Source organism: Alligator mississippiensis, chromosome 6, assembly GCF_030867095.1.
Source record: "Alligator mississippiensis isolate rAllMis1 chromosome 6, rAllMis1, whole genome shotgun sequence".
Lineage (NCBI taxonomy): Eukaryota > Metazoa > Chordata > Crocodylia > Alligatoridae > Alligator > Alligator mississippiensis.
This window is the reverse complement of record NC_081829.1, coordinates 16,773,103-16,878,291: the sequence shown is the minus strand read 5'-3', so window position 1 is coordinate 16,878,291 and position 105,189 is coordinate 16,773,103. Positions and strand designations below refer to the sequence as shown.

The following is a 105,189-nucleotide window of genomic DNA, read 5'->3' as shown; positions in this document are numbered from 1 at the left end:
ACTACTCATTAGGAAAGATAATTGCACTTTTTTGTGAACAATAGCAAGCAGGTTGGCAACAGCAGAGGAGGACCTGGAGTTAGGAAATGAAGCAGAGAATTAGCTTTCTCTCTCAGTACAGATGAACAGTGCAAGTCCATGTTCAAGGCCTGCTCTCCCCTCCCAGCCCATCAGAGCACCCCCAGGCCTTCTCAGCAAACAGAGTCTGTAAACCTAGCGTGATGGGTGGTAATTTTCTAGGAGCATGAAGGGCAGAACCTCATGCTGCAGGTTCTTTGCTGCTGCTGCTGCCCTCCTCCGCAGCCTCCCCATCATGCACACACAGCTGGAGGGAGTTGGCAGGTGGTCGTAGCAATCTCAAGCCATGTGTTTCGAGGGGTTCTAGCTAGGGGCAAATATTTGTCTGCTTGTGCCAGCCCTTGGGTGCACATCAGGTGAGAGCGAGGTTGATGGTGGCCTTGATTGTGAGCCAGTCTGTCAGAGACAGGTACTTGTAATGGAAAATCAAGTATCTCATGCGCTACTACCTCACATTCCACACCAGGGCTGTTTAAATAGACCCACCACATGCAGATACCTCTAATGCAGGGGTAGGCAAAATACAGTCTGCGGGCTGGATTCAGTCCACCAGATGATTTCATCCAGCCTGCGGGAAGGCACCCACCAATTAATTGTATCCGGCCTGGCCCCCAGCTGCCTCTGCTGTACTCTGCATGGGGCTGAGCCCTGCCCACTCCCACTGGGGCAGTGCACTGTGTTCCCACCCTCCCCATGGGAGGGCTCCAGCCCCGGCCTGGCCCTGGCCTGCATGCACAGCTGCTGGGTGAAGCGGCTGTTGCCACTGCTGCAACCACCAGGGAACTACATAGCTTCCCCAGCCTCCAGTGGTTCCTCTTCCTGTCCTTGCTGCTGTGCTCCAGGCAGCAGGAAGGGAAGTGGCGGCTGATGGCAGGGAGGAAGCTGCAACTGGGCAGGAGCACAGGTCCTGCACTAAGGCCTCGGTTGGTGGGAGCCTGGAGCCCAGGCTGGCTCAGCTCCATCACATGGAACGTCCTTTGGTTTATGTGCAGCTCCCAGGACTCTGCCAGAGCCATGCATCACCGGAGGGAGCCCCACATGATGGATCCAGTAGCCTGATCCCACTCCTTGCTGCCATGTGCACACCACATACATACATACCCCCCACCACACCCCACACACACTATACAAGCGGAAGACTTTATTTTGAGCTATTGTGCAATCACCTCTATATACACTTTGCAAACATATTGCATACAAAAATACAATAAATTTGTATTGGACAAAATATTGTATCAGGACAAAAATATTTTTTGAAAAAAACTAAAATATGTTATATAGTAGATGTTTGAGTTTTAGGATATGATTTGGGTTTTTTTCTGATTCGAAGATGGCAAACCCCCCCTCTCAAAAGAAGTACTTGCTGGGAGGGCCAAGGCAGGGATTTCCAATATCAACAGGTCAGGGGTTAAGGGTGGGACTCTCAGTTCCTAGATGGCAACCAGGGGGCGTGGTGCCTGTCAAATGCATGGGCTACCCTTGTGGCCCTCAACAGCTCACCCAGACACATTAAGTGGCCCTCTAGCCAAACTAATTGTCCATCCCTGCTCTAATGCATGCCTTCAGATTCCCAGAAAACATACGCTCTTAAATCTCTTTCTGGTAATATTAAGAGACCAGGTTTCAGACTGACACAGGCTGATCATGGCTATACTATACTATACAGTCACTGGATATAACTTCATACAGCCAAATCCTACTCCACCTAGTAGGCATTTAAGCAGACTTAGCCACCTAAATAAGATCCTCTTTACACGGCTTGAGCCTCTGCAACATTTTTAGCATAAAAGGAGGGTTCCTGGGTGCATTTGTGCAAAATATGACTTCAGGCTAAGATGATGGTACATCACAAAGATTAAACAAGGTAATCTTTTTTCAGGAACTTGAGCAAGGTGAAATAGGTTTGCAGTGAGGTGGCAAAGTCTACTTAGGTTCTATTTAATCTATTACACATCTTTCTCAGTTAGGGCACTTGTACACATGACAAAAATTGCCTATTTTTGCAGTTTAATTGCATCACGCTGTACATGTACAGGGTTTTCTGCGATTTAAATGAGTTTGTTACATTGCAAATTAAACCATATCTGCATGTAGTTTAGTTTGCAACATAGCTATTTGTAATGTTGAAGCCTTTTGACAGCTCACCACCTTCCCAGCCCCGCCGCAGGAGAGGTGGGTTAAAGGCAGAAGTGGCAAGGGGCCTAATCCCCCCCTTTTTTTTTGTTTTTGTTTGCGAAGCCTGCTCACATCTCCCATGGCCAGGGGGCAAGCTGCTGGCAGGCCAAGAAGCCCCTGAGCTGCAGGGAGCCCTGGTCCTTCCCCCCATGGTGGCAGGGCCCCCTGGGGCCACCCAGGCAGGTGGCTAGTTGGAGGCTGCTGCTCCAGCTCAGGGAACAGTTGGATTGGGCTGGGTGCTGCCTCTGAGCTGGAGCAGCACCTGCCCACTAGCCACCCACCCTGGCAGCCCCTGGGGGACGCCACTGCTGTGGAGGGAAGGAATGGGGCCCCCTGCAGCTCAGGACCCACTGGCAGCACACCCCCAAGCTGTGAGAGAGGCAGGGAAGCTCCATGAAAAAAAAAAAGGATCGGACCCCTCGCTGCTTTTTTTTTTCCAGCGAAGGCTGCCTGTGAGCTGCTGGTAGGCTGAATGGCCTGAGCTGGGGCAGGTCTTGGTGCTTCCCTCCATGGCAGTGGCATGTACCAGGGCCACCCAGGCACGATGCTAGTGGGCCCTGGCCTGCCCTAACTCAGAGGCAGCACCTCACTGGATCCAACTCTTCCCCAAGCCCAACCAGGGGCAGCACCCACCTGCCAGCACCCCGCCTGGCCAGCCCCAGGGTGTGCTTCTGCTGCAGAGGGAAGGACTGTGGCCCCTTGCAGCTCAAGGGCCACTTGCCCCCCCAGCAGGTTGCTCCCAGCCACAGGAGATGCAGGCAGGCTCCATGAAAAAAAAAAAAAAAAAAAAAGAATTTCGTAGCAGCGATGGAAGTCCCTAAATTGAAACGGTGGGTTTTTAATCATCACAACTGAAAACCCACCGTTTTGATTTTAGAGGACCTCCATCCCCTCCCCCCCATCACGTATACAAGTGCCATTAAGCTTTTCTTACTTACACTGTGTGTCTCAGTCTCCTGGGAGATATCCCACTAAAATAGGACTAGGACTGAGTATACTGTACAGCAGAACCCAGACTCTGCAGGGTGACATTCCCAACCCTCCTTCCAAGAGAGTTTGCAAACTAGTCATAGGTATACTAGTTTGTAGCAAACAGCTGCCTAATACTGCAGAGGAGCTCCAGATGTTTGCTGTGGCTTTTATTTCAGAGGATGCTGCTTCTCCAGTCAGTGGTGTACTCCAGCTGAAGTAAATGTCACAAGACAGCTGAGTGGTATATTCTTAAATATGTAACCTGATGCAAACTAAGCAGGTTGTGAATGATCATGGATATGAAAAATCTGTTTTCTATTGTAATGCCATTTCCTGTTTCTATGCCCAGGGCACCAGAGAGCTATGTGACTCTCAAGGGAGTGGGGCAGCGTTCACCCAGCGCGCACACCCTGTAGAGCACCAGTGAAAGGGGAACTTTGCTGCAAATCTTGCCTGTTACGGATTGCATCATACGTTCTTGCAATGACAGCACTCACTTCTACTACAACAGAGGTTCAAGGGCTAAACAATGGTCTGAAAAATCCATACAGTAAACTCTGTATATATCTATCAGGATCACAGAGCTCTGAGCCAACTCAGCCTAGAAGTGAACTGATTGTACCAGAAGGGATTAAGTACATCTGACTGGATGTTTAAATCCCTAAGCCAAGTGTTCTCAAAATGATTATCCATGATCACAAGTGGCTGTCCATGAGATAGGGCGCTCCTCCCTGACATCTCTATGTGTTGAACAGCACTGAAGTCAAGTAAAGGTAGATTCAGTCCTTTTTGGACAGTTCCTTCCCAAACAGCAGCTGCTGCATCATAGAATTATAGAGAAGTATGGCTGGAAAGGACCTCCATCATTTAATCCTACCCCCTAGGTCAGGGGTGGGCAAAATGCAGCCTGTGGGCCAGATACGGCCCACCAGGCCATTCTATCTGGCCTGTGGAGCCCCTAAAAATTTAGAAAATTAATTTTCATCTCCCCCCTGACTGCCTATCACGTGGCCCTCGATGGTTTGCCAAAACTCAGTAAGCGGCCCTCCGCCCAAAATAACTGCCTGCCCCTGCCCTAGGTGAAGCAGGCATCTACTTGTGCCCTAGGTGAAGCAGGCATCTACATACATGTGAATGGGAGGGAACCTGAGGTGGGACATAACAGATGGGGCAGGAGGTGATCCTTGTAATGTTGGACAGAATGGGAATTGGGATGAGTTGATCATGAATGGGAAGGGAGGTGTCCACAGACAGTTAGGATGCTGCAGTTCATTTGTGTGTCTCAAGGTGCTTTACATGGTAAGAAGTCAGGTTGGACACAGAGCAGAGGTCAGTCATGAATAGGGTAACCATACACCCCAGTTTGACCAGGACAGTCCTGGATTTTGTGGGCCATCCCAGTGTCCCAACTGATTAGAGAAAATGGAAACAAAGGTCCCAGACTGAGGCCATGCCATCCATACTGCTCGGCCCAGCTCCTCCTGAACTGTGGCTGGAGGCAGGGCGGCTGGGGTGGACTGAGCACCACTCCTACTGCCAGGGGCAGGGAGTGGCCAGGCTAAGGCAGGGTGGGGCAGGGGGAGAGTCGTGCTGTGGACATGGGCTGCTCATGTGCATGTGTACGGCGCCCTGGGCAAATTTGAGTTTTGGCGCTCTTTGGTGCCCTTCTGAGCTATGGCAGGAGATAGGGTGGGCTGGACTGGTCTGAGTACCACCCCTCCTGCCTGACGTAGGAATCAGTGTGGGGTGAGGGGGAAGCAGTGCCCCAGGTTTCCTTAAAAATACCCAAGTCACTAAGAATCAAAAATTTAAAATGAGTGCCTTATGTCATGCTCTGCCATCCACACTAAGGAATTTAAACAAATGATGTGCTTTCAGGAGCGCTAGCCATGCACTGACCTAGGTAAGAATTGCTGGGTTCCCAGCATTTGGAAATAGACTGCTTCTAATATAGCCTAAGTTTTGGCACTGATATTGGAAAATCTTAGCCCAAGAGACTTATCCAAGTTCACACAGTAAAGAACTGAATACGACTTGCTTGCTTGATAAACCATGCTTAACTTGCTACTACCTCGTACCACTCACTTTAGCTGTGTCCTCGTTAGGAAGTACACCCTGATCTTGGGTTGTCTATCTGGAGGTGAAATCCTAGAGAAGAAAAGACAGTCTGGGGTTTGAATATGTCAGCAGGTCAAGTTAAGCCTCACCTTTAACTTGACCTGCTACCTCATGAAGTGACCTCTGCAACCACTACAGTGGGGACATGAATGCCTTTACCTGGGTTTTTAGCTAGGAACTGGATAGGCCGACATCAGACAGGATACCATTCCTTACTAGCTGGAGACTAGTCAGGGTCATCAAGAGCTCCTGTAGAAACTGAGGAGTCCCAAGAGTAAGCAGAGGAATGCAAGAGCTTTGGCTGGGATAGCAGATGCAGAACCAAAGCTCCTAACTTTAATGCATTCATCATATTTCATAAAATCAACCTCCTGAATTGCACATACATGGTCAGTCTGGCAGGTCTCATCACATTCCGTGAGGTCATACTTGACAGAGTTAAATTGATAGTATTGTTGGAGGAAGTGTTTGTCCTTAGAGATCTTCTCCAACACTGTATTCATGGAGTGTACAGAGGCATCAGGGACCTGGAAGGCTTCCGTCAGCCGATACTCTGTCTCCCATCTTGGGGCCACCACGTTAGCATGGGTGAGGTTTAAATAATAAGTCACCATATCCTGCAGCAGGAAAGAGGAAACCAAGAATAGCTTTAGGACAAAAAGAAAAACTATGCTTCATGGTTTGTTTTAATCCATCCAATCTAAGGACTTGGCTATAGAAGCTTTCTCATTCAAAGGCCCTGGTGTGAGGCATTTACTACCTCTTTACACCTGTGATGCATACAGAACAGAAAGCAGAGGTATGTGGCTGGGCAGGTATTGAGTAGAGACATAGGAAGCCACCAGATGTGCCTGTGTATGCACGTACTCTTGTGGCTTGGCTGAGGAACCTCTTGTCCTACATCCCCTTTCCCCAGCACTTCCACTTCCTGCCTTTGCTCTGCTGAAATCAAGCCTGCCTGTGAACTGTGATGCTTGAATATTTTGCCTCTGACTCCCCTGAATCCCTGGACTTAGGCTGTCCCTGGCTCTTTATTAATACACTGTAAAGACATTAATTAAATCATCCCCCATGTTGCTACACTACAGAATGTGGGAGGTATTTCCTACCTTCACTTGCAGTGTGTCTCGCTCATAGTCAAATACCCGGATCCCTGGGTTGTTGGCTCCATTGTGCACACCAGGTAACGTTGTTTTCCAGGGAGTCACTCCAGGGGCTAAAAACAGGCTGTTGATTGGGGAACCTTTACCAGAAAGGCAAAAGAGTCCATGAGTGGGTAAAGCCCAGTCCACTCTACAACCACCATGCAGGGTCACCAGCACGTGGCCTTTCTGTCTGACCACCCACTACAAACACAGTTGCTTTTTTCCCAACACAATCATCTGTCAGCCATGTTAAGGACTGCATAGATACATTCACAAAGCATAGCCAGCCATCATCTTGGCTGATACTAGGGGCCAAAGTGGGGACCTCTTGAGCCAAATGTACAGCACTTATCTCTGCAGCTTGAGATAAAGCAGCAGGGGGCTGTAACAGGGAAATTCCTTGCGGATCACACACAAAAAGGGAAAGAGAGAGGTGTATAAGCACACCAGCCTAAAGGTTACACATGCTGGAAAAAATCTGTGCAGCTATCCCACTATGCTGCAGGAGAGAAGATCACCTCTGCAGGACACCCAGAGAGAACTGTTCTAGCAGTGCCAAGGGCTGGGAGGAAGAAGGTCTGGCCAAGTAGTTACATAGGCATGGTTCAGCAGTGCACCTCTGGCTGACAGTGGTTTGCAGTAAGTATCCCACTGCACAGGTACTGAAATCATTTCTATGCCAGAAAAGACTAGCGGTCCATGCCATTTCAGGGGTTGTGATGCAGAACAAACCTTTCCTAGAACGTCAGCCATTTCCAGGAAATAGCATTCAGGGAGTGATCTATGAAAATCTTTATCTGCAATGTGCACTCTGCTGGTGTGGGCAAGGCTGTCAGGGAAGACATCACGTGAGGCTGAGGACTGGTACCTGTATTGCTGTAAAACATTCGAAAGCTGTCAGTGTGATGGTGTCCAAAGAACTGGGCAGCTATCACACTGTGGTGCTTCTGCACAATCTCCACATAGCGCTCATTAAACTGCTTTTGGAACCAGGGCTTGCTTCGCTTCTTCTCAAAGATGCCAGGTGGAACATGCCCCACAATATAGACCTGCCAAAATGAGGAACCAAGCTGAGTACAGACTAACTCTAGGTTTCTAAGCAGAGGACAGGCTATCCAGACTTTCAGATAAAAGGGGGCTCAGCAGTGGAAGGGATACTGTGGGGGGGAATCCCTTAAGAAAGCATTTTTACCATTTCTCCTGCTTTTGAGGCATTATTCAGCATATCTTCCAGCCATTGGAACTGTCCCCCCGGGTCTTCCATACCAGCAGTCCGATTGTTCTGGGTGTAGTACAGATTAGTGTTGAGGACAATAATTCGCCCTGATGAATTTGGGTTTACAAGCTTTTCACTGTAAAAAGCACCTGCAAAACATACCCAGCAAGAGAAGGACATGAAGGAATGGCCAGGAAGATTTGTGCTCTCAACACCCCATTTCTTTTTTTTATTCAGCAACATTTGTATAGAAGTGGTGAGAGCCCTAATCTGGACAAGGTGCCAGCACCTGTCAACATTTTGAACACTATGTGTTATAGTTCTCTAATTGTAACAGGATCAGATGACACCGTGATTTGAGTAAAGTCGTAAGACCATAGGAACATAGGAAAGCAGGGCTGAAAGGGACACACACCCTTATGGGGTCAGCTAATCCAGCCCCTTGCTCAAAGAAGGATCATCCCTGACCAAACCATTTCAGCCAAGTGTCTGTCCAACCTGCTCTTGAAAATTTTCCAAGATGAAGCTTCAACAATTTATCTAGGTATCCTGTTCCAATGTTTGACCACCCTCATAGTCAGAAAGTTCCTCCTAATCTCCAACCTAAACTTCCTCTGCTGCAGCTTGAGGCCATTGCTCCTAGTCTTGTCCCCTGCAGCCAGAGATAAGCCCATATCTATGCTCTCCATAACTGTCCGTCGGGTATTTGAAGACTGGTATCAAATCCCCCCTCAGTCTTCTCTTCTCCAAGCTAAATAATCCTAGTTCTTTCAGCCTGTCCTCGTAAATCTTGCTTCCCAGGCTCTTAATCATCTTCATGGCTCTCCTCTGGGCTTTTTCCAATCTGTTTGCATATTTCTTGAAGTGTGGGGTCCCAAACTGGGCACAATACTCCACGTGAGGCTTCACCAGTGCTGAAAACAGCAGAAGAATCGCTTCTCTTGATTTGCAGGTGGCCCTCCTATTAATACACCCCAATATACTGTTGCCTTTACAAATTTTTTTTTACAAGAGCACACTGCTGGCTTATATGGTCCACCAGTCCCCCCAGGTCCTTTTCTGCAGTGCTGCAGCCTAGCCAGTCATTCCATAGTCTGTATTTGTAAAGGCAATTATTTAATCTATGAGTTTTCAATGAAGATAGCTAATGGCTCTGAAATTTCCTTAGCCAGTTCCTTCAGTACCCTAGGATACATCCAGTCCAGCCCTGCTGACTTACTTCTCTAATTCCTAATCTGTTCTGTCACTACTCTAGGCTGTTTGACTCCTCCCCGATCTTTGCTGTCAGCTGCACTTGTCATCTGGTAGTGCCCTCAGATCTTTCTGCACCAGTGCTCTCAGAACTTCTGCTAGGTCATGCAAAGGTTAGGATATGCTTTATAAAGTAGCCCAGAGTGAACCCAGCTCAGTGTGGTCCTGCACATGTCTGAGAGTTTTCTGTTCATTTGATAAATAGGGAACAAAATTCCTGCAGGATAGCCAGCAACTTTTTCCATGGCTGCTTAAGTCAAGCAAGGTTAAGGGAGATCTAGTGCAGGGGTCGGCAACCCCCGGCACACATGCTGAGCATGGCATGAGAGGCCATTTTGCTCAGCACGCCCCAGCCAGCCCTGGCTCTGGGTCACTGCTGCCAGCGACGGAGCCTGGGTTGCTCCCAGCAGGGCTTGCAGTGTCCCAGCTGGCTGCTGGGAGCAGCCCGGGCTCTCAGCTGGCAGCAGCTACCCAAAGCCAGGACCAGCTGCAGCCAGGAGGCTGCAAACAGCTGTGCCAGGCTCCAGAACCCAGGCATCAGCTCTGTACCAGTGCATGCATGCATGCCTTGGAGTGGGCGGTGGGGGTGGGGCCTGAGGCAGCACAACCCTGGTCTCTTCCCCGCTCCTGGCACAAAGCTGGTGACTGGGCTCCGGAGCCCGGTTCAGCTGTTTGTAGCCAACCTAGGCTCTGGGCAGCTGCAGCAAGCAGCAGGCAGGCTGCAAACAGCTGCACCAGGTTCTACAGCTCCGGCATCAGCTCCATGCTGGCAGCGACTGCCCGCGCACCTCAGAGCGGACACTGGGGCAGTGCAGCCCGCCCCAAGGTGCGCACACAGTCACCAGCAGCATGGAGCTGGAGCTGATGCCGGAGCTGTGGAGCCCGGTGCAGCTGTTTGCAGCCTGCCCACTGGTTGTTGCAGCTGCTCAGAGCCTAGGTTGGCTACAAACAGCTGCCCAGTCACCAGCTCTGTGTTGGGAGTGGGGGAGAGACCAGGGCTGCACTGCCTCAGGCCCCTCTCCCACCACCTGCTCTGAGGCACGTGTGCGCACTCCGGTACAGAGCTGATGCTGGGGCTCCAGAGCCCGGCACAGCTGTTTGCAGCCTCCTGGCTGCAGCTGGTCCTGGCTATGGGGAGCTGCCGCCAGCCTGGAGCTCGGGCTGCTCTCAACAGGCAGCTGGGATGCTGCAAGCCCTGCTGGGAGCAGCCTGGGTTCCAGCAGCTACCCAGAGCCAGGGTAGCTGCTGACAGCCACAGAGCCCAGGCTGTGGGGCAGGGGCACAAGCAGGGCATCCTGCCATGTACCCCCTGCCCTCATTTTGTTTTTCTGGCATGCCGACACTCCAGCACCTTCCAAGTTGGCATTGTGGTGTTTTTTGGCACTCTGGCCAAAAAAAGGTGCCTACCCCGATCTAGTGTGATGATGACAGTCTGTAGACATCAGACTAGGCACTAGAGAGCCAGAAAGAACTTGGTGCATCTGGGTCCAGCAGTATCATTAAAACATCTCCTTTATATTCATTACAATGCAAATCTCCAGTTCCTCTATATTGAGGCACAGCACTGGGACACTCTTTTATGCGGTAGTGAGAAAAGGAAACATGAGGAAGTGGCTTTTCTTTTCCCCAGAGAAAGTGAATTCAGCACATGCGAGTGGTGTGAGGTTGGGGCCTTCCCCCAAGTACAGATATGGCCCCAAAACTGCCATCTCCATGGATGGCAACACTGCTAACAGCACAGCAAGAAAAGCATGCCCCAAGAATAGCCCAGGAACTTTCCTTCATCTCAGCAATGCAGACAGCATGAGGCAGCAGTACCAGAGGTTCAGAACTTGCCTGCTATGAACGTTGAAAGGGAAGCACTGCTGAGCCAGGAGTGCCACAGTTCAGCTGTTTTGTTGTAGATCCTGTGCCTCTCCCCTGGAAACTGGTTCTTGGGGTGGAAGTCATGATTGCCCATTGCAGAATAGACTTTAGTGTCTACAGGGAAACAGAAGAGGAAATGTGAAGACATTTCTGCCTGTTTCAGAATACCAATGCTTAAGAATGCCAAGTGAGCTTACAGCTTTGGAGGTAATAAAATGGTGCAGGGTCTGACAGTGGGATGCAGCACCATTCAGAAGGCCCCATATTTGTGATTCCATGAACAGGGGATGCAGTACATTTAGACTCTGTACCAAGAGCATGATGCCATGGAGCTGGTAAAATGCTTTCTCCCCACTGCTGACAGGTTCAAGCAGCAGCAGATTTCTCAGATTTTTCTCCACCTTGAATTTTTTAAAAGTTGCTTCTTTTCAAAGTTCCTCTCTTGCAGTGCGTTTTTCTTTTCAGCAGTGAAGGTAACTAGGAACAAGGAGGGCAAGCCAGATACCCTCCTTACTTCCCCTATGTACAACCTATAGGAATGAGATAAATAACTGTAGTGCCTGCTGCCTTTATGCTCTGATCCCTTAGATGGCCCTCCTTTTCTAGATCTCCTGTCTCTGCACACTCAAACTGCTTTTTCCTCCCAGTGAGGCACTGGGGTCAGATATTTGTTACACTTCCCCCTTCTTTATTTGCCAGATCATACCTGGAAATACACGTTTTATCAGAGCAGTCAGATTTCCAATTATTTCCAGCACCACTTCTTCTCCAAGTCTCTCATTGGGGACATGAGGCGTATCATCACTAGAAAACAGCACAAATATCAGATACAGCTAGCAGTGGACTACAACAGCCTGTGTAGTACAACATGGACAGACCTTTGTGGTGCAGTTAGTGGTGCGCATGGCAACTCAGACTTTATAATCTTTAAAATCTCATGGTTGTAAAGCCAAGCCAGTGGGGATTCTTTTGGGAGAGAAGTATGAACAGTTGGCATTTGCAATAGAAAATAGTTGTCTTCAAGAACAGAAAGAAAGATGTGACTACAACTATTTGTTTGCAATTGCTGAACACTGAGCAACAGCACTAACACTAAGCTATTGACATTTCCCTGGGAGTGAAATTGAAAGTACTCCCGTACATGGCATCCCAGCAATGACATTCATAAGTTTATCTTGTGATCATGTCCTTTCTGTCACTGCTGGGCACGACTTCCTTACCCAGTCCAAAGGATGAAATCTGGAGCAGGCAGAATGTTCTTCATGGCATAAATGGAGGAGTTTATGAGACTCCAAGGAGAATCGCACAGGTAATTTCCCCACATCCCAGCACTGGATACTGGCTGGGATCCAGCAGATGGACACACCTTGAGAGGATCTGTTGTCATGGTGTACTCAGGATCCCAGTGGAGGTCTGTGACATGCCAAAAGTGACCTAACAAAGACAAAAGAAACATGATAGTGCAGAGAAAACAGTCACCTGGAAGAGCTGGCCAGTGGGGGAGTCATGAGTCATAAAGTATTATGATGGTAGACTCACACTGCTATAGTTTTATTGAAAGAGTTCATCAGGCAGTGCCAGCTATTCCAAAATAAAAGCATCTTCTCTGGCAATTTACCAGCATAGCTCTAAAGCCATTGGTCTGACACAGTGTAGCCCAGCACAGTGAAATCAACACAACAATACAAACATCACAATGCAGTGCAGCGTAAATCATTTCCTTACTGGAAACACTACAGAGCAGCACAACCCACAGCACAGTGCACTGCAAGGTTGAGTGTTTATGAGATGCTAATAATCCAATATCACAGCAGTTAGGTGGGCAATCCATAACCTAGCTAATCTCCCACAGTAAATCAATCATATTTCACAGCTTGAATAAACTCAGCAGCACTTTATCATTAGTGGGTTTGGGGCCTTCTACTTCCATCTGGGAGACACTAGATGGTAGGTGAGCAAAAAAGCCACAACAGGTAGCTCCCTGCAAGCCTACAGAGCAACTAAAATCTCTGATGGGTTTTGAAACTACAAAGACATCACATTTGTCTTGCAATAAATTATTTTATCCCAGGACAAAGTGCAGTCATTCAGACGTCCATGTTTATCTTCTGGGAATAAATCCTAAACAAGGTTCACAAAATTAGAAGTACTAACAGTTAGGGCTGTGCAAAATTTTGCTGGCAGTTTTGTTTTGACTCGTTTCGAGCTCGAAACAGCAAATTCGAAATGAAACAGAGAGCTTCAAAACAGCCTTGAAATGAAATGAGGCAAGTTAAAACGTTTTGAAAATTTCGAAACGTTTCGAGTTTCAAAGCTTAAACTGGGCTTGCCTGCAGGGAAACAGAAACTAAAGTAAGGAGAGGGAGGAGGAGGAGGGGTGGGAAGGACTGCTCTCATTATTAACTGTGTAGCTGGCCAGTGACTGTCATCCTTTCTTGAGGTCCCCTCCAATCCCAGTGCTCTGGGGGAGGGATGGAAAAACTGCAAAGAAGGCAGCATTGTTTGAACTGCCCTGCTTTCTGCCTTGGTGTCAGTTGAGTGAGGGTGCACCTTAACACACACACACACACACACACACACACACACACACACACACACACACACACACACACACACACACACACACACAGTGTCACCCACCCATGTCACAAAAGTTGCCTGTCAGCAGCTAGAGGTGCAGGGCCCCAGAACTCAGACTCCCCCTGCACCGATCTCCTTGACAGCTGGCAGGCTTCATGGCCACAGCAGGGGCTAGCAGGCCTGCAGCTTTCACCCTGCTGCGCCTTAACACACGGTGTCACCCATGTCACGCGTTTTGCTTGTCCACAGCTTGTGGTACAGTTTCCCCAAACCCCTGCACCTGACTCCTTGAAAGCCAGCAGGCTTTGTGGCCTTAGCAGGGGCTACCATCCCTGCAGTTTTGACCCCACTGTGGCTTAACACATGCATGTGACATGAGTTTTTTGCTTTCAAGACTTTGAGGTGCAGTTTCCCTGAAAACCCTGCACCTATCTCCTTGAAACTTGGCAGGCTTCATGCCCTCAGAAAGGACTACCATTCCTACAAGTTGTATCCAAATCAGGTCAGAAATGACAACGTTATAGGCTGTTTCAGGCTTCCCCATTATAGCCTATGGGTGAAATGTCGAAACAGCTAAACTGTTTTGACTAAACGAAACGGAACAGCGGTTTCATATCGAAATGAAATTTAAAACGAAACTCAGTTCCATTGAAATGCGAGTCAAAACAGAATGGTGCCGTTTCGCACAGCCTGTTCCAAGGTAAACACAGGCACAACTTGTCCAGGAACAAATGCAAATCTACTTCTAGAGTCAAAACTAGGAACTCCCTGAACTCATTTAGCCTGGGCCTGGGCTTCTGTCATCAAAGAGAGATGGGGTTAGGGTAGTGGTTCTCAACCTTTTAGGCTCAAGGCACCCTTCAGAAAATGCCAGCTCTTAGTTTTCACTTTTCACTTCCAGAATATAGCATTTTTTTCTATTACAAAGAACTCAAAAAGACCAGTAAAGGTCATTTTTTAAAACTATGGATTCTTATTTGAAATCACTGGGTTTATCTTGTGAATCATGTTTGCACACCTAACAGTGTTAACATTGCATGAGATCTCATGGCATCCCTCAAAGGATCTCAAGGCACTCTCAGTCACTGGATTAGGGGCTGACAAGGGATGTATGTCCTGTGCATGTCTCCAGATTGTATGGAAAGCAACGTGGCAGAGACCTTGTTGGCTTGTACGCTGGTGGAAGCCTCAGAGAATATTTTGGTTTTGCTTAGCCAGAGCCTCCTGTACATGCTCCCGCTGCTCAGACTTGGCCTTGTCATGAGCTTTGAAGTGAAAACCATGGAACTTTGGTTTTTCTTCTGTCACTAGGGTAATGGCGATTCTAGCAGTCCTGTTTACATGAGAGAGGAGTTTGGTGGTGTTGTTTCTGGCTGCCCAGCGATAGCCACTGCTGGGAGATCTGTGAAAGCATTGCTGGATGCATCTATACGTGCACTTTAATGCGCAGTAGCCTATTTTACTTCATATTAAAGCATCTCGTAAAAAACTGCACTATTACACTAATACACTGTAAAATAGGCTACTACGCATTAAGTGCAACCAAAAAGCATGCATTTGGGCTACTGTGCATTTGCACATTAGGCTGCCCTTTAATTTAGTACCTCACACTGGAGAGCATTTATACACATACTTTTCGGTCCCGCGACACACCAGAGATCCGCTACTTTAGAGCAGACTCAGTTAATTGAGTCTGTTCCATATGTGACCTGAGGTGAACTGTGCTGTGCCGTGTGCAATTGTTTAAGTGGCAAAATGTGCATCAGCGCGCAGAAAACGGTGGCAGCGCACTTTTGAATTAAAGCACCTCTGATGTGTTTTAGTTCAAAAGTGCACTGCCACCATTTTCTCAGCGCTGATGCACATTTTGCTGCTTATACAACTACAAGCGTCACAGGGCCAGGCACTTTTCAAAGTGCCCGGTGCTGTGATGCTTGCATGTGTAAAAATGCCTGGAGGTACTAAATTTAATGTGCATTAGGAAAAGTGCATTAAAGCATGTGTAGACAACCACTCAGGGTCAGCCTGCGTCTCCCTGAACCACAATGTGGGGATTTTGAGACGCATTTTCTGCTCCCTGCTTGGTTAGACCAGTAGAATCAAGCCCCCGTGACACACTGGGTACATCTACACATGCAATTAATGCGCCTCAATTTTCTGTGCAGAAAATTCAGATGCATTAAACTGTGCTCTGACATGCATCTGAACACGCGTCTGTCAAGAGCAAATTTGCTCCTGATGGGAGTTCAATCTAGGGCTGCTCCTACCCTGTTCTGCCCCCCTGCACCAGCCAAGGGGAGCTCCAGGTTCCCCCAGGTGCCAGCCCTGGGCTGGCAGGGGTCATGGGAGTTGATCCTGATATCTGCAGGGCAGAGAGCTGTCCTGGTTGCTGGGCAGCTGCTTTCCAGCCCCATAGAGAGTGGGGCCCAGCAGCCTGGACAGCTATCCCAGCACATGGAGATCGGGACCCATCCCAATCTCCACATGGCTGGTAGGGAGCATTCTGGCAGCTGGGACAGCTCTTCCTGTCCCCTACGGCCCCCTGATACCTAGGCTGACCAGAAGCAGTTTGCTACATGTACTAGAAAATGGCACATTAGACTAATCTACTTTGCTACAGGTACATTAGACTTTGCTACAGCCATTAGACTTTGCTACAGGTAATATCTACAAGTACTAGAAAATGGCACATTAGACTAATCTACTGCACAGTAACTGCACACGTGTAGATGATGACACTATTAGATTAGTACAGTGTGCAGTAGAATGTCTCATGTAGATGCGCTCACTGTCTTGCTGGGAGGGGCAGGAACAACATCCTGGGATGCTGGAGGACTGTGCTGTGACTTCTCGTAGAAGGAAACATACAAATATTTGCTTTCCCAGGAGAAAAATCTCCTGGGAGCAATTTAACCCTGGCGGTTCCCAGTTTCTTTTTCTCCTGGAGTGGCTATATTTGCTCTAGGAAAAAAGTCTTGAGCATCTGTACACTCATGGTTTCTAGTGGAAGAGCGGCAACTCTCCTGGAGAAACTTGATGTCTGTACATAGCCACAGCTACAGCCTGAAGATGGCATGGAAGCTCAGGGTATAAACTCTGGTGAGCTATTGGGCTGCAACTTTCTCCAACCTGCCAAACCACATGTATTATGCTGCTGGGAGATAGGTGTGCTGCCAGAAGCATGCAAAATCTTGTCCTGATCAGCACTACTTCTAGCCATTCTAGAAACACCGTACGCTGTTGCAAGCACCATAAAATCCTTAGGACAAAGTTCCTGGCCTGTTTTAGGCTTGCTGGAAGAAGGACAAATGACCAAACATAGAACTTCCTAAACACTAAAGCATGGTCCTGGCTAAGTAATCCGGCCTTACACCAAGGATTTGTGCTATCCTAGAGTCACAAAAGTCTTGGGTCTGGGCCTGTGCATGTTACCAGCTGGGGATCAGTATTGCTGAGAATGCAGATGGACTGAGGAACCTGAACTTAGCTCTTGCCATTCCATTCCCACCTTTTTACAGTGTACAGAGTCCAAATCTGTCATCACTGGGGGCGGGGGGGCAGATTGTGGCGTCTAAAAGCAATAATAGCTTAGAGTCCAATTCATAAGTGAGTTCCAAGCCCCACTTTTGCCCTGAGGACTCTAGCTGTTGTTTTAGAGATGCATTTCCTGTCTTTTAAAATATTTTCTTTTCCCTGTTGCCCAAAAACCCTCTTACTGACCACACTCAGCAGAGCTACTCAACCTACAGCAACCTGTTCACCCTCTTGTCTATTATAAGGATTTCCTGTGTTGCTCAGAGTACAAATAATATGCACGTAGAAGGGAATCTTTTTACATTCAAGATGTTTCTGTACTAATTGGAGCAGCAGAGTCACTGTGTCTAATTTTGTGCTTCCTTACTGGGCTCAGTAGCAAAACTAAGGCAGGGCAACCAGGAAAACAACCCAGGCACGGAGATGCCACTGTTGCAGATACACCAGCAATATGGGGGCAGCTGGAGGTTGCCACTGCCTCTGCATTACTGCTGCCTTGGAGGCCCAGTTGCCTTGTTCCACCTCGTCCTGTGTGTTTTATTTCCAAGGCCATTGGAATAAACCCTGTGAATGCCAAGACAGTCTACTTCAGCCTGATGAAGGGCGTTTGTGCCCGAGAGTTTGCTAAGAAGAATTTTTCCAACTATCTGAGTTAATCTAATAAAAGATACCGGATTTACCCAAAGAACCTTGTCTGCCGAAGTCCTTAGACCAACATAGCTGCAACCTACACCCCTGAAGACAGGCCACCGCATTCTGCCTCAAAAGTCAGAGGATTATAGCATTCTGTTTCATGCTTAAAAAGACACTAGCAAGCCACACATTGGCTTAGAACTCAAACGATGAGAAACCTCCTCTTAGCAAGAACACATCTCTCAGCGCTTGAAAAAAATCACATGGCTATAGGAAAAAAAATTGAAGACAACAGCACTATGAATTCGAATTACCTGTGGTGGCAACAGTGAACTTGCAGTGCAGCAGGAGTAGCAAAACTTTCAAAGGCTCCATCTTGAATAGAGAGTGCTGGCAACAACTGTTTGCCAATTAATTACTTCCCGTATCACCTGCTTCAGGAAACCAGTTCCTGTGCCTTCTCATCCCAGCCCAGCCCTCTGACTCACTCGGAGAGTTTGCTGTTGGAGCATTTCCCCTTTGCCTCAAGTTATTCTCTACCAGCAGGTGGCCACTTAGCTTTGAGTCTGGTGCTGTTTGGGAGGTTGGATCACAGCCAGGAGGGAGACTCTTGTTCTTAAAGAAACTGGTAAGCAGCCTGAGCTGGCACGCTGCGAGTAAGGGACATGAACTAGCAAGTGCACTTTTTTCAGAAGGAGGATGCCTTGTGGGCCCAAAATTTTGCCTAAATAGAGCACTGGACAGCAGAAAGCAGAACCAGACCTTTTCAGATCCTACAAAGGCAGAGCCTGGCTAGGGAACAACAGGCTTTTAATATATCACACACATGTAATGAGGGAAGGGGAAGAAGCTGGAAATGATCTAGTTTCCCCTTCTCCCTTGCCCTCTCTCTCCTTGCCTGCCCTTCTCCCCCCCAACCCTCTGCCAGCTGGCTGGATCTAAGCTTCCAGATGTCACAACCTCCAATTATGAAACCTAAAGTGGTTTGTGTTGGAAAAGCCTTCATTTTGTAAGATGTCTCCATAAGAAGGGAACATGGACCCTGAGCATCAGCAGTTACATATAGCAAACCTAGCCCTTCTCATTTTATGGTCTTGGGAACCCTAGGCTTTAAGTGATCCAGTCCCCGAGCTGGCAGAAGCTGGGATAACCTGCAAGCAAACTGTTAGGAGAGAAAAGGGGCAGTGCTTTGGGCAGAGAGGTCCTGCGTTTTAATAAGAAATGCGGAGTGAGATCTTACTTCAATTTGGGGGCATTCATTTCTCATATTCAGTCTGTACAATCTGCACCTATTTGTTTATGTGATTTTTCTTGCTTGTGTAATAAATAGGGATCCTGGTTTTCTCTGTTTAAATATTGCAACTTCTCTGATAGAAATGCAAATTCTCTGATAACCCCCCCCAAATCCATAATTAAAATGAAAGGCCACCATATATATAGGTATCAGTTGAACACAATGTTTTATTGATATATTTACCATTTTAAAGCAATTTGGAAGCCTACCAATGCCTCAATCACTATACTAAAATAACTTCTAAATACCTATCAATTTGGGTATTTGATTTTGGGGGTTTTTTGTTATGGAAAATCAGAGCTTCCCCTACCCTCTTTGCTCACCAAGACTCAAGTCCAGGCCCCTCACTCCCCACCCACAGCCCCCTGCCCGCTCCAGCTCTGCCAGAGGGGCTATGGGGCCAGGGACATGGGTCCGAAGCCTCCTGCCCATCTGCAGCAGCACCTGAGCCCTGGCTGCCACCCATGGGAGGTGGCGGCTGCTGCAGCCCGAGCAGAGCGCAGAGCCCAGCTCCCTCTCCCCTGCGGGTGGGACAGCTAGAGCACAGCCTACGGTGGGCTGGGTGTGGGCTGCTGGCTGCAGGGGCCTCCGTGGCCCAGTGGGTGGTTCGTAGCATGGCAGGGCAGAGCAGGGTAGGAAAGCTCCTTGCTGCCATGCCCCCTGCCAACCTGGCAGAAGCAAGGGTCACAACTCTGTGCCACTGCCCCTGCCCTGCCAGGCAGGCAGGGGGTGCCTTGCCAGGGTGGCGCAGGTCTCGCAGCAGCAAGGAGCTCTGCCAGCCTCCAGAGAGCTCTTTGCAAAGGTGCAAAATCCACGTGTTTTTTGTTAAAATGAGAAATCTGCATTTTTCTCAGTTAAAAGGAAAAATCCACGTTTTTTTCCATTTTTCTGTGGGAAATGGAAAATCTGGATCCCAGGTAATAAACATTTTTTGATATTGTGTTTACTTTAATGATTGCCTCTGGTTAAGGTGATTTTCAGAGCAATTGATAACTCTGAGTTTGCCTCTTTCACAGAACCTATACCATATAAACTGTAGGGGTACATCATAACCCGGCAAAATTTTCCCTGCTGGATCCACAAAACTCAGACTGAACCAGGTTAGATGAATATTTACTGGGGTAAGAAGTTATTTTAGGGGCAAATCTTAGAGGCTGGGCTGGGGAGTCAGTTGCCAGGCAGATTATAATGTGTCAAAAATCCAATGTCTATGTTTAGTCCATGATCTCTAGTATCCAGGAGGTTGATGAAATGGATACTAGAGATCATGGACTAAATATAGACATTGGATTTTTGACACATTATAATCTGCCACATTATAATCCCCAGCCCAGCCTCTGACTTCTTTACTTTTCATTCCATCCAGGAAGAGCACACACCAACTTCTAAGACTTCCTTAGCCTGACAAAGGGTTTTTGAACCCGAAAGCTTGCTTAATAACTATTCTCCAACTATTTGGGTTGGTCTAATAAAAGATATCAAATTCACCCAAGGAACCTTGTCTGCCTATGTCCTTAGACCAACACGGCTACAACCTACACCCCTGGATACCTTTAAGAGTGTTATAATATAAATTGTTACATTGGCCTGGGGAATACTGGAGAGAACAGCAGATCAGTAGGCTAAGAAGGCTCTCTGAATAAATATATTTAATACTATAATAATAATACTGTAATAATAATAATAATACTGTAGCCTACAACTGTCAGAAGCAAATCAGAAAAGCTCTGGCACAGTAATAAAAAAGTTTGAGGAATATTGTATGCCCAAACAAAATGAAATCTTTGAATTGCATAATTTCCACATGAGACAGCAGAAAGAATGAGAGACAACAGAGGGGTTTCTCAAAGACTTCAAACTGCTGAGCCAGACATGCAGCTTTGGAGACCTAAAAGAGTTCATGATCAGAGACCAAATAGTATTAGGTATAAGGGATACAAGCCTCAGGAAAAGACTGCTAGAGGATTCTGAGCTTAACTTGGAAAAGGCAGTTAGAATGTGCCAAGAGGCTGAGATAACAGACTGCAGAAGCTGGAGGAAAAAGAAGAACAAGATGAACTAGAGAGGATTACAAGACTACAAAAACCTATGGCAACACACAAACAACACAGGAAGGAGGACCTCACTATGAAGCAGGCAAGCAGAGGCCAAAGAGAATTGCTTGAAGAAACAGTGGTCAGCTACAGATGCTGTGGGGGTTACCACAAACCCATAGAGTGCCCTGCATTTGGTTAGCACTACAACAAATGCTAAAGATTCAATTGCTTCGCAAAAGTTTGCAGAAAGGAGCAGGATGTGCCACACAAGAAATAGCAGGTGCATGCTCTATGCAACAAGGACGAGGAAGAATTCTTCATTGGCACAATACAGGAAGTTAATTCTTCTGAGAATTGGACAATCACCCAAGACACCAATGGACTAATGGTAACTTTTAAATTAGATACAGGGGCACAGGTCAATGTAATACCAGAATATATTATTTAAAAAAAAACAAACAAACTAAACTTGTGTACTATGAGCATAAGAAAGTGAAATTTAGAGCATGTAATGGGAACATGATTGCAACCAAGGTTGTTTGTGCACTGCATGTTAGATACAAGGGTAATATAAAAGTTCAGTTTGTAATAGTCCCAGGAAAGCTAGTGGCAATTATGGGTTGCAAATGTGTAAAACTCTAGGTTTGATTAAAAGAATGGATGCCATTGAGGGACTAGAAAGCAAGAACATAGAAGAAGTGTTTTATGATGTGTTTCAAGTTATAGGGAAACTGTCAACTGAGTACAAGATAGAATTAAGAGAACCAAATATTTCCACCACACGTGCTCCAAGAAATGTTCCCCTTGTACTAAAGGAGAGACTGAAAAAGGACTTGGGTAGATTAGTGAACATGGAAAATATAAAAAAAGTAGAGCAACCAACTGCTTGGGTTCATTCACTGGTCATAATAGAAAAAAAAAAGATGTATCCTTGTGATTGTGTCTGGATCTTAAGTAAATAAACAGATACATCAAAAGGGAGTATTTTCTTATTCCCACCACAGAAGAGGTTTTTGGCAATGTGGCAGAAGCTAAATATTTCCCCCCTTTGGATGCCTCTTCTGGGTTTTGCCAAGTTCCCTAGAAGAGAATAGCATTAGATAATGTACCTTCAATACTCCCTTCAGAAGGTATTGCTGTCATAGGCTTCCTTTTGGACCGTGTTCTGTATCTGAAGTGTTTCACAGACAGGTGCAACAAATTTTTGAAGATCTTGATGGAACTATGGTTTATATTGATGATGTATTAGTTTAGGGAAATACTATGGAAGAACATGACTTCAGGCTAAGAAAGGTACTAGAAAGAGCTCACTGAGAAGGTTTGAAACTGAACAAACAAAAATGCAAATTCAGGGTCAAATAAATAACATATCTGGGAGAAAAGCTCTCTGAAAAAGGGGTGCAAATCGATCCTGCAAAGGTTAAAGCCAGTACAAACATGCCACCCCCTACAGATAAGGAAGGAGTGCAAAGATTACTGGGAATGATCAATTGTGTAGGGAAATATCTACCTAATTTAGCAGAGCAGACCAAACACCTTAGATCACTCCTACAAAAAAAAGCTCAGTGGATTTAGGAACATGAAGATGAAGATGAATTTAAAAACTTGAATGAAAAAATAATGAAAGCTCCAGTACTAAAATACTATGACCCTAAAAGACCCATTAGATTGTCAACAGATGCTTATAGAGAAGGCATTGGAGCAGCTTTACTTAAAAAACATGGGGATAGCTGGAGACCGGTAGCAGATGCATCTAGGGCACTCTCTAAATTAAAGTATCTATATGCACAAATTGAGAAAAGACTACTGATGGATTCCCCGGTATACACAGGTCACCCCCTCCTGCAGTCCACTTATCTTGAAAAAGGGTACTGTGCTATCCGAAAGCTTGCTAGAAAAATCAACCCACCTCCGAGTTGGTCTAATAAAACATATCAACTTGAACCAAAAGGCTCTGTTTATCAGACAGCCCCAGACCAATACGCCCAACCCCAAAAGAAAACTCCCAAATTAAGAAAGAAAGTTTAGCTCCGGTATATGGCTATAAGAAATGTCATATGTTCATCTATGTAATCACCTGTGATAGCTGAAACGGATTTGTTTGCAAACAAATATGGATCCCATCACAACACTTAAAGTCCTAAATACCCACAATCCAATGGTCTAGTGGAAAATGGAGTACAAATAGTGAAGACATGGTTGAAAAAAGCTACAGATTCACACACCAATGTTTACCTGTCACTTGTAAATTACAGGGCAACACACCCATAAAACATGGAGTGTCCCCAGCAGAAATGCTGTTTAACAGGAAACTGAAAACCAGGCTGCCAAATCTTGTGGATGATGCTTATCAGAATGAAAAGCAAAATGTGAAAAGATTTTAAAAATTTGACAAGCTCAAACAAAAATGGTACCATGACAGGGGTGCCAGGGAGTTACCACAACTGCACGACAAAGATACGGTGCTTATTTCAGTTGGACGGACGTGGAAACAAAAAGCACTAGTTTCCCATCAAGTAAATCCTATAAGGTGTCACACTGGAAGGACAGGTATTAAGAAGGAACAGACAACACTTGCAGCTTGTAAAGGGGTGAAAAGAAGCAGCATTATGAGACTCACCAAAGGAAACGGAGCTAACCACACTTCACCAGAGGAAGCAGAGCTAACAGCAAAGCAACACGGCAAAGGAGACTGAAAATGCCACCAAAGTAGAGACATCTGAAAAAGGAAACCAAACAAGAACTGAAATAATAAGGGGTAAGAATGCAGAAACTGAGAAGATCACCTAAAGCTAAAAAGCCAACACAAAGACTAATAGAGACCTGTTAAAATGTGCTTTAACAATGGGTTGAACTAAACTGCCAATGTTAGTATTACAGGGGGATATGTTACACGCATAGGGGGAAGATGTGTGGATACCTCCAAGAGTGTTATGTATAAGTTGTTACATTGGCTGGGGAATTGCAGGAGAGAACAGCAGAGCTGTAGGCTAAAAAGGCTCTCTGAATAAACAAGCTTTATCACTCTGTAAATGTAACTCCTTGGTCTCTTGAGAAAAACGCCACAGGCACTGCAAAAAGAAAAAACTACCCTGGTTTGTGGCAGCTCCCATTAGACCACTTTCTCCAATTACGTCAAGCCACAGCTTTTCAATTAGCAGCCCATAGGCCACATCTAGCCATGTGGGGTTGTCATGCAGGTCCCAGGGTCTCTGGGGAAGGACAGGATGGCTGGAGACCCCATTAGCTTGCTACTCGAACAACAGTGCTAGCAAGGGGGGTTGTACTGTTCCTGAAGCAGTAGGGAGAGCAGGGGCAATGCATAGGGGGTGCACGTGGGTGTACGTCCAACCCCTGCGTGTGGTGGTGCACCCCCTGCAAAAAGGCACTGTTGATACTGTTTGCGGCGCCTGCGGGCAGTCGCTGCTCGCCACCCCACCGCCGGTCCATGATTGCCCTTGGCTGCTGCCTGTGGGTGGTCGCTGACCCCTGGTCAGCGCTCGCATGCCCCCTCTGCTGCCAACAGTGCTGATGGCGTCTGTGGGAGCTCCCCGTTCACCGCCGCTGGCACAGCAGTGCCCCCCCAGCCGCCAGGGGCATGCGCCTTTTATGAGGGAGAGGGAGATCTCTTACACAGGGTGATGGCAATGGGCAGGACAGGAGGGACTCATGCTGCTCACACGGCAGCGGTGGTAGGGGGGGAACTGCCTGCACAGCAGTAGCAGTGGAAGGCTTGTGCAGAGGGGATCCTATAAAACCTGTGCAGTAGGGCTGTGTCAAGTGGGCCCTATTTGATTTGGATTTGGATTCAGCCCGAATCAGGGACAATGATTTGATTCAATGATTCGGATCACTGTCCCTGATTCAATTCGGCTGAATCAGAATCTGAAGATTCGATGCTAATTCATAGAATCAGCGATTCGGATATAGACACAGCTTTAAAAGTTTTTTCTATGTACCTGTTTCTACATACCATATTGTGATCGCTGCAATGCTGGGGTGGACGTAGTGGCCCACAGGATTGCAGGGGAGCCCTCCACGTGGTTGGTGGCAAACCCAGAAGTGGACTGGAAATACTTCTGGTCCACAACCGGGTCTGCTGGGGAGTGCACTGGGGGAGCCCCCATTGTGCCTCCCTGGCTCAGCGATCAGCCACAGGGGACCCCGGGTGCCCCCCCCTCCCAACCCAGAAGGCACCAGTCACCAAGCCAGAGGGAGGTGTGGGGGGGGGGCGGGGCCCTGCGCACTCCCCAGCAAACCTGGAAGTGGACTGGAAGTGCTTCTGGTCCACTTCCAGGTCTACTGCTGAGCACTGCCCCCCCCCGTGCTTCTGTGGGTTGCTCCATGTGCCCCAGCATCACAGCATTCACGAGCCCCTGCTACCTAGAAGTATGTAGAAAAAACAATTAAAGCTGTGTCTATGTCCGAATCACCGAATCTTTCCGAATCGATTCAGAGGGTTCCGATTCAATTCAGAGAGATTAAAGGGTCCTCTGATTCGATTCGGATTTGGAGATTCAGCCACCGAATCGGGCCAAATCTCCGCCAAATTGAATCAGAGACCGAAGCTTCACACAGCCCTACTGTGCAGCTCCTGTGGCAACCAGTCCACGTGGTGTACTGCCCTGGCACCACACCCTGTGTGACATGCAGCCCCCAGCCCCTCTGAAGGTGGACAACCCTGACTTCAAGCTGTCCCCACTGCTTTAACACCACTTTTTGGTTTACATTCAGTCTTGCCAGGCAGGCTCATGCATTTGTGTTTTGGACTGAGAGGAGATCGCTCACACCTCACCCCACACAGCAGCATCTGGAGACCTAAGAATAAATCATACCAAACAAACTTGATCTCCTTCTTTGACAAAACAGCTAGCTGGTGGATGAAGGGAGTGCTGTGGACATAACACACCTGGACTTCAGCAAGACCTTTGACAAAGTGCTACATGACCTTCTCATAAGCAAATTGGAGAAATGTGGGGTGGTATAGCTACTACAAGGTGGATGAGCAACTGGCTTAATAGCTGGAAGCAAAGGGTAATTATAAATGGATCCATGGCTGAATGGCAGGAGGTTTTGAGTGGAGTCCCAAAGGGGTCTGTCTTGGACCTGGTGCTGTTCAATGTGTTTAGTAATTATTTGGATCCTGGAATAAAGATATTCTTGAGCAGTTTTGGAAACAATATTGACATTTGCAAACTGGGAAGGATTATAAACACACTGGAGGGCAGGAGTGCAATTCAGAAGGATCTTGACAGACTAGAAAGCTGGGCTAGAGCCAACAGGATGGCCAGTGCTGACAAATGCAAGGTGCTACACCTCACAGAGAGTAATCAAAAACAGATACAAAATGGGTGACACCTGGCTGCATGGCAGCACTAGGAAGAAAGATCTAGTAGTCTTGGTAGATCACAAACTCAACATGAGTCTACAATATGACACGTTAGCTCAAAAAGGATGCTTTAGGCTGCATCAATAGGAGCATTAGGTGCAAGACATGAGGTGATAGCACCTCTTTATGCAGTATAGTTAGGCCTCACGTAGAGTACTTTGTGCCATTTTTGGTTCCATATTTTAAAAAGGACTTGAAGAAGACAGAGAGGGTCCAAAGGTGAGGGACAAAAATGAAGAAGAGCTTGGCAGGCGAGTCACACAAGGAGAGATTGAAAGAAATAGGCATGTTCAGCCCATGGAAAAGGCATATAAGAGGGGACATGATGTCAATCTTAAAATGTCTGAAGGGCTGCCATAAAGAAAAGGAAGAGCACCTCTTCTCTCTTGTTGCAGAGAGCAGGATGTGGATTAATGGCTTGAGGTTGCAGCAAAGTAGATTTAGATTGGATATCATGGGAAACTTCGTCACTGTGAGAACAATAAGGCACTGTCTGGGGAAGCTGTGGAATCTCCATCACTGGAGGTTTTCAAGAAGGGGTTGGATAAGCATTGCTCTGGGATGATCTAGGTATAGCTATATGTGTTCTGTAAATAACAACAGTTGGAAACCCAGGAGCCCTTCCACACAAGATGTCAGGGATCATGAGAAAAGCTGTGCATCCCAGAGCAGTTGGAAATTGAAGAGGACAATGCTCAGCAACTGGAGAAGGTTATGGAGCAGAATGGATGGTATTAGGATGGATGGTAATAGGATTTTACCATGCTTCTAGTCTTTACTGGTTGCCACAGTGGGCCAGAAAGGAATTTTTTCCCACCTGTGCTAGTCGTATGAGATTTTTTTTTCTTTTTATGTCTTCTGCAGAAGCATTGGTGTTGGCTGCAGCCAGGGCTGGGGATTTTAATAGCCCACCAGTGTTCCTTCTGGGACTAAAACTTGGAGGTTCCTGGCTAGAGGGGTCTTGCCATTCTTCTCAGGATCTCACCACATTTGAAAACAGGGAGGACTTTTACCCCATGGTCAAATTGGTACGACCTAAGTGGGGTTTGCCTTCCTCTGTAGCAAAGGGCATGGCCCTCTTCCTTGGATCTCTCAAGTGAATTTTAATAACTCTTCCATTTTGATAACTCCTGTGGACTGACCTGTTCTTGCAGCCCAGCCCAGTCCGACCCAATGAGTCTGAAGTTGTTTCTTTATTACCAGTTCCTTCTTCCCAGTTCCTTTTACAAAACTAATCCTTACACAATTAAAAGTTGTTACTAATGAATTATACAAACTGAAGAGCTAGGATTTAATCAAAAATAAATATTTACTAATTAAAATGTAAAATAATATCATGTATCAAGGACATAGCCTTGAAAAAAGAACTGAGATTACACTGGGATTATGGGCCAAAATCCTTTCTGGGTTACCCCAAATCACATGTCTCGTCAATCACGGTACACTTCTAATAAGTCTGAGTTGCACACTGCCCAACCTAAAGATTGGTATCTGCGTGCTGGGCTGACTACTGACAGCCCCTCAGGCTTCAAGAAGGAGCTGGGTTTGGGCTAGGATTATGAGTGAAAATCCTTTTTGGGTCACCCCAAAACACACCTCTCCAACATCAGGGGACTCTCTCAAAGATGCTGGGCAGGACCCTGCCCAACCTGAAGCTTGGCTCCTTAATAGCAGGCCCCCAGGCCTGGGATTATGTATGGAAATCCTTTTTTGGGTCACCCAAAACCACATGTCTTTGCCATTGTGTGTGGGGGGAGGGGGGGTAAGGCCCATATGTTGCTGTTTTGCCAGGCACTAGATGGAATTAAGAATAGCTGCATACAAATATAGGGGTTTTACACCAACTTTTCAAATTTACCTTGAGCCCCCACCCAGAAACTTGGTTAAATAACTTTGAACTTGGTGTTATAATGTAAACAAACCTGCCCACTCGTAAGCAAATTTAAATTAAAACAGATTTATTACAAGGGAAAAGGGGAGCAATACCTTAACGATTAACCTTTAACTGTAGTTCAGTATTGATCAGTCATAGTCTTGACAACCCAACCTGGGGAGCTACCACCTAGCCGTCCCTGGGGAAGACAGTCTCACCCGGGGCTGCCATCCAGGGACTCTACCACCTGCACCAGCTTAGTAGTAAGTGCTGGGTAGGGAGATCCCCACCAAAGGCCCTGCCATGCTTCTCCTGAGGCTCTACTACATATGCCAGCCAAAGTATCAAGGGCTAGATAGGGAGGCCCGCACAGGAGTTACTTGCGCTCTGATGCTGGAGAGAGGTGTTAGGGTGCAATGCTAGGCAGCACTGCTGTGGATGCCACCTCCAGGGTTCTCCATCACTCCGCCAGGGAGCTCCATCACTGCCAGGGGTCTCTGCCACTCTGCTGGGGTTTCTGTTACTCCTCCAGGCTGCTGGTTTGACGGGCATCCTCTCTGCATATTAATGAGGGGTACGCTGATAAGGGATAGACAAAGTTGTCAGTATGGAACATAACCTTAGTCAAATGTGACGAATATAATCAGAGATACGTGTATATGCAACTATGAATTTTTTAATACATATCACTATGAACATGGAACCTACTTGAATTACTTGCAACATTATTTGACTTCTTGGTTCTGGTTTAAACCATATTAAAAATTACACTTTGGTTTTTCTTCTTCGGTTTTTCATATTAAACATGCAACAGTCTTCTAAGACAGAGCTATAGGCCATTATGAAGATTTTGAGGTAAGCACCTGTCATGTCTTTTCACCATGAACGGGTGAGGTTATTAGTTTCGCAGATCTTTTTTCCTACTTTGTGCCTGTATATTAGTTAAGTAAAATAAAGCACAGTTATGTAAATTGCTTTCTGACAGTGAAGCAAATATTATAAATTTTCTTTCCTTCCTTTTTTTCTCATGGAAATATATGATTTGTATATAAACCCACACCAATTTTTCCAAATGTAATTTCTTTCTGTATTTACTTGAATCCAAGACAAGTTTTTTCCCCTCATTCAACATGGGGAAAAACATGCCTCATCTTGGATCTGAGTACCAGCACTCTGTCTCCAGCTATGTCAAGGACTGGGCAATAGTACAGGTCAGGGATCAGGCAGGGGATGGGGCAGCAGCTTTCATGAGCAGCGCACATGAAGATCAGCTGAGGAATGGGGCAGCTGTGTGGGTGGATCGGGCATCAGCATGTGCATATGATCGGCCAGAAGCAGCATGTGTTGGGAACTGGGCAACAGAACGCATGGGGGCGTTGGGAAGCAGCAGGTGTCATGGGTAGGAGCAGCCGTACACATGGGGAAGTGGGTAGGGTACTGGGCAGTAGTGCGCTTTGGGATTAGGAGGCAGCAGATCTTGGGGCCTGGGCAGCGGCAGAGGTGGAGAACAGCATGTGACGGGGATCAGGCGGCAGGGTGGGTTGGGAATTGGCGGGGGTCAGGTGACTAGGGCCCAGTGGTGAGTTGTGGATCAGGGGACAGGTGGCAGGGGTGCGGGCACGGGGGTCAAGTGGCAGGGGAGCAAGGTGCAGGGGCAGGCTCCGTGCCTCTCCCCCTCCATAGCTGAGGACAGATTTAAAACAACCCTCCAGTAATCAGATTCTATACATGGGAAATGACAGCCAGTTATAGAATGATGATATGTTCTAAATTTCCACATATGGAATTGGCTTACTCGGGGTTAAAGCATCCTACATTCAAAACCATCTTGGATTCAGGCAGATCTGGTATTAATTGCAAAATAAATCATCCTTATCAATGCGTAACATTCCATCCAATAGCCCAACATGGAAGATAGCTGAAAACACCGTATTAGCACAGCTCTTCAGTGGCCACCAGCAGGCAGGCTGGCTCGCAAACCCTGAGCCGTGGGTCGGGCACTGCCCTGGTCAGTTATTGAGACGTGTCCCCTAGCTGCAGAGCCCTGTGGCTCGAGTTGATTCGAAGTATTTTGCCCCATAATCCCAGCCCTTTATTCGAGGGTTTGTACTTGATGCATTACATTTTACATCTTTATTAGTCAATTCGACTTTCTGATAAAACCCCAACTGCGCAGCCCCCCTACTTCGTTGCTCACAACCTCTACCGCTGCAAAGACTAGAGGACGGCCCAGGACCCGAGAAGACCGATCCAAGCATGCAGCGGCGCGGCCCCACGCAGCACCAGCCCCGCCCCGCCCCGCCCCGCCCCCAGCGCCACAGGTGAGCAGGGTTCGGAGCGGCCCCGCCCCCACGCGGAAGTCACCGTTCTACCCCTGTGATGTCACACTTCCGGTTTGAACCCGGACATAGCTGGGAGGTCAGCGCCGTGGGAGCTGATTGGCCGGCACGTTGGCGGAGCGGGAGCGGCGCGCTCGCTGATTGGGTGGCTGCGTGCGGCGCGCCGGCGGGAGCTGCGGGCCGCGCGGCGCTGCGCTGTTGTCCGCCATGTGGACGAGCCACGGTGAGCGCAGCTGGGCCGGGGTGCGGGGCCAGGGGGGCGGGACTGGTGCGGGTGCGGGTCCGGGTCCGGGTCCGGGGTAACGCGGTGCTGCGCTCCTTCCAGCAGGGTCCGAGAGCGGCGGCGGGCTGTCGGCGGGCGGAGGATACGTGCAGTCCCCGGGCGGCTTCGGCTCCCCGGCCGCCACCCAGGACAAGAGACCGGTACGTGCCCCCGCGCGTGCCCGGGCATGGGCCCCCCGCTCCCCGGGCATGTCTGGCAGCTGCCTGCGGCCTTGGCCTGTGCTGCAGGCAGAAGGCTGAGCATTTGAATGCTCCTTAATGCTGCCGTTGCTACTAGCAGGTTTCAGACCTAACTGGGAGCCGTGCGGAGCGTAAACTCACTGGAAAAGCGTTCTTGCCTTACGCGGATTTTTGTCGGAAGACGACCGGGGTTTTGCTCATGTGGTAGCGGTGCCTGTAGCGCCCGTGCCAAGTACATGTTGCATGACAGGAGAGGTCGGTGCGTGGGCTGGTCTGGGTGGCTGTTTCTCTGCATGCAAAGATCAAAATGTGATTCGAAGCGTGAGGAAGATCTTGCGAGCGGTCATCAAGCACCAGGAAATCTAGAGAGGTGCGAGCCCTGTTCCTGGCAGCTCTCGAGCGCAGGTCGGACACAGCGCTTGTCTGGGACGGCGTTGGTAGGGTTTGACAGCTTTGAGGAGGGGGTTGGACCAAATGACCCTTGAGAACCCTTCCAGACTCTTTTTTTTTTTAATGGTTTTGTTTCTCTGAGACTCTCCATTCCCTCTTGCAGAAGTCCCGGTCCCAGAACATCGTGCCGTGTACAGTGTCTCAGTTGTTTTCTGCTCAGCAGGTGGATGAAACGTTCCAGGTCCGAGATGTAGAGATTTCACAGGTAGGAATCGGATCTGGAATGGGAAAAGCTTCAGAATCGACAGGAACCTACATCACAAAGTAACTTTTTTGTCTGCATCTCTTCTAGGTCCTTATCATGGGGCTCATCAGACAGGCAGAGAAAGCACCGACAAACATTCTCTACAAAGTGGATGATATGACTGCAGCCCCTATGGATGTCAGACAGTGGGTTGATACTGATGTAAGCACCAGGTTGAGCTTAGGATTTAAGATAAGGGGGCATTTAAGTATTTAATTTTTATCCGTCTTTTCGGGTCCAAAGAAGTAGTATTTACCTTGTAATGTAATACTAATTCAGCTGAGTACAGGGACTTTTTTAATTGGGCCTCTTATTAAATGAGCATTGGAGAATTCTTTGCCTACCCTGTCAGATAGTCTGCTTTCGTATTCAGCATTTAGTTCCCTTTTTCTAAATGCCATAGGAACTGTGGCATGTCAATACCCTAGTAGAGTCCTTAATAGATAATATGCCTCTTTTGGTACATTCATAATATGACATGCATATACCTAGACAAGCATCACTCTAACTGGAATCCCTGCATTTATGGGGGCTGCTCTTCTATTCTTCACTTCCTCTTCAGTTCTGCAGCATTCCATACGTCTCATTAAAAATGTTGTCCTTTCAATATTTTCAAAGTTATTTCATAACTGAATTGAAGAGGTCGCTGAGTCAAATCCTGTTTTGCCCAAAGATAACTAATTGTTGCTTATACATCCAAATCTAGCTATGGAAGAGATGTTTTGTGCCACTTGTGGACACATCCCAGCACAGGCAATCTGCTTCATTTGGCAACATCTATTTCTAGCCTTAGTTAGAGGGTGCTTTGCTCATTGGCTTAGTGAGATGGGCACTGCCATGGAGGGGTAAGTGCCATAGGTTCTGGTCCCTGTTTCTGTCCCTGGTGGTGTTACTCCATTTTCTTAAATTTAGTAGTTCATGGGTAGAATGGATAGATTGCAGCGCGGGGAGGGGAGGTGTGCAAAATAAGATGCGTCATTAGTTTCCTTGGATTCTCCCACACTGCTATAGTAATGCACATCGCCTTTCCCTAATATTTTAGGGATGTGTAATTGAAAGCTAACAGTCTAACCAAGCTGAGTATATTTGAGTGTGTGTACCATTCCGTTGTAGCACTGTATTGAGATGCCGTGCTTGCTCTGTGCATGCCACCAGGATTTGTCCACCTTTAGCATGGCACTGAGCATATGCTAATAAGTATCTCGGAGGCAGAGCTTATTGATGGAGACACAACACTGTGCTATGGCAGTTATGCTGCTTTGAACTTTGGGTCATGTCCAGATGAGCAAGGGCATGCACTTGCAGCATCACAAATAGTAGTGGCACAAAATTGTGCTGCTACTCTGTGCCACGGTGCACACCCTTACACCTGTGCTTTGTGAGGGACAAATTGTCCCGCTTCAGGCAAACTGCTCTTTCCTAACTCTTCCTGACTCCTGGTGTGCTGGACCAGCTGGGGCACAAATAAAATAGTGGAGATGCTCTAGCCAGCAGCCAAAGCATCTCCCTGAAGGGCCAAGCTTCTGTTTGTTCCAGTGCATGCTGCTATAACGCGTGTCACACCCCTTTTTTTCCGGTGCTGCTTTTTTATTTATTTATTTATTTATTTTTTTGCTACTGGGAAATCCTGGTAGCAAACTTTTGTCCCTCTGCTGCAGATTTACAGCTCAGGGCACATTTTAACCTTCACTGTGTGCGTGGTTTTTGGCACCACAAACCACAGAGGAAATAGGCCCACTGCTTGGCATCATAATTCACCAATATAGACACACTTTGAGACCTTCATTTGCCTGTACTTAAAATTTGCTAACTTCAAAAGGTGTCCTGTACTTGCTCCAAGACAGCTGACCACGCTTGTGGTTATATCATTGTATTTGTAGTAAGATGCTATAATAAAATTTGTTCCTCTTCTGTGGTATGAATTGTGTACATGAGTTAGGGTTATAGTTCTACCCAGTGAACAAACAAAAAACAGAAAAATGGTTTCTTCTTGAGATTATTTGTAACATCTTTAATTTAAAAAGTTTCAAAACGGATATTATGGGCTTTTACAAGATGAGCATCATTTTTTTTTTTTTTTAAGTAGCATGTTGCTAATAGCCAAGAAGTAAATTACAAAGGAAAATTGTCTTTTCTGTCTCTCTGAAAGGAGGCAGGCAGTGAAAACATTGTGGTGCCCCCAGGAACTTATGTGAAAGTGGCTGGACATCTTCGATCATTTCAGGTATTTTCAGCTGAATAGAATAACTGGCCTTACTATCTAATATCTCACAGATATTATTTTCACAGATATTATTTGCATTGTAGTTCCCAGAAGCGCCCATCAGTTTATTGAGGTTCATTGTGCTGGGCACCATACACATGCAGAATCCTACTTGGCAAGCCTGCACTTGGGGAGGGTTTGAGTCATTGTCATTGCAGTGGGTAGATGAGGGGTGGCTAGCCTGTGATACAGGCAGTTTCTGCCTGCATCAGATCAGGGATGGGGCAGGCAGCACAGCAGATGATTTGGTAGGGAATAGAGAGCAGAGTAGCATATTAAGCAGGAGAAGGGGATAAGAATAGCACACCCAGAGGTTTCAGGGCTAACTTGTGGCTTGCCTGCAAAAAATGTTGACCCCTATTGATGTAGACTGTAGTAAGTCCTAGGCTGCTTAACACCAGGGTTGAGAACCTTTGGGCTGTAGGCTGGATCCAGCCTGTGGCAGCCCCAAAATTAGCAGCCTATTCCAGCCAGAGCAGCAGAGGGAAGGTCTCCAGGGCCTTTCCACCTGTATTCCATGTATTCCCTTTGCAGCATCTGCTGGTTGGTGAGGTGTGCAGACTTGCAGCTTACACTGGGGGTTAAGTCACAAGTAGTGACCTGCAGTAGCAAAAGTTTGCCAACCCCTGAGTTAATGGCAAAATAGTATAGCATTTGTTTGCATACACTTGACCAAGTCTTGAGTAAGAGAAGAGGAGGCATTGCTGGAGGAAGGTCTAAAGGGCCGGACCTTCAGTTTCCTTCACTGCTTTAGATGAATGAACATTATATCACTTTTGCTTGATGTGTCTCATCTGTACTGTTTGGTCATTTAGATCTGATTTGCATATCATTATTAAATTTGCAATGAATTTTTTTTCTTGAGAATTTAGTGTTAGTGGGACAGGCGCTTCAAACCTTTCTTGGTTCCCATAATGCTTCTGGGAGGCAACAAGTGACATAACAGGGCACTTAAATAGCTTTGTATGCATTTAAATCTCAGTACAGATGGATACTAGCTGGCTACAGAATCAGATCTGTAGTTTTTTTCCTTTCTTTGTCAATTAGAATCCAAAGAAAAGGCACTGTTGTGCTTCTGGTAATGCATTTTTTTTTTAAAGTTGAGTGAATGATAATCCTCCAGCATCAGTGCTGCATTTAAAGGAGCGCTCACTAGAGTGTAGGCCTTTCCATAGATTTTTTTTTTTTTTTTTTTTTTCCTTGCAGGCAGCCAGTTCTGTCTTGGTCAGCTATTGCCTGCTGCCTTGGTGCTGCTGGGGTATATGGGGTAGAAAGGCAGATCTAAAATGCTTCCAGTCCATAAAGGCATTATATCTTTGATTTTAAGTTGCTCTTTTCTATTTCCTTTCATAGTTACAATATGAATATGACCCTTGAATATTTTCAGTTTAGGGCTAAGTTATTGGTACTAATTATATGAAGATAAATTCCATTTCCATCACTATCCCTGCTCTTAAGGTTAAGATTACATTGTGTTTTCACATAAAACGTGTTGTAATTTCATACTTGGTTTTTCATTTTCCTCTTCCCCCAAAAAGAATAAGAAAAGCCTGGTAGCATTTAAGATCAAGCCTCTGGAAAATATGAATGAATTCACTACACATCTGCTGGAAATAGTTAATGCACATATGATCCTCAGGAAACAGACTAAGGTACGTCTTTGAATATTACTGATACATCTTTAGCTCTTACATATAAAGGAAATTCTAGCCTGTCTCCAAAAGTGATAGAAAGCTTGGTTCTTGGGGAAGAAAATGGTGTCACAGCCTACAGAAGAAGGGTAGCTTAGTGATAGTGAAGCAGATACTATGGCTTTTCCAGAGATGTACTGTTAATACCACAATTAGTCTCTAGTGGTTCAGGATCATTTTTTCTCATTGTTGTTCCTTGAAATAATATAAAGCAAGCGTGTCAAACTTGCTTTGTGCCCTGAGCCATATCCAGACTAAGGGACTCCTTGGAGGCTAGCTCCAGCTCAGGGTACGTGAAAGTGGCGGTGGCTCCAACATCCACCCCCTCCCCTGCTGCACATGCATGTTCTGTGCCAGAGCTGTTGCATGTCCTGTGCCACAGCTTGGGCTCAGGCTTCAGCACGGGGCATGCAACAGGGGCCAGCGGCTGGGGAGGTTGGGCCATGACGGTGGTAACAGGCAACTGTATCAGCGTATGCTCACCCTTTTGCTACTAATCTGTCTGGGGCCCAGATTCTGCCACACCACCCTCAATTTCCAGGGGCCCACTGGTAGTTCAGCAGGCTGAATAGAACAGCTGCTTGGGCTGGTTGTGGCCCATGAGCCAAATGTTAGAAACTCATGAAATAAAGCCTTCACTTCATCCCATGGTCTTGAAGCAGCCCTTGTGACCACATGTTTTGCCTTGTTCTGTAATTCTAGGAAGGATCAAAAATGCTTCAATCTCTCTCCTCTTCTGGGATGGGCACTGTAAGCTATGGAGGTATGAGTAACTTGCCAGTCAATGGACTTACTGTGCATCAAAGTCAGGTATGTAAGAGCAGTGGCATACTACTCGTGTAGTACATCAGTCAGCATAAAACCACAGGGCCCACTGACTGGTGGAGAATGCAACATGACACAGGCCAAATAGACCAAAATATAGTGTCCACATAAAGGTTATAGTTTATGGTCAATTTTTCGCTGCTTTCTATTTTAGTGGAAGTTCAGGTGTAGACTGAGGGTTGTATGTGCTGCTAGACTTGCAGCATGGGCCATAATTGGAAATGGTATTCAGCTGTCCCCTCATACTGAAGAGTTTAACAACCTTCAGTAACTATAGCATTCTGCAAACAAAAGGAATAGTGAAGCTTGGTAACTGCAATGGGTACTGAGGGAAAGCAGTGATGTCTAATGGCTTCCCCCCTCCCACCCCTTCCATGTCCATGGAACTAGAGTGAGAAATCTGTTGTATTCCTGAGTATAATGCAAATGTTGTTTCTAACTTGGTCTTCCAGGTGTTGAATTTGATTAAAACCTGCTCTCTTCCAGAAGGCATGAGCCTTCAAGACCTGCAGTCTCAATTGCATAATATCAACATGACAACAATTAAGTAAGTATACAGTTCCAGAACAAAGAATCTTCTGGAAACCAAAGCAGTTTTCTTAGGACCAAGTTAATAGCGGTAAACCAATAGGGAATGAAAGAGAGATGCAGTGACTCAGCATAGCATGCAGAAATGCTAGAACTCCAGATGCCTCCCCTTTTTTCTGTCTAGTAAATGAAGAATAGTATATCTTAAGTTAGACCCCGTTAATTATTTCAGGAACTTTGCTTTTTTTCCAGCGTACGTACAAGAGAAATTAGTGATTTACTTTTATCTATTGGTTACAGTAGAAGCTAACTTGTATTGAGCTGACTTTCCAAGAATGTAACAAGGTAAAACATATATCACAAATATCAGCTTGCCTGGAAAGATTCACAAAGGGTTACAAGACGAACAGCCTCATGTTTGAGCAGAGTTTGCTATCAAAGAACTTGGTTTCTCTGGCACAGCAGTATTGCACCACCAGTTTGCATTGAGATGAAAGCCATTGTTTCCCTTGGCTTCCTTTTGGTGATTGCTTTCTCATCCTAGTCTCATGGTTTCAGCTGTGGTCAAACATCTCTTGAAGCAATATAAGAAAATTCCATTGAATTGTTGAAGTTATGAGACCAAGATGAGGTGCATCATTTCCTCTGTTAAAAATACTATGCGACTTGTGTTTTGGGTTTGTGGGGGTTTTTTTTTTTTTTTAGCATTTGGGTTCCTTGTGCCAGTGCCTAGGCAGTGTCACTTTTTTTCTTTCATGTATCTAAGGACAGTCCTGCATACCCTAGATGTTAGAATTCAGTCTGTGTGGGCTGATAAGCAATCCCTTTCTCATACTATGTCTGCCCAGAAGATTAAACTGGGGCTCACTTTACTACATTAGATACTGCTGTATTTTCTGTATCCTGTTTTGATTTGGAACGCAAAGACATTATTACACCTTTCCAGCTGGAGGAAGTGACTGGTGCTATTGAGTGGGCAGTTGGGTCTTGTCTTTTGGGGGTGGAAAAATAAGGTCTTTAACAACTCTTTCCTTCCCATTTGACCAAAGGAATTACCATTTGACTTGCTCATGAGGTAGCATATCTTCTGAAACCTTTGCATAGTGAGGCTGGCATGGAATAGCGAGTGTGGTCTGAGGATACGTGTGACAGAAGGAACCTGTTGATATCAAATAGTTATGATTTTTGTTTTGTTTTTTTGTTTCTTTCCTTCACAGGCAAGCAGTTGAATTTCTTAGCAGTGAAGGACACATCTATTCCACAGTGGATGATGAGCACTATAGATCTACAGATGCTGAATAAAGGTGCTTCTGAGATTTACTTTTCCAGCTGGCTTGAACTGTCGTAAACTCATCCATGGGCAGCCCTACCAAGCTTTAATCAGCAGAAGAGGATCTCTCCTGTTTATAGCATTCAGATTTCAGAAGTTGAGGGGCAGTAGAATAAATGTACAGGATTCTTCTAACCAAGCTAAATAGTAAAAGTGTGACAAATGACTCATGTTGAGCCAGCTGTTTATAGAGGGAAGCGAGCTCTGTATGGAGAAGAGCTGGAAGCTTCGAGGCTATTGGCCATCTAGTTTCAGTGTTTTGTAGTAGGTTAGTTGGCTGGAAAGGATTGGATATTTCTAGCCTTACCATGGACAGTTTTTATTTTTGTTTTGGAAGTGATTCTTCCACTCAGCCAGTTTTCAGCCTCCTCCACTTATCTTGCAGTAGTGGTAGCTTTTTCAGAAATTTTCTTGTAATGTACAGTGATCAAAAATACATTCTTTGTTTGTTATATACTTTCTGCATATAAATCTATACTTGTGTTTATAGAATGACCTTATTACTGAAACTTTTGATATTCTAATATAGCTTTTAATTGAAATGTAATTGCTTGTAGATATGTGGTTTTGTTTAAATGCAGAAAAGTTTTCACCTTGATTAAATGTGTTAGTAGATTAGTCCCTGAACAAAAAAAAGCTTTTACTTTTTTTAACTTCAGGAGAAAATCTGAAGAATTTTACTCAAACTGCTTTGTAAAAGTTCAACTTAAGTGAAATGTGAACCCTAGATGTTCAGGAAGTAAGAGTAAACACACTTGTAAATCAAATCCTGCACTCTATGGTCTTGGCTTTCTTTTTTAAAATGAAGACAACTAAGCTAAATGGGAATTCCCTCATGTGTAACACTGAAGGCAGCCTTCACTCTGGCATTACCTAGCCTCTACAACATTATTCCAGCCCCTTTTTTCATATATGCATCATGTAGAATTGTAGGGCTGCAAGGGACCTGAGGTCATCTGGTCCAACCCCTTGCCAGAGGCAGGATGGTTTGGATAGGAATGATTCTATCCAAATCCGTTGTCCAACCAGTTAGTAAAACTACAGCGTCAGCCATGACAACCGTAAGATATAACACCCTAACCTGCCACAGGTACATCACAGTGTAATCACAACTTACATGAATATTTACTATGTTCCTCAGGGCTCCTGACTCATTCACTTGGCAATGCCCATTGAATAGGGAGCTCTGGAATCTTTATTTTTACTGATCAGTGTTTGGTCTTGTGTCTCAGGCTGTGCACAAGGATACAAAACTAGTAACTTGTTGAGCAATTTCCCATTGCAAAAAATATTCCATCTTTCCTCATAGTACATTTTAGATAAAAGCCTTTTATGATTGAAGACCATTCAAATGCAGTGTTTGTTTAGACTGCACCAACCCAGGGCAGTTCTTCAATTACGTAAAAGTGTGAGAGTGATCTATGTAGGGTCCCACCTTCAGGCATGTGAAGCATGATACAAACCCCAGTCTGACTTCATACAATTGCTTGCTGCCACTGAAACAGCTCTTTACAGAAGATTACTAGAGGCCTAAATTCCCAATGTGAGTGCCTAAAATTAGACTCTTGGATCCAAAGCTAGGCATCTAGGCATCTGATTTTCTGTAGGAGTGAGTTCCCATCCCATGGATACTAACAAGAGCATAACTGCCCGACACCTCCAAAATGCAGTGACTTTATTGATTAATTTAACTTTAGGCTTAGAAATTTAGGCCCTGTATAGGTGATTGCTACAATAATGAACAAACATAGAGCATCATGTTGATTCTTTAGGAAGTGCCTCTCTTGGCTATCCATACAGACTACTTATTGCTGACCCATAACTTGTAGATGAATGCCTGCAGTTAAAAGGATGTATTTCCATATTGGTAATGGGAGCTTGTTATAAAGGGGTTGCAGATTGAGGATAAATACTGTAAAAGACCATTAGCAACAGTGGCAAGTCTCAGAAGTGTATAGTCCAGAGCAAGGATGAAGATGGTGAATCATCTGGTAGTTAATAAAGCTGTGTGTAATGCTCTCCTGAGTATCTGGGCTTGTGTCATTTCTAAAGTGTCTCAAAGCAGTGCTTGCTTGGGCCAACACAATATTACTCTCTGATACTCCTGACCAGTGTTTTGTTCATGTCTGCCTGCTCAGCACAACGGGGCATTTTCCTCAGCATGAGCATAGAGCTTGTCAAGGTTTGGAGATGCTGAAGTCACCTGAGGGGAGACCACCCTGAGAGCAGATGTGTTGGGCCTGCTAAGGGATCAGTGGAGGAGACTGGACTTCTAAGCCTTCTAGCCAGTCTACAGCAGAGGTTTCCAGGTTGTCCTTCTTGGGACACTGCTTATTCAGTGCACAATGGAATAGATGACTGCTTAGTACAGAAGATGGGTTTCGGAAGGCATAGGCTGCTTGCACTGCACCGGGAATTGTCTCTCTCTCAAAGATTGCAGCAGCTCTCTTTGAACTCTCAAGGTTGCAGTCAAACTTTGCAAATGAAAACCCTAGTTAATTTTAAGACCTGGAACTAGTTTTGAGTAGGAAAGCTTCCTGTCCCATTCGTGGAGGCTGGGCCTTTACCAATGAAGAGCTGTCTCCATTTTGTGAATTGTTTTTTCAACATCCTTTTCAATTACTTCATAGTCGTGCTCTGAACTGTCACTGGAATTTGCACCTGAAAGAAAAGAGAACACTCAGGTCCCCTGGCTGTTTTAGCCAAGTCCAGGAATTTGTGCTAAGACTTGATGCCACAAGAACCCTTTTGGGAGAGATGCTGCTAGTTTCTCATCTTATCTCCTGCCCCCACACCCGCAGGCTCAGAGAACTTGATATACAGGAGTAATATTGTCATGTGAGGACAAAGACAATAACTGCAAAGAACCCAGAAGGAAAGGGTGTGAAAGGAAATAGGAGTTTTCTTGCATGTTACTAAAGAAGCCAAAATCTATCATGCCTGATCAGACCACTTCAGTGTAGACTGGCATCCTGCTTCTGTCAGTGGTCCATTTCTGACATTTGGAGGGAGGTGACAAGCAGTTCCAGGACCATAGAGTCCACTGCATCGTGATATTAGTAGGAGGGAAATCAAATTTGGCACCCTGCAATTATACATTCAAATGTTGAAAGATGATATTTGTTCCCATGATTGCAGCCTATTTTTTGGTTTTGTTTTTTTTAACTATCTTGACATAAAGTTTACCTAGCAGTGTGTGTGCTCCCTGCATTAATTCAGTAATATTGAGGAGCGGGGAGAGGGGGCATTTCACCACTGTCACTTCATTGCTTTATAAGGTTAAAAGCAACAATTCAATTTCTTTTATATTTCATTTTTAAAAGCTATGTGAATGTAGCACCCAAAGGTTAAGAACTGACACCCATAGAAAATTCGACCCATTGTGCATACATGAGAAAAATCTTTAATTCCTTGCCTACGGAGTATATTTTCCATGGGAATCTGCGTTAGCACATAGGATAGGTGGTGCTCACTGAATAGGTCGTGACTCAGTAGTTCTCTCCATATTCATCGTTCCATTCTGGCCCCAAACCTTATTTACTGCCTATCTAAATCCAGAGGTGTCACTGAACACTTGAGTGCCCTAGGTGACAGTGGTGCAGGGCACAGAGTCAGGACTGTGCTGCCAGTAGTGCAGTGCAGCTGCCCCCGATCTTGCAGTCATCCCCTCTTTGTTATGCCGAAAGGATCATAAAAGTGGGAGCAGCAGAAACTCTGTCATGGACCAAATCAAGAATCCGGAGCCACCCACCCTGCATGGAAACGAGCCCAAGCTGCAAAAGTCTGTCGATCCTGGATCAGTGCCATCAGCTGTACTCAGACCCCAAAGATAGGACAATCATGGAAGACAAGTCATCCTAGACTGAAAGGGATTGCCAAAGATGATTATGGTACTGTCAAGCTTACAAATAGAGAATTGTCCCTTCCAAGGGAATTGTGGGATGGCACTGGAAGAGTATCAACATGCAAGTGAGCTACCTTGTGTCCACACTGAAAGGTGGAAAGGTTAACAGCCTGATTGAAATTGGCCCCACGTCCTGGCTAACACTCCTAGCTGTGCCCGCTAACCTGGGCTAAAGACACCACTGCACTTAAGTGAGTGGTTTTATATATGTACAGGACAAGGGTTAGAGGAGGTCCCAGGCTAACTTTCTAGGGAAGACATTGTCAGCTGCTGTCAGCGCAAGCGTCCCAGGTGTCCCGTCCTCACCACCCCAACTACCACCACAGACTAGCCAACCTAGTCATGCTACCATTATTACATACAGGCAGTCCTTGACTTGCAACGTTTTGAGTTACATTTTGCACTTACAACGCTTATAAATTGACACCCTGTTTTAACTTTCTGACGTCAGTTTTGTCTTTACAACACTTGATCCAATGTGATGCCACGCCAGCAAACAAGTTTGCTGTGTCACCCATCCCCCTGGAGAACACCTGTCCAAACTTCCTTGGACACTTTCTTTAAGAAAGCAGACAGGACTCCAGAAAAACCTGCAGCCAAGACTTCTGAAAAGACTCCAGCCAAGAGCCCATCAAAAAGTTCAGCAAAGTCACCTCAAAGAAGTCCTTCCAAATCAATACGATTGCTGTTTACAATAGAACTACATTAATGTAGATATACTACTCAGCTATAATTGACTGAGTACAAAATTCTGGGGTATTTTTGGTGAAAATAGGTTATCGGGCCTTGGTTCAGGAACCAATCCCCATTTATAACGTTGTTTCTTATGAGAAAATTGGTTTCGAGTTACAACGTTTCGACTTATGACTCGGTTTTCAGGAACCAATTGTGTCGTAAATCTGAGGACTGCCTATATTCTCTTATTCATTAGCAGGCATTTTTTCCCCAGCTGAGTTTTGCTTTCTACTTCCTTACATTTCTAACCTCATTAGGATAATCCCTCTTTTTTTCTCTGTTCTCACTCATGATCCTCACTCCTCCCAATTTCATATAACCTGCCAGTGTTGCAAACAGGCTCTTCATTCCCTGTGTGTGGGAGGGAGCCCCACCCCAGGTGCTGTAATGATAATTTAAGTTCTGCAGTAGTAGGATTCTCCAAGTCTTTCATGTGGTTTGTGTTGCATTTTAGTGCACCCTCTTGCCTCTGACTGGGTGGATCATTCAAGCCTGCAGCCAGAAAAGGTTGCCTACCCCTGTGCTAGAGTATGCTAGAACAGTTGGTCTGACGACCATCTCACCATCATTTTTCAGGAATCTTTTCGGCGTGCGGGGCTTCTGCAAACAGGGCTGTGTGTCATACTCATTTGGGGTGCTCCTGGCAATAGGGTTACTTTGCATCTTGCTTGGCTTGAGGTTCAGAGGCTCCTGTGGTGCAGACTTTGGCTTGGACCCAGGAGGTGGTTGCTGAAAGGAAAAAGGAGTAAACAAAAACAGATATTAGTCTGCCACAGGTGTTGGCAGCTGGGCCTACAGAGTACAAATCAAGGGGAAAGAGGCTGAGGAAATCATGTTCCATGAACACCCAAGATCTTTGCTGCAGGATGGCAATGGAGTGGGACTAGCAAGAGGGACCTTCTGGGGCTCTTCTTCCCTCCCTGGACCACCTCTGTGTTGACCTTCTGGCTCGGTCCTCTTCCTCCACTCAAGAAAGTGGACAGGTAACAAAAGCATCATTCATGCATGCACATGTACATGTCCCCCAGACACTCAAAAAGACTCATGCCCACACATGAGCCAACATGTGTATGTGCACTCATGCTTGGCCATACCTATATATGCAGACTTACACACTCACATACCCACACTCCTGCACACACGCAAGCCAAGTTATACACGTTTATCTGTGCACATTCACACACACCCCTGTGCATTCATGTGCTTACATGCACACCCTTTCCCCCTTCTCTTCCCACCCCCACCCCACATAGCCATAGGCTGATCTATACCTTTGGTTTCTCAGGGACCCTTTCTTCTCTGGTTTTCTGAGGGCCTGTCTTGTTCTTACACTCTCTCCTCTTGGGGGGCCGTGGTGGGGCAACTGCAGTGCCAGGCAACAGCTTCACCAACTGATAGTAGAAGGATTCAGTCAGCACTTCAATCTTTGACATGTCTGTCAGGTGGGTTTGCACTGGGACACGCTCTTCAGTGAAGAACAAGGACATGTCCACCCACTGGGGTGGGATTTCAAAGCTTGCATCCGGCTCCTCACATAAGCTGGTCACTAAGAAAGTCTCGGTGATCTGTGCTTCTAGCCGCAGCATAGAGTAGGAGCCCAGAATGTCATGGGCAAGAGAGGAGTCCTTGGCTGTCATCCGGACTTCACAGGGCAGTTGAAACTGTTCTACTATCTCAGGAAGGGTATACTTCTTGCTGTCTCCCATCTCTTCCACAAAGCCGCCATCCAGGTACAATGGCAGCAAAAGCTCTTCATTCTCTTCATCATCCTCGTCTTCGTCACCACAGCTCCGGCTGCACAGAAGGACATCAGCGGCTTGGTGCTGTGCCTGATTCTGCATGTTGGCCTTGACCAGGTGCAGCACTTCCAGTCGGTCCCCTATGCTGAGTGATGGTAGGTTCTCCTCGTTGCTTTCACAGTCCCTCGTAACCACTACACGCAGGCGCTTGCTTGACCCCAGGCTCATTGCCAAGTCATAGACAGTAGGGAACTCCCTGGGACGTCTCCGGAACCTGCCTTGGTAGGTGCTGGAGAGCAGGAAGTGCCGGGAGCCCTTTCTGGAGGATGCCAAAATCCTCCAGGCACAGACCTTATTGTGAATTTGGATCTTTTGTCCTTTGTGCAAGCGGGCAATCCAGTCATTCTCAAAGATGGGGGGGTACTCAGGCCCATCCAGAATCTCAGCCTGCACAGGAAAGATGTCCTGCAACTTCAGCACCTCACTCAGCATCAGTGGCTTAATAAAGTGGATGTGCTGGGACTCCTCTGTGACATCCTCCACATCCACTTCCAGGGAGGAGGGAATTTTTACCACGTCCTTCCGCACTGCAGGGGGTACATGCACATTAGTGGAGCCAAGGTCCCACCCTGCCAGTCATGCTAATGTCAAAAGGATCCCAGGACAGTAAGGTGGGCACTTTTTCCTATCACTTTAGGCACTGAGGGGAAGCTTGATCCCAGATCTGTACAGTTCACTGTCAGTGACAATACACATGCCACATGAGGGAAGCATTTGGGATTTGCTACCACACATTTCAACCTAAACAAGAAGGGGCCTATAACAGGCTGTGGAGTTTCAGGAGGCTTGTAGCAGCCTAAAGGCTTTCAGAGGCTACAGCCAGCTGCACCTGGCAAGCAACTGCTTGCAGGTTGCTAGAAGGATTAGCCTAGCTGCATGCAGGAAACCTAATTACAAACTGCCTAAGGAAAGGGACCAACTGAGACAGATAAATAGAGTTAGTGGGTCAGCTCATGGAGAAGCCCAGGGATCACACTAAGAGTGCCTCTCTCCCAGAGGACCATGAGTGCAGCCAAGACTATAAGTGAGCTTTCCTGTGGCTGGAGGGTCAAGGGAGAGAGCGGGTAAATGGCAGCAGAACCATGCCTGAGGACTCTCTTCAGGTCTGGGAGAAGTGTATAGTAGTATACACATGGGTTTATGACTGAATTGCTTATGTTGACTCCTGCCAGGAGGGAGTTTGCCTTGGGGAAGTTAAGAAGCTGAGAAAAGATAGTACTTGAACCCCCAAAAACCTGTGTTTGAGCTAAGCAAATCCCCAAACCTACTACAGGGCCCAACACAGCTCAAAGATGCATTGAAACTTGCCAGTCCCAGGGAGCCCCAAAGTGTCCACAGGCAGCAGCATCACTTTCTGATCATCTGCACAACCTACCACGTGCAGTTACACGTTCTCAGGGCATAAGTAATAGGCAGGGCTTATACTGTGGGCAGAGCTTGGAAGAATACTGCCACCTTTTTCCCAACTGACCCCTGACTGATAGTTTGTTATGGATTATTTAAGAGGTTAAATTAATGGTTTAAATAAACTCAGTTCAGTGAAATAAAAGGAAAATTATCCCCCCTCATATCCCAAACTCATACAGACAGTGTCATATGCTCCCACACACAGGGATTCAAATGTATTGACAGATATACAAAATGCACACAAATATAGCAGGATATAGACATGCATAAGCATGTGCACACATCTTTGACATATAAATGGGTTGATAGAGACAATACCCACTTACAACATGCATCAAAGTCTCGCAGAAATCGTGGGGCACACAAAGACAGAGAAACCACAGCCTAAACAAACATCAGACCCAAGATGGCCACACATACTGAGGCACCACCCCCAAAACTAGGAGATACACGTATGCATGTACAGAAAGCTAAGGATACCAGAACATCCATACTCACCAGACTCACCCAGAGATGTTAAGATGGGGATAGGTATAGAGACACAGAGGTAGGCATATATGCACTCACACGTATGCATGCATACATATATGCAGACACAGGGGCACCCATACCAGACCCTACCCAGCAGACAGACACCCATAGACCCCTTGACAAAAAATGTTGGAGGGCTTCCAGGGGCAGCCAGGCCCATACTCACTGTGCATTATTGCCTGCACTTCATACTCTGGGCAAAGGAGGAAGGTGTGCGTGCCAAGTTTGGAGCACTTCAGGTGCTGGCCGCACAGCTCTTTTGCTTGCAATGCCTCACTCAATGTGTAGTGCTGCTGCCCACTGCATGGATAGAATGTGCCCCTAAAGGAGAAAGGCAACCAGAAAGAATGGTGCCCACTGGGCCCACTGGTTATGCAGGAAGCATACTCTCTGCCCTCATGGGTAGTCACTGATACCAAGGAAATAGACTGGCCCTTTGGAATGATTTGTCCATCTATGCTCAAGTCAGCTGCAGAGATGAAGTAGCATGGCATAGCCTGGAGCCCAGGTGGTTTGGTTTTGGCAAACTCCTCCAGGCTTGTAAAAGGCAGCTTGTCTGGGCTGAGCTTGAAACGACCTGCAGGGAAAGCACAAGAGACCTTGTGATCGGCGAGTCCCCTGGGAATGAGGGGCCAAGTGACGCAGCCAGTAGCAGAACTTAAATGAGAAGTTCTTGACTCTGTTTGTCACCCACAATGGCAAAAGAAACTTGCAGTTAGCAACACCCATCTCTGCAGGATGCAGAAGTAAGGATGCAGGGGTGTGACCTGCTTGTGGGAGGCGGTGTGCAAGTCATATAATCATAGACAAGTAGGGCTGAGGGGACCTTCAAGGGCCATCTACTCCAACCCTCTGCCTGAAGCAGGATAATCCCTATCCAAACCATCTTATACAAATCCATTATCTAACCTATTAGAAGAACTATTGTCAACCCTGACACAACCACAGGGTGTAACACCCTAACCTGCCATAGCTAAAGCGGGGGGCATGCATGTATGTGGTTGGTGTGTTTGTGGTGATCTGAGTGCTCATGTGCAATTGTATATGGGCATGTGTTCAGAGACTGTTGGTGGTGGGCACAGTGCATGTGACATACTCTGTGTGCCTGTATATGTTTGTGTGTATGTGTGTAGCTATTGTGGTGGACAGAGTGAACATGAGAGGCTGGATGGGTAGGAAGGTTGGTTGTGTGCAGCAGTGTATGTGTGTGTGTGGAGGCTGTTGTAGGTGGAATGCATGTATACTCTGGGGGTATGAGTATGTGTGTAGAGTAGGCTTGTCCAACATATGGCCCACGGGCCGCCATGTGGCCCTCCAAGCTGTTTTCTGAGGCCCAAGGTGCTGCGACTGGAAACAAAAGTAAACACTGTACTTTCATTTCGGGGAGGTGATGTGATACCGCTTCCTGTGAGGTCTTTGAATATGGCTCGCCAGCCCACTGAGTGATAAAAAGTTCATGATCTGGCCCCACATTCAAAAAGGTTGGACACCCTTGGTGTAGAGGATCTGTGAAACTAGGATTGTCTAGGGAGTATGGTTTCTGTGGGTACACTGTATATCTGCATAAAGCTGGATGACTGCAGTCAGCAGTCTTGTGTTACCTGTAAAGTTCAGCGGCAGCTCTGTGGACTGCCCAGTCTCCACATTTTCACAGGTGACCCTCTGCAGTTGAACAGCAACAATTTTCAGCAGGTCTCCTGTTGACAGGCAGCATTCACTGCCTGCCATCTCGTACACAGACCCTACAGAGGGAAGACAGGCAGTTTCTAAGACTTTCTGCAGCTGTGATAACTGGACAAGAAGAGGACAGATGGTCCAGGGGTTAGTGTGCCTGCTCTGTTCTGTCACAGACATCCTGTGTGACCTTGAGCAATTGACACGTGGTATGTCTACATTAGGCCTGTGCAAAGTGGCTAGTATTCGTTTCGAATTCGGATTTGTCCGATTCGGGGGACAGTGATTCGATTCAGTGATTTGAATCACTGTCCTGATTCAATTCGGCTGAATCTGATCATGAGATTCGGCGGCAGCCAAATCTCTGAATCAGCCAGGCCAGGCCCACCCTCCACCCCTCTCCCAGCTCGGCAATGGCTGCTGCAGCTCCTGGCACTTGTAAAAAAAAAAAGCCCCGGATCACTGGGTGCTGCTGGATGGGGGGCAGAACCCTGCTGCCCCCCACTGCCCCATGCTGCATGGGGGGCTCTGTACGAGCCCCCTGACCCCCCCTGTTCCCCCCCGCCATGGGTGCCTTGTACAGGCCACCTCCAGCCCTTTAAGAAAAATACCCTGAAAAACCCCAGATTCACTGCTCCTGCCAGCGGGACGTGATCCCCACTGCCCCCCACTGCCCTGCACCATGCGGGGGGCTCTGCACGAGCCCCTGAAGCCTCGAGGCTGCTGCAGAAACGGTGAGTCCTGGGGCTTTTTTCAGCTATTTTTTTCTTAAAGGGCTGGAGCTGGCCTGGGCGAGGCACCCATGCGGAGGCGGGGGAGCAGGGGGGGTTGGGGGGCTTGTGGCAGAGCCCCCCAATGCAGTGTGGGGCAGTGGGCAGCAGCAGGGATCCCCCCTCCCCCCCCCGCTTGGCAGCACCTAGTTAGCACCAGGGTTTTTCATAGATTTCATAGATTTCATAGACATTAGGGCTGGAAGGGACCTCAGAAGATCATCGAGTCCAGCCCCCCGCCCAAAGGGCAGGACGTCAGCTGGGGTCATAGGATCCCAGCAAGATAAGCATCCAGTTTCATCTTGAAGGTGTTCAATGAAGGCGCTTGAACAACCTCCGGTGGCAGGCTGTTCCAGACCTTGGGGGCTCGGACAGTAAAGAAATTCTTCCTTATGTCCAGCCCGAAACGATCTTGTAGTAGTTTGTGACCATTCATCCTCGTCATCCCTTGGGGCGCTCTGGTGAACAAACGTTCCCCCAGATACTGGTGGTCACCCCTGATAAACTTGTAGGTGGCCATCAGATCACCCCTGAGCCTGCGCTTTTCCAGGCTAAAGAGCCCCAGGGCTCTCAGCCTGTCATCGTAGGGTCTGCTTCCCTGACCTCTGATCATGTGCGTGGCTCTTCTCTGGACTCTCTCAAGCTTCTCCACATCCTTTTTGAATTGTGGAGCCCAAAACTGGACGCAGTACTCCAGCTGCGGCCTCACTAAGGCCGAGTACAGGGGGAGAATGACGTCCCGGGATTTGCTTGAGAAGCATCTATGGATGCAAGCCAGCATTTTGGTCGCTTTACTAGCCGCAGCATCGCATTGCAGGCTCATGTTCATCTTGTGGTCAATGATGACCCCCAAGTCTCTTTCTTCCATAGTGCTAACCAACATAGCACTGCCGAGCCTATAAGGATGCTGCGGGTTTTTCTTCCCAAGGTGGAGAACCTTGCATTTATCGGCGTTGAACACCATCAGATTCTCATCCGCCCACTTGCTGAGCCTGTCCAGGTCAGCCTGGATCACCCGCCTGTCTTCTGGTGTGGATGCTTTGCCCCAAAGTTTGGTGTCATCAGCAAACTTGGCCAGTCCGCTTCTGACTCCAGTGTCCACATCATTAATGAAGATGTTGAACAGTATGGGTCCAAGGACAGAGCCTTGGGGGACCCCACTGGTCACAGGACACCACGATGAGCGACTTCCATCAATTACTACCCTCTGGGTCCGACCCCGGAGCCAATTTTCCAGCCAGTGGATCGTGGGGGACCCAAGGCGACAATTGGCCAGTTTCTCCAAGAGACGATCATGGGACACCAGATCGAAGGCTTTTTTGAAGTCAAGATATATGACATCAATCTCATCTCCCTTGTCCAGGTGATAGGTCACCTGGTCGTAGAAGGAAATGAGATTGGTCAAGCAAGACCTACCTGCAACAAACCCGTGCTGGCTATCCCTTAAGATGTTGGCGTCGGCCAGTCCATTAAGGATGGCCTCTTTAATAAACTTTTCTAAGATCTTCCCCGGGATAGAAGTCAGGCTGATGGGCCTATAGTTAGCCGGATCCACTTTCCTCCCTTTCTTGAAGATAGGCACCACGTTGGCCTTCTTCCAGTCTTCGGGCACTACACCAGAGCACCAAGAGTTTTCAAAGATCCGCGCTAGAGGCTGGGCTATGATGCTCGCCAGCTCCTTGAGTACCCTGGGTTGAAGATTGTCAGGGCCAGATGACTTGAAGGTATCCAGCTTCTCAAGATGCTCCTTCACAAAGTCAGCATTAATGGAGGGCAGGGGATCACCCTCACCCGGACTTCCCGGCCCTGTAGCAGGCACGGGCGTCCCATGGGGCTGATGAAAGACCGACGCAAAGTACCTATTTAATAGGTTGGCTTTTTCCTGGGCGTCAGTTGTCAGTTGCCCCATCTGGTTCAGCAGGGGTCCAACGTTGCCCCTGCTTTTCCTCCGGCTCCCCACATATCTGAAAAAGGACTTTTTATTGTCCTTGATGCTCAAAGCTAGCTGGAGTTCAGTTGCAGCCTTGGCTTTCCTGGTCTGCTCCCTACAGGACCAGACCAGTGCAGAATAATCCTCCTTGGAGGTGACTCCCATCCTCCATCCTTTGTAGGCCTTTCTTTTTAGCCTCAGGAGGTCTGCTAGGTCCCTGGAGAGCCAGGGGGGCTGCTGTGCCCTCTTGCTGCCTTTCCTCCGAGATGGAATAGACTTAGCTTGTGCATTGAGGATCGCTCCCTTGAGGAGCAACCACTCTTCTTGAACTCCCCTCTCCCTGCGGTCACAGTCCCTTAGGGCCTCACTGACAAGCCTCCTGAGCTTGTCAAAGTCGGCTTTCCTGAAGTCAAGGACTTGCGTGTTGCTGACTGACTTGCCAGCTTTTCGGCGGATGGTGAAGGTGATCAGCTCGTGGTCGCTGTCACCCAGCTTCCCATCGATCACTAGGTCGCCGACTAGGTCCTCCCCAGTAGCCAGCACCAGGTCGAGCAGCGCTTTGCCTCTCATTGGCCCATAGACTTCTTGAGTCAGGTAGAGGTCATCCACGCATGAGAGGAAGCTCTGCGACCGCTCAGATTTTGCTGAGCGATCCTCCCACGAGATGTCTGGGTAATTGAAGTCACCCATGACAACCATGGTCCTGGAGCAAGCTGCCTCAGCCAGTTCCTGGGCAAACTCCTGGTCTAGCTCAGGACTTTGGGTGGGAGGTCTGTAATAGACTCCCACCATTGTGTCCCCTGTGCCATGTTCCCCACGGATTTTAACCCAGAGGGTTTCCAGCCGTCCACCCTGGTCACCAATATCGGCTTGCAGGGACGCGTAGCTTTCCTTAACATAGAGAGCTACACCCCCGCCCCTTTTCTCTACACGATCCCTCCTGTACAGGGTATAGCCATCTATCCCCGTGGTCCAGTCATGGGTGGAGTCCCACCAGGTCTCCGTGATCCCTATGACATCGTAATTGTTTGCACTGAGCAGGAGGATGAGCTCCTCCTGCTTATTCCCCAAGCTCCTGGCATTTGTGTACAGGCAGGCAAGTGCCCCCTGGGGGGCTCCTTCCTTGCCCACAGATTTTACCAGGGCTGGGGCTGGGGTGGGCTCCCTTGAGTGCCATGATCCACTGGCTTTGCAAGGATTGTTCAGTGGGCCAGCAGTGGCGGTAGTCCCCCCGTCCCCCAGCAGGCTTAGTTTAAAGCCCGGTGGAGCAGGTCAGCCAGTCTGGCTGAGAAGAGCCTCCTCCCTAGGGGAGAGAGGTGGAGCCCCTTTCCATTGCTGCCTCGTGCCCCGAGTGCAGCATGGTCCAACCCACCCCCCGCCAGGAAGAGCCTGGCACCAGCCTGGCCCCAGACTACAGTGGCAGCATTCCCTCCCCCACGCAGATCCGGGGGCACACACCTCCCATGACTCCCTGGGTGCACATAGCAGCAGGAACTGTGCCCCCTGGATGAGCCACTCACAGCTCAGTCCCATGCCATCCCACCTTGGACGAGGGGGTGGAAAGCACACTGTCCAAGTTTGCTGATGACACTAAGATGTGGGGCGAGGTGGACACACTTGAAAGGAGAGAGAGGCTGCAAATAGATTTAGACAGACTACAGAAGTGGGCAGATGAGAATAGGATGGGGTTCAACGTAGACAAATGCAGGGTGCTGCACCTTGGGAGAAGGAATCCACACCATACATACAGGCTGGGGAGTTCCCCTCTTGAAAGCACAGAGGCGGAAAGGGATCTTGGAGTCATTATTGACTCCAAGATGAACATGAGCCGTCAATGCCAGACCGCAGCCAGCAAGGCCAGCCATACCTTGTCATGCATCCAAAGGTGCATCTCAAGTTGGTCCAGAGAGGTGACGCTCCTCCTCTATGTGACTTTGGTCAGGCCACAGTTGGAGTACTGAGTCCAGTACTGGGCGCTGCACTTCAAAAGGGATGTGGCCAGCCTGGAGAGGGTTTAGAGGAGGGCCACCGTCTTGGTCAGGGGGCAGCAGGACAGGCCCTACAAGGAGAGACTGAGGGACCTGAACCTGTTCAGCCTCACCAAGAGGAGGCTGAGGGGGGACCTGGTGGCTGCCTACAAGCTCATCAGGGGGGATCAACAGCAAATAGGTAAAGCCCTTTTCTCCCCAGCACCACCTGGGGTGACAAGGAACAATGGTAATAAGCTGATGGAGAATAGGTTTAGGTTAGAGATCAGAAGGCAATATTTTACAGTTAGGGTGGCCAAAATCTAGAACCAACTTCCCAGGGAAGTGGTTCTCGCCCCTACCTTGGGAAAATTCAAGAGGAGGTTGGATGATCACCTGTCTGGAGTCTTGTGAACCCAGCATTCATTCCTGCCTGTGGCAGGGGGTCAGGCTAGGTGATCTGTTCAGGTTCCTCCTGACCCTAGCTACTATGAAACCTCTGCTGCAGCCACCAGAAGCCCGTGGCTGGGCTGCCTTGTGGCCCTACTGCTGCCCTGCATTTGGCAGTAGGGCAGGGAGGGGAGGGGGAGGGGGAGGGGGAGGGGGGTGCTAAGCCCCATTAGCTTCCCCTTTCCACCACTTATGAAAAGGCAGCAGAAACTGTGAAGGCCCAGGCTGCAGAGCAAAATGCACCAATAGTAGTCTTCCATGCACTGGGCACAGAAGAATGTGGCCAGAAAAAGCCACCTGTTAGGGTGGAATTTTCCCCTGTTAAGAAGCTACTTCTTAGGGCAGAATTTTTCATTGGCAAGGAGAATGCTGAGAGAGAGAAAGCAAACAAGCAGATGTGTACCAAGTCTGAAAGGCAATATGGCCTCAAACATTGCCTTGCATTTACAATGCCCTATTTTAACTGTAATAAGAAAAACAATTTTTCCAGGTGTTGCAGATACCAGATGCAAGAATCTTAAGTGCTTACAGTTAAAAACTTACCAGAATAATTTTATATAGTTATGGTAAAATCCAGCAAAATCAATGAGAGAGCCTGGATTTTGCCAGTGCAAGTACAAGGAACAATGGTTTAATTTAAATTGGACACTGAAGGTCAGGTTAATATGCTATCAGAGGATGAATAGAGAAAATTAAAATTGAGACCAAAAGTGAGTCAAAGAAGCTCAAACAAGAATAACTGGCTCTCTGGGAACATAGATGCCAGTGAAAGGGAGATGCACTGCTAAAATCCAATATAGAAATAGATTAAATAAACTCCCATTGTGGTTCCTAGGGAGGTGACAACAATTTTGAGTCTGGCAACTTGTGAGAAACTGAATTAAGTTAAGTATGTGCTTGTAGTGCAGTACAAGAAGATACAACATCCATGCCTTCTGATGATCATCTTGCACATCATGGCCCAAATCTAGACAATTTTCTTAGGAAAAAAACAAGTGTTCCGCACTTCACAAAGCAACCATGTCCTTATGGGAAAGACACATATACAAATACTATCAGGCAAAAAGAGGAAATCAGCATCAGGGGTCTGTAGGTAATGAACTTTGCTATGTGCAAAAGCAGAGCTGTCAAAAGTGCAAGTCAATCATATCCCAGTATTAGGACTCAGACTATCAAAGCTTGAAGGTAAAACTTCCCACCAAAAACAAATCAGAGACTGAATCTGATATTTTATCAGTCAGAAAAGAAAAGAAAAGAAAAGAAAAGAAAAGAAAACCTCCTGAAAGACTCTCTGAAACTTGCTAGAAAAGAAGATCAAGGGGAATACAAAAGTGAGTGGTAAAAACCCCCTCTGGAGTGAAGTGCCTTTCCTCTGTAGATGGATATTGATTTTTGTGTTGATTTTGTAGTTATTGTTAAGAGGGAAGATGTAATGATACAAGTAATCATGAAGAGATGCTCCCTAACAGGAGACAGAGGGAGTCGGGAACTGTGAGATGTGAGCAACTAGGAGTCAGTCAGAGAGAGACAAAGGTTCTGCAGAGGCTGCCTACTGCTCCACAATTAAAGGCTGTTTTTTAATTCTTCTTATTCATGTATACCTGTGTTTACTGAATGCAGTGATCACTACATATACATCTATCATCAACACCATTACTCCAACTGGGAGGGAAGAAGCCCAACAGGGATGTGCAGTCCTGATAGAAGAGAGAGGAACACCCTTCAGTAAACAGAAGGGAGCTTCTATAGGCATGTGGGGGCAGAGCTAAAGCTTCGTGGGAAGGTGGAAAACTCTGTGCTGTCAGTGAACAGGATATTGCAAACGCACTTCCTTCCTCAAAGAGTATTTAGCAATAAGTGGCAAAGCTGGGGCTGCTGCTGCTGCTGCTACCGTTGTTGCTGTTCAAAGTGCTACAGCCAGAGAGGAGACCCCCACCTTCATGAGCCAGCAAAACATATGGGAAATCACCATGTGCAGAGATTGGCCCAACCCAGATCTGAGGGCTCTGCAGGACTGCATATCAGGGGATTCTGAGGCCCAGGCCTTCTGAGCCTTAGACCTGCAAGGACCCCACTGTACACAAAGATGGATCACAGCCTAACTCTGCTGGACACAAACCCCTGCAATATAAGCCTTGGCTTGAGATGGGGATTATTTGGATGGAGGCTGCCTGCAAGAAGCTGAAATCATATATCTAGACCTCTAATGTTCAGTGTCACACATCACTCCTAAGCAAAGCATTAGGTTTTAAGCCCCATAACAAGAAAATCTTTCTTGGATCACCTAAAAAATGCCAGGTAATTTTTAACCAGGAAGCTGTTCTGAAGTGCAACCCCACTTAGATTTGGGGGGGGGGGGGGGGACGGACAGCAGAGAGCTGATGTAGGGGTTATAATTAATGGTAGTGAGAGCAGAACTTACATAGGAGTTTGAAGCTAGGGCTGGAGGCAAATGTAGGGGCTCAGCAGAACTGACGCTGGGGATGGGGACAGAATGACTTATTGGGCAGGACACAGGAGTATGGTGGGAGGTAGGTTTCAAAATACCTGTGTAAATTTGGGACCGTTGGCAACAACATTTGCCACATTCAGATCTAAGAGGGGTATCAAAAACTGACTGACCAAAACCACAATAGAATCCTTTTTTTAAAACTCTTAGCATTCAGGGGAATCTCACCCATAACGTTTGAACCACAGGGGTTGGCAATACTAGGTAAAAGAGGTAGGGGCATTTTAAATTATAGACACCCTCACTGTACCTCTGAATTCCCTACAGCTCAGCAGGTCAAGTAACCTAGGCCAGAACAGGGTACCACTGAGGTCTGTAAGAGGCCATGGGATCAAATCAGAGAGCAAAACAAAATACTCTTTAAGGACCTGCTTGCAATCCTTGGAAAGTCTGGGAGATGCCTGCTGAAGACCTCTTACAGACAACAATAAAACATCATTAGACTTCCTAAACATTATACGTGATTATAACAGGGCACCAGTCCTGGGCTCTGTTACAGTTCATACTTGCCAGCTGGACCAAAGCTCACCCATGGACTTACCTCGTGGCCCAAGGGTTGCAGCGCAGGCTCCCAGGATGCGTGGCTGGTCGCCTGGAGGATGGCCGAGACTGAAGAGGTTGACTCAGGTGACAGGCAGCCATGTGCTATAGAAGCAGGCTCCCATTGGCTTCCAGCACTTCTGCCAGAAGCTCAAAGGCACTACTGGCATATATCCAGTGTCTCCAGAGAGGGGAAGACATGGGACAATCAAGGACTGTGCCAACTGTGTGGAGAAGTAGAACCCAGAGCTGGAGCCAGAGCCAGGACCCAGAGTTGGAGCTGGAGCCAGACCTGAAGCCAGAACCAGAAGCCAGAGCTGGAATCCAGAGCCAGAACCCGGAGCCAGTGCTAGAGCCCAGAGCTGGAGCTGGAACCAGAACCCAGAGCTGGAGCCAGACTTAGAGCCAGAGCCAGAACCCAGAGCCAGAGTACAGCCCAAACTGGGGCAAGGATGGGGCCCAAGTAAGGGATGTCCCACAGCACAGTAGTAGTCAGAGGAAATAGTTGAGATTGGCATGTGAACAATGGGGTAAGACTTACTGAGAAGAGAGGTGAGTGCACTGGCAAACTGGCAGGTGGTAAAACTGTTAATTATTGAGGATTGCTAATTGAATTAAGATACTGAGCAGGGCATGGACTATTGAGTAGTAAAGTGCATAGATAGCTGATAAGTCAATGAGTTGATAAGCCCTAGAAAGAATAAGAGAGGGTAGAGATGATAATTGATTGTGTTAAATAGGCTGGTACTTGATAGCTGGTTACCAAAGGACTCATGGGGGATGCCCCATTACGGACAATGGGAAGGGGAGCCTTAAATTAAGAAAAGGCCCTTCCCTCCGCCCCAGGTATGGTGAAAGATAAGGGTTTCCAATGATAAGTCCCCTTTGGGACTCGTAAGATGAGCCCGAAGATTTGGAGTTCAGGTGGAAGTGATAAACCCATAACCAGGATCCATCTGGGAGTGCAAAGGTACAGGGTGTAGGGGAGGAGGAGCCCTTTGAAGAAAAGCACTACCCTCACATCATACCACTGATTGTGATAACCTTCACCTTCCTTTTCTCTTTTCAAACTATTGAAACATGAAGATGTGGCAGGCAAGTAAAAAGGAAGATTCCAAAGCGGGGAAGCGAGTGAGCAAGACATCCTGGGACCCATCCGCCTACAGTGATCATTTTGCAAAACAAAAGATATTTTGGACCTTACTCAGTCAGATAATAATGAAATAACAACTGGACAGGAAGTTGGTGGGTAGGTAAATGTGAAACAACTAGAAGGTATGTGATGATCGTTGCCTTCAATATATTCAATACCTGGGAATGTATAAGCAGAGGAGCAGTGAGTAGGAATAAGGGGCGACTTTATCATTGGATATGGCATCAGTGAAGCCAATACTGGAATATTGCACCCAGCCCTGCTGCACACATTTTGAAAAGGCTGTTGTAAAATTGGAGAAGTTGCAGAAAAACACTTGTGAGAGACTTTCAGGTGCTCCTGTTTGGTAGTATTAGAGTCATGCTTGTAGCCATGATGGTCCAGGAAATATGCAAAAGACAAGGTTTTTATGAATGATTTCATTTATTGAACAGCTACTTGCCTGGGATAGACTTAAACATGCTTTCAAATGCATTCTTCCTTAGATCTTTTGAAGAAGAAGAATTCATTGTATTTGAAATCTTGTCTAAGTTTTTCACAGCCATGCGGTTAGTCCAATAAAAGATATCACTCACAAAAACCCCTGTCTCCTATTTTGATCATTCGCACAAAGAATAATGTTTGCTGTAGATACAAGCAGTCTTCAGTTCAAAACTGGTCAGAAATAGTCTCACCACTTCAGACCACAAGCAACTGAAAAAATTGTATACAGAGCTTCTCAGCTCTGAAAATCACCAGAGCCTTGAGAAATACACAGGAAACAGAAGAAAGGGTTTGCCCCTAAGACAATATAGAAAGGAATAGCACATACATGTAGGGGAAACAAACACAAATGTAAAGATGAGAAATAAGTTACAACCGGCAATAGATGTTGAAGAGAACAAGAAGGGGATCTAAAATGAATCAGATGGAAAAGAAAAACTGCTGATCTATTGCTCAGCAGAGAAAATGAGCTATTAAAAGGAAGATGCTAAATAAGGTGAATCTGCTCAATGACTGCTTTGCTTCAATCAGTTGCAACTGTATAAATCAGGAATGGGAAGGGATGTGGACCAGGAGACATAAAGAGCATATCAGAGAATTGTTTTACTTATTTGAAAGAATTTAGTTAGCCAGGGCCTGACAGAATTTAACCTTAATTTTTGAAGGAACTAGCTCAAGTAGTTTTGGAGTCACTGGCAAAATCATGCAAAATATTTGTAAAATCTTGGATGATAGGCAAGATCCCAGACAACATGGGGAAGAGCTAATGTAGTGCCCATCTTTAAAAAGGGGAAAAAGGAGAATGTGGGGATTATATATGGCTCATCTGACTTTGATACTTTTGAGAACAAATTATGAAACAGTTAATTCATAAATAATTGGAAGATAAAGCAGTTATGAATGGCAGGCAACATGGATTTGGCAAATAACGCCAAATCAACTTGATTTCCTTCTTTGACTGTGTAACAAGTATGGTAGATAAGAGGAACCCAGAGAACGTAATGTATCTGAACATTAGTAAGGCTTTTGACACAGCCCCACATACCATTCTCAAAAGTAAACTGCCGATTTAATAGCAGTTAATAGCAGTCTTCAACTACTTGAAGGGTGGTTGAAAGGGGATGAAGCTAGCCTATTCTCAGTGGTGGCAGATGACAGAACAAGGAGGAACGGGCTCAAGTTGCAGAAAGGGAAGTTTAGGTTAGATATTAGGAAGAATTTTATCCCAAGGAGGGTAGTAAAGCACTGGAACAGGTTACCCAGAGAGGTAGGTAACCATCCTTGGGGGTTTTCAAAACCCGGCTAGACAAAGCTTTAGCTCAGATGATCTAGATGGGGCTGGTCCTGCTTTGAGCAGGGGGTTGGACTAGATGACCTCCTGAGGTCCCTTCCAGCCCTAACTTTCGATGATTCTCTGATTTTTGGCTACATTATTGGAAGTATTGTATGCAAGACACAGGAAAGATGGTACCACTTCACATGGCCCAGGTTAGACCTCAGCTGGCAAGTAGCATATGTTATGTTCAGGGTTTGGTTGAAGTTTTTAACTGTTTAAAATGTTTCGATTATAATAAATAAAACCTTTTTTTCTATTCAGTTTGCATTGCCAGAGTGTAACAAATGGAGGAAATGCATAGTGAAAATTAAATTAAAAAAAAAATCCAAACCTAATAAGGTATGGAAATACAGTTAGAAACCCAAATGGAAAGAAAAAATAAACACACCCAATGTTATTAAAAACTAGTTAAATTTAAATTTAGAGTACCAAACCCAGTAATGCCTTAGGTATAATAATCCAGTCAGTATTAATTTTTAAGCATTAAACTTCATCAGCACCATGCACGTATGGGGTTCCTACAGAGCAGAGTACCATTACGCATTTCAGATGGATACATACTCTGAATATTAACTCCATTTTGTCATAGCACGTGTCTGGTAATGAGGAATTAGCTCAAGTCTGCCTCTCTCTCTCCAACCCAAATTTTACCGTAGGGAATTCTTTACCAAGGAGTGAGGGGCTGGAGACCAGCGGTCAGCAATCTTTTTAGGCTGCAGGCCAGAGTGACCCAGCTCAGGTCAGAGGTGGGTGGGCAGATGGGTAATAGGACCCAGCTACTGCCACTTTTCCCCACAGCAGCACCCTGCGAGCAACTGCTACCAAAGTCCTCCTGCCACCAGATGCCATAAAAGCCTCTTGGGTTGTTGGATCCAGTGACTCTGCGGACTGCTTCCCTGCTGTAAACCAAAGTGCAAGGCCCAGTCCCTATTGTCACACTGGAGCCGGCTTTTAGGGAACTCAGAGCTACATAATAGTGAACGTCCTATCTTCCTTCTCTCTTAGTCTTCATGTTGTTGCACATTGCTGAGCGCCTTCTGTAAAATCAATAGCAATGAGAGAGTCCCTTTGGACTTCAGCGAGTCTTTGACACTTTTCCCTTTTAGGGGTAAGAACTCTATCTGGAACAGGGGGTTAAGTTCTTAGTCTTCTTAAATTTTAACTTCCCTATTTTTACTTCTTAATTAGAGTTTGCTGAGTAGCAGGACCCATGTAATAAATATTACCATTATAGGGTCAACAGTCATATCGCTGTCCTGCTCCACAAGCTGCCCTTACACTAATTTGGGCTCAGCTGACAATAACATAGCAGAACCTGCCCTCCCTACTGAGTGGTGCCTTCGCAACACTGTAAACTACCATGCTGCATGGAGGTGGAGAAGGGTAGGCCCAGTGGTGTTTGCTACCCAAGAGCTCTGGGTGGTTAGTGTGAAATGAAACAAGGCTAGGGCAAGCTAGACTGAAGTAGCAGCAGGAACTTCTTTCTTTACCTACACCTCTGTAGGTTTTCTTAGCTCTACAGATGCTCCTCTATCTCTGTGGCCAGTAACGACAAGGGCACTCACCTTGAAAGTACACTCCAGAGCAAATCTTCACCACCCGGGGCAGCGATGCAGGATCCAGGGAGGAGATGTACTTCTGGAAAGAGAGAGGCTCCATAGCTGCAGACCTGAAGTCCTCCCTGGTGCTCTGCCAGGAACTGAGTGTGCAGGAGGGGACTGAGCTGCTCAATGTCTTTCACTTCTGCTTTTGCCTGAAATAACTTCCCGCCCCAGAGACTAGTGCTGCTGATGGTCATCTGATAGGACACTCCTTCACTGACCTAAGGTTTGCTGTCCTCAGGCACAAAAATAATTTTAAAAACCCAGTTTGAACGGGAAATTGTCTATTATTTCTCTCCAAATATTACCCCCTGAAAGCATAGCCCTCACCCCTTCTGTGCTAATACTGCCTTTCAGCATGGAGGGGCTTTGCTGTGTAAACTGGGGTCAAGAGTTGTGTTCCACTTCCGTAGAGATATAGGTGTTTTGGCTTGTGCAGAGTCGACTATCTCCTTGTCTGTCTCCTCATGTAATGTGCTGCATCCAGTTGCCCAGCCACAGAGGAGATGCCAAAGCTCAGCTAAAAGTATCCTGGATCAGAGCTTGAATGGCATGTGCCCCCAGGAGCTGGTGGGGCACGGTGGCGGCAGGAGTGCAGCAGCAGTAAGTGAGGAAGCTACTGCAGCCGATGCTGGTGCTGTCGGTGGCAAGGGGGAGAGGGAGGAGGATGGCGACCACCTGCAGTGGGAACCAGCGGGAACCGCAGACACTGCCAGTGGTGTCGGCGGTGGGGTGCTGAGCGGTGACACTGTCGGCAGCGCCTTTTTACAGGGGGTGCACTGCCACGCTCAGGAGGTGCATGTGCACCCGCATGCACCCCCTACGCATCGCCCCTGGATCGGAGACTAACCTGTGCCCTGCCAGAGGAGACAGTTCTAGCATTACTGTACAGAGCGAGGATTTCAGAAAATGGTTGTACTGGGGATTGTCTCCAACTGGCTGAACTCACATGCAGCCTCTGCCTCTAGACTTCAATTGATCGGTGAACAGTGTAGGGAAATTTGTGCCTAATAAAAAGAAATTTGTGCCTAGCTGATAATAGGAGCAACCTGAGAGTCTTTGCAAAGATGTCCAGTGGATATGGCATGAAAATCTTAATAGTTTGAAAAACTCTTCATTAAAGGGGCCTTATCCCAAAGTACTATGACAGTAGAACCAAAATTAAGATACTTCCAAGACAGTGTTGCTGCAGCCCTTTTAGGAATGGTGTGATCAGAACTTAAGAGGTTTTATATACAGGGACTAAAGAACTCCTGATTGCCAATACGCTCAAAATAGAGAAGGTGACTTTGGTTCCAGTCAGTGGTGTACTTCCATGTTTCCATTTACAGGAAGCTGCTATTATCAGAAACTAGACATAAAATAATACCTTTGCCAAAAGGGGTCTAGCAAATACTCCATGTCCTCAGTATTTTAGCTGCAAATATATGATCTACAAGTTGAATACAAACCTGGGAAAGATTTGTTCATTCTAAAAAAGTCTCCAAAGCATTTGACCAAAGGAAAAATGTCCAGAGTTAGATTATTTATATGCAGGGGTCCTGGTTTTCTCTCATAAAAAATCTCAAATTCTCTGATTAAACCCCCCAAATATGTGATTACAAAGAAATGCCACTATATATAAAGGTATCAACTGAACACAATGTTTTACTGATATATTTACAATTTTAAAGCAAATTGGAAGCCTACCAGTGCCTCAATCACTATAATAAAATAAATTATAAATACCTATAAATTTTGGTATTTGATATTGGGTTTTTTACCTTGGAAAATCAGAGCTCCCCCCATTCCCTTTACATGCAGAACGAAGATCCAAGCCCCTCACTCCCAAGCCACAGCTCCCTGTCCCTGCTGGTCCCCGTCCCCCACAGCCCCCTGGCTCTGCTGGTGCCCTTCATTGCCTTCCAAAGCCCCTGGCCCTGCTGGTGCCCCTCACTCCCCGCTCCCAAGCCTCCCTAGTCCTGCTGGAAGGGGGCCCAGATGCCAGGGCTACAGAGCCAGGAACGTCCGCAGCCCCCTGTCCTCTGCAGCAGCACCCAAGACCCGGCTGCCACCCATGGGAGGTGGCAGCTGCTGCAGCATAGTGGAGTGTGGAGTCCAGCTTCCCCTTCTTCCCCTCATGGGCAGCACAGCCTGAGTGGAGCCCATGGGCAGGGGCAGGGGGTCTGCCATAGGGGTGCCCCCCAGATACGTGTGCGGTGCAGGGGTGGCTGTGGGCTGCCTGCTATGGGCTCTGGCTCCCTGCCCTGCTGCCATTCACCGAGTTCTTCACAGCCCAGTGGGTGGGATCCGGTGTGGGAGGGCAGAGCAGGGCCAGGCAGGGAAACTCCTTGCCGCTGCGAGCTCCACGCTGCCCTGGCGATGCATCCCCTGCCCACTCCACAGCAGCAAGGGGCACAACACCATGCCGCTGCCCCTGCTACTGTGGGGTGGGCAGGAGGTGCCTTGCCAGGGTGGCATGGGGCTCGCAGGCACAAAGAGCTTCCCCTCCCAGCCCTGCTCTGCCCTGCCATGCCAGATCCCTCCCACTGGGCTGCAGAGGCCCCAAGGGAGGGCAGCCAAGTGCGGAGCCCAAGCACCTGCCCCATGTCCTCCATACCCCTTCAGGAGTCCATGCAGCAGCGGGGAGCACCCCCACCACCCCACACACCTCTGCCCCTGGATGAGCCACCAGTGGCCCCTCCTATTCCCTGCCCTGGCCCTGCAGCTTAGGGTGAGACTCCCTGAGGATCCTGAATTCAATCATCTCGTGGACAGTGCTGCCCAAGTTACCATCTACTACTACATTCCCCACTGATTCTTCCCTGCTTGTGAGCACCAGGTCAAGAAGAGCACAGCCCCTAGTTGGCCAGTCCAGCACTCACACCAGGAAGTCATCCCCAACACTCTCCAAAACCTTCCTGGATTGCCTGTGCACTGCTGTATTGCCTTCCCAGCAGATGTCGGGGTGATTGAAATCTCCCATGAGAACCAGGGCCTGTGTTCACTCAGGAAACTTCCACTAGTTGTCTGAAGAAAGCACATTCACCACTTATTCCTGGACCAGTGGTTTATCGCACACATCCATCACAACATCACCCTTTTTTGCTGTCCCCATTTACCCTAACCCAGACACTTTCAACAGGCCTGTCACTAGTTTCACACTGGAGCTCAGCAATTATGTGGCTGTTTTACATATAGTGCAACTCCTCTTCCTCTTCTCCCCTGACTGTCCTTCCCCAACAGTTTGTACCCATCCCTGACAGTGCTCCAGGCATGTGAACTCCCAACAAGTCTCTGTTATTCCAATCACGTTATAGTTCCTTGACCGTGCTAAGACTTCCATTTCTTCCTGCTTGTTTCCCAGGCTCTGTGCATTTGTGTACAGGCACCTGAAGTAACTAGTTGATTGCCCTGTTTTCTCAGGGGAGGAGGTAAGCAACCAACAGTGGTAAAAGAACAGGTTACAAACTATTTAGAAAAGCTGGATGTGTACAAGTCCATGGGGCTGAATGGGATGCACCTGAGGGTGCTGAGGGAGTTGGCAGATATTATTGCAGAGCCACTGGCCATTATTTTTGAAAAATCATGGTGATCAGGAGAGGTACTGGATGATTGGAAAAGGGCAAATATAGCGCTCATATTTAAGAAAGGGGAAAAAGAGAATCCCTAGAAAAATCATGGAGTAGATCCTCAAGGAATCCATTTCTAAGCTCTTGGAGGAGAAGAAAGTGATTAGGACCAATGGATTCACTAAAGGCAAGTGATGCCTGACCAGCCTGATTACCTTCTCTGATGAGATGACTGCCTCTGTGGTTGCGGGGAGATCAGGGGATGGGGTATACCTTGATTTTAGCAAGGCTTTTGATACAGTCTCCCACAACATTTTCTCAGACAAGCTAACAAAGTATGGGCTGGATGAATGGACTGTAAGGTAGATAGAAAACTGGCTGGAGCATCAGGCTCAGAGGTTAGTAATCAATGGCTCAATGTCTAGTTGACAGCCAGTATCAAGTGGAGTGCCCCAGGGGTCTGTCCTGGGGCTGGTTTTGTTCAATATCTTCATCAACAACCTGGAAGATGGCATAGAGTGCACCCTCAGCAAGTTTGCTGATGACACCAAGTTATGGGGAGTAGTAGATACACAGGAGGGTAGGACTAGGATTCAGAGTGACCTAGACAAATTGGAGGATTGGACCAAAAGAAATCTCATGAGATTCAGCAAGGACAAATGCAAAGTCCTGCACTTAAGATGGAACAATCCCATGGCATTGGTACAGGCTGGGTGCTGACTGGCTGGGCACCAGCTCTGCAGAAAAGATCCTGGGGGTTACAGTGGACAATAAGCTGAATATGAGCCAACAGTGTGCCCTGGTTGCCAAGCAGGCTAACTGCATACTGGGCTGCATTGGTAGGAGTATTGCCCAAGGGAAGTGATTATTTCCCTCTACTCAGCACTGGTGAGGCCACATCTGGAGTACTGTGTTCAGTTTTGTCCCTCCAGCCCCAACTACAGCAAGATTGTGAACAAATTGGAGAGAGTCCAGCAGTGGGCAATGAACATGGTTCAGGGACTGGGAGACACGACTTCTGAGGAGAGGCTGAGGGAGCTGGGCTTATTTAGTTTTGAGAAGAGAGGACTGAGAGGGGATTTAATAACAGCCATCAACTACCTGAAGGGAGGTTCAAAAGAGGATGGTGCTAGACTGTTCTGAGTGGTGGTAGATGACAGAACAAGAAACAATTGTCTCAAGTTGCAGCAAGGGTAGTTTAGGTTAGAATCTAGATATTAGGAAGAATTTTCTCACTAGGAGGGTAGTAAAACCTTGGAACAGGTTACCCAGAGAGATGGTGGACTCTCCATCCTTGAAGGTTTTTAAGATCCAGCTAGACAAAGCCTTAGATGGGATGATCTAGTTGGGGCTGGTCCTGCTTTGAGCAGGGAGGGGTTGGACTAGATGACCTCCTGAGGTCCCTTCCAACCCTAACTTTCCATGATTCTATGACTGCAGGATGTTATTAAAGCTACTAGCACACAGTGGCATTTTCTCAGCCCCTATTGTCAACCAGTCTTAAATGGGATTTTGTTTAAAGTTACCAGAATAGCAATTCCCAAGGTATCACAGAAAAAAAAAATTAAATAAAACATATGAAGGTCATGTAGGGAATGACAAATCTAAGAGAAGGGCCAGGTATTTTATATTGGCCTCAAATAAATAATGATAGTAAGGAATCTATTAAGGCTTGTCATGAATGTTAAAAACACAGGCTAAGTCCAGTTAAAAAAATAATGTTAGGAGCACATGAATCATTGATTCTGTCGAGAAAATCAGGCATTTGCTTACATTGATTAGAATAAAGGAATGACATGTGACTCTTATTCTCACTTCCCTGAGATAATCTTCTCAGAAATCACTGCAGCTAACTTGACAGTCATGTATATCAAAGCTGCTGTTGTTGGACTTCATATGCCTGACACAGTAATAGCTAACAATGGGCCTCCGTGTAGTGGAGTTTCAGCAGTTTTCAGTGAAATATGAGTACAGACATGAAACTGCACTTTCCATCATCCCTAATACAATGGGCTGGTGGAAAATGGCAACAAAATAATGAAGAGTCACTACTGAAGAAGGATGTGGAGTCAGATTCTGATCTATATTTAGAGATGTTAAATTATAGAATGGCAACAATTAAACATGAGTTGACACCTTCTTGTATTTTTCTTAATAGAAAACTAAATAGAAGAATGGCTATTTACATTTACATTATTAGACACCCGCGTCAGAATAACTATGTATATGTATAGACAGGGAAAGCAAAACAGAAACCTCAGAACAAGTTTCAATTCCAGGAATTGCCACCACTTCATGAAAATTATGCTGTGAATAAAAAAATGATGGTGACAGCAGCTCTTTCTAAGATTTATGAGATTGTCACCTTGGACACATGAGTTGGTGATGCTTTCTTCAGATCTCAAGAGAGAAGGAGATAAAGGACACTGTATTGGCTAGCTTGTCTGAGATGGTCTCAGACTGGCAACAATCACAGAGTTGAAACAGCTGAGCCTCAGGGTATAGCACAAAGAAATAATGGCTTTACCACCATTTGGCAGTCTTGGAGAACATCTGAAGGCCAACACAACAAAGGCACCTGAGTGACTGAGTGATCATTGTTAACTACTTTGTTGTTTTCTGTTAGGGCTGTGCAAAGCTTTGGTCCCTGATTTGATTCGTCGGAGATTCGGTGACTGAATCTCTGAATCCAAATCGAATCAGAGGACCCTTTAATCTCTCCAAATCAAGTCAGAACCCTCCAAATCGATTCAGAGAGATTCGAAAATATTTGGAGGTTCAAACATAGACACAGCTTTAAATGTTTTTTCTAAATACCTCAAGGTGCCAGGTGGCTTATGAATACTGTGATGCTGGGGCACATGGAGTATCCCACAGGAGCGTGGGGGGCGTCCCAGCGCACTCAACAGGAGACCCACAAGTGGGCCAGAAGCACTTCCAGTCCACTTTCGGGTCCACCGGGGATTGTACTGGGGTATGTAGAAAAAACGTTTAAAGCTGTGTCTACATCCAAATCAGCATTGAATCTTCAGATTTAGATTCAGCTGAATTGAATCAGGGACAGTGATCCAAATCAACAAAATGAATCACTGTCTCTGATTCAGGCCAAGTCTGAATCCAAATTGAATAGGGCCCTGTGGCAGGGCACTGTTTATGCCTGTCGCTTTAAGATCAGAGCCAAGCAACATTGCCTGGCTGCAAGGCTTCATGGAACAACCTGGAGGTAAGGGAGGAGCTGTAGGGGATGGCTAGGAGGCTCCTGGTCCTGGGCATGACCTAAAACTGCACCCTGCCAGGAGTGGGCGGCCTGGTGGGGCTCTCAGTGGTGCAGGAGCCCCCAGGAAATGCCAGGCCAGTCACCATCCTGGTGAAAGGTGGGTCAGGGCACCTTAACCCCAGCTCCCACAACCAGGTGGGTCACCTGCTAGTAGAGCCTAGAGGACAGACCCCAGAGAGAGAGTGGGGCTAGAGGCTCAGAGGCCTGATGTAGAGTACCCGTGACTGGTCAATGCTGGGGCCAGGACCAGACCAGTCAAAAGGGCCAGGGGCCCACCACGAGGGATACCCAGAGCTGAGGGCCTGGGGTCCCGACTGGCCTTGGAGGCGAGGCCAGGGCCTATGTGGCCAAAGGTCCTGGGGGGACCACGCCTGAGAGGGAAAATGGTTCAGGGAGCTAGGCGGCCCTGAATGAGGGTGGAGTAGGCCACTGGAATGGAGGGATCAAAGAGGGGTCCTGATTGGAGGATTTTGGGGCCCAGTGTGGGGCCAGTGAAAGTAACATTGGTGGATGCCATCTGCAAGGCATGGGCTGTGGTGTAGGGTTGGTACGGGGGCACAGATAGTGCCCCCTGGCATCGGGGCAGGAAATGGGCAGCCTCCCACCTAATTAAGATCATTAATTAATTAACAACCAGGCATGGCATGCAGGAAGGCAGGTGGTTGGCCCAGAAACAGGTGGGCGGGGCATAGGAAAAATCTGCCCCCAGAAGGCCCCCTGTTACAGGCCCACTTCGCACACCCCTATTTTCTGTGTATTTGACATTCCTTACCATATTTGCACTGATCTCTTAAACTTTCTTAGCATTATGTTTGGCAGTGAAAGGAATGTGTTACAAATTTAAGAGGCTCTTACAAAAGTCATTTGCAGCCATGGGTGTCATGCTGTGCAGAAGCTCATGATACAACTGCTCTAAGCAGATCAGCTGGAACTTAAAATTCAGTTTGCAATGGGAACTAACTGTGTGGCTAGAGGTTTTACCACAGCTATAACTGTTCTCACATCTTTTCTCAGCTACAGCTACTTCTCCAAGGTGATACATGAACGTCTCACAGACAGCTACACAAGGGAAATCCATAGAAGCTGCCTCCATTGCTGCTGCCTGATCAACAGGGGTCCAGATTTTCTGTTTCCCATGGAAAAACGGGGGAAACCACAGATTTTCCCCTGTGCTGGAGGAAACCATGGATTCCTCATTTTGCTGGGGAGACCTGCAGATGCTGCAGTTTAGCAAAGAGCTCTCTGCAGGTGGCCAGAGTTCCAGCCTGCAAGGGGTTGGGAGTAGGCCTGTGCGAGTAGGCAGCTATTCGATCCGGCTTCAGATCCAGCTGCTTTGGATGCCAGGGATCTGATCCAGAGCTCCGGACCAGGTTTCTGCTTTGGTCCAGCCAAAGCAGCTCTGAAGCTTCAGAGCTGCCTCAGAGATCCAGCCATAGGGTATAATGGGGAATGAATGAAATATCTATAACTCTGTTGTTTTTTTATCTGATTTGGATTACACTTGCAGGGATGGTAGCCTCTGCTGAGAGCATGAAGTCTGCCAAGTTTCAAGAAATTCAGTGCAGGAATTTGGGGGAAACTGCACCCTAAATTTCTGAAAGCAAAACTCATGTCACGTGTATGTGTTATAACACAGGTGGGTGAAAACTGCAGGAGTAGCAGCCCCTGGTGATACCACAAAGCATGCCAAGTTTCAAGGAGATAAGTGCAGGGGTTTGGGGGGAACTGCACCTCAAGCTGCTGACAGGCAAAACTCGTGACCTAGATGACCCTGTGTGTGTTAAGGCACCCTGAAAACTGCAGGGGTGGTAGCCCCTGCTCAGGCCACAAAGCCTGCCAAATTTTAAGGAGATAAGTGCAGGGGCTTGGGGGGAACTGCACCTCAAGCTGTGGACAAGCAAAACTCGTGACATGGGTGACCCTGTGTGTATTAAGGCATAGCAGGGTGAAAGCTGCAGGGATGGTAGCCTGCCAGCTGTCAAGGAGAGAGGTGCAGGGCTTCTGGGTTCTGGGGCCCTGCACCTCTGGCTGCTGACAGACAAAACTAGTGCCATGGGTGCTTGTGCAACTGACTGTGTCTGTCTGGGGGCAGTTGATTGTCTGTATTGATTCCTTCCTCTCCTTAGTCTCTGGTTTTGTAGGTGTTAACTGATGCTAATTAACTGGTTACATTAGCTAGCAATTGTGTATTGAGCTGGACCCTGAGTGAATCATGATTGATTGGTAACTGGTAACACAGTAGCTTAGCAGCCAGACTGCAGTAGTCTTGGTCCCCACCATCCTCCCTCCATGCACCTGCTTCAAGACAGACACAGTTGCACAAGCACCCATGTCACCAGTTTTGCCTGTCAGCAGCCAGAGGTGCAGGGCTTCTGGGGCCCTGCACCTATCTCTTTGACAGCTGGCAGGCTTTGTGGCTGCAGTAGGGGCTAGCATCCCTGCAGCTTTCACCTTGCTGTGCCTTAACACACAGTGTCACCCATGTCACGAGTTTTGCTTGTCTGCATCTTGAGGTGTAGTTTCCCCAAACCTCTGCACTTATCTCCTTGAAACTTGGCAGGCTTTGTGGCCTCACCAGGGGCTACAACCCCTGCAATTTTCACCCCCCTGTGGTGTAACACGTACAAGTGACATGAGTTTTTCTTTCAAGAATTTGGAGTGCAGTTAGCCCAGAACCCCTGTGCCAATCTTCTTGTAATTTGACAGACTTTATGATCTCAGCAGAGGCTACAACTTCTGCAAATGTCATCCAAATCGGACAAAAAGCAACAAAGTTATAGATATTTCATTGTTTCCCCATTATATCCTATGGCCAGATCTCTGAAGTGGCTCTGAAGCTTTTCCAAAGCACTTCAGAAGCTCCAAAGCACTTTGGAAAGCCTAACGAAGCCAGTGCTTTGATCTGGACATGCTGCTTTGGACGCTGAAGCTTCTCTGGATCTGAAGCACAGTCTGAAGCCTTGCATAGCTCTAGTTGGGAGGGAGCAGGAAGAATGCAGTCAGGCAGGGGGTGCCATTTAGGGGTGTGCAAAGCAGTCCCTATTTGATTCAGATTTGGCTTGAATCAGGGACAGTGATTTGATTTGGATCACTGTCCCTGATTCAATTCGGCTGAATCCAAATCTGAAGATTTGATGCTGATTCAGAGAATCAGTGATTTGGACGCAGGCACAGCTTTAAATGTTTTTCTACATACCTTGAGGTACCAGCGTGGCTTGTGGATGCTGAGATGCTGGGGTGCATGTAGCATCCCACAGGAGTGTGGAGGGCGCCCTGCATGTGCTTGGTGGTGAACCCAAAAGTAGACCGGAAGTACTTCCTGTCCACTTCTGGGTCCATCAGGGAGTGCAATGGGGGGCCCTCCCTGCAGCTTCCTGGCTCCATGATCAGCTGTGGAGGGACCCCTGGGTGCCACCTCTAGACCCAGGAGGCACTAGTCACCAAGCCAGGAGGGCATGGGGGGGTTCTCCCAGGGCGCTCCCTGGCAGACCGAGAAGTGGACTGGAAGTGCTTCTGGTCCACTTCCAGGTCTGCTGTCGAGTGTGCTGGGAGCCCCCTGTGCTCCTGTGGGATACTCCATGCATCCCTGCATTGCAGCACTGATGAGCCCCTGCTATCTAGAGATATGTAGAAAAAACATTTAAAGCTGTCTGTCTGAATGGCCAAATCTTTCCAAATCTCTTCAAATTGATTCAGAGGGTTCCAATTCGATTTGGAAAGATTAAAAGGTCCTCTGATTTGATTCAGATTTGGAGATTTGGCCACTGAATCAGGCTGACTCTCCACTGAATTGACTTAGGGACCAAGGCTTCTCACAGCCGTAGGGGGCATGTACATGCTCATGGCTGCCAGGCAGCCTGGAGAGGAGCTCCAGAAGGTAAGTGCGGGGGGGAGGGGAATGGAGGGAGGGAGTTGGGTGGGGCTGGGGCTGCTGCCCAGCCGAGTGGTACTTGGGATTGCCGTGTATGGCTGTAGGGCCCTGGAGAGGCTTGGGACTGGGCTGCAGGCAGCTTGTTCAGGGGGTGAGGGAGTGAGACCAGCTCCCCGCCACTGTGTGCACTCCTGGGAAGCGGGGGGGGGGGGGGGGGGGAACTGTGTCTCCGAGATCTGTGTGCAGGGTGGGTAGGGGTGCAGGCTGTCCACTGCGGGCTTGGACTTCCACCCTGCTGCCCTCCCCCAGGGCCTCCACAGCCTGGCAGGTGCGGCCCAGCACTACAGGGAACAGCAAAGCCATGTGGGGATCTCCTTGCTGCTGCAAGCTCTGCGCAGCCCTGGCAACACATTCCCTGTACACATGGCAGCAGTGGAGGTGGTGGTGCGGGGTTGTGCCCCTCACTGCTGCCACACACACAGGGGACACATCACCAGGGCAGCGCAGGGCTCACAGTAGCAAGGAGATCCGCAGGTGGCCCCACTGTGTCCCGCTATGCCAGGTCGCACCTGCCAGGCTGCAGCAGCCCTGGGGGAGGGCATCAGGGTGGGAGCCTGAGCCCACAGCAGGCAGCCCAGCCCCACCCCACACACAGATCTGTTGGGACAGGGGGACCCACACCCCCCTTTCTACCCCCTTGAGGTGCATGCAGCAATGGGAAGCCACTTCCCGCCCCCCCCCCCCCAAGCCTGCAGTAGGCAGCAGGGTGGGGAGCTGGGCTCCACTCTGTTGCAGCAGCTGCTGCCTCCTGCCAGGGCCAGGGGGGCTGCGGACCTGGGTCCCTGCCTCAAAAGCTCTGGCAGCTGGGGGCCCCCTCTGGTAGGGCTGGGGAGGGGCAGGGGGGAGTAAGGGGCATGAACAAGGCTAAGGGGCTGTGTGGGGGGGGGGAGTGAGGGGCATGAGCAGGGCCAGGGGATTGGGGGGTGAAAGGTACGAGCAGGACCAGGGGGCTGTGGGGAGGAGTGAGGGGCCTTTCATTTTAATCACAGGTTTTGGGGGGTTTATCAGATAATTTGATTTTTTTTTTTAATCGGGGAAAACCAGGATCCTTGCTGATCAATCTGTAAACCAAGCATCATTGCTGTCTGAGAGACGGATACTGGCTCTGTCCTTTGGACCAGTCACAACTCCTCTCCATGCCCGCAGTGCTGAAATGACCCTAAGGTTAGGGCAGAGGGAAAGGTTAGGGAAAGGCATCCAGGAATCTCTAATTCACTGCCTATGTTGGGAAGACTGCAAGTTCAAGGACTGTAGGAAAGCTTTTACCAAATGTATAGTTAGAGACCTACCTAAACTGTGCTGGAAGTGTGCTGCACAGCAGCCTCTTTAACACTGTCCTTTGTGCCCCCCCCCCCCCCCCCCCCCCCCCCCCCCCCCCCGCCTGCCTTCCCTGCTGCTTACTGCTGAACACCTGAGAGGCAAAAACCATGGCATATTTAAAACCATGGTTTTTGCCTCCTGGCTAATCAGGAACAAGCAGCGAGTGGTGCAATCAATCAGCACTCCACCAATCAGTAACAGGGTGGGCACATGGTGAAAAGAGCAAGATTAAGGGAGCCACTGCACAGTGCACTTCTGACACAATTTAGGTAGATCCCTATTTATAGGCCAGTGTAGCAGCCTGCAGAGAACCTGCAGGTTGCAGCAGGAGTTGTAGGAGGCACAGCTGGGAGGGTGACGGCAAGAAGCCTTCAAGATGCTCCATATGGTTAGGGACTGTAGCTTCAAGCACAAGTATACAATGTAGCTGCTCTTAATAAATAATTAGCTGCTACAGTGCAAATGGAATCCCTCTATTATTGCACAACACTCTGCATAAAACAGCTTTAAGCCTTGCATAAGCATCAACCCTGCCCTAAAGCACTTTGCCAGAATTCTTTGGTCATGCCACGCCTTATAGTTGGAAACAGCCTTACTTGCATTTGCTACAGATTACAGGACCAGGGAGGCATCACTGAACTTCTCACTGCCTTTTATTCAGATCTCTGCCCCCTGCATATACTTTGAAGGGTGCTCCAAGGACTTTTGCCAAATCTAAGTTGTTCTTGTAGGCATCTTCAGCACTAAAACACTTAACATCAGATGCCTTGATGTAATGGGACCCCCTACTTCATTACTGAAGAGGAGGAAGCCAGGGAACAACAAGTTAGCATGACTTCTAGTGCTAGCCCACAGGAAATGCCAGGCATAGGGATGTATCTGACTCTGTACATCTCCTGACTCAGGGCTGTACATTAGGTGCTTCTGCCATCTCCATCATGCCTGGAGGGGAGGTGCTGATGTCACATCTAGTGCATATCTCACTGAGGAACTTGGTGGGGGGGTCTTTATTGAGCAAAAAAACAAAACAAAAACAAAAGTTTTGTGTTTAGAAACAAATCGAGGTGTGGAGCCAGGGAGTGTCACACTGCAGTCACACCCCCAACTTTGGCTGAGAGGTACATGCAAGTAGCTCTCTGAGTTCACCAACTGATCAACACAAACTGCGATTGCAACCTCTGCTTTCACACAGCTCTGGAGCCCAGGGGATGAGTACTGTTACTGCCACTCATCCCTTTGTTTCCCCCACTACTGAATTGAGTGAGGGGTTGGGACTGGGAAGGAGCTGGGAGGAAGGGGGGGCAAATGGCAGTGGAACTCACCCACTGGGCTCCAGAGCTGTGCAAAAACAGGAGCTCTGGCCAGACCTCATGCTGACCAGCTGGTGAGCTCAGGACACATGCAGAGCTCTGGGGAAGTACTGTGATTATGTGTTGGAGAACTCACTATGTATGCACCACTTTTTCCCACCATCCAACTCACATCCCCCCAGTTGCAATCCTAGGTCCACCTATGCAGTTAGGGAACTTTCCCAAGACATGGGAGACCTGAGTTCCAGGTCCTTCTTAGCCTTAGGGGACTCAAATGTACATCTCCTATTCCTCAGGTGTCTGAATTCATCATCATCAGGCTATAAAACAGTCTATGGAAGATTGTGATGTGATTTAGAAGTCTGCCAAAATTTGTTACCACCATCAGACTTCTTCATGATGACATGATGGTAACTGCTCTAAAGGTCCATTCCCAAGACATTGCTTAGAAATGAAGTCAAGCTAGAATGTATGATTTCACCAATACTTTTCTCCACCTATATTGTAGCTATTCAGCATCTCATTGCTGATAGACTTCCATCTGTTGTCAGGATCCAGTATCACATAGACAGGAATCTCTTTTAACATCAACTAGTAACATTCCAAATCCAAGATAACCAACACCTCCATTGCTGATCTTCAGTAATGATTGCATTGTGTATACCCATGCAGTTGCAGAGCTCCAGGTCATTCTTGACTGTCTCTGTGAAGTGTATGAAATTCTTAGACTTGCTGTCAACTTCACAAAAATCAAGATACTCTACTACAAGATACTCAGATGGAAATGGTTTTCCATTTCCATCTGAGTTTTCCATTTCCTGTGGAAAAACATGGATTTCCCCCTTTAAAGAAGAAAAACGTGAATTTTCCCCTTTGAAGCAAGAAACTGCAGGTTTCCTCTTGCAGGCTGGCAGGGTTCCAGCCTGCAAGAAACTGCTTGGGGTTGGAGGAGCGGATGGAGGGTGGTTGAAGGCAGGGAGCACCATGTGAGTTTGTGTGCACACACACGTGGCCAGCAATACAGCCAGGCAGGGTAGTGGGAGTAGCCCCAGCAGCTGGATACAGCTAAGTCTATGGGACAGAGGGGCTTGGAGGGCCAGGACTTGGGAACTGTCCGGGGGGCTCTGTGTGTGTGTGTGTGTGTGTGTGTGTGTGTGTGTGTGTGTGTGTGTGTGTGCGAGTCTGTGTTTTGGGTGCTTGCCGGTGCTGGGGGAAGGAGTCTGGGTGCCAGAGCTGCAGCAAGGCAGGGGAATCTGAGGCAGTACTCAGGGCTGCTGGCGAGCCCAGCTCAGCGTTGCTGCCAGCGTGGTCCACCCAGAGGTGCCCGGCCCTCCAGTGGGGGAAGGGGGTGTGGGTTCTTCAGGGGTGAGGGGAAACTGTGTGGCCCTCCAGGGAGAACTGGAAGTATGGCGCTGGCCAAGGCCATGCCAAGTGCAGCTGGAGGAGGGTGAGGGGCTCCAGGCAGTTTCAGTCCCACCCATGGCAGCTGCAGCAGCTTCCGCTCATGTGGGCAGTGGCAGAGTGAGTCCAGCTCCAGCACAGGCTAGAAGGAGGAGGGGACACCAGTGGCACTGCCCCGCTCTCAGCTGGGGCTCTTGTGCCACACCAGGTAGCTTAGCCATGGTTCCTCTTCCTACCAGGCAGCATCTCCTGGCTGCGTGTGGCTGCCCCTGCCTTTGAGAGCACGGACACCAGCCCTTGGCAGCCTGGCTATGCAGCTGTCCACTGCCTGTGAAGGACCCCTGCTCCCTTCCCTTGCTGGAGTTATGTGAGTCCATGTGGGGCTGGCTGGGGTGGGGGGCAGCTGGGGGCTGTGAGTTGAGAGTGAGGGGAACCGACAGAGGTGGGGGTCTATGGGTTGGGAGTGAGGGGCAAGAGCATGGGCAGAAGCAGGGCACTGGCATATTGGGGCTGCTCAGTGCCACAAAGTAGAAAGGGTGAGACAGCTGCAGCTGGACCCACGTTCTAGTGAGTGAAGGGGGCAGGGGGAGCTCTGATTTTCCATGATAAAAAAACCAAAATCAAATGGCAAAATATATTGGTATTTAGAATGTATTTTATAATAATTATTATTGAGGCACTGGTAGGCTTCAAAATTACTTTAAAATGGTAACTATATCAATGAAACATTATAGTCAACTGATACTTATATATATAGTGGCATTTCATTTTAATTATGGAAAAACACAGATTTGGGGGTTTTAATCAGAGAATTTGGGATTTTTAAAGAGAGAAAACCAGGATCCCTGGTCATAAGGATGTCTGACAATCAGCTTCTGAATGGGTTCTATAATCCCAGCTCACCAATGGTCATTGCTCTAGAAATGGGCAAAAGAAGAAATTCAAAGACACCTTGAAGGCCAATCTAAAGAAATGCAATACAGGTTTCCCTCGATTTACACTGGACATGTGTTCCCAGAGAATGGTGCATAAATCGAATTCACATAAAGCAAACCCACTTTACAATGTAACAAATAGGGATAGGTTCCCATGGAAGGGAGGAAGGAAGTGAGGCTGGGACTAGGGAAGGGGCAGGGGGAGGGGTGCAGTTCCTGGGGCTGCACAAGGCAGCAAAGCAGAGGGAACAGAGCGGCACTCACCCCAGCCCCGGCTGCAGCGGCCCTGGGAGCAGTCGGTGCCAGCAGCCTGCAGCTGCTGGGCTGCACCGTGCTCTGCCTGTCCCCGCTCACCCCAGCTCCTGGGCTGCGCCGTGCCCTTGTGCAGGCGGCTGATGTTGGCTGCTCCTGGGGCTGCTGCAGCCGGGGCTGGGGTGTGTGGGGCCACGGCCCTTTCCTCTCCCGCCACAGACCTACCTGCTTGGGGCATCTATGCTGATTGCATAAGCGTGAATTTACCTTGCATATAACAAATTATGGGTCTAAATATGCTCATGGCATAAGAGTGAATTCGCATATAAAGAACCTGTATAAAATCAAGGGAAACCTGTATGAACATCAAAACCTGGGAGACCTGAGCACTGAATCATCCCTAATGGCACCATTTTGAGCAAACTGACCTTGCTATGGAGGCAGATAGATGAGAGAGACAAAGGGAAAGAGCTGTCACCTGACATCTCCAGGAGCCATACTTTCCTTGTGGAACTGTTTGCCATGCCTGCAGTCAAACATGCAGAGCTCAGATGGGCCTCTTCATTCATCTCTGGACATACCAATAACTTCTCTCCTGGAAAACTGCCATCCTCATACTGAGGGACTGCTACTGCCACCACTGCGCACAGTTTTGATCTGCGCAGGGATACAGTTCACCCCTGTTTGTTGAAGTTCAGTCATTGAGCGCAAGATTCTTGGAATCAAAAGGACAGAAAGCAAGTGGTAGCTTGGCACTGTAGCCCTCTGTATGACAGCAGGCTCATTGGAGGCAAGAAATCATGGCATTTAGGTTATGGTTAGTATGACTTCTAATCATAGAGCTCTTGAGTGAAGTTCTCTATTGCATGCTCTGAATCTTGTATTCTGGGCCAGGTCCTTCTTGAGGACCTAAAATCCAGCTCTCCCCTTCTTGGGCAAGTACTCTTATCGCTAAACTGTTGTGCAAAACTTGGGCAGTGGGCATGGGAATGGTATAGGTTTTGTATTGCACCCAGATATCAGTGATACAACTAGGATGTAAGCAGTCAGGGCTTGACTCTAGAGTCTCACAGCCCAGGGGGATCAGGACTGGACAAGGTCAGAGAAGCAAGGGTCCCAATTAGAGCCAGAGGAGCATGAACAGGCAGGTCAGGGGGATCATGAACAAGGGATCACGAACAGGCAGGTCAGGAGGCTTTGGCCCCTTCCAGACCTCAGTGTAGGTGCTCACTCTGGGGAGAACCAAGGGCATCAAGAACAGAAAGCAGGGACCCAAACTGGAGTAGCTAGTCTGGAGGTCCAGGGCAGGCAGCAGTATGTGTATGGGACCAGAATTTGGGCCATCACCAAACTAAAACCACAAGCTAAAACCACAAGCCAGCTATCGGAGAACAGATGTCTGGAGTGGAATCAAGAGCTAGCAAGTTGATTTGGAGCAAAGGAATCTGGACTGGAGTCTGAATCAAGGTGTCAGCAGGCAGAAACTAGGAACCAGGATGAATTTAGGAAGCAGGACCCAGGGAACAGGAAACTAGGAGCCAACAAACAGGACCCAATACGCTAGGAACAAGGAGTTAGAAACCCAAGGTGGTTGTTTTTTGGGGGGGTTTTTTAATAGAAAAGTATCAAAACAACTGCTACATGTATCAGGGTTTTTTAAGCCTTCCTCAGAGGCATTGGGTGTTGCCTACATCCAAGGCTGGGGACTTTGACTAGGGTATACAAGTGCTCCTGCTAGGATTTCAACCCAGGCTAGCAGGTGTTGCTCCTCCATTCAGGGTCAGACTGGGCACTGATGCACATGCATTAATGTACTGCGGTTACTGCACATTAAGTTGAGTATCTGTAATAACAGGTACTAACTCAGTGCGCAGTAACTGGTACTACTGCACAGTAGTACTGACACACAATGTTTTAGAGACTCTAATGCACAGTAGACTAATTCTACTGTGCATCAGCACAGATTTTGCTGTGACACACTAATACACAGTAAAATTGGTCTACTGTACATTTAGCATCTTGTATAGACATGCCCACTGATAGCCATGTTTGGAGTCAGGAGTGAATTTTACACCATGGACAGATTAGCAAGAGCTGAAGGGGGTTGTGCCTTCTTCTGTAGCAGGGACATGGCCCTCTTCCTGGGATCTCTTGAGCATATTCCAACAACCTTCACAGCAGCAGGATGTTGCTTACCATGGCCCCCTTGCTTTACGTCAGTGGTACCCAATCTTTTTGACCTGTGGGCCAGCTGGGTGATATCTGGTTCATCCATGGCCCGGATCCGGCCATTAGGCTGGATCTGGAGCACAGAGATCATTAGTCAGGGGGCACCAATCCAGTCACACAAGATAAAGGGGTATGACCAGGCCCCAACCCTGCTGCATGGAGAGGAAGGCATGGTCTGGCCTCAATCCAGCCATGCAGTGGTGGGAGGAGGCATGTCTTGGCCCTAACCTGGTCAGACAGGGCTTGGAAATTTGGCAGCAGGAATGGCAGGGGCAGAGGAATGACAATATTAATTGCCACTGCCTGTTACCAAATTTTCTGTCCCACAGGGGAGCCCTATGGGTCAGATGCCATGGCTCTGTGGGCGATTTGGCCCATGAACCAGGGTTTGAGAACTCCTGTTTTAAGTTATTTCTTCTGGTTGTGTCAGAGTCATAGAGAAGTAGGGCCAGAAGTTTTCTCCAGAGGTCATCTAATCCAACCCCCTTCCTGAGGCAGGAGCAGCCCTATCCAAATCATTTTATAACTAATCCATAATCTAAACTCTTCATAAAACTACTGTCGATCCAAACACAACATAATACATAATACCCTAACCTAATACCAGGTAAAGCCGGGAAACCACATCAGCCAACATCCTGCTTCTGCTGAAGGTTGTGAATATATGCTCAATAGATCCCAGTTAGAGAGCCATGTCCCCCACTACAGAAAGCAAAACCCCCTACAGTCCATACGCATCTGACCAAAATTCCTTCCTGACCAAATATAGTGATTGGTCTGACCTTGAACAGAAAGGCCCTCTAGCCAGGACCCTCCGGCTTTGGTTCCAGTAGGAGAATTGGCCCACCCAGTCAAAGTCCCCAGCCTTAGTTGTAGCAAAGCTTAAAAGCACCTCGAAACATGTAGCAGAAAGGAGGGCAGAGGACAACCAGCAAAGCCCAGAAGCACTGGAAATACCTATAATGGAAAGTACCTATAATAGAACATCCGTGTTTAGATTAACCCTGACGAGTGGCTGTCCAGCCTCTTCTTAAACACCTCCAGTGATGTAGAGTTCATAACTTCCCCAGGCAGTCAGTTCTACTGCTTTGCTGTTTTAACAGTGAAGTTTTTCCTGACATCCACTCTCACCCTACTTTGCTGCAACTTCAAGCCATTACTTTGCATCCTGCTCTTCAGCAAGACAGAAATGTCTTTCCCCTTCAAGTATTTAAAGTCTACTATCATGTCAACTCCTAAGTGTCTTTTCTCAAGCTAAGCACATCTAGCTCCTTCAGTGTCTCCATGTATGACTTGCTTTCTAAGCCGTTTATCATCTTTGTCTCCTGCCACCGGACTCTCTCCAACTTCTCCACGTCCCTTTCAAAAAGTGGAGCCTAGAACTGCACACAATACTCTAAATCAGTGTTTTTCAACCTTTTTTCATTTGCAGACCCCTCATAAATTTTGAATGGAGGTGCAGACACCTTTGGAAATTTTGAATGGAGAAGACCCCTTTGAATTGTAAGTGTGGGTATTCACATACTTTTGATCGATCATAGTCATTTTTTGTGAACTCCTTAGACATAGTCTGTGGAAACCAAGGGGTCTGTGGTCACAAGTTGAAAACCACTTCTCTAGATGAAGTTTCACTAGTGCTGAATATAGAGGTACTCTCACCTCCCACATCTTGCATATAATGCTTTCCTTAGTGCATCCCAAATTTTTATTTGCCTTTTTAGCAAAACTATACCGGTACAGAAAGATTAGACAATGGATTTGCACAGGATGATTTAGATAGGGATGATTCTCCCTCAGGCAGGGGGTTGGCCTACATGACCTCTTGAAGTCCCTTCCAGCCCTACTTCTCTATGGTGTTAGGAAATAATGCAATCTCAACTTAATTTAATTTTTAAGACATTGCGTGCATCTACACATTTACTAATTCGCCTTAGTTACTGCACACTTCGTTTAGTATTTTTTTAATGAAGTACTAATTGAATGCGCAGTAACTACATTTACTACACAGTAGTGCCAGCGCACAGTTTTTTTGTGACAGTTACTGTGCAGTGACCTGATAACACTGCTCAGGAGCTTATCTGCAGAGTTTTTGACTGGCACACTACTGCACAGTGTTATTAGGCTACTGTGCAGTATCTTGTGTCTTACTTCTAAATCCAGGCATGTGAAAACAAGCAAACTTCTCATTTTTTCACAGTGCTAATTTGGAGCACGCTGTGATCTTTCTAAATTTCTTTGTCCATGCTTGATTTCTTTGGTAATGCATAAAAAACTTGAAAGGACATTTCCACTTAATTGGTCTACTCCCGTCATAGATTAGTAGTAGTAACTGAGCCCAAGGCATGCAATGCTGCTGTGGGGATAATGCCGGAGGCACTCAGGGGGTGACTAGCAAACAGGATCACAGAGCAGGCTCCCCCTTCCGGTGTATTCAGATAGGCTCCAGAACAGGATTGTGCTTGTTCATCCCAGCTGCATGTGGGCATGCACACATTTCCTTCTGCCTCAACTTCTGTGCACTTCTTTGGTGCACGCAGCTAGCATTCCCTTGTGCATCCTTCATGGACAGGAGGCCTGGTTCACTGCTGGGCTGAATTACAGTACTTGAGGTAGTGAAATGTGAGAAATTCAAATGACAGTATGAAAATGGCCTGAGATGGGCTTCTGTGAATTCACTTGACTTGCTGGGTGCCTCAGCTGCCCGCATGAGGATGTGGGGAAAGTTACTGACTCATAGCAAATGAGGAAGGAAGTGAGCGACATCATTTGAGGAACATTTCTTAATGAAAATATCTGGAGCTCAGATTTAGGAGGGTGTGTCACTGATGTAAGAAGAGGCAATGCCTGCTGGTCTCTGGGCTGGCACCATAGTAGGCCATCACAAACCCAACACTCAAGTACTTTTCCAGAGCACTCATTTGTGTCCTGTGAGCCTAGGCCAGATTTCATTCCTTTTTACCAGACTATGGAGGCCTGGTGTTGGAAGTGCGGGTTAAGGCTGGCTTGTGTCATGTGTTTTGACCTAGAAGATGGAGATTGGGTGACCTGAGGAGAGGTCATGGAGAAGGTTAGGGCCTTACTGGAAAGCAAGGGATGGTCAATCATCTAAAGCCTCCTTTACTCAAAGTATGAATTAGCCATGGAGGTAAGAAGATGTTAAAACAACTGAGGTGTTTCAATGGTCTGGTTAGAATGCTCTTCCTTCTGATAGCTGGACATGCACCCTTGATCCTTGAGCTTCCTCGCCAAGACAGCACTTGAATGTGTCTAATGAGAAACATCCCTCTCCTCTCCAGGACCTCCCAGTCCTCTCAGGTTTCTTTGTCAAACCCTGGGGCAGGTAAGATCTGAAGAGGACAGGAAGGCAAACTCTCTCTCCTGAGAGTGAAAGCTGAGCTTGGCTCCCCTGTCACAGGGCAGCGGCAGTAGAGGCCAAGGAGGATGAGGTTCAGGACCAGGACAAAATGGCTGATGTGCCACCAAGGGTCAGGATAAACACTGGACGTCTCGGGGCGGGGGTGTTCACCCAGTGTCCTTCTTCAGCCATTCTTACGTGGAAGCTCTTATTAGGGTTAATGTGGCAATGGGGACAATAGTGTTATGTAAACGGATGTTGATGTGTTTTTACATCATTTCCCTTCCTCACCAGTGTTATCAGATCATTGTCAGGACCCTGACAGCAAGGTTGCTCTCCTTGCTGCCTTTGTTTCTGTCCAGCTAGGTGAGAAAAAAAACTATTTGCAAGTGGAGTGGACTGATGGACACGACAAACTTTTTGTAGACAATTCACAGAATTAGAAACAGAGGCAAGGATTTCTTAGGGGGATATCTTTATTGGACCAACTCTGTAGTTGGGATAAAGTTAGACAAGAATTAGGAGCCATACATTGCACAGATGAAAATTCCTGACACTAAAAGTTTTGTTTAATGAATGTTAGTAAAAAAAAGGAAATGTTGAGCCTGTGTCAGAGGTCAGGTATGGACTAATCAGTACAAACAATCCAGAGATATAAATCTGCTCATAAAAATACCCATTCAAACAATTTTGAATAATGAAGAATTCTGTTCATGGGCCAGTTATACCAGGAAACAGGACGAGATTAGTTGTTCTCAGCAAAGAGTTTGGGCAGTGCAAATTGTCAAGTCTCAGTTTAGAGCTGTTTCCATCTTGCAAAAGCCAAATCTAATACATTTAATATTTTTTCTTTTATTCTTTTAAATTTGAAAATTATCCACAACTAAATTTGTTAATCTTAGGGGCGCATGTATTTGAAACTGCAGAGGAAATCATCTGAATGGATGACAGTGAATAGTTTGAATAAATCACACACATTTTTCTAATCCTTCACTGGACTGAAGACCTAGCTTTGTAAACAAGGCAAGACCCCCCCCACTACATGCACTCACATTTACATCTAATGGGGAGTAGAGGGGAAGCATTTGTGGGAGAGAAGTGGTTCCAAAATTATGTGCATATATTTAACCCCGAACACTCAGTGATTAACCTGCTTCCCCAGGGCCAGAATACAGCTGCATGAGGACTGGGCCCACAGATTTGCAGCATTGACTCAGCTCACTGACAGGCTGCAGATGCAATAGGTCAGCTCTCAGAGAAGCATAGGTATACCAAAAACCATCACTTGCTGTTAAAAGGTAATGATGGGCACTGAACTCAAATCCTTTTCCCTCTGGTTAGAGCATATTGATTAGCTGCATGTTCAAATGGCCTGGTCACCCTGTTAATGGAAGCCTGTTCAGATCCTTTATAAATCACCTTTCTCTGTTGTCATTTTGGACCCGATTACGGTATTATGAGTGTTGATGGAAGGGCTCCCCAGGCTTTATAGGGATGGGATTAGCCCTGGGGCTTTTCCTGGGTGTGCTGCACATGTGGGGCTGGGTGTGTGTCTGGGGAATCATTTGGAATGGCTGAGCAAGCTGTCTGACCTGCTAACTGGGCTCTGTCCTTAGAGCCAAAAGCTTTCTAGTTAGTGTATGTGTGATGCCCATCCCTTGTTCCTAGCCTGGGCTGTGAGCTGCCTGCTTGTTCCTTCAGTAGCTGGAGCCAAGCAGCATGCTTTGCAGAATCAGCAGTTGGAGGCAGCAGCTGCCTGTTCAGCTGTTTTGCTCAGTGAGGAGGTCAAGCTGCTACTTTGGTGCTTTGCTCTCCTTCCCCCTCAAAGAACAGCACCACTTTCCCCTTTTCCCTGTTGCAGTGCACTGCGATAGCCCTCAGGATTGTAAAACTTGTGCCACTGGTTGTTTCTAAGACCAAGGTTTTCCATTTTGGTCTGTGGCTTTGAGAAGATCCTGGAAGTGCCCATGCTTGTGGGCAAGGTAGGGTTTGCCTCATAGAGAAGTGGGGCTAGAAAGACCACAAGTGGTCATCTAGTTCAACTGCCTGCCTGAGACAGGATCATCCCTATCCAAATTATGCTGTACAAATCTGTTGTCTAACCTACAGAGTCAGTTCTGACACAGCCACAAGACATAAGAACTTAAAGCACAGTGACCAATATCCTGCTGCTGTAAAGGTTGCTTAAAGTATGTTCAAGAAATCCCAGGAAGAGGGTTCTGCATTAGGGCTGTGCGAAGCTTTGGGGCTGATTTGATTCGGAGGAGATTCGGCCCAATTTGGCAGCCAAATATCTGAATCTGAATCAAAGTGGGAGACCAATAAAAAAGTCTGAATAGATTTGCAGCATTTGAATTGATTCGGTAAAAATTTGGAGATTTGGCGATTCAGGCAGTCCCTGCTTGCTGCTGCAGCAGGGAACTGGACCCAGACTCCATGATGGTAAGGAGGGGGACTAGAGGAGGGAGGAGGGGACTATAGGGGGGGACCCCCACCAGGGCCCATCTCCTGCCTGCTCCCCCAGACCCCCGAGTGCTGCCCGACCTCCCTGCCCACTCTCCCAGCCCTGCCCGGCCCCAGCGTCCCAGCTTTAAAAAAAAAAAAAAAAAAAGCCCTGCACTCTCTGGCTGCTGCAGCAGCTGTTAGAGCTTCTGGGGGCTCGTGGCAGAGTCCCCCCCATTCAGTGCAGAGCAGTGGGGGGCAATGGGGATTGCCACCCCCCACTTGGCAGGAGCCAGTGAGTGCAGGGTTTGTTTGTTTTTTAAAGAGCTGGGACACTGGGTCTGGGCCAGGCAGCCATTGATGGGGCTGGGAGAGCAGGTGGGGATAGGGCCTGTTTGATTTGGAGATTTGGCTGATTTGGTGGTGGCCAAATCTCCAAAGCAGATTTGGCTGAATCAATTCAGGACAGTGATTTGAATCACTGAATTGAATCACTGCCCCCGAATTGGCCAAATCCGAATCTGAAGTAATCGAGAATCTGAAGAATACTAGCTGCTTCGCACAGGCCTACTATGCACCCTGCTATAGAGGAAGGCAAAACCCACCACAGCCCTTGCCAATCTGTCCGAGTGGTAAAATTCCTTTCTCACCCCAAATATGGTGTTTGACTTGACCCTGAGTGGAGGGGCATGACCCTCTAGCCAGGAACCTCTAGGCCTTAATACACATGTAAATGATTTATCTAAATGTGGGTTCAACTGCATCCAATTTAGATGCATACCCATATTGACGAGGGTGATATACATTCATTTGGTCATGTGTGCACCTTGAAGCACCACTGAATGGTGCTTACATGCCTTGATGTTTTTTACAGAGTAGATTCATGTATTTCAAATTCTCATGCTTTGTGTGGTGCTGTTCTAAACAGAAAATATATCTATTTAATTTTAATTTAGCTTTAATTACTTAGTTTTAATTTAAACTCTGAAAACTTCAACATTTAACTGTAAATAAATAAATGAATGAATATTCAAAGCTTAAATATTCAAGATTTAAATAGCTTAGTTTTAATTTAGCTGTAATTAATAATATGTCTGTATGTACATATGTATGTGTATAAAATATATTAAAGCTTTCTTCTCTGTAAAGAATAACATTTGTATGCTTGCTATTCTGAGCCTGGTTTCTTTTTTGGGCGGGGCAGGGGAGAGATGGCCATCCCACCATTGTTTGTGGTCAAGGGGCTACTTGACTTCACAGTGGTAGCAATTGTTCACTAATTGCTCCTGCGTGCTAGCTTTTAGGGCGCTTGTACACATGATGCAGTTTAATTCTCATTACATTAAATAGATTTATTACATTTTAAATTATTTGTTTTCAATCGATGCATCAATGTTTCCAGGTGACAGTCTTTAAATTGAATGAAGCTCAGTGTGCAATTCACACCAAATTATAGCAGGGGAGCCACATAACAATCCATCCCTCTGACATCTTTGGTACTGATTACAGCAATGTCTTCCATCAAACCAATAATCCCTGGACCAGCAGGGGCAAGCGCTGTCAGCCTGCTGCAAGGGACCCTCCAGGTATGCTCTACCCCCACTGTACCCCCGCCCGTGCCTACAGTCATTGCCTCAGCCCCAGCCATTTCTCCACACACCCCTACTGCACCCTCAGACCATGCAGCCATCAGCCCCACATCATGCAGTCCCCTGCTCTGTCCCACCTGTCACATGCCTCATCCTATGCCTATGCCGCACAGCTTCCCCCCACAACTCATAGGTACCCTGCCCCCTGCAGCCCCTCAGCCCTTGCCTGGCACCCCCAACTCTCATCACTGTGGGGGCTCCAGATGGCCCATGGTCAGCAGGAATCCCCATGCCAAGCAGCATGCATCCCTCCCACACCCCCAAGCCACATGAACTCCCAAGTCATTCTGCCTATGAAAGAAAACATGCCATGTCTTTATTTTAAATCTTTATCTTAACTTTTTTTTCAGGACATGATTATATATATATTTAAAATATATATATATATATAAAATGCAGTATAATACAAAATAAATAGTTCTTAAAAATAAATATCTTTAAGAAAATAAATGTTTAAAAAAAAATAAGAAATATAAATTAAAAAAAAAAGCCTTTACCTTAAAAAGAAAAAAAATACCCATCCACCCATTATAAAACTTTGTGTTTTTAAAACCACATTATAAGCATACAATATAAAATACAAATATATATATATATATATATATATATATATATATATATATATATATATATATACACGCGCACACACGTACATTATCCAGTTCTACGAGTCTATCCTATTATAAAAATATAGAAATACAATATAATACCATACAAAATATATAAACTCTATTCTACTTATACCTTTGTTATTCTATCTATATTCGATCCATCTTTACGCTCTACTCTATATACTATTCTACCTAGTCAACTCCTCTATTCTAATTTTTCTTCTTCTATCCTCTAAACTGCTTATCTTTTTATTTTACTCTTCATTCCTCTCCTCAATTTCTGCTCTTCTCAGAGTCCTGCAAGGGAAGAAAGAAGACGGGTTTTGGTCCATATTCCCAAAACCACCTTCTTGTCTTCCCCACTACAGGCTACAAAATCTACCATGGGAGATTTCTCTCCTTACTTAAAAATCACCCTCACTGTTGTGTAGCCTGGGGGTGGGTCTGGGAAGCAGCATCCTCCATGTGAGGGGTTTTTGGAATGCAATTATAAGAAACAGGAAAGTTACCCTGAAATATTAAAGTATTAAGAAGAGGTTCCACACTTCCTCAATTGCAAACTTAACCATTTCCTGCTGCTGCTCTCCTTCTCTGTCAACTGGTACATGGTGATGGGTGTGGAGGGTGGGGTAGTATGTAAATTAGTGGTGGTGGTGGTGGTGTATGGAGAAGAACAAAGCCAGGGAGCCTGGCCTGAGTATGTAATAATTTCTCTCTTAGAAAAGTAAAGTGGCCGGATAATATCCTGCATTGAAAAGGAAAGTGCCTGCCCATAAAGATTTGGTAAGTGGCACCCTTTGTCCAGAACACTCAGGAAAGCTGAACTCAGACATATAGAAACTTAGATTTTCATATTTAAACATAATTTATATATTTAGCATGTGACCTTGAGGTGTTCTGTACCCAGAGCTGGACTCTCCCCTGTGTACAGATGTTGGCCTGGAGAGTCAAGAGTCAGAAGCCTCTTGTAAAACTTCGCAACATTACACAGATAAGATGCTCAGTGACAGTTTCAGTCCCCTGCTTTTTCTCAGATTGCAGCTTGACTGTGCACAGTTGTGGTGCACAGGATGGTAAGTCAACTGGTCAGACATGGTGACCAGGAGGCTGCCAGATGCCCCCTTCCCTGCCATGTCCACTGTGGCCAGTGTCCTGCCAGTTGATTGCTGCCACTGCTCCAAACACCCCCCCCCCCCCCAATCTGCCCGTGTAGGTCAACCACTCTGCTCCACTGCTGCACAGCCCTCAGCACCTGGGTTTGTGTCATGCAGAGCAGCAGGACAATGGTTGCAAGGGTCCTACTGTGCAGCTGCCATCTCCCCTGGAGGACTTTCTGGGGAGGCACCCCAGGGATGGCCACCTCCTACCACATCAATAGGCACAGAGCATGCCACTACTTCATGTGCCCCAGGCTATGTGTGATGAGCTGTTTGTGCAGGCTGAAGGTTGCCTGAGCCACTCTGCCCTGCTGCTGCTGATCCTTCTGATGCCCCATGCATACCTGCACTCCTGGCTCTGAGCAGTGTGGTGAGCATGTTTGTTATTACCCTGAAATAGAATAGTTTTCTGATAACATACTGTTAGGTTAACAATAATTTGGATTATTAAGAAGTATTAGCTTTACAGCTGAATACAAGGCATGACCTGTCGCCTAGCAATGCCGCTGACCACAAGGCAGAATGATAGCTAAGCCTTTGCTTGCGTCAAGTAATCATTTTAACTGTATTAAGCATTTTCTGAGTTAAAAAGTGGATCCGTGTCTGTGTGCTGAAAAATCAGCTACAGCAAGAAGTAAGATAAGACAGGAAAGCCATTGTTCTGGGTACAGTGGTTGTGTCCTTGAGAAGTATCTACTACTGTGTAAGGTTTTGCTAACATATTATAATGTTACTATTACTTAACTTTTAGCTTTTAAAAAGTGCTAGTTCAGCTTAATAGAAATATGCTGTTACAAAGATTTGTAGAGCACCGCCCAAATATTGTTTTTTGTTAACCCTGTAAGTCTTGTCTTATTATAATAAGTATAAAAGATCGCCTCACCCTTTGGGGAGGCCATTTTGCCTTTTGCTTGCATTATGGTCTTTGCTCGAGCAAATAAACAGCTGTCTGTCTTTACCCGCGTTGTCTGTCTATCAAATTACAGCTAGACAACGAACCTTAGGGAGGTTTCTCCCACCACAGCAGGAGCTACAACACTGTGGGGGGCAAGCTGGTTTGCCACACAATGTTTGCTGATGGTTGGATGGATACCTGTTACCGTGCTACATGACCCTACCACCCAATACCAAGGACAACATTGTTGCAGGAATTGATGCCTTCCTCGGTGTGTGAGGGGCACGTTCACTCCCTCCCAGTCCTGTGGAAAGAAAAGGGGATGATAAATAAAATTGCATGTGAGCCTTATCATGCCTGTGCATGTGCTATGCTGTGCTGTTTTGTGGTGGTGGGAACAAGGGGCCAGGACAGTGCAGTTGTGCCATCCTACCCTAATAGTAATCCTAATGGTAATCCTCAAACTACTCAGGTGCTCAGTATGTGCTATCATGCATGTTGGGAAAGAAATGACCCAATATTCATAAAGCAGACTGCTGCGCTGAATGGTCCTGCAGGATCACAGAACACCGTTTGTAGGGTTTTCAGTAAGAATTGCAAGTGAATAAGTGGTTTTTAGGGAGTGGGATTTTAGAAATTCAGACACAGCATGATGGAAAGGTATCTTTCAGCGGAGGTATGGGTGTAACCGTGGTTCCTCAAGGCTGCTGCTTTCATGCAAAGTCTTGCGATCACTGCTCTAACATATTTTCTGCAATTTGACAGTAGCAGTTTTCACTGGAGCCTGTGAACGCCGTGCTTGTCTGTCGCCACTGACCAGGGAGGGTGCGGTTCTGGGGAGTCAGTCTGAGGATAAGAACTGTTGCCAAGCTCAGTGACCCAGACACAGTGACCCAATGACCCAGACACCAGTAACGGGGACACCTGCCTAACCGCCCCCCCCCCCAACCTGATCATGATCACATGCCCCTTCCCTGGCATTGGCACAGACAGAAGTCTCAAGTCTGGCCCCTGATGACTTGGTCAAAAAACAGAGGAAAAGGGGTGGTAAACATGGGGCAAAGTAGTTTGCGGATGAGTGCAGCCATGGAATTGTAGAACTGCATGATAGTTTAAAGGGCAAATGAAAGCACTCAAAGCCAATAAGCAATTATTCATTTTTTGCCAGTGTTGGATTAACAGACAGGCACAAGGAGGGGCCAGGAGCCAGTGTTCCCTTGGAAATCATGGTGTGCCTGGACTTGACAGAGGCAGCACAGATACTTCATGAGTAGCGGGTTAGGAATTGTGGAATCTTGATTCATAGAAAGTAAAGGCTGGAAGGGACCAGGAAAGATCATCCAGTCCAAACCACCCTACTCAAGCCAGGAATACTGCTGAGATCAAATGATTCCAGGAAGGTGTCTGTCTGCTCTCCTATTGAAGACTTCTGAGGTTGGGGACTGCGCAAGCACCTTGGGAAGTCTATTCCAGATTCTGGTCACCCTTACCGTAAAGAAATTCTTTCTTACTGTCATGACCCAAAGGTATGATTTTGTGTGTGCTTCGGCACTAGAATTATCCCCGTGGGATTACAGCTTCATTGCAAGGTGGAGTTTTGCTACATAGAGAACCCGCGTGCAAGGGAAAAGTTCCCACCACTTTGCAGCTGTCTTTGCAGGATGCGTTTCTCAAGTTGCGACAGAAATGCACGGTGCAAAGGAGTTCCCGCCACCCGTATGCAAATTTGTTCCCCGCTATTGGCTAGTTCTAAATTATTCCCACGTGGCGGCTAGCGATTGGCCTGCTAGCCATATAAGAGGCTTGAGCGGTTTCCGCCCAAGCCGAGGAGGACTCCACATCGATCTCGTGGGGACTCTGGATACACGGCAGGGCAATAGAAACCTTGTGTGAGATCCAGAGGAGTTTGGCGGCCTGATCCACCGCCCACCTCTTCCCGTCTTCGAATGAAAAATTATAAGACGTATCTACGAGTTTCCATTTCGGTGGCGCGCTTGTCCAGGACATCCGGAGTTCTGTTTGCGTGCAGCCTAGCAAACTCCACGTGATTGTTCATGTTCTTTTTGTTTGTAACCGCAACTCAAGCAAGTTTTCCAGCCTGCACCGCGACCATCCCGGTGTAAGTAAACAATCTTAAAATCTACCATTACGCGTCTGTGCCTAATTCTAGCTCGGTGCCCGCCCTCTCCGACCCGGCGTGCCCGGGCTGCCAGCCACAGCCCGCGTGCAGCGCGACAAGGGCCGCGGATTTGCACCCGGCCCACACATGGCGACGAGGATGGGATCAGGAGAGGGCTCGCTAGAGTTAGAATTAGTTGAAAACTGTCCTTGGAGAAGTGGGAGACGCGACGTAGCAAGCGGCGCAGAACTGGAAGCACATATCGCTTACCACCAGGTGGGCGGAACGGGTAAGAGATGTATCAGCGGATGCCTTTCGCTAAAGGGAGAAGAGGGAGTTTCCGAAGACGGAGCCCTAGAAGGGAGAGAAGTGTGTCTTCACCCTTTGGCATTTGGGTGTATCATGAGCGATGAGCGGGTCCTGTACAGGCCCCTCGATGCTGTGTCCCTCGCCGAAGTCGGCCCGGCAGGCGCAGTGGGCCCGACCCTCACCCGGGAGTGTGCCCATTGCTTGCGATGTGCTGGGGAGATGGGAGAGCCGATGCCGATCGGCTGGCTCTCCCTTTGCATGATAATACCTAGACTGAGGGGTCGCGATCTTCCGTCCGAGCTCCGCGAAAACCCGGACACGGAGGAACGTGCCGTAGATGAGAGAGTGGTGCTACGGTGCGACAAGGGGGGAGAATTGAATGCAACTTTTCAAACCATGACGGATCTAATGAACAAAACTCTAAGTTTAAAGACCCAGCTGCGTATGGCCGTTCAGGCAGTCGGAGAAGCGGGTGAGAGAGGGGATCTTAGAATGCCACGACAAGATGGCGCCGAGCAGAAAGAAGACTGCGTGGAGGAGCCGGAAAAGAGGGATGGAGCTTCGGAAGAACCTGCGAGGGTTCGGCTGGTAACTCCGCCCAGCGACGTAGCACCGCTTCTGCCGACCATGCCCCTCTGCCGACGGGAGGGGGAGTTAAGCGAAGGAGTGCATCCCCCCCTCCTATCTGAAACAGCAACAACCCCCACAGTAACAATAGCTCCAGCTCCAGCAGAGACAACAACAACGACTCATGAAGAGACTGATCAGCCTGCAGCATCAAGCAGCCGAGTCATCAATCCGCAGAGTGCAGTTCATGCTACTACTTATTACGCTCGTTCCAGAGCCGAACTGCAAAATTTGTGTAGAGAATCCAGGATCCAACCCGAGGAAACTCTGGCTGTGTGGTTGGGATGTCTGGTTGTGGAGCTTGGGTCCGACCTCCTGGACCAGGAAGAAGCAAGCTTCTTGGTGAGACAAGCTTCATGGAGTAGGGGACATGTCACTGACATCAACATGGTGGCATTTAGCATCCACTGGCCTATTCCAATTCCAGTGCTTGTGGCAGGAGTAATCGAACAAAAGGCCCACGCATGGCATGATGGACGACCAGAGCACACCGGTGCAGAACAGCTTGTACTGGCTATCATAGGAGTCTCGTATTGTGCCTGGAACCCAAGAGTATGTACGTTGGGACTGACACTGCTCCAGCGAATGCGACCATGGCCTCACTGTCACCTGCGAGACCCTGGAACTGTTCCAGTGACCATCAACATCATAGACAGTTGTCTTAAGGTCTATGGGCAGAGGAACATAGTGGTTCTGCGAATTGTGCTTAACCCAATGGTCGACCACCCTGTGAGTAGTCTCCTTCATCAGTTGCCAAGACTGCGTGTTCTGATGGAGCCAAAACTGCCCAGTGATCGGGAATGTCAACGCCCAACTGAGGCTCAGAACACAAGACGCCGCGAATCCGAACGTCCAGCATTACGCCAGAGAACACAAGAGGAGTGATACATGTTTGGATTCCTCCTGCAGCGTTCTGGACTTAATAAGCGACAGCTTCGGATTTTGGGGGACGCGGGACAATGGCAACTAGCCTACGAGTTAGGTTTTCATTACCTAGAAGAAGGTGACGATGGCTCCTCGATGATTTCGTCGAGTTGCTGAGTGTAAAAAGAGAGAGAGAGCTGTCCAGCATAGAGTCGTGTTTAAATATCTGTATTTAATAGTGATAGTAAGTTTAATTGACTGCATTATCGTGCGGTCCCATGTAATTTTGTAAATATTAGTAAAATAACCATTTTAAGAAAGTTCTTTTATAGATCTGGGATTCGGAGTGCGTGGTGGAGAGAGGCCCTGAGAGGGACATCATCACCGAAAGGAGCGAGGGCCTGACACGCAATTCCACCATGACGCCCACTGAAGCCATGATTGTCCAGTTTTTTGTTACAAATGTAATTATATGTATATGCGTGTGTGCCGGCTATTATTTGATTCGATCCCTTGAGGACAATCTTTTATTGTTAGCTAATTTTGTATGTGTTCATTTAGTTTCACGAACCGTTAACAGAGCTACTAATAACCCGGATGATGGACATATAGTATAATTCTACTGTGCCTTCAGCAAAGGGGGATGTCATGACCCAAAGGTATGATTTTGTGTGTGCTTCAGCACTAGAATTATCCCCGTGGGATTACAGCTTCATTGCACGGTGGAGTTTTGCTGCATAGAGAACCCGCGTTTAAGGGAAAAGTTCCCGCCACTTTGCAGCTGTCTTTGCGGGGTGCGTTTCTCAAGTTGCGACAGAAATGCACGGTGCAAGGAGTTCCTGCCACCCGTATGCAAATTTGTTCCCCGCTATTGGCTAGTTCTAAATTATTCCCATGTGGCGGCTAGCGATTGGCCAGCTAGCCGTATAAGAGGCTTGAGCGGTTTCCGCCCAAGCCGAGGAGGACTCCACATCGATCTCGTGGGGACTCTGGGTACACGGCAGGGCAATAGAAACCTTGTGTGAGATCCAGAGGAGTTTGGCGGCCTGATCCACCGCCCACCTCTTCCCGTCTTCGAATGAAAAATTATAAGACGTATCTACGAGTTTCCATTTCGGTGGCGCGCTTGTCCAGGACATCCGGAGTTCTGTTTGCGTGCAGCCTAGCAAACTCCACGTGATTGTTCGTGTTCTTTTAGTTTGTAACCGCAACTCAAGCAAGTTTTCCAGCCTGCACCGCGACCATCCCGGTGTAAGTAAACAATCTTAAAATCTACCATTACGCGTCTGTGCCTAATTCTAGCTCGGCGCCCGCCCTCTCCAACCCGGTGTGCCTGGGCTGCCAGCCACAGCCCGCGTGCAGCGCGACAAGGGCCACGGATTCGCACCCAGCCCGCACACTTACATTCAACCTGAAACCATCCTTCAACAGTTAATGGACACTCCTCCTTGTCCTCCCCTAGGTGGGCATGCCATACAGTTAACATTATTTTCTCCCAGCTACAGGTCATCCCTTACATACCTACACATGGCCACCAAGAGCCCTCCCCCCCACTCCCCATCTTTTTGAGACAGAACAGTCCCTGATACCTTTAATCTTTTCTCAAGGTTTGTCAGCAGTCATTCATTCATTCATTTCTTGACTCACTGCCTCACCAGATATAGAAACTGTGAGCAGGGACCAGTGCCTTGACATCTGGGTGAATTGTGGCTAGCCCTCTGTTGCACCATGGCCCAAAAGGGACCCTGTGGGTGACCCTCCTTGGCATACCCATCAGTACATGGATCATTGTTTACCTATACCATCTACAGATGTTAGGTGCCTTTCTGAAAGAAAGAGCTTGGTGTAGGTGCTGGGGGCCCCTAAGGTGTTAAGCCAGTTTGGCACTGGCAACAGCCTAAGTGTGAACTTGCGCATCTACCTGGATGTCTCCAGGAGACTTGCCGAGCAGGGACACAACAAGATGGCGATCCAGTGCAGGGTAAAGTCCAAGAATATGAGAGTTGCTTTCCAACGTGAATAGCAAGAGCTCATCAGAATGGCACTCCTGTGCATAACGTGACACATTATCAGTACCTCCAACTATCAATGGAAGTACTTGAATGCCAAGCAATGAGATGACTAAAGGTATCCAGGCCATCCTCCACTCCTGAGAGCTTGCAGACCACGGGTCTGACTGAGTCCTGCTGCCTCAAGTGAGGCAGACAGCGGCAGTTTACTAGCACTGGCCCTTGATGAATCTGCTGCAGAGGAGAGACCAAGGACATTGTCTTCCACAACCAGTATGTTAAGCCATGGGGAACCTTTAAGTCAAATGACAGACTAATAGAATCATAGAAAATTAGGGCTGACATCTGAACTGACACCTGAGGTTAGGCTGGGCTCTGATATTGGGGTAGGGGGAGCATTAATTCAACTGAGAACTAAGTTGACAGGCATGGGGGTTTGGATTGTCATGCAGGAAAGTGAAGGGCAATGCAAAGCAGGTAGGCTCTGCTGGTGAATTATTTGCAGCTGTTCAGGGCCCGCAGTCCAACTTGGACAGGCAGGCAAGCCCTTCATGGTGTTTTTTCCAGAACGTTTCTTATCCATTTGTCTGATCCACAGAGCACAAAATAATTCCCTGCATTCCTTGATTTTCAGCTCTGCTTGTTATGCGGCCACTGCCGAAAAAATGCAGACCATGTAGGAAGCCTGATAATGATGCCCAACAGATAGGGTCATCAGCGCCATCAGTACCTGTGCAGCGTGGTTGTGGGAGATAGCAAGATGGGCATGTTGTGCCTCTGGCTGACTGTCAGTCAGGCAATGTGGCAGGAGACATTTATGAGAAAGGGAGACAGAAGGACAGTCCAGCTCAGAAAGGTAGAAAACCAATATTGCTTATGTGGCAGTGACAGTCATTGATTATTGGTTATCAGTTTTTTGTTGATTGAAGCATAAACAATGTCTATGGTTATTGCTTGCTGGTAAAAAAGTTCTTGTAATGAAACTTATTGCATATTGCCTAAGGTCTAAAAAGTTGAAGAGTAACTGCTTCTAGATAACAGTTACCTTGTAAATGCTGTGACATTTGGTTATTTATGTAAATTATGCTTAATAAATCAGTAAAAGTTAATTATGTGAAAAAACATTTCTATCTTCTTTTCTTTCAAGGTGGGCAGCCAGTAGGAAATCATCAGGCCAGGCTCCCACAGGGTTTGTTCCTGGCTTTGTTGTCATCACTGCCAAATCAACAGCTGTTTGCAACATTAGGGAGGGTTGCTTAACTTGTAAAACTGGAAAAAACAGTAAATCTCCAAGTGGCAACAGCATGGCACAGGGGGGCAGGGTACTGTGGGTTGGGAGTGAGGGGCACTGGCAGGGCCAGGGGTGCCTGGGTTGCAAGTTAGGGGCTGCAGGATGGCTCAGGGGGGAGTGAGGGACAGCAGAATGGGCTGGACCAGGGCACCTCTTTTTTTTTAAACTGGGAATATGGTAATCCTAATGGTGGTGACTTGGCCAGTAACGGCTGGCTTCCTGCTGCCATTGCAGGAGCACCCATGGGCCTAACTGTGGGGTGAGCCTGTGCAATTGTGACTGGTACAACAGCACAAGGGGAAAAATAAATTTATTATGAATTGTGGCGACTACGGGGTTGCACTCAGTGCTATGAGAGGGCAGGCACTAGTTGCTCTAAGAGCATCTGAAATCAATCCAGGGCGCAGCAGATTAGGTGGTGATAGTGCTTTTCTCGTTAAGGGCTGTCTGCTGCCATGGGTCTGACTGTAGGGTGAGCTTGCACGTGGAGGCTACAGGCTAAAATCCTCTGATCGGGAGAGAGCAAATGAAAGTGAGCGCTCTGAAAGCAAATGGAAGTGAGGGTGAGCATGCCCAAAAGCTTGTAAATAAAGAGTTTTTTGCATATACCCACCAACTGGTCTAATAAAAGACATCATCTCCACCCCAAGTTCTGATTCCTTTTGCCTGAAGACCAATATGGGTCAACCTGTATCTCTCACCCCTTTAGGCGGCCAAACAATTCTTCATTCTTGGATGAACCAGGGGCAGATTATGGGGTGCTAGTGCCGCTGTTACCCTGGCCAGGGCATGGCCAGGGGATGGGAGGGCGTAGGTGTCTGTACAAGAGAACAAAGAATGATTCATGTCGGGCAGGGTGGCCTGCAACATCTGGCATGCAACACCTGGCATCTCAACACATTACACCCAATTACCTAAGAAGCTCTTCCCCTCCTATCTTCAATTTGAAGTGACAGCTGATGGACAAAGGGGTGAACTACACAAAAGTTGCAGCGGCATCTGGTGGACAAAAGGGCTCAGTAGACATCTTTGAGTGCACTTCTGTTTTCATGTGACAGATCCATGGATGCACAGGTTTAATTCTTGGCAATCCAAACTAAAATAAATCGGGATGTATTTTACTTAAATCTCCAAAAAGACATTTAAATTGCCAGAAAAGCAAACTGCAACACAGTGCAAACTGTAACACAGTTAAATTGCAAAAAAGGGTAAATTTCATCACATGTACAAGAGCCCTCAGTTTCTATCGATTTTGCTTGGGAAATTTAAAGGCTGCGTGCAGACAAGGTTCTTTGGGTGAATCTGATCTCTCTTATTAGACCAACTAAATAGTTGGAGAACAATATTTAAGCAAGCTTTCGGGTTCAAAAACCCTTTGTCAGGCTGAGGAAGTTTCTGCGGTTGGTGTATGCTATTCCTGGATGGAGTGAAAAGTAAAGAAGCCAGGGGCTGGGCTGGGCTGCATACAAGACAGGTAGTCAGTGAAAATATAGACTGAGGAGTCAATGGGTGGGAGACAGGCTGGGTGGGGGGGAGAGAAGGGGGATGAATAATGGAGAAGTACCTGGGAAGTCAGATGTCAGGCAGGTTATAATGTATTATAAATCCAATGTCTATGTTTAGTCCATGATTTTTAGTATCCAGGAGGTTGATGAAGTGGAGTTCATAGGCTCGTCTCTGGGAAGTGTTGTGTAAGTTTCCTTTGAGGATCAGGACTGAGAGGATGGAGAGAGGGTGGTTTTCTTGTGAGAAATGTGCCCCCACCGGTCATTGGGTATTCCTGTCTTTGATAGATTTCCGGTGTGCGTTCATTCTGGTGCACAGTTGTTGTTTGGTCTCTCCTACGTATTTTCCATCAGGGCGTTTGGTGATATGTCATAACCAGCGGTGTGCGATTTGTGGGGGGTTTTCTTCTGTACTGCAGCAGTTCTTCGCATGGTATCCGGGTGGCTCTTTCAAAGGCTGTGTGGGCATTCTTATTTTGGCTATAGCAGCCTGTATTTCTAGTTATCATAAGGGTAAAATTATTGCTGGTTAGCTTAAGGGTAAATTTAACAGGGCTTAATGCCTTAATGACCATAAAATCTTAGCCACCACCTCAGTGTAGCTTAGCTGAAAAAATGCTTCAGGATGTCAGGGGGTTGCATTTAAGGTTGGGGGGCTGCTGGTGAAGACTCAAGGGCCTGGGCAAGACTCAAATACAAGCTCCTAGTCCCCAGCTGCCCTCCTGTACCCCAACATGCAGGTTGCCCCCACAGGCCCCTGGCAGCTTGGTGCCTGGCGCCCACCCTGGCTCTTAGTCACACACCTCACCCACCACAGCTCCATCTCACACCTGTGTTTGAGCCCCGCACCTAGCATGCCCATTCTCACCTCCATCTCTTACCTGTGTCTGTACCCTGCACCGAGCATGCCTAGTCTCAGTGCCCTCTCACACCCATGTCTGAGCCATTATAGCTGCAGGACAGTCCAGGATCCCACTGTTAACACCTCTTAGCTCAAGTGTTTACTTGAATTTTCAAGTTGGCAAATACCAAGGTGATAATCGAGTACTTTGCACTTCCAGAAACAAAACCTGCTTTATCTACTTAACCTCACTCACACCCACCCACAACAAGGAAGCATGGAGATAAGAAATTACGGGCTCTGGAGCTACACCCGGTGGACAAACTACATACTTCTCAATGCAGTCAACCCCTAAATCACATTTGTGTTATAGATGTTACAAAACCAGTCACAGACCCTGGTTAAACTACATTTGGTTCAGCTAAACTATGTCCATTAAGCTTTAGATACGATCCAATGATCGGGCCCCTAAACAAGATTTAACTCCATGCATGTGTAACATGTTACAGGTTGCAGCATATTATCGGGTTGTAAAGTGTAATGTCTATCATGGCCTCCTGGGTTTAAGTCACAGAAGGAGTGTGGCACACCCCAGTCAAAATCTCCAGCCTTGGCTGCAGCTAATACATAGTCTCTGAGGAAGGCTTAACAAAGAAAAACCTGGACATGTGCAGCAGCAGGAGGGGGAAAAAATTCCCTCCTGGCCCCAGGCTGCAAACAGCAAAGCCCAGAAACATAAGAAATACCCATAGTAGAATATTAGGCACAGTTACACTTAGATCATCCCTGACCAATGGCTAGCCAACCTCATCTTGAACGCCTCCAGTGATGGAGAGTCCATGACTTCCCTCGGCAGTCTATGCTAGTGCCTCAGCATTGTAACAGTGAAGAAGTTTTTATTGCTATCCAATCTAAGCCTACTTTGCTGCAACTTCAAGCTTTGCATCCTATTCAGAGATGTGGGGCGGAAAATTTTCAGCCCCGCATCTCTGCCTTTAGTGAAAGAGAATGTGGTTTAAGTAGCTCTGAATCAGATTTGCCTCAATGTGATTCTGAAATGGAACTAAGAAGTAGCGCATGTGATTCTACAGAGAGAGAGAGAGGGAAACTGGATGTGCTGCAATGACCTCAGTGCCTGGAGGCTGGGGCTGAGCGGGGCATAGGGGTGGGCAGGGCAGGCATAGGGGCTTCTCCTGTGGTTCCCCCTGTCTGGGGAGGGGTGGGTACAGCTGGAGGAGCCATGGGAGAACATGTAGCCACCTGGTTGTGCTTGCCTCTCCCCGGTCAATCCAAATCTCCGAATCAGCATCGAAACTCCGAAACTGATTTGGCCGCATTGAAACGGAACAGTGATCCGAAACACCGAAACAAATCGCTGTCCCTCTGAAATGGCCGAATCTAAAATGGAAATGAAACATAGCTGTTTTGCACAGTCCTACTGTCCCATGCAGAGCTGCATAATGGTGTGACAGTGGGCACAGACCTGGGCTGCATCTGTGCCCTGGGAGCTGGATAAGAGCTACGTGCCAAGTGGGTCCAGTTTTAACTGCATCTCACTGTTACATGTGCCCCCTTTGCCATTTTGGTGTGGAGGGAAGCATAAATCTCTTCCTCTCCCCCACTTAGACCTGCCCTCATGTTAAATAAGCAGCTCCTAGGCCAAGCACATCCCAACATATCACAAACAGGTAGTAGCAAGTGTGTGTGTATGTGGGGGGGGGGCACCCCACCCTTTGGCTGTGACACACATCCACAGTTAGGGCTGAACTTACATTGCCAGCATGGGTTCCCACTGGAGCTTCACAAGTAGTGAGCCCTGAGCTCACCATCTGGTTGAGATGGGTCTGTTTGGAGCCCACAAGGTGAAAATCTTGCTGCTCTTTGCCCTTCCCGCTGAATCTAGCAGCAGGGGAATGGAGGGAATGAGCAATGGTAGTAACACTCACCCCCAGGGCTCTTTGTAGCTACACTAAAGCACGGGCTCCAGGCAGATCCGGCCCTGAGAACTCACATGTGACACAGCCAAAGGGGAGTGCAGCCGTGCTACTGCACCTGTCTGGATCCATGCCTGCAGATGGGGAGTACGGAGGTGTTCTGGAACGAAACGAGCAGCATGGAGGGAGGAGGCTTCAGGACACTGGAGCAGTGCTAAGCCCTAGAAAATTGTTGGTTTGCCAGAAAAGCTGGGCTCTGTTGATGGGAGGACAGCACTTGCACTCAGTCAGCCTCCTGCCAGCAGGATTGGGGGCTTTTGAAAAAGGCTGCATCCTGGGAGGTTGCTGTTAAAAACGCTTGGCTTTCTTCACTCTGAGATACTCATAGTCCTGCCTCATTTTTTTCTGTGTTTTAAATGATGCATCACTTTGCTGCTAGGGTTTTTTTCTGTTCCCCTCCCCACCTGCCCCAGCAGACATCCTATTCACCCTGGAATGAAAACTGAAAGCAGAAACTGCTTTGCTTTCCAGTGCCACTCCCAGCTGAGCAAAGAGCAGATCTGCACAAGCAGATTCTGTACAGGCTACTTTGGAAACGCAATGGGTCTGGTTCACAATGACTGTCAGGAAGTCCTGGTCATATGCTATTAGTTTTACATCTTTCACGTGGCATCTGGCAAGAAGCCCACACCTTATCTTTCCCCCTGCATACACTTGCCCCGATGACAACTCTTCTCCTGACCTCATTTTTTCCAAGCCATTCCACTAATCCATTGTCTAATCTCTTAGCAAAAATTACAGTCAACCCTGCTGACACAACCCTAGACATAACACCCTATCCTACCACAGGAAAAGGGCAGCCAACCTCCTGCTTCTGTAAAGGTTGTTAAAATACATGAAAGAGATCCTAGGAAGAGAGCTATGCTCCCTGCTACAGAGGAAGGCAACGTTCCCCCCCCACCAACACACACAGAGAACATATGGATCTGACCATGGGGTAAAAGTCTTTCTTGACCCCAGATATAGTGATTGGCCTGACCCTGTCTGGAGAGGCAGGACCCTGTAGCCGGGAACCTCTGGGTTTAAATCTCAGCAGGAGCATTGGCACATATCAGTCAAAATCCCCAACCTTGTCTGCAGCCAGTACCCGATGCCTCTAAGGAAGGCTTAAAAAAAACCCAACCCAAAATACAAAATCCTGACACAGCTGCCTGGTTGGAGTGGGAGGCAGAATTCCCTCCCAACCCCATGCTGCAACCAGCAAAGCCCAGAAGCATGGGAAATACCTATAAAATAGCATAGGCATAGCTATTCCTACATCACTCCCCCAGCCATATGTATGTATGCAACCTCCTCCTAGGCACCTCCAGTGTTGAAGAATCCACACCTGCCCTGGGCGGCCTGTTCCGCTGCCTCACTAACAGCTCTAACAGTGAAAAAGTTCTTCCTGATACCCACTCTAAACCCACTTTGCTGCAACTTTAAGCCACTACTCTGCATCCTACTCCGCAGCAAGAGAGAAAATGTACTTTTCCTCTTTTTATGACAGCCCTTCAAGTATTTGAAGACTGCTATCATGTCCCTTCCTAAGCACCTTCTCTGCAAGCTGAACATGTCTAGTTCCTTCAGCCTCTCCTCATACGATTTGCTCTCCAAGCCAAGCCCCATTTTCATCTTTGTCACCTGCCTCTGGACTTTCTCCAGCTTCTCCATGTCCTTTCAAAATGTGGAGCCCAAAACTGCACATAATACTCTAGTGGAGGCCTAAACAAGCCAAGCGTTGAGGCACTATTACCTCTTGTGTTTTGCACCTAATGCTTCTGTGGATACCTCCCAAACCCACAGTCACCTTTTGTGCAGCTGCCCCGAGTCCCAGATCCTTCTGTCCTCTATCATCAGTGACCAGTGCTGTCATCCAGCCAGGTGTCACCCATTTTGTATTTGTGAGCATTCTTCCCAAGGTGGAGCTCCTTGCATTTTCACTACGGAACTTCACCGTTAGCTCCAGCCCAGCTTTCCAATCTGTTGAAATCCTTCTGAAATGCACTTCTGTCCTCTACCTTCTCTCTGTGCGCAGCAGCACCTCCTCTCCCCATCAAGGGCAGAGGAAGGGAGGGCAGACTCTTACTAGCTTGAGGGACTTTAAGCAGTCTGCCTTCCTGGAGAGGGACAAAAACAGGCTGACAGGCAGGGCGCAGCCACACCAGCAGCTCAGGTTGCTCCTCCTGCACCCCACTTTCCAAAATCTTTTATCTTCCAATACCATGAAGGCAGGTGAAGTTACCTAACAAGTCCTCTTTGCATGTCCTAGGTAAGAGAGCAGGGATACATTACCCTCAGTCCTGAAAGAGGCTGCTCCCACACAGCATGTAGGGGAACATCTCTTTCCTCCCTTTGTGGCTGCACCTCTGAGCCAGTCCAACTCTGTGCAACACCTTACGCACTACAGTACAGTCTGTCTCCCCTCCCACCCCATTGTCAGCTGTCAAGAAGTGGGATGGCCCTAGCCTAGACACCCTCTCCCTTTCAGACTGATGAGCAAGGATCCTGGTTTGCTCTGTTCAGAAATCCAACATTCTCTCATAAATAACCCAAATTCTCCGATTAAAACACCCAAAATCCACATTTTTTCGTGATTAAAATGAAGCACTATATATACAGGTACCAGTTGAACATAATATTTTATTGATATATTTACAATATTAAAGCAATTTGGAAGCCTACCAGTGTCTCATTCATTGTAAGAAACTAAAATCTAAATACTTATATATTTTGGTGGGTTTGTTTTTTTTTTTTAATCATGGAAAATTTGAGCTCCACCGGCCCCCTTTTCTCATCAGGATGTGAGTCCATCTTCAGCAGTGCCCCTGCCCTTCTCCACCCCAACAGCTTTGTGGTGCTGAGTAGCCCTGATATACTGGTACCTCTCATTCCCAAGCCACTGCACCCCCAACAGCCCTGCCAGAGGGAGCTCCCAGTTGCTAAGGCTATGGGGGCGGCTGCAGCTGAAGAGGAGCATGGAGACCCGTCCCTCCTCCTGTGAGGATGGCCCGAGCTGAGCAGACCCTGTTGTGGACAGGAAAGGACGTGCTGTGGGTTCGGGGCTCCCTACCCTGTTGCCCTTCCTCCTGGGGATCTTTACAGCCCAGTGGGCAGGACCTGGCACAGGAGGGTGGAGAGGCTGTGCTGCCACCGCCACCACAAGGAGCCCCCACCACCAGCTGCTTTACAATGGTGAGGTTTCCCATGGCCACCCAAGCAGCAGTGGTGGGATGATGGGCACCACCCCTTGGCAGCATGGCTAGCACAAGGGTCCTGGTAGCAGCAGCAGCAGCGAGCATCTCTGCCCCACTCCACCCTCCCATACCAGGTCCTACCCACTGAGCCACAGAAGGCAGCAGGGCTGGGAGCTCCAAACCCCCAGCAGGCAGCCTGCATCATTCTCTGCCCCATGCAGAAATCTGCACTCCTCCTCCATGGGAATGTACACAACAGTGGGGAGCCAACCCTCGCACCACCCCCGGGATGAGCCGCCCGGGGCTCCATCCCACTCCCCCAGCCAGGCCCTGTGGCTGCACATTTCTGTCCTGGCTGGGTAACACCCCCAGCTGCCAACCCTGCCCCACTCCCTGTGCTTTTCTCCCACAGTGGTTTCCTGCACTCTTCTCCTTTAAAGGAGAAATTCCGCATTTTTCCATGGCAAACAGAAAACCTGGATCTCTCCTGTTAAGCGATGAAATGGCTAACAGTATTGAGACTTAAAATATTGCTGATGTCTGAAGAAACATGAACTACATGGGGCAGCTCTCACTTTTCAGAACTATCCATGGCTCTTCACAGATTGGCAAAACTGTATCAGTTAACATTTACTTCACAACTTGAAGGTTCCTTATGCCACCAGCTGGAGACTGACTTCCATTTATTTTTAGAAGTCAAAACTAGAAAACAACTAGAAAGTCATTGCCAACCCAGGCAGGTAACACCACACTCATGAAGAAGAACTGTCCCTGATAGCAATGGGGACTTTGGCAACTACTCAGAAGTCTTCTTGGGCAGGCAGATCTGCAACTGCAAGAGTTTAAGCTCTAGAACAGCCTGGGAGCTGCAAATAGTTAGTGTTCATTTTGCAAGCCTTTCCACCACACAATGTTGAAGTTATTTTTTCTCACTATTCTACTGCCTCGTCTCCCAACCCCACTCCTAGAAGCTTAGGGCTTGTGTATTGGAAGAGGGTGGACAAGGGTGTGGAGGGTCTAGGCTGCCTCAGGTCTAGCTTGGGCAGAAAGTTTCTGGG

At 47.5% G+C, this 105,189-nt stretch overlaps 3 protein-coding genes and 1 long non-coding RNA gene across 5 annotated transcripts; 1 reads left to right on the top strand and 3 right to left on the bottom strand.

Annotated features, from left to right (window-relative positions):
* Positions 1-1,204: 1,204 nt before the first annotated feature.
* SMPDL3B (sphingomyelin phosphodiesterase acid like 3B) lies at positions 1,205-18,039 on the bottom strand. Its single transcript, XM_006262965.4, has 8 exons — positions 17,883-18,039; positions 12,042-12,255; positions 11,528-11,625; positions 10,792-10,935; positions 7,681-7,853; positions 7,357-7,537; positions 6,453-6,586; positions 1,205-5,960 (listed from the first exon to the last, which is right to left on the bottom strand). The coding sequence occupies exons 1-8, from the start codon at positions 17,941-17,943 to the stop codon at positions 5,583-5,585; spliced, it is 1,383 nt and encodes a 460-aa protein (XP_006263027.2). The 5' UTR covers positions 17,944-18,039; the 3' UTR covers positions 1,205-5,582.
* A 12,578-nt stretch (positions 18,040-30,617) lies between these two features.
* Positions 30,618-39,059, top strand: RPA2 (replication protein A2). 2 transcript variants are annotated; one of them, XM_014605116.3, is made up of 9 exons: positions 30,618-30,722; positions 30,825-30,922; positions 31,515-31,616; positions 31,704-31,817; positions 33,805-33,879; positions 35,457-35,570; positions 36,312-36,419; positions 36,887-36,981; positions 38,180-39,059. In XM_014605116.3, the coding sequence occupies exons 1-9, from the start codon at positions 30,707-30,709 to the stop codon at positions 38,262-38,264; spliced, it is 807 nt and encodes a 268-aa protein (XP_014460602.1). In that variant the 5' UTR covers positions 30,618-30,706; the 3' UTR covers positions 38,265-39,059. The 2 variants fall into 2 exon arrangements, with proteins under 2 accessions (XP_014460602.1, XP_019344673.1); XM_019489128.2 differs by having other exon boundaries at positions 30,621-30,722; positions 30,828-30,922.
* Positions 39,060-39,950: 891 nt separating this feature from the next.
* Positions 39,951-61,183, bottom strand: THEMIS2 (thymocyte selection associated family member 2). The gene is made up of 6 exons (XM_014605115.3): positions 61,046-61,183; positions 48,270-48,410; positions 46,835-47,245; positions 44,203-45,257; positions 43,495-43,660; positions 39,951-40,953 (listed from the first exon to the last, which is right to left on the bottom strand). Exons 1-6 carry the CDS (start codon positions 61,137-61,139, stop codon positions 40,856-40,858), a joined length of 1,965 nt encoding a protein of 654 aa, XP_014460601.2. The 5' UTR covers positions 61,140-61,183; the 3' UTR covers positions 39,951-40,855.
* A 37,004-nt stretch (positions 61,184-98,187) lies between these two features.
* On the bottom strand, positions 98,188-99,106 carry LOC132251132 (uncharacterized). The gene is made up of 2 exons (XR_009462967.1): positions 99,002-99,106; positions 98,188-98,618 (listed from the first exon to the last, which is right to left on the bottom strand). It is a non-coding gene; the product is annotated as an uncharacterized LOC132251132 (long non-coding RNA).
* Between the last annotated feature and the right edge of the window lie 6,083 nt (positions 99,107-105,189).

Excerpts from the sequence above, each read along its gene's own strand:
- THEMIS2 (XM_014605115.3), bottom strand. The coding sequence starts at position 61,139 with ATGGAGCCTCTCTCTTTCCAGAAGTACATCTCCTCCCTGGATCCTGCA. Across the intron at positions 48,411-61,045 it reads CTCTGGAGTGTACTTTCAAG|GGTCTGTGTACGAGATGGCA; the intron begins GTGAGTGCCCTT and ends TTCCCTCTGTAG. Across the intron at positions 40,954-43,494 it reads AAGATTCCTGAAAAATGATG|GTGCAAATTCCAGTGACAGT; the intron begins GTGAGATGGTCG and ends CTTTTCTTTCAG.
- SMPDL3B (XM_006262965.4), bottom strand. The coding sequence starts at position 17,943 with ATGGAGCCTTTGAAAGTTTTGCTACTCCTGCTGCACTGCAAGTTCACT. Across the intron at positions 7,538-7,680 it reads CCTCAAAAGCAGGAGAAATG|GTCTATATTGTGGGGCATGT; the intron begins GTAAAAATGCTT and ends TCATTTTGGCAG. Across the intron at positions 6,587-7,356 it reads AATGTTTTACAGCAATACAG|GTTCCCCAATCAACAGCCTG; the intron begins GTACCAGTCCTC and ends TTTCTGGTAAAG.
- RPA2 (XM_014605116.3), top strand. Across the intron at positions 33,880-35,456 it reads GACATCTTCGATCATTTCAG|AATAAGAAAAGCCTGGTAGC; the intron begins GTATTTTCAGCT and ends TCCCCCAAAAAG. Across the intron at positions 36,982-38,179 it reads ATCAACATGACAACAATTAA|GCAAGCAGTTGAATTTCTTA; the intron begins GTAAGTATACAG and ends TTTCCTTCACAG.